Genomic DNA, 135,251 nt, shown 5'->3' with positions numbered 1-135,251 from the left:
TTGCAGTGGTTATATACATATGTTGCAAACGTTTGTTTCAATTATTTCACCTGGTTTCAGTATGTTGTAGCAGGTGCTGCTCCCCACGCGCTCTGACTCACGGGCACGCACGCGCTGCATGCACCCATCCAATGCTGCCTATCTATGTCATGCGGGCCAACTCCAATAGTCGGACGTGCACGCAACGGGCGGTCAGTGCCCAAATGGACGAGCACTCCATGTTCAAAAGTGCACGTGCGTATGTAGAGCGCCAGAGCAGGCCAGCACCGAATTGACGCAGAACCAGGCACCCCGTGCAGCACCAGGCTTGGTCTCCTACGATGGAGCATGCAGTCGGGGTCAACATAGGTACACGCGTTGTGTTCCCACCCTATCTCTTGCATGCAGCTGGACAGGCCCCATGCAAATGCTCCCCCATGCAGGCGTAACAGTAGCACGCGTGGACCAGCAGCAGCAGGCGTGGGCACGCGAAGCACGCTCGAGACGCAGCAGCATCACGCTCGAGGTACAGCAAGCCAGCAAGCACAGCAGCACGCATAGACCAAGCAGCAGCAAGTGCGGGGCGCAAAGCACGCGGGTGCGCAGCATTCGGACGCGCGTGTGCGTCCGGACATTCGGGTGCTAGCATGGCCCTAAGTTCCCTACAGAAGGAGGTTTTCACGATATAGTTATCGATGGAGGCTAGAATGATAGATGACGAGTAAAGTAGTAAGAGCATCTCCAATAGTGCTATACAAATCAGACCCCCTACTTCTTGATTTGTGTAGTCACCTATTTTAATACTATCCATTTTTTGTTATTTGTTCTAGCAATGCTACCCAAATCAGACTACCCAAATTCATTCTAGGAGAGAATGACATGTGGGCCCATATGTCATCCTCTGTCTTCTCTCCACCACAGATCAGCGTCGGCAAGGGTCGTCTTGTCGGGGTGTGGCCAGAGGAGGTTTCACGGGGAGGGGAGTCACCTGAGAGCGGGATGCTGTAGATTTGGCCAGCATGGAGGTCGCTACTGTTGCATGCTGCCTGCATGAAGGTGCTCGCGCTGCCTAGGGAAGTCACCGGAGGGGGAGAGGCAGACGGTGAGGAAGTCATGCCAAGAAAGTCCATGTTAGGGAAGTTGCGGTCGCCGCACTGGGCTGGCCGCGTCTACCATGCTGGGGCACGCTGCCGCGTCAGGGCAGCCCTTGCTAGGGGAAGAGAAGGCAGCGGGCAGAGGAAGACGTTGAGAGAAGTCATGGTTGAAGGAAAAAATTTGGGTAGCGAAGAGTAGGGGGCAATATGAATGGGTAGTGGGTGAGAAAAATAGGAGGCCAATAAATCTAGGTGTCTACTGGAGTTGTTTTTTTAGCCTCCAGTATCGCTCAAGAGAGAAAGCTATAGTTAGTGTTGTCCACTCTATAGTGGCTAGGCTAGTAGTGGGAGATAAAGTTAGAGCAAGAGCTCTCCTCGGAGTCTAAAAAAAGTCTTTTAAGTCTCATGTAGCTCTTTTGTATCTTTCCTCTTTTGTACACTTGCTCTATTTGGAATATAACTTTTACTTTACTCAAGTACTTTATTCGAGATTACTTACTTAGTTAAGTGTGCTTTGGAGCTTTGTTCTAAGCTTGGTAGATTAGTTAACTACTTTGTTTAGAGTGGTTTTTACCTTACATGGGTTCCACCGTTTGGTTAGGGTGCTTTGATCTCATTTCATCGGAGCTAGATCGAAGTATTGAGTTCATAGATTAAGCATGGTGCGTAGGCTATAACTTGCCTGTGGATATGGCTAGGCCTCTAGATAATTAGTGGCAGGTGGTAGGTGGTGATAGCCCTATCCATCCTCTGCATTATTCCACCACGATAGTGATCATTTACCTTCACCTTATCGTTAATTCCTTAAAGCAACGCGCGCCCGTCATGTACCCCCGACTAAGGTTATGCAACTGCTTGAGAACTTTATCATAAGGAATCATATTTATCAATCATCTTAGCCATATGCTTTTCTTTAGGAAATTATAAATACCACACTTGAAATACTCCCAAGCGAAGTTTTACTTTGAAATTTTTTATGTGCGTGCGGAAATATCCAATAGACATAAGAAATATCAACAACAAGCAACACTCTCACATCCGTTTCCTCCTCCACCCTAGAATGCAGCTTCTTTAGGCCACTCACCTCCAATGTAGGGTCGAGATGGTGGACTAGAGGGGGAGTGAATAGTCATTTCTAAATTTAATCGCACTGGCTAACCGAAACAAAAGCGGAATTAAAACTATTGGTCTAGCTAAGACTACATCCCTCTATCTAAGTTCACAAGTATCTTACAGAGATCCTAAATAGGCAACAAAGGTGCCGGGCTAGCTAGAGCTCACCTAATTAATTCTAGTAGCAAGGTCACACAAACCTACGCAACTAGTACTTTGGCAACCGGAAGAGCTCCTACACAAAATAGTGAAGCAAAAGCACAGAGCTCCTAAGCTCACTAGCAATGCTCAATAACAAGGCTACATAAGCTAAATTAGAGAGCGCAAAATTACTTAGCTACACAAACTAAGCTTGCAACTAACAAGGCTACTAAAGCCAAATTAGTTACGCAAGAGAGCTACTTCTATGCTACACAAGCAAGAAGGTAACTAGAAGCTACACAAGCTAACTAATTACAAGAGCAACTATACAAGCACAATATATATGAAAGTAAATACAAGCTTGTGTAACAAGGATGCAAACCAATGGGAAGACAAGGATGACATGGTAATTTTTATCTCAAGGTTCATGTGCGTGCCAACACGCTAGTCCTCATTGGGTCGACCATTTATTTAGTGGTTCGATGGCTAATTAGCACCACACCAAGCCCAAACATTGGGTGCTGCAAGAACCCCACGGACCAAGTGAGGGTAGCTCAATGACACGCTCAACTAGAGTTGCTCTTCATGGCTCCCGCGGGACGAGCACAACACCCCCTCATAATCACTTCTCCGGAGCACCACACAATCTTCTTTTTGCGTGCTTCTATGAAGACCACCACCAAGCCATCTAGGATGTGGCAACCTCCAAGAGTAACAAGCACTATCGGCTTGCAACTCGATCACCTAGTGCCACTCGTTGTAATCTCACAATGCAACGCACTAGAATCACTCACTCGCAATGGATACACACTTTTTGCAAGCACAAGTGAGTTAGAGGCTTCTCAAACCAAGCACACACAAGGGCAACACATCCCCAAGGTGCTCAACCTCACCCAAGTCTGAGCTCCACCTCTATTAATAGCCCCTAAGCCAAATAGAGCTGTTGGAGCCTTAGAACACATTTCTGCGCGGTCACTAGATAGCAACATACAAGCACTAGACATAGGGTGGTGGTGCCCAACGGTTAAATTACAATGGCTATTTCAAACTAGCCGTTGGGACCCTGGCACCAGACATAGGTGGCGATGCACCGCCCTAGGGGTGGCGGTGCACTAACGAGTCTCCCTCCTCTCTGGAAAAAAGGGGTGGTGCCACACCGCCATGGTCACCAAGCAGTACGGTGACCAAAACTTGCTTCAAATTAATTTCCACCACCTTAATCCTATAGATAATTTCATTAGCTTTCTGAAAAGTCCTAGATCATCAAAATCAGAGTTTGAAGCTAAGAGTTATGCCCAAAATACGAAAGGGTGGTGCTGCTGAAATGGTCACGTTGCAGGGGGTGGCGGTGCACCGTGCAAGGGGTGGCGGTGCACACAGGAAAGGGCGGTGCCACCCCTAGGAAGGGCTATGCATTGGGTACAAGTTTGGTTACGTTTTCCGACCCTCGGACAACCCAAACTTCCTCTTTCTTCTCCTTTTCTTCTCCAACTTCACCAAGTTGATCCAAATCAACTCCAACAACTTCTCCTTTACAAATGTGCCAACACCACCAAGTGAACAATATCATGTGTAAGTGTGTTAACATCATGAACAACATCATGTGCAAGTGTGTTAACATCATGTGTAAGTGTGTTAGCATTTTCACAATTATTTTCCTAAGCTTCGAAGTCCGGGTTGAACCCTTTCTAAGCTTCTTCACACGCATTTAGTGGTTATATTATCAAGGTTGTACTTGTCACTTGTTGGAAATCCAATATAGATCAAGTACTTGGGTTCACTAGCTCATGAACAAACTCATACACTACCACTAGATCCAACTAATCATTCAAGCAATAGTGGTAGGCTATGAATTTTAAATTTTCATTTGTTATGCATGATCCTAATAGGCATGTACTATATGCACTAACCGCATACTAGTAAGAGATGAAATGATCATGCACATTACAATGATACCTTTGCTACTTTGGAGTAGAGGATAGTCATTAGTTTCCAATTTCGCTCCAAAATAGCAATGTGAAGTCCAATTTATAGCTTGGTAAAGACCAATTATCAATATAGAAATCCATTCTTCACCCATATGAGATGACAACCACTAATGATCAAGTGCACTATCTTGTTGTGGTTGGCTTGCTTCATCTTTTGATCAATGCTTGCATGAGAGCACCAAATGTGAGAATACCACTTGAATTCCAATGTCTTGCTCTCTTTTGGGTGTTGCTTGCTTGCTAGATCTATCCTTTGGATTTCTTCAACTAAGCATCTCAAATGTCCCTTAGATCATCACTTCCATGTTAGCCTTCCAAGTACCACACTTGGTTGACCTACAAAAGATGGCAAGCCCCTACACATAGGGAGAAGTGATCTCTCTCCAAAGAAACATTCTTGATACTCACTTGAAATAACTTGATTGATTGATCAAAGTGATAGACTTAACTTGATGTGTAACTTTGAATCCTTCTTTAAGTCTTTCTCTTTTACTTGTTTAAGTCCTTTTCTTTCTACCAAATGATTTCTAATTGTCACTAGAACTTAAACCTCATCTTCATCTTGAGCTTTATCTTGATCTTCCAATTTGAGTACCAAATGTGTGCAAAAAACACTCCACAATTAAATGGCCTTGTACTTATCAACTTGTCATGCTTTAAGCTTAATCTAAAACAAATTTAGGTACCTCAAACACTTATAAACATGTTTCCAACTTGAGAACCTTTCAATCAAAGTGACTCTTGATTTATCCGATAATTGTCACTTTTCTGGTAGATTCTGTACCCTTCATTAAATAATCCATCTCCCAATATACAAATCCAATTACCACGAAATTTGTTGGAGTTGTGCTTCACTAAGTTATATAGCAGGCATAAAAATTTGAACTTCATTTGACTTCTAGATTGCTACCATATTTCACATCTTCCAACACTGCTACATGCTAAAAACTGTTGTACTATAGCTGACAAGATTCACTCTAAAACCGAAGTAATTCTTATCCAATTCTCATGAAATTCATACATCTATTAATACCATAAGTCTAGAGCATGCATACCAAATTTCAAGCCATTACAACTAGATTTGATCACTTAAACTCAGACTTGATCTTAACTAGCTTAGATTTTCAATAAATGACATATTTCAACACATTGAGCTATCCTTCATCAAATGTGAATCAAACTTGAAATCAACTTGTTTGAATAATTTCATAAGACATATATCCATTGAATCCACTTATTAGAAGTCATATTTATGAACTTATCCAACTCAAATCAATCCAAACTTGATTACTAATCAATTAATCCATTCAATCATCTCATAGCAAGCCACAAATACATATGTATCCAATTCAATCAACTCATATGCACCCAAATAAATGAGATCAACTAGAGGTATACCTTGGTTAGCTCATGATCATCCAATTAGTAAGCTTCAACTCATATATATGCAAGCCACCAAATATATCCAATAAATCACCACTCCTTGAATTATAGCACTTGTATGTTGTAGCACTTGGACTTCACTCAATTTTCATTTGGCATTGGATTTGGATGTGTATTAAGCTTCATAACTTGATTCAACACATGATGAACAATGAGAAATCCATTGAATCAAGCCTCCAATGCCATGGTACCTACAAACAATCATCCACTTTTTGATGGTACCCAAATTTGTTTAGGTTCTCTCAAGTTAGGTGCAACATACTTAGGCATAGCCTTAGTATGAATAGCGGGGTATTTTGCAATTGCAACCAATGAGGTATCATTGCCATCCTTCCTAAGCATATAATCATCATAAAATGAAATAGGCTTAGGAGAGTTACCTATGGGACATGAATGTGCTATGTGTCCCCTTTTTCGGCAAGAGTAGCACTTTCTCTTTAATTGAGACTTATCTTCCTTGCTCATGTGGTGCTTCTCATTGCCTTGCTTATTCTTATTTGCTTGATCCTTCTTCTCAAGCTTATTTGGACAACCCGAAGCTAGGTGGCCCAATATGTCATAACTATGGCACTTGATGTGAGCAATCATCTTCATCTTTTCTTCTTTGTTCTTGCTCACTTTCTTTACGTCTTGATTCATCCTTGGACGCATTGCTCTTTCTCTTGCTTTTTCACCCCTTCTTGTTTTCTTCCTCTTTATCATCAAATCACCACCATGGTTGATCTTGATTTGAACTTGAGGCTTCTCTTCTTGCTCAACTTGTGGCTTTGATTGAGGCTCTTCTTGTTGCTCTATCACTTGCTTGGTTGGGCACATAGAGGTGAGGTGACCCCATGTGCGGCACTTAAAGCACATGACATGCTTGAGCCTCTCTTCTTCTTTCTTCAACTTGAGCTTCTCTATGTTTGGGCATTGATCATGAAGATAACCCACCTCATGGAATCGGTAGCACATGAAATGATAGAGCTTCTCTCGTGCTTCCTTCTTCATCTTATTTTCTCTTTTTCTTTCGCCCTTTGTCATCTTCTTGTTGAATCCAAGGCCACACTTGTCACCATAGTTTCTTTGAGTCTTCAATATGTGCTCAAAGGTGACTTTTAAATCATAACACCTCTCTAACTTGTTGCTCAATTTCTTCACTTATCTTTTGAGCTCATTGTTCTCTTTCTAAAGGTCAAGACATAAAAGTATAACAAGCATCTATATGTGAAGAACATGGCATATCTAATAAATCATCACAAGAGGTGGATACATGCTTCTTTCCTACATCACAAGAGTTAGTCACATGTTGCATTTGATCACTTGACTCATGTGAAGAGCTCTCATTATTTTTAATTTTCTTGGAAAACACTTTAATGAGAGAAGCATGTTGTTCTAATAATTCTTAATGAGACACAAGAAGCTTCTCATGAGTCAATTTTAGCTCATCATATGAAGATTTAAGAGCATCAAGTAAGTGCTTATGTTCTTCACATGAATTATTCAGAAATGAGTTTTCATTTTTCCAATTTCATTGTTTTAGCTTTCTTATTTTCTAAAGACATGGTCATGCTAGCAAGTCTACTAACAAGCTCATCACATGAATCAACATGATCAACCACATTAGCATTAGATACCTTGGTGTCACCTTGTGACATGAAGCAATGTGGTGTAGTGGATAGGCTTGTAGTAGCATCACAATCATGGCCCAAGCATGAACCATCATCACCAAGTGTGCTAGAGGTAGAATCATCATTTGCATCACTTGGGGCATCGCTATCTATCTTGTCAAGTGAACTTGTGGTAGATCGATCATCATCATCATAATCATTTGACCATGAGGTGGAGCAATCTTCCACAATCACCAAATTATGGTCATGCTTGACACACTCATGTGCCTCCTCCTTGGGCTCATTATCATCATCATCGGAGACCCTCCCATATATCAAATTGAGGTACAACCAAATATCATGGGCGGTCTTCATATACATGATCTTCCCAAATATCTTATCACTCAAAGATTGATAAAATATGTTAATAGCTTGGCAATCGAGATGTAGTCATTTCTTTTACGCTTGAGTTGCATTCTTTTCATTCAACACATGAGAAAAGCCCACATCTACAATCCACCACATTTGAGGAGAAATAAACTTAAAATTGCATGCCATCCAATTTTTCCACTGTTGTAAGGTCAAGATGATGGACTAGAGGGGGGGGGGGTGAATAGTCCTTTCTAAAATTAATCGCGTCGGCTAACCGAAACAAGTGCGGAATTAAAACTATCGATCTAGCCAAGACTACACCCATCTATCTATGTTCTCTAGCACCTTCCAAAGATACTAATTAAGCAACAAAGGTGCCGAGCTAGCTAGAGCTCACCTAACCAATTCTAGAAGCAAGGTCACACAAACCTATGCCACTAGTACTTCAAGCAACAAGGGAGCTCCTACACATGCTAGTAAGCAAAAGCACAAAACCACCTAATGCTCACTAACAATGCTCAATAACAAGACAACCAATGCCAAATTAGAGAGCGCAATTACTTAGCTATACAAACTAAGCAATGTGACCAACAAGGTTACACAAACCAAATTAGCCACGCAAGAGTGCTACTTCTATGCTACACAAGCAAGAAGGTAACTAGTAAGCTACACAAGCTAACTAATTACAAGAGCAACTATACAAGCACAATGTACACGAAATGTAAATACAAGCTTGTGAAAGGGGATTGCAAACCAACAGGAAAAACAAGGTTGACACGGTGATTTCCTCCCGAGGTTCACGTGCTTGTCAACACGCTATGTCCCCGTTGTGTCGACTGCTCACTTAGTGGTTCGGCAGCTAATTGGTATCACCGCCAAGCCCGCACGTCGGGCACCGCAAGAACCTACCCCAAAAGTGAGGGTAGCTCAATGACACGCTTTATTAGAGTTGCTCTTCGCGGCTTCCATGGGGCGAGCACAATGCCCCTCACAAAACTCTTCTCCGGAGCTCCGCACAAGCTTCTTGCGGGCTTCAATAGAGACCACCACCAAGCTGTCTAGGAGGTGGTAACCTCTAAGAGTAACAAGCACCACCGGCTTGCAAACTCGATCACCTAGTGCCACTCGATGCAACCTCATGATGCAATCGCACTAGAATCGCTCACTCACATAATAGGATGATCACTATCAAGCATATGTGAGATGGAGGGCTCCTAAACACTCACAAGCATGGACACTAAGTCCCCCAAGGTGCTTCACTCTAGCCATGGCTAAGACCACCTTCGATTTATAGCCCCATAGGCTAAACTAGCCGTTACCCCTTCACTAGGCAAAACTCAGGACGACTGGACGCTCCTGTAAGATTGACCAGACATAGGACCCTAGTGTCCGGTCACACAATGCACGCCATGTGTCCCCTGCTTCAAACGCTAATAGCCCAATCTCAATGGTCATCAGTACATTAAGTTGTGACCGGACACGCTGCTTGAAAGTGACCGGACATAGGACCCCAGCGTCTGGTCATTTTCAGTAAGGTTCCACTCACGATCGGACGCGTCCGGTCACCACTGACCGGACTCACCCAGCGTCCGGTCACTCATCATCTCCTCTATGTGCCGCCATGTTAGCATATGTCTACACTGACCGGACGCAGGCCTAGAGCATCCGGTCACTCTTCGCGCCAGCGTCCGATCACAAGACCGAGACCGCATGCTCACTGCTGCTACTGACCGGACGTAGGACCCCAGTGTTTGGTCATTGCGTGACCAATGTCCAGTGCACTATGTGAAATCCTATCGTTTCTATACAGGGCGTCGGTGGAGTTTTGAACTTGTCTCACCTCTGTTCCATCACCGAGTTGATCCACATCAACTCTAGCTTCATCTCCTTTATAAATGTGCCAACACCACCAAGGATTAGCCACTCAACTTGCCACGCCACTTAATCCTAGCGACGATGCAAAGTTAGATCACTCGAGTGGCACTAGATGACCGATATGCAAATAAGTTTGCCCCTCTTGATAGTACGGCCATCTATCCTAAACCTGGTCATAAACTTCTCTACACACCTATGACCGGTGAAATGAAATGCCCTTGGTTATACCTTTCCCTTGTGCATTCCATTTTGTCTCCTCCAATGTTGATGCAACACATGCACCAACATGATCAATAATGATATGATCCACTTCATATCATCACGTGATCATATTGGTTCATTGATCTTGACTTCACTTGCTTTTCACCATTGCCTTCGTCCATCGGCGCCAAGTCTTGCTTAAGCTTCACCGCCACGCGGTCCATCGCTTCAAAGCCTCCAACTTGCCCTTCACGCTTGCAACCGGTCCATCAAGCCAAGTCATGTCTTGATCTTCTCCACCTTGATCACATGACTAAATGTCATGTCTCATTTGCAATGAGCTCCTTCATCATCACATGTGTGAGCTTTGCAACATCTCCAAGCTATTTTCACCTTCATGGCATATGTTGCTCATACACATGTACCTGTTAGACTAATCACCTATGTATCTCACATAAACACAATTAGTCCACCTAGGTTGTCACTCAATTACCAAAACCATATAAAGACCTTTCAATCTCCCTCTTTTTGGTAATTGATGTCAATTCTATAAAAATATGGAAATTAAGTTCTTTTGGATTCATGTTGCTTGCCCAAGCAATTTTACCATGTGTAAATGATTTTGGACAAGTAACACAAACCCAAAACGGTAGTATTAGCTCCCCCTACATATGTGCTAGAGTGTTTGGTTTGAAGCTCGCACATATGCATAGATTGTAATTGTGGAAGAGTAATTACTATCAAATGATGCTAAGGTATATAGAGTAAACCTTTGAAGCATGATACCAATCAGAGTTGCACCTTTAAGTTCATCCTTAGCACTATGGTTAGCTAGATATCACTTAGAAATAAAATCACTAGATACCTCATGAGATCAACATTAAAACCAAGGTACTAGCATTACTTGAAAAGCATACCAAGTGTCTAGCTATCATCCTATGAATGCTAGTTTTCATTTCATCAATTAAATTCTACAACTAGCATACCTCACACAAGCATGCATATTGAAATTTAAAAACTTATGCAATGCAAGCAAGCACATGAATATGCACATATGAAATGCAATCAATCAAAGTTCATGAGCTTGCTCCCCCTACTTGTGTGCTTCTCTTGTCCAAGAATTTTGATCCATCTTTTTTCTTCAATGTTGCTCCCTCTTTGTCCATGTCCATGTCCAACCTCTATTTCTTTGTTTCAATCTCTCCCAAAGCTTTTATATCTTATCTCTCCCCCTTGTACAATCTCAATCTCAAAGCTTTTATATCTTTGTACAATCTCTCCCCCTTTGTCATCAATTTTCATAAAAGTTGTGCTTCTCATTAATGCAAAGGTATGCATTTAGGGTAGATGGTTGAGACTTGAATCTTGCATTTTTTATGGACATCACTTGATTGTTGGAATGACACCACTTGTAGATACCACTTGTAACTTGTACCACTTGTATCTTGTGTAGGGCTTCTTGAGATACCACACATAGGATCTTTGATCTTGATATCAATTTGTAGGACACCTCCCCCTATGTGATAGCATGGGTTGTCCATTTGATACACTTGAGCTCTTGTAGGTGAGGGATGTATTCTTCATTTGATGATCACTTAAAGTTGAGGATCACTTGTGGAACCATCATCTTGCATGATTGATACCATGTGTAGATGTGATACCACTTGAAAGAATTTTCTAGTATGGAACCACTTGTTGGATTTATCAATAAAAATCATTTCTTGAATATTTGCTATCTTCATGAGTACCACTTATAGAATATCACTTGTGAGTTGATCTAGACATCACTTGTAGATTCTTGATGAAATACTTGAGTCTAGATACCACTTGTAACAAACAAACTAGATATCCATTTGCATTGTTATCTTGTGCTTATACTCTTATCACTATCATGAGCTTCTATGGTTGACTTGAACTAAATTGATTTGCCTAAGCTTCCAAGTCCGGTTTGAACCAATGACAAGCTTCTTCACACCTCTTGCAAGGGTTATCTTGCCAATGTTGTACTTGTCACTTGTTAGCAATCCAAATTGAGTCAAGTACTTGGGTTCACTAGCTCATGAACAAATTCATATACTAACCCCTAGATCAACTAATTATTCAAGCAATAGTGGTAGGCTATGAATTTAAACATTTCATTTGTTATGCATGATCCTATGAAGTATCAACTATATGCACTAACCACATACTAGTAAGGGATGAAATGATCATGCACATTACAATGATACCTTTGCTATGTTGGAGTAGAGGATAGTCACATAGATTCTAATTCATTACTCCAATAGCAATGTGAAGTCCAATTATAAGCTTGGTGAAGACCAATAGACACCATTTTGAATTCCACTCTTCACCCATATGAATTGAATACCACTTATGATCAAGTGCACTTTCTTGTTGTAGTTGGCTTGCTTCATCTTTTGATATTTGCTTACATTAGAGAATTATTTGGAATACCACTTGAAATTTCATGACTAGCTCTCTTTTGGGTGTTGCTTACTTTTCTTGACCAATCCTTTTGATTGCTTCAACTAAGCATCTCAAATGTCCCTTGGATCACCACTTCCATATTAGCCTTCCAAGTACCATACTTGATTTACCTATACATAGGCGGTAAGCCCCTACACTAGGGAGAAGTGATCTCTTTCCAAAGAACCATTCTTGATACTCACTTGAAATAGCTTGATTGATTGATCCAAGTGATGGACTTAACTTGATGAGTAACCTTGATTCCTTCTTTAAGTCATTTTCTTTCTACTTGTTTAAGTCCTTTTCTTTCTACCAAATGATCTCCAATCATATCTAGAACTTAAACTTTATCTTCAACTTGAGTTTGATCTTCATCTTCATCTTAAGTACCAAAAGTGTGCAAAGTACACTCCACAATCAAATGACCTTGTACTCTTTGCTTGTCATGCTTCTAGATTATCTCCAAACCAAACTCAGGTGCCTCAATTACTTATAAACATGTTTTCAACTTGAGAACCTTTCAATCAAAGTGACTCTAGATCAATCCAACATTTGTCACTTTTCTGGCAGATTTTGTACTCTTTAAAGAAAAATGCATATCTCCCAAAGTATAAATCCAAATGCCACGAAATTTGGTGAAGATGTGCATCACAAAGTTACATAGCAGCTATAAAAATGTGAGCTTCATTTCACTTCTAGATTGCTACCAAATTTCAATTCTTTCACCACTGCTACATGCTAAAAACTGTTACACTATAGCTGACAAGATCTACTCCAAAACCGAAGCATCTCTTATCCAATTTTCATGAAATATGTATAGCATCATATACCAAAAGTCTAGAGCATGTACACCAATTTTTATGCCAATCCAATAAGTTTGGTCACTCAAACATGGCTAAGATCATAGCTAGCTCAGATTTTACAATATAAGACATATTTCAACAATTGAGCTATACTTCATCAAATTTGAATCAAACTTGAAACTAACTTGTTTGAATACTTCCATAAGACATATATCCATTCAAACCACTTACTAAAAGTCATCTCATGAATTTATCCAACACAAATCAATCCAAACTTGATTACTAATCAATTATCTATTCAATCAACTTATAGCAAGCAACTTTGCATATTTGTCCAATTCAATAAACTCATATGCACCCAAATGAAATGATCAACAAGAGATATACCTTGGTTAGCTCATGATCATCCAACTTGCAAGCTCCAACTCAATTATTTGCAAACCATCAAATATATCCAATGAATTACCAACAACTTGAATTATAGCACTTGTATGATGTAGCATATTTGGACTTTACTCAATTATCATGACATTGGGTTTGGATGTGCACTAAACTTCGTATCTTGACTCAACATATGATGATCAATATGAAATCAATTGAATCAAGTCTCCAATGCCGATGGTACCTACAATCAATCATCCACTTTTTGATAGTACCCAAACAATTTTGCGTCCTCTCAAGTTAGAAGCAACATACTTAGGCATAGCCTTAGTATGAATAGCAAGATATTTTGCAATTGCAACCAATGAGGTACCATTGCCATCCTTCCTAAGCATAGAATCATCCTCAATTGAAATAGGCTTAGGAGTGTTACCTAGGGGACATGAATGTGCCATGTGTCCCCTTTCCCGGCATGAGTAGTACTTTTTCTTTGATTGAGCCTTCTATTCCTTGCTCATGTGGTGCTTCTCATTGCCTTGTCTCTTATGGATTGCTTGAGCCTTCTTCTCAAGCTTGGTAGGACACTTAGAGGCAAAGTGTCCCATACTTCCACACTTGAAGCTCTTGATGTGAGCATAATCTTTCTTCTCCATTTTCTCTTCTTTGTTCTTGCTTATTTGCTTTGCATCTTGATTCATCCTTGGACGCATTGCTCTTTCTCTTGCTTTTTCACCCCTTCTAGTTTTCTTCTTCTTTGTCACCAAATCACTACCATCATGGTTGATCTTGATTTGCTTTTAGGGTGTCTTTTCTTGCTCAACTTGTGGCTTTGGTTGAGGCTCTTCTAGTTGCTTCACCAATTGCTTGGTTGGTCACAATGAGGTAAGATGACCCCAAGTGTGGCACATGAAGCACTTCACATGCTTGAGCCTCTCTTCTTCTTTTATTTTCTTGAGCTTCTTAATGTTAGGGCAACCATTTACAAGGTGTCTCGCTTCATGACACCGGTATCACATGGTATGAGAGAACGTTCTTTGTTGTAGCCCCTTCATCTTTCTTTCTCTCTTTCTTTCGCCCTTTGTCATCTCCTTCTAGAAGCTAAGGCCATACTTATCACTATAGTTTCTTTGAGTCTTTAACATGTGCTCAAAGGTGACTTTTGAGTTGTAGCACCTCTCTAACTTATTGCTCAAGTTCTTCACTTCATTTTTGAGCTCATTGTTCTCCTTCAAAAGGTTAGTCTCACAAGACATAGAAGTAGAACAAGCATCTATATGTGAAGAGCATGTCATATCTAATAAATCATCACAAGATGTGGATACATGCTTCTTGCCTACACCACAAGGGTTAGCAACAATATGTGATTGATCATTGACCCATGTGATGAGCTCTCACTATTTTTAAGTTTCTTTGTTAACACTTTATTGAGAGAAGCATATTGTTCTAATAATTTATCATGAGATGCAAGTAGTGTCTCATGATTCAATTTTAGCTCATCATGTGAAGATTTAAAAGCATCAAGTAAGTTATTATGTTCTTCACAAGCATTCTTTAGAAATGAGTTTTCATTTTCCAATTTTAATGTTTTAGCTTTCTCATTTTCTAAAGACATGGTTATGCTAGCAAGTCTACTAACAAGCTCATCATATGAATCAACATGATCAACTACATTAGCATTAGATACCTTAGTGCCATCTTGTGACATGAAGCAATGTGATGTAGTTAGAGAGCTTGTAGTAGCATCATCATCATGGCTTGAGCATGAACCAACATCATTAAGATTACCACCAAGTGTGCTTGAGGTAGAATCTTCATGTGCAACACTTGTGGCATCATCATCAACCTTGTCATGCGAACTTGTAGTGGATCTATCATCATCAACATCACTTGACCATGAGGTGGAGCAATCTTCCACAATCACCAAATTGTGGTTATGCTCAACACACTCATGTGTCTCCACCTTATGATCATCCTCCTTCTTGAATTTTCCATCATCACTTGTGGAGGAGTCACCGTAGAAGGCTTGGAGTGCCATCCACATATCATGAGCACTCTCCAAGTCCCACACATATCTAAAAACATCGTCATGTAAAGCACACGTTAGATAATAAAGAGCATGATGATCAAGTTGTAAGCAATCCTCTTGTGCTTGGGTGACGTTGTCCTTATCCAAAGCATCACAAGAAAAATCAACGACAATGATCCACCATACCTTGGGACCCAAATCACGGAAATGATCAAGCATATGATGTTTCCACCATGCATAGTGTGTGCCATCAAAAATGTGTATGTCACAAACAACTTCTAGCCCAAAGTTTGCCATCCTCTCGGGTCGGTAAAGACCACAAATGAGAGACCTAGTGTGGCAGAACCGCCTAATCTAATGCCTCACAGGAGTGCTTGTCTTCCATTAGACACTAAGCACTCAAGGGAGAACACTAAATTACTCGGTTTCGTCGGACACACCCCAGGGGAGAACTCGAAAATCCACATTTTTGCTATCAGGATCACAAATGAGAGAATAAAGCTTACATCCTTCTTAACCATTTCTTACATCACTTTACACGTACATTAGAGTATAACATTTATTATTATAACAGCGGAATGTAATCGTATTATCAGAGTTATGAACAATTTAATATATAGCGGAATATAAACATGTGATCAGAATTACAGCGGAAATAAATATCTAATCATGGCATGATGAATTATTGATATATAGCAACTATGACAACAGATTGTAAAACTTTCTTTTATAAAAGCATTTAGTGAGAGTTATAAATAAAGGCTACGATCGCAGCGTAAAGGAAATTCTCTCTGAGCCCACCAGGAGGACTCCACACACAAAGGTCAGCTCAAGCCTCCACCTGTTACCTACAATAGGGGAATAAAACCCTGAGTACTCAATTGTACTTAGCAAAACTTATCCGACAGCTGGGTACCCTGAAAACACACGCCCCGCTCGTACCCTAGGCACAAGTAGGACCAACCCATCACTCTCCTATCCTGGGTGTCCAGGTCCCCATCCAAACTAGGACTCTAAGCCCCCGCCCCTGAGTCTCGAACTCAGTACGGTGCAAGAACCTCCTCCACCAAAAACAAACCCTAACAGTCGGTCCGGAAAGAGCCGGATCCGCGATAAGAGAGCAACAAGCCTTCCAAGCGCCCATACACAAGTATGTGCTTGGGATAAAAAGTCTGTGACCTGCCTAGAGTCATATGCAATGATCGGTCCTTAATCGCCCAGACAGGGAAAAAACAGTGTAACCAAGCTATGCCCCGTGTCCACGGCGACACAACTCCTTACACTCACCAATACCCAAACCATATCCCTGCCCGGTCACCATTTCCTTTCCACCATTTTCATATTTTTCGAGTGATAGTAATCCAATAATATATCTCCTATCTCTCGCGAGTGACAGGCAATCACTCGACTTCTACCGGAGTCCTGTAGCATAGCATTCTACACGATCATGTCTTACTAGTAAGACTCATAGGATAAAGATATATATGCAAGTGGGTTTCATTCAACTCCTTAAAACTTAATGCACAAATATAATTTAAACTGCAGAAAAGTAGGGGTTATGCACCGGGGCTTGCCTAGGAAAAATATAATCAGAAGTTAGCTTTCCATCATGGCGACATGATCTCCAAAAGTACCATTCCTCCAGCAACTCCCGACAACTCCGTGATCCACTGACGTCCCTATTATGATATGCAATGTAGTGCCATGCAAAGATATAATTAATTGACTGCAATCGTGACTCGTATAAATACGCTTTACGCCTCTCAAGTTAACGGGCTAGTTCTAACGACGATCGTACTTAGCTACGTATCCATGTTGTCGAACAAGGCATTATTTCTCAATAATTCTTTTAGTTATATAAACCAATGGTATTTCTTTATTCGCAATAGGACATTATTATTTATCTAGCAACTAATTATTCTAGAGCTACAAAATTATGGTGAGCAGCTAATATTGCTAGGAACCTACTGTAAAGATTTCAGATCTAATACTATTACCAATTTGTCATGAAAGTTCCTACAAGTTTATATTTTGCAATATTAAATATCTTAGATTAATTATATGGCTTCCAAAATTATCATCGAACTATGTGAACAAAATATACTAATAGGTAGGTCCTAATTTTAGAGACTCAACAAAACTGGTTTCGCTATTTTTGGACTCCTATGCTATTTTATATTTATTTTACAAGTTTACTTCAGCAGTAAATTAGAAAATACCTTAAAAATGAAAAAGGCCAACGGCAATGAAACTAGCCCAGCAGCCCAGGCGGACGGACGCGTGGCGGCCCAGCGAGACCGGCCCAAGCAGCCCGCCGGCGGGACGTAGCTGGAGCAGGCTGGCCCACGCGGGGCGCGCGGCACCCGGCCTGTCGAGATGTATGTGCGGCCCAACATGGCTGGCAGCGCAGATGGCCCATCGGCAGACAGTTCTACAATGCGAAGCACGGACGGGGAAAAATCACCAGCTGACAGCGGGACAGCTCCGGGACGGGAGCGTTTTGCCGGCTCCAGGCAGCAGGCAAGCCAACATCGATGATGGCGGGGCGGCGCGGAAGGGTAGTGCAGCTGCTACGGCGTGGACCACGGCTGGCGAGGCGTGGCCTCATGATAGCATAGGCACGAGCGACCGCAGGCGCAGCCATGGCGGGAGTGCTTCACCGACGCGGGTGACGGTGGGACGCCAGCGCGCTGTGGCTCAGGCGCCGGGGAACCGCAGGACCGCGTGGGACCGGGGCACGTAGGGAGGTGAGGCGGTGGCGCTGTAGCGGTCACGATGGCCGGCTCCACGGCACCGGCTGTCATGGCGTAGGGGCAGACGACGGCGAGGCAACCGCTCGGGAGAGCAGCGTGGCTCGGCAAGCGGGAGAAGCGCGGTAGCACTCCAGGGCGCGGTAGTCGCGGCTGGCGAGATGGCTCAGAACGGTGGGAGCTCGTGGGTCATGGCTGGCGAGGCGAGCTGAGAAGGGGGCGGCACCGTGGATCCGCAGAAATGGCGTGGCAGTGGGGGCTCATGCGCTGGAGGGGGAGCGCCGAGGTGAGTCGATTCTGGCTAGGAGGCCACCGGAGGAGATGCGGCGCGGGGCTCGTCGTGGCTGCTTTCGGTGGTGGCGGCGAAGGAGCAGCCAGCTCGGATGCGACCGTGGGGACGTGGCATGGGACCATGCGGAAGAGGCAGCAGGGCAGAGCTGGACCGAGGATGGGCGCTGGTGGAGCATTGAGGAGCTGCCAGACCAATGTGGAGTGGTGTGCGGCCATGGCTGTGGTGCAGCTGCAGCTCCAGCGCGAAGCCGAGGGGTGCGCACGTGCCCACGAGGGGGAAAAATGGCGGCAGCGCACCAAGGCGCTGTGGCTAGCCCTCAGACAGCGGCGAGCCAAGGCGGTGCTGCGTGTGGCACGGCGCCCAAGTGCGGGTGGCCTTGGCATGGAGGAGCGCAGGTCACGGTGGCTGTGACGCCGAGGCGCAGTGGGGCTCAGGAGTTAGCTACTCGTGTGCGTTGGGAAGGAAGAAAGGAGGGGCACCACAGTGCACCGAGGAGAGATGGCGAGGCAGAGCCGTGCGTGGACCCGTGAAGGGAAAAATGGGAAGCGACGGAGTGCATGGCTGCAAAAAAAGAACGAGAAAAAGAGAGGAGTCACGTTGCTGACAAGGAAGTGACCTGGCCTCACCAGCTCTGAGCGCTTGAGACTTGAATTTGACATGCACGGATGAGACTCTAGCCTCCAGGCCAATATCTAGGCACATGCACTGCACGATTGCTGGTGCCCGCATTAAAAAAAATCGGACAAGACCAAGATTAGACAGGTATAGACAAGGTTGAAGAGGAGCAGGTCAACTAACACAGTTACATGTTCTTTGATTAAGAGTTACTGCCGTAACATGTATATATACATATACATGTATATATATATAACTGTTTACTACTTTACACAAATTGTAATGTCTAGGCACAGCAAACATTTCGTAAACTCGCATTTAAATTGATTCAAAATCTATATATATGTATATCGTTCTATTTATGAATGGGTTTTATTTTATTCATAGATGTTGCTTCTCATGCTTAATCTAATAGAACAAACCGTTTGCTATTGATTTGCTCGAATTGTCGTTCGACATTCTTAATTATTTCTACGCCCGGCGTGATTCAACTTGAGCATTTACTTGAGTCCACGAACTCAGTCACACTAGATTCGCGTATCGCGTCGAATACATTTTAAATAAAAAAAATCTGAGAAACTCGTTTCAAAAACTTTACTGAGGCCTAATCACGGCGCTAAAAAGGATCGTAACACTGGGGTGTTACAATCAACCCCCCTTAAAAAGAATCTTGTCCTGAGATTTGAAACTAGAAGCAGAAAAGGGGAAACGCGATTACATTCCATAGATCAGGGACTACATGAAAGATTACATGACTTCAAATACTAAACCACACGGGGATCTAGGGATATATGGTTAAGAGCAACTTGGTACAACCGAGACTTAATCTAGAAGTCGAGATAGACAAGGACAATGGAGAAACAACAAGATAATGATTATCCAAAACATGGCGTAGCACCAATAGATCCAGAAACAGTCGACGGAGAAGTAAAACATCATGAACCCTAAGATTGACTACCCAAAAAGGGAAATTGAACTTCTTCGATGAATCAGATCCTTCCTTCTTCTTAGATCACACTATCACCTCAGACTACCGAACCTAGCTTCACAACGATAACTGAATTTCGTAGCTCTGCTGGGAATGCGAGAGGAATGGGGATGAAGAAGAAGAGCAAGGACCAAGGGTATTTATAGAGGCGAACGAAGAGGGGAAACCAACACACCAATGGCGGATGCGGCGGGGATGGGATACACAGATGGTGCATGCTGTGGAGATAAGGTCGGAAACATGGTGTGCTTCCTGCGCGAGCGGCGGAGGGGAAATAAAGGAGAGTAGAGGAGGTCCGCTCGACGAGGCAGGCATGCGGGCGGTCGTGTCACCAAAGAAGAAAGAAAGGGAAGGGGAAATGGGGGGGTCTGGTACGGGGACAAGGCATGAGAGTCAAGAGCCGACCGGATGCTGGGAAAGGAGAAGTGCACAGTGCACAAAGATGGCGAGCACTGCACGATGCCGTGGCCACGCGAAAATGGGATGCTACCGATCCCGACACAGACAGCGTTCACAGGGCACACAGCGAAATAACCCGGCATGCGTAGCACGGTCAACTAAGCAAAGGGCTTGGGACAAGACGTCCACTCTGACTTTTGCAACTACTCCCGACTATCCACTGCTAACCTTCCTTTACTACTCTTCTTTTTCTTTCCTTTACCTTGAGAGAACACTTCTGCATCAACCCATGGTGGATTTCCCGTTTGAACACCTAAACATTTTCAAGGAGAAAACTTTAAAACAAAACGGTACGGCGGTGTAACTTGGTAAAGGTACTTGGTCAACAACCTCGATACTAGCGTGTGCCGAGCAGCATCACCATGTGGCAGCTATTCCACAGGGAGCCCTCGGTTTTGTCATGGCACCAAGCTTTTAACTAGGCAACTACTACCAACTTACACGCCATGAAGGCGGTGGGGTCATAGACCACAGAGTAAGGGGAGTATTGCAAGGGAAAATTCAAACAACAAAAGTTCCCTTCACAACAAGGGACAAGGAATTCAAATCCAACGATGGATTTGTTTTAAAGAAATTCAAGTGTTCTATTGGGATATCCAGAATTAGTCGATACAGTGTCCAATATTATCCAATCACGGCTGATCTGCTGGTATCTGAATGGCAACTTCTCTTGTAACTCACTTAACATCACCCTTGAAAACTTGGAGCACGTCTAACGAGACTTAAAGTAAAGGAACACAATAAACACAACAAAATAATTAAAATGCATATTCCAACGATCTTATATGGGTATAGTGTACAGACATTCAGGCTCCATTCATGACACAGCATTCACCTACGGTCAGAGGATCTTAACAACTATGAACGACAACAACGGCAAGAGTACAAGACCGAGGACAGCAACAAAAAACACTACTACTATGGGCACAACGTCCCAAGGCAACTAGTCTACATCCTCGTGGGGCAACGGCTGAGTGAGAGGAATCAAGGGTTCTTCTTCTGACACTTCTGAGGGTGGAGGTGCTGGCGGTGCTACAACACCGGTTCTTGTTCTCTCAGGCGGGTGGATAGGGATCCCTTCCAAAATCAGGGCATCTTGCCTTTCAGCAGCCAGCGTCCTCCGCTCGGCCCTAGTGATAAGATAGGCCACCCGCAGCTGATGAACATGCCGATCTTCGGCCTCCTTTAGAGCTTCCTCCATGGTAGCCTCTCGGCTCTTAGCAGCTGCAGCGCTGGCATGCGCTTCGGCGAGCTGCACTTGGAGCATCTGGTTGAAGATCTTGGCTTCCTCGATGTGTTGAAGGCATGCCCTTAGCTCCAAGGCTTGACGGTTGTACTACTCATCCAGAGTGAGCAGGTACGTGGTCAAGTGCACCATGGTGGGACTGTCCTCTTGCACATCTCATCCTTGCAAAGCCTCCATGCGGGCCCTCCATGCCCGCCGATTCTTGTCCAAAGGAGGAAAGAACCGCATGGGGGTACGGGCAATGGGCTCTTCATAGATCTGGCAGAGGTACCGCAAGGCTTTGTGGGCCACAACCTGGTAGGTGTTGACAAAGCGAAACCCGGTTGCGGTCACACTCTAGGCTTCAGTGAGGTCAGGGAACTCCTCACTCTTCCCGATGTAGATGGTAACCTCACACCGCTCGGTGCCATGCTCCTCATACTCGCGGCCCTCATACTCGGGGCGATCATTGACTCCGAGCTTTTGCAGGGTGGCATGTAGGATTCTAGGAAAACCCTCAATGTTCATGTAGTAGGTACTAACCCAGGCTCGTGCCATCTTTGGCGGTGGTTGTCAGGAAGGCTGAGCGAAAAGCTGGCTCAAAGGGAAAAGCTAAGTGAGCTAAAGTGCGCCGAGTGGTGGTACCAATGGCTAAGCCAGGCTCTACTTATAAAGGCAGAGCGTTCAGTGGTCCTGGCGCGGTTCACTAGGGTTCCCGCACGATATCACTACGGTGGATCGACCAATTTCCGCGTGTTCAAGGCGAGCGACGTGCGATGCCATTACTGACTAGTATGACTGCAGGGCAAGGGTCCGACAAGAGTGCAGAAAGGGGTATGGGGAGACATGGGTCACGATCAGCGTGAACCATGGACGAACGCGAAACACGAAGCCATAGTTTAGACCTAACTCTAGAACAGGACGAGTCAGTCATGCACAATACGACATGCGTGACCCTATGGATGGCGTATCTGCAAGTAATACGAGTACTACAATGCACAAGCAGGATATGCATGAATGCACGTCCTATACGTCCTTTCACTATTGCCACATATAGGGCAACCATTCTCAGAATTTTGGCACATCGTTCTCTCCTTGTAACTAGTTGATACTATCGAAGTATGCTTGAGTCAGTGTACCTACAGAACTTGATTAAGTCTACCTAAGTTAGCAGAGTGCCATCTATCCTAGATACATAACCATAGTAATAGGGCTACTTATATAACTTCGCATACAAACGTCCTAACTTGTTGCACAACTGGGTTGTCAAATTTTTGTTTGGAAAAGGTTTTCGAAGCTGTATTTTCTCATTTATGCTCTGATACCACCTATGGCAGAACCGCCTAATCTAATGCCTCACAGGAGTGCTTGTCTTCCATTAGACACTAAGCACTCAAGGGAGAACACTAAATTACTCGGTTCCGTCGGACACACCCCAGGGGAGAACTCGAAAATCCACATTTTTGCCATCAGAATCACAAATGAGAAAATAAAGCTTACATCCTTCTTAACCATTTCTTACATCACTTTACACATACATCAGAGTATAACATTTATTATTATAACAACAGAATGTAATCGTATTATCAGAGTTATGAACAATTTAATATACAGCGGAATATAAACATGTGATCAGAATTACAGCGGAAATAAATATCTAATCATGGCATGATGAATTATTGATATATAGCAACTATGACAACAGATTGTAAAACTTTCTTTTATAAAAGCATTTAGTGAGAGTTATAAATAAAGACTACGATCGCAGCATAAAGGAAATCCTCTCTGAGCCCACCAGGAGGACTCCACACACAAAGGTCAGCTCAAGCCTCCACCTGTTACCTGCAACAGGGGAATAAAACCCTGAGTACTCAATTGTACTCAGCAAGACTTATCCTACAGGAGAAAAGAAAAGACTCTAAGGATATGCAAGGCTATCTAGCTTGTGAGTTTATTGCATTGCAGGAAGCATTACTAAGCGTGCGTCCTTACATTTGATTTTTATTAATAGCCGCATTGGTTCATTAACTAACCATTCTATGTAAGCACCTATCCTACTTTCAAGCAGGTGGTAAGCAATCAGATTTCCTTTGTCCATCTTCCATCTTTCATCTTCCAGTTCTTACTACGATGCTAAACCGCAGACAAGCCGTACCGGATCGCCCGGCGATTCGCGAATCAATGCCCCTAGCTGGGTACCCTGAAAACACACGCCCCGCTTGTACCCTAGGCATAAGCAGGACCAACCCATCACTCTCCTGTCCTGGGTGTCCAGGTCCCCGTCCAAACTAGGACTCCAAGCCCCCGCCCCTGACTCCCGGACTCAGTACGGTGCAAGAACCTCCTCCACCAAAAACAAACCCTAACAGTCAGTCCGGAAAGAGCCGGATCCGCGACAAGAGAGCAACAAGCCTTCCAAGTGCCCATACACAAGTATGTGCTCGGGATAAAAAGTCTGTGACCTATCTAGAGTCATATGCAACGATCGGTCCTTAACCGACCAGACAGGGAAAAACAGTGTAACCAAGCTATGCCCCATGTCCACGGCGACACAACTCCTTACACTCACCAATACCCAAACCATATCCCTGCCCGGTCACCATTTCCTTTCCACCATTTTCATATTTTCTGAGTGATAGTAATCCAATAATATATTTCCTATCTCTCGCGAGTGACAGGCAATCACTCGACTTCTACCGGAGTCCTGTAGCATAACATTCTACACGATCATGTCATACTAGTAAGACTCATAGGATAAAGATATATATGCAAGTGGGTTTCATTCAACTCCTTAAAACTTAATGCACAAATATAATTTAAACTGCAGAAAAGTAGGGGTTATGCACCATGGCTTGCCTAGGAAAAATATAATCAGAAGTTATCTTTCCATCATGGTGACATGATCTCCAAAAGCACCATTCCTCCAGCAACTCCCGACAACTCCGTGATCTACCGACGTCCCTATTATGATATGCAATGTAATGCTATGCAAAGATATAATTAATTGACTGCAATCGTGACTCGTATAAATACGCTTTACGCCTCTTAAGTTAACGGGCTAGTTCTAACGACGACCGTACTTAGCTACGTATCCATGTTGTCGAACAAGGCATTATTTCTCAACAATTATTTTAGTTATATAAACCAACGGTGTTTCTTTATTCACAATAGGACATTATTATTTATCTAGCAACTAATTATTCTAGAGCTACAAAATTATGGTGAGCAGCTAATATTGCTAGAAACCTACTGTAAAGATTTCAGATCTAATACTATTACCAATTTGTCACGAAAGTTCCTACAAATTTATATTTTGCAATATTAAATATCTTAGATTAATTATATGGCTTCCAAAATTATCATTGAACTATGTGAACAAAATATACTAATAGGTAGGTCCTAATTTTAGAGACTCAACAAAACTGGTTTCGCTATTTTTGGACTCTTATGCTATTTTATATTTATTTTACAAGTTTACTTCAGCAGTAAATTAGAAAATACCTTAAAAATGAAAAAGGCCAACGGCAATGAAACTAGCCCAGCAGCCCAGGCGGACGGACGCATGGCGGCCCAGCGAGACCGGCCCAAGCAGCCCGCCGGCAGGACGTAGCTGGAGCAGGCTGGCCCATGCGGGGCGCGCGGCACCCAGCCTGTCGAGACGTACATGCGGCCCAACATGGCTGGCAGCACAGATGGCCCATCGGTAGACAGTTCTACAATGCGAAGCACAGACGGGGAAAAATCACCTGCCGGCGGCGGGACAGCTCCGGGACGGGAGCGTTTCGTCGGCTCCAGGCAGCAGGCAAGCCGGCATCGATGATGGTGGGGTGGCGCGGAAGGGCAGCGCGGCTGCTACGATGTGGACCACGGCTGGCAAGGCGTGGCCTCACGATAGCATAGGCATGAGCGACCGAAGGCGCAGCCATGGCGGGAGTGCTTCACCGACGCGGGTGACGGCGGGACGCCAGCGCACTGTGGCTCAGGCGCCGGGGAACCACAGGACCGCGTGGGACCGGGGCACGCAGGGAGGTGAGGCGGTGGCGCTGTAGCGGTCACGACGGCCGGCTCCACGGCACCGGCTGTCATGGCGCGGGGGCAGATGACGGCGAGGCAACCGCTCGAGAGAGCAGCGCGGCTCGGCAAGCGGGAGAAGCGTGGTAGCACTCCAGGGCACAGTAGTCGCGGCTGGCGAGATGGCTCAGAACGGTGGGAGCTCACGGGTCGCGGCTGGCGAGGCAAGCTGAGAAGGGGGTGGCGCCGTGGATCCGTAGAAATGGCGTGGCAGTGGGGGCTCACGCGCTAGAGGGGGAGCGACGGGGTGAGTCGATTCTGGCTGGGAGGCCACCGGAGGAGATGTGGTGCGGGGCTCATCATGGCTGCTTTCGGTGGTGGCGGTGAAGGAGCAGCCAGCTCGGATGCGACCACGGGGACGCGGCATGGGACCATGCGGAAGAGGCAGCAGGGCAGAGCTGGACCGAGGATGCATGCTGGTGGAGCATTGAGGAGCCGCAGAACCAACGCGGAGTGGTGCGCGGCCATGGCTGAGGTGCGGCTGCAGCTCTAGCGTGGCGCCGAGGGGTGCGCACGTGCCCACGAGGGGGAAAAATGGCGGCAGCGCACCAGGGCGCTGTGGCTGGCCCTTAGACAGCGGCGAGCCGAGGCGGTGCTGCGCTTGGCACGGCGCCCAGGCGCAGGTGGCCTCAGCACGGAGGAGCGCAGGTCACGGTGGCTGTGACGCCGGGGCGCAGCGGGGCTCGGGAGTTTGCTGCTCGCGCGCGTTGGGAAGGAAGAAAGGAGGGGCACCGCAGTGCATCGAGGAGAGACGGCGAGGCAGAGCCGTGCGTGGACCCGTGAAGGGAAAAATTGGAAGCAACGGACTGCACGGCTGCAGAAAAAGAACGAGAAAAAGAGAGGAGTCACGTTGCCGACAAGGAAGTGACCTGGCCTCACCAGCTCTGAGCGCTTGAGACTTGAATTTGACATGCATGGATGAGATGCTAGCCTCCAGGCCAATATCTGGGCACATGCACTGCACGGTTGCTGGTGCCCGCATTAAAAAAATCGGACAAGACCAAGATTAGATAGGTATAGACAAGGTTGAAGAGGAGCAGGTCAACTAACACAGTTACATGTTCTTTGATTAAGAGTTACTGCCGTAACATGTATATATATACATGTATATATATATAACAGTTTACTACTTTACACAAATTGTAACGTCTAGGCACAACAAACATTTCGTAAACTCGCATTTAAATTGATTCAAAAGCTATATATATATATGTATATCGTTCTTTTTATGAATGGGTTTTATTTTATTCATAGACGTTGCTTCTCATGCTTAATCTAATAGAACGAACCGTTTGCTATTGATTTGCTCGAATTGCCGTTCAACATTCTTAATTATTTCTACGCTCGGCGTGATTCAACTTGAGCGTTTACTTGAGTCCACGAACTCAGTCACACTAGATTCGCGTATCGCGTCGAATACATTTTAAATAAAAAAAATCCGAGAAACTCATTTCGAAAACTTTACTGAGGCCTAATCACGGCGCTAAAAAGGATCGTAACACCGGGGTGTTACACCTAGCTCTGATACCACTTGTAAGGTTGAGATGACGGACTAGAGAGGGGTGAATAGTCCTTTCTAAAATTAATCGCGTCGGCTAACCGAAATAAGTACAGAATTAAAACTATCGGTCTAGCCAAGACTACACCCCTCTATCTATGTTCTCTAGCACCTTCCAAAGATACTAATTAAGCAACAAAGGTGTCGAGCTAGCTAGAGCTCACCTAACCAATTCTAGAAGCAAGGTCACACAAACCTATGCCACTAGTACTTCAACCAACAAGGGAGCTCCTACACATGCTAGTAAGCAAAAGCACAAAACCACCTAATGCTCACTAACAATGCTCAATAACAAGACAACCAATACCAAATTAGAGAGCATAATTACTTAGCTGCATAAACTAAGCAATGTGACTAACAAGGTTACACAAACTAAATTAGCCACGCAAGAGAGCTACTTCTATGCTACATAAGCAAGAAGGTAACTAGTAAGCTACACAAGCTAACTAATTACAAGAACAACTACACAAGCACAATGTATAGGAAATGTAAATACAAGCTTGTGAAAGGGGATTGCAAACCAATGGAAAGAACAAGGTTGACACGGTGATTTTCTCCCGAGGTTCACGTGCTTGCCAACACGCTATGTCCCCGTTATGTCGACCACTCACTTGGTGGTTCGGCGGCTAATTGGCATCACCCGCCAAGCCCGCACATTAGGCACCGCAAGAACCTACCCCAAAAGTGAGGGTAGCTCAATGACACGCTTTACTAGAGTTGCTCTTCGTGGCTCCCACGGGGCGAGCACAATGCCCCTCATAAAGCTCTTCTCCAGAGCTCCACACAAGCTTTTTGCGGGCTTCAATGGAGACCACCACCAAGCCATCTAGGAGGTGGCAACCTCCAAGAGTAATAAGCACCACCGACTTGTAACTCGATCACCTAGTGCCACTCGATGCAACCTCATGATGCAATCGCACTAGAATCACTCACTCACACAATCGGATGATCTCTATCAAGCATATGTGACATGGAGGGCTCCTAAGCACTCACAAGCGTGGACACTAAGTCCCCCGAGGTGCTCCACTCTAGCCATGGTTGAGACCACCTTCGATTTATAGCCCCACGGGCTAAACCAATTATTACCCCTTCGCTAGGCAAAACTCAGGACGACCGGACGCTCCTGTAAGATCGACCGGATGTAGGACCCCAGTGTCCGATCACGTGATGCACGCCACGTGTCCCCTGCTTCAAATGCTAATTGTCCGATCTCAACGGTCATCAGTACATTAAGTTGTGACCAGACGCGCTGCTTGAAAGTGACCAGACGTAGGACCCCAGCGTCTGGTAGTTTCAAGTAAGGTTCCACTCGCGATCAGACACGTCTGGTCACCACCGACTGGACTCACCCAGTGTCTAGTCACTCATCGTCTCCTCTGTGCTCTACCATGTCAGCATACATTAGCACTGACCGGACGCAGGCCCAGAGCGTCCGGTCACAAGATCGAGACCGCGTGCTCACTATTGCTACTGACTGGATGTAGGACCCTAGTGTTTGGTCACTGCGTGACCAACATCCGGTCACTCTGTGAAATCCTGTCTTTTCTGTACAGGGCGCCGGTGGTGTTTTGAACCTTTCTCGCCTCTGTTCCATCGCCAAGTTGATCCACGTCAACTCCAGCTTTATCTTCTTTATAAATGTGCCAACACCACCAAGTGTACACCACCATGTGTATGTGTGTTAGCATTTTCACAATCATTTTCCAAAGGATTAGCCACTCAACTTGCCACGCCACTCAATCCTAGCGACGATGCAAAGTTAGATCACTCAAGTGGCACTAGATGACCGATATGCAAACAAGTTTGCCCCTCTTGATAGTACGGCCATCTATCCTAAACCCGGTCATAAACTTCTCTACACACATATGACCGGTGAAATGAAATGTTCTTGGTTATACCTTTGCCTTGCGCATTCTATTCCATCTCCTCCAATGTTGATGCAACACATGCACCAACATGATCAACAATGATATGATCCACTTCATATCATCATGTGATCATATTGGTTCATCGATCTTGACTTCACTTGCTTTTTACCATTGCCTTCGTCCATCGGTGCCAAGTCTTGCTTAAGCTTCACCGCCACACGGTCCATCGCTCCAAAGCCTCCAACTTGCCCTTCACGCTTGCAATCGGTCCATCAAGCCAAGTCATGTCTTGATCTTCTCTACCTTGATCACATGACTCAATGTCATATCTCATTTGCAATGAGCTCCTTCATCATCACATGTGTGAGCTTTGCAACATCTCCAAGCCATTTTCACCTTCATGGCATATGTTGCTCACACACATGTACCTATTGGACTAATCACATATGTATCTCACATAAACACAATTAGTCCACCTAGGTTGTCACTCAATTACCAAAACCATATAAGAACCTTTCAACCATGCAAAGTGTGTGCCATCAAAAGTGGATGGACATTCAACATCTAGCCCATAAGCTACCATCCTCTCGGGTCGGTGAAGACCACAAATGAGAGACCTCGCTCTGATACCATGTATAGGGTTGAGATAGCAGACTAGAGGGGGGTGAATAGCCCTTTCTAAATTTAATTGCATTGACTAACCAAAACAAATATGGAATTAAAACTATTGGTTTAGCCAAGATTACATCCCTCTATCTAAGTTCACAAGCACCTTACAGAGATCCTAAATAGGCAACAAAGGTGTCGGGCTAGCTAGAGCTCACCTAATCAATTCTAGTAGTAAGGTCACACAAACCTATGCAACTAGTACTTTGGCAACCGGGAGAGCTCCTACATAAACTAGTGAAGCAAAAACACAAAGCTCCTAAGCTCACTAGCAATGCTCAATAATAAGGTTACACAAGCCAAATTAGAGAGCGCAAAATTACTTAGCTATACAAACTAAGCAATGCAACTAACAAGGATACTCAAGCCAAATTAGTTGCGCAAGTGTTAGCATAAAAATGTCCACAGCAAGCTGGAAGGATCTACTTGATGGAGCAAGGCTAGAGATCCGCTTGGCTTCAACACAGGACCATTCGACCATGCGAATTTCCCGAGGGCATGCCAGCCAATTTGACCTGCAATTGACAAGGAGAGAGTTTATCAATAATTTAAGGTGGAACATGCTAGTTTTACCTAGACAGTTCTAAGTGTGCCGCTTCGGGAGCAGCCAGACGGAAAAATTGACTAAATAGCCGATACGAGAAGAAATCGACTATTAAGGACTGTAGCACTCGTGGGTCATGATTGATTTTTATAGTGATGAATGCAACTTGCCCAGATATAAGTAACATCATTAGCTAGATAAATATAATCTGTGTAAAGCATTGAGCCGATAAGTTTAACGAGAAAGAATATAACATGCGAACAAAATCGACTATCTAGTAACAATGGATCTACAAACGCTCCGAATCTAATCTGCTACCAACAACAGTGAGGTTCGACCAGATCGATGCAGCTATGATTATAACAACAAACTAAAGCCAAAGAATCCATAAAACCATCTATACGTTGGCAGGTTTTCTAAAAGACATGCTATATGTGTGAAAGCACAGGCGAATCGACTGAAATAGCTGATTCAGGTAGAAAAAGGATCATAGCATGACAACAATCGACTATTTAATATGAATAGATTTATAAACTCATCGAATCTAATCTATTATCTTTAACAGTGGGGTTCAACCGGATCGATGACAGCCATAATAAAGATAACAGATTAAACCTTTTAAAGCAAACAGATCTATTCACATTTAACAGAATCATGAAGACACACTATGAGCGTTGAAGTATAGGCGATCGGCTATTTAGCCGATGTAGGCATAGCAAATAGCCAGGGTCATGCTTGGTCGAAAGCAAATCTACCAACCAGCATACTCTGATCTAAAGTACTAACAGTGAGGATCAACCAGATTGTTACATCCATAATAGCGAGTTATAGATCCGATTCAACTAGCCGATAAACCTTCTCAAGATCAGGCATGCCTTAACTATGTACTACGCACGATCAAGATCTAAGTAGAATAGCCAATAAAATATAATTCGTTGTTTAAAGTAAGAATCATCGCAATGTGATAGAATAAATGATGGACTAAAATGGTGTGAGACCGATCTAGATCGATCTCGATCGGGCAAGTTGATATTGCAGATACTGATGATGATAAGAACATCAGCAAGATCGGTAAATTAATGAATCTACCCGAAGGATGCCACCCTTGAGTAGAGCCGATAACTTGACCTTAGTCAAATTTGAGTAGTGGAGGTTGAACTTAACCGATGCAACCATACTTGAACTAGATAAGGATCAATAACTAGCTTATACTAGAGCTCGTAAGAGGTCAGCCAGACCGATGCAACCTTACAAACAGAAGTATAAGCCATGACAGTACTTACAGACAAGCCGGAGGTCGGCTGGACTGATGCAACCCTACTTGTTGAAGAACTCGCCGAGATCTACACTACTCATACTCCTAAGGGTTGACATGAAGCCAAAAAAGTAATTGGTATTGATTGATTGGATTCCCTTTTACAATAGTCAGGGTCCAATATTTATACCCGGAACCTAAGCATAAATCCTACTTGAATACGACTCATTACAATTTTTAGTATAAGAGAAAACATTCCTAATTTAAAATAACTTGGACCCTAATCTTTCCCTTTTTGTAGAGTCCGACATGTTTCTCCCAATGACAACTGTAGCTTGTTGACATTATCTATTGATGTCATCCGAAAAGAGCTGATCCCAGTACCGTATCTAAACCAGATGATATCGATCCTTATGCAATCGACTCCTTGATGGCACAATCTTGGAAGCTTCGAGTTCACACGTTCTTCTTCCTAAATTTTGGTGTAAACACATGCCCCTCAATTTTGGGATAAAAATGATTTTATTCCAAAATTTCTATTTACATGTTCACCACATTGTAACCGTTTATTCCGAGATATACGCGTGACTCTTGATATTCTTGGTCCAAATTTTATATAAAATCCCAATAGTATCATTTCCGATTAATTTGGCCATTTACTTTCCCCTTCTTCTTTGAGCGAGCCTCAACAACCAAAGCCGCCACTACTAGAGCTCCAACCCTAGCAATTTTCGCCTACTCGAGCTGCTCGTCAAGTCATTCCTCTGCAACCTTTTCTGGATTTAGATCTATTCTAACTAAAATAGCGACCAGTGACTATATCCCTGAGGTACGTCTCTAAATCTCCACCCTTCAACTATCAGCCACTGCTCTGCATTTTTTTCTCTTCCTTAAGTTTATCTCATCTGGCTTTCTAGGGGATGGAAAATGAAATTTCGATCCCTTCGTTTGTTGTTCCAAACGCTTATTACCTTGGACCCATGGGAGATGTTGATCCTTCGGATTTTATCAAACAAGAAACCAATCAAATTCCTTTCAGACAGTTTTTGGTAGATCTATCTTCTTGGAATACCAAAAATCTCTTTAGGAATTGGCCCAAAATGCCTAAGGGATAGAGAGACTGGTTCCATAGAGTGTCGGACAAAAAGGGCGGAGACTAGGAAGTTTATGATTTAAACCAATGCCTGACTCTTTCACTATCTGGAATGGAGAGAAACGATTCACTCCTAATTGCTGCTTCTTACTTCTGGTCCAACACCTTGAATGCTTTCGTCTTTGGTCACTCCCAATGACTATTACCTTGGTCGATGTTTATATGTTGATTGGCCTTAGAATAACATGACCAATGCAGCCATATGACCTCTTAGGTGCTGGGTCAAAGAAACTGGCCAAAATATTGGATTGTACAGGATGGACAAGCTATATCCAGAACCACATTGGGAATTAATTGACTGTGAGCATGTGGCTTTTCTGAACATGTGGTTAGAAAGATTCATCTTCTGTGGGTCATCTTGTGGTCTGACTTATAATCATAAACTCATGGCAGAGCATCTAGCAGTAGGTGTTGAGATTTCTCTTAGAAAGTATCTGTTGGGATCAACTTACCATTTGATATATCAGGTGGCCGCTCATCTGCTGAAGAATGAAGCAGTGCACACTATCAACGACCCTTGGCGATTGATATAAATGTGGTTAAATTTGTATATGCATAATATTGTAAAGTCAAATCTCTAGAATTTGAGCTTTCCCTCCTCTAATTTTGATGAGGAATACAGAGACGAAGAAGGAAGAACCCGTTAGTGCATGAACTATGGTGAAGCTGCATCGGCCATAACAATTGTTGTCGATGTTGGCTATCTCTTCAAGAAGTTTTATAGAGGGTTTGATGCAGATATTCTGACTTGGCTCCCCTATGATGAGGATGAGAATAATGAGTTGGTCTTCTTATTCAAATTTTATTTTGAATCAGGCTGCTCAGACGAAATGGTAGCTGCAATCTTCAATTCCTTCATCAAACCTTGCGTTCTTCGAGCCAAATTTCATCATGGCCGTGGTAAAATGTCTACAGGTTCCTTCCTTCTAGGCAACCTTCCAACCTACAAGTTTTACAACCCTTCTTTCTTAGCTCATCAGTTTGGTCTTGGTCAACTATCCCTCGGGCTTAGCTTCAGAGATATACTAAAACCGAGAGAAGACATCAGTGAGGCAATGGAAGCTTCTAGAGTTTTTCAGTTAGGATCAGATCTTTCTTCCCTCTATCTACATTAATGGACTAGAGCCTCTTTTACTTTCCATTCATATGATCTCTAGTGGCAAGAATGGCACTCCCACCTCTTTATGGGCCAGTTCATCCTAGCTGCATAGCTCTAGATAAAGATTTTGCTTCTGACAGTGAGGTAACTAGCTAACTCCTTTGCTTTCATAAAGATCATCTACCAAAGTCCCTTTGTCAACTTATCTAACAGATGTCCCTTGCAGGATGCTAAATTCAATCCTCTAATTGTGGACAGAAAAGGGCATGTCATAGAGTATTATCCGCCATGTCCAATCTTGAGACTGGGATCAACTGCACTCCACTAAAGAAGCTAATGAAAACCTAGGCTGCCTCTAAAATTGTAACACATCAATCTTCAAAATGCAAGGTAGCCCAAGGGACAACCCAGAAAACCATTACTAGGAAAAGGCTTCATAGAACGAGACCATCAACTGCTCAGGTAAAACAATTCATCCTCTTCCCAAAATGATATTCAATTTTTAATTCTAATTCTTTCCTTGCAGTTATCAACCATCGTATCCCAACCTACTCTGGGTGCTGAACTTTTGTCTTGGGCGTTCAAATCAGCACCAAACCATCCTTCATCGACTAATCCTCAAAAGGAGCTAATTTTGGCTGAAACAACTGATGCCTCTAGGACAGCAGAAGATGAGAATCCTTCCACTTCACTTTTTGATGTTGCCAAGGTATCTCTCTCAAACTCATAATTTTACTCAATTTTCACCCTTCTCTGACTATTTATTACGCCAGATACTCCATGAGGAAATACCCACGCAAGAGCAGGAGTCTGACAGTCTACCCCTTGCAAGTGATCCCGTTGTTGTTGTCACCCAGACCGTTGATTCCCCAGTTCAGCACACAACTAATGGTAAAAAAATCATAAATCTATTTTATCCTTCTGCAACAAACATGAACTAAAAAAATCTTCCTCGATGTTTGTAGATACCAATGTTGAAAGTTTAGAGCTAATTCAACCAGATACCATTGGTGCATCATTAGCTTTTCCTTCTCCTCAGATAGAGACTACCATAGAAAAGGTATTGTATCCACTTCACCATTTTGTCTTATTATAAACTGATTCAACCCTCCTAAAAGATTTTCTTATATATAGATGCTTAATTCTCTAGCTTTGAGCTATTCTTTCAATCTTGAAGAGTATATAGATGAAGATGGACTCAGCTCATCAGCCACCTCTTTTAAAGAAGCTTTATCAAAAGTGACCAGAAATCGGCTAAGGGACATATTACCAATGCTTGAGAAGGATATAGCCGATTTGGTCCAAGATGCAGACTCAATGCAAAGAGTCTTCTTAGCCATTAAGGATAATTTATCCCTAGGTATCATCAAAGTCTTGTCACATTTATTCATTATTAAAGATCAAGCCCCAAAGGTGAAAAAGGCTCAGAGGAATCTGTCTAATCGTGAAGCTTTATTAGCCAAGAAGAACTCCAACCGACAAGAGGCCAAAGAGCTAGCACAGCTGATCAATAATTTGAAGAAGTACTCCCTTAGGATCGAGCTAGAGCTGAACGAACTAGAAGCCAAGCGTGCAAAACTTGAGAAGGAGCTAGAGAACATGAAGGTTGTCATCGATCGCCATAAGTCCAATCTGGCTTAAATACCCAATGCACTAAGTAGAAGAAACAAGAACTGTTGACCAAGGTCAGAGAAGGCAAGGCCATCTGCAGCAGCCTTGAGAATATTCCTAGATCAGCCAAAGAAGACAAGCAACAAATCGTAGAAGTCGATGCTATCCGGCTAAAAGCTTTGAAAGCAATCCATGATGTTCTAAACTTATAATCTATATACCAACATGTATTTTATGTGGAACCAATGATAACCATATTTTCTATTAATCTATTGTCTTTCTTGTCTCGGCTAAAGAGCTGATTTAAAAATAGCCGATTCTAGACCCCTGACTTTAGTCTAATTAAGTCTGAAAACACGGCCTCCATTAAAAAAACTCCTCAATCTTCCATCCTTAGTTATCAACGCTTCTTCCTCTCTGGCATTAGTGGGGTGGCGCTTCGCCTTCTATTAATTGTGGTTGCCTTTTGCACATCCTGAGATATCTACCACCTCGCTTCATGGTTATAAAGACCAGCCGAGGGTTCTAGCCTCGAATGCATCTATACTGGCAACTGCTTCTATTCTTTGCCCTTCTCTGCCTTCACAAACCCTGTGGCGGTTTTCTTCCCCCTTTTCATAGATCCAATCAACCATATGGCTGGCAAAGACAACTGGGGCAAGCGCGTGGCGAAGGAGGTTCCAGAGGAGAACCTACCGATGAGCCAGTGCCTCTACCGTATAAGGTGAGATCGCTATCTTCTGTTCATGGCAATGAACTTTTCTAACTTATTTATAGATTCATCTTAAATGACAGCCTCTGTTCTCTTCCTCCTGGGGCCGGTGAGCCCTCCAATGCCATATCTGATGCTGCCTCTGCATCGGACTCGTTGTTGGACTCCTTTGATTCTTACAATGGCGACGCCCGGTGTATCCTCTAGGAGTGGAGGGCAGCCCATGACCGTTATTCCAAGGCAACTCGGGAAAACGGTCAGCTTGAGATCCACCTTGGGGCTTCTCAAGCTACCCTCCTCGCTTCTGAGGAAGAGGCCAATGCTGCTCAGGCACGACTGGTCGAATCTAACACCATGATGGTGGGTAAGATGAACTCCAAGAAAACTCTTCTTCTAATTTCCACTGTCTTTATCTTAATAGCTCCTTTGTTTCTGTGATCGCCAGCCCTGACGATGTAGTTGGAGTCCTTCCAACTGGCGACAAACATGGCTATAGTGGCCGTCAATGCTTGGGGCCCCCCTCATCAATGCCCACCTCTACGATGTCCTAACTTGTGTCTAGGAGATCGCCCTTCATGGCATCTGTCACGGCGCATCGGTGGCGCTAACCGCGGCATAGGTCCAGACCGAGTATGAGCTCCATACCATGGAGATCGGTTTCCTGATGGGCAACGACCCTAAGGAGCATGAGGAGTTGATCGAGGACTTTGTTGATGTAGTGGAGACCATCATGGACATCACATCCGCTCAGGATGTGATAAACAAAGTCTTTAATTAGTTTGTATTTAGGGCAAACTAATCAATGAATAAAATCTCTATTTTTCTGTGATTATGTTTCAGTGCATTCTTTGCAATGCCTTGTGTATACCATAATCATTTCTGTGTTGGTTTTTTGTTCTATAGGCGATACATATCGTATCTCCTTTTCCCCTTTTGGGGTAGTTTTTGAGCTAAAGGCGATACCCTTCTAGTATCGGCTATTAGAGCTGATGACTGAACAAATTGGCTGTCAAGTACTAATCCGAACACTAGGATAATATCCCTTTAGATATTTTCCATTGATCGCTTCTTGATAGGTTGCACTAGAACTCGTCAGACCAAAAATCAAACAATTGATTAATCTAGGTCGGGCATCTCATTGTATTCCAAAGCAAAACAATCTTCAAATTCCTTTAATAAACCCATCAACTCTTGCTTATACTCAGGATCCAACTTAGCATTCACATATGTTGGCCTAGGCCTATCTCCAGGACCAATGTCCATCTCCTCTAATTCGTCGGCCGATGTGAAGCCATGCCCTAGCTTACCATCCGTACCATCTATTGGATTGTTCATTAAACAAACTCTTAGAGCCGATTGCTTTGATTGGTTGTTGGCTTTCATCATTGATTTTAATAAAGCCTCCTTCCCATAATTTGCTAGAAAAACATTCAAAGTCTTTCAGTTCCCAATATACTGGATCAGCTATTGCTATACTCATAGAATCATCAACATGAACTAGCTCAACATCGTCTCCATGCCACTGAATCAAGCATTGATGCATAGTTGATGGTACACAACAATTTGCATGAATCTAATCACGACTAAGGAGTAAACTATATGAACCTTTTCCATCAATGACGAAGAACGTGGTGAGCAAAGTTTTACTTTCGATTGTCAATTCAACGTTCATTGCCCCCTGGTCTTGGATGCATTACCCCCAAAAATCCTTAAGCATCATGTCGGTCTCAATCAGATCTCCTAGTCCCTTGCCAAGTTTACAAAAAGTAGTATAAAGCATAAGATTGACAGAAGCACCTCCATCCACCAACATTTTGCTCATCGGCTTCCCAATAACGAAACCTTTTACATATAAAGCTTTTAAGTGCCAATGTTTGACTGGCTTATCGAATATAGCTTGATGTACAACTATCAACTCTAATTCATCAAAATATGAATAGACTTCTTGGTCTGTTGGAGCTATAAATTTTGATGGCAATAGAAAAGTCATTTGAATACTAGCCGATCGTTGACCCCTATCGGCTATTTGTTTAGCACGCCACACTTGAGGTCTATCAGATGACTGAGCCTATTCTAGCTCTCTATTCCTTAGGCGTTGCACCCTTCTTTTTTGGCTTCTTGTCAAAACTCCTGGACACCACTGCCCTTCCTGCCAAACATACTCCTCATTATCTTCTTCATAATCAGCCCAATTTTGATCAACAACTCGCTTCCCGAGCCGATCATGAACACTTCTATTTTTTAAGCGTCGATCCATATTATTATGATGATACTCATTTTGAGCATGGATAGACCGATGGTTAGCTTGAGATTGCCTATACTCTCAATATTGCTCACTACACTCTGGGCAATTATTTGTAGTAGGCAATTTTAAACCTTTATTCCAACAATGTCTGAAGAAAGGATAATTCCAATATGACTCAGCTTATTTTCTTTCATACCTCTCTTTCTCCTATTGACACTGGTATTCTTTCTCTTCTAACCAATGCTGATAATCCTTTTCCTTCTGCCATTGCCGTTTATTCAACAAAATTCAAGATGTGACATGTGGCCTTATTTCCCCATCCCTTGACGTCTCTCCCTGCTCATATTGGCTCTTCTATTGGTCGTGATGCCTTCTAATCTCTCTATATTCATCAGCCGATATTTGCATCTCGAGATCGACTGTTTCAGTTTCTTTTGCTTTGGTTGATGTCAGGACCTTAGTCTTTCTTTTGAGCAACTTCGCATCAACCATATTCTGATCTCTTAGGAAAGGATTATCATCAACTTTCATCTTCCGAGGTGTATCAAATTTATGCTTCCCTTGCTGAATAGCTCTTTGTATATGTTGCTAGAAAATTCTACACTTGTTAGTAGAATGAGAAGTAGCATTATGAAATTTGTAGAACTTCTTATTCTTCATCCGATCAGAAGGTAACATAACATGATTGGTGGGCAACTTGATATGTCCCCTCTCAAGCAAGAAATCGAAGAGCTTGTCCGATTTTATGATGTCGAAATCATAGCTCTCTTCGACTCCTCTTCCACAAGGATTTGACACCATTACTGTCTTCTTACCCCAATTCTATTCGGCCACAGCAATCTCTTCTTCTTCATTGTTCTTATCACCATCATCAACTGAATATGGATTATAGGCTTCAGCAATTGCAGCATTCTTCTTGAATCAGGTATCACTGCGTATATTCTGGAATTGGCTATTAAGTGCTGTCACTTGTTGAGCCAATAGACCTAAACTTCAAACTCTTGCCCCAGCAGCTTCTCTCTCCACATTGGCAACATTTCTTGAATGGCCAAAGCAGCTAGTTGATCATCAGTTAGATTCAATGAGAAGCACAAATTTTTGGTCTCTCGGAACCTCTGAAGAAACTCAGCACCTGATTCATTAGTTCTCTGCCTTATGGTCGTCAAATCTGATTTTCTTTTCTCCTGTCCCAGTATAGAAATATATATAAAACTTCTTCTCTAGGTTAGCCCAATTGGCAATGGAATTAACCAGCAACGATGGAAACCAAGTGAAGGCTGGTACTGACAGGGGCAAGAAGAAGAAACAAACTCGGTGAGCCTCTTCAATGGATGCTTTGCCCAACTGTGTAAGATACTAACTGACATGTTCTATTATGCTTGTGCTATCTTGGCCAGTGAACTTAGCAAACTCTAGGAGCCTGTAATTTGTAGGAAGGGTGATCAAATCATATCACTCTAGATATGGATGTTTGTGCAAAAAGATCTACCCTTTTGGCTTCAAACCGAACTGATTCTTTATCATCTCGGTCACTTCGAGCAATAACTCATCAGCACTTGAATATGGATTTCTCTGCAATTGTTGACCCATCTGCGGATTAAAATTTTAGGTACCTTGATACCTCGGATTTGGAATCATATGAAGGGTATTGTAATCTATGCCATAATGATATCCTTGTGGAATCTTTATCTATTGGGTCCTCTGCTGATTTGCTGCTTGAAGTTTCTGGTTGTAAATGTTGGGATCTGTATCTCTATGAATCCTATGAACTGATGATGCTATCTTTCGAGTTGACGATGGTATTTAGCCTGATGTGCCAAAATTAACCATTTGATTCTGAACTTGCCCCGTCAGTTGTTGCACGTACTGCACTGATGATCCAAGATTGTTTTGTATTTGATTAGTGGTGGTACCTTGAACCTGCTCATATGAGCTCTGAACTACCTGGACATCATCATTACCAGTTAGTGCTGCTTCTTGATTGCTAGTACCGGCTTGATTAGTCCCCTGAGTCGATGGATATGGAATATTGTAATAAGCCATCCCAACCTAATCAATTGGAAATCCATGAAACACCACTTTCATGGTATTGTGGAATGTGTTCAAGAAAGATGTATTATGGTGCAACATGGCATCATGAACATATTTGTTTACAGCATCTACGAAGAAACGCCTATCATTAGCTTCGTCTGTATCTGACTATCCATGCAACCAAACTCTTGGTAGTGGATATTTCTGAACAACTTTATTGTCGCATGTCTTGGTGTAGGACAACAAACACTTGTTCTGAAATTCTTCTATAGCTTTACCGATAACATCTTTATCCTCATCAGGTAGGTCTTCATAAGGCACCATAAGGATGTCACTGTTGTTGTGAGTTGCTATGATGATTGTGGTGCCCCATCAAGCATGTCAGAACACGTGTCGACACAAAAATGTCAACATGCAGTAAGCCAGAAGGATCTGCTTGATGGAGCAAGGCTAGAGATCCGCTTGGCTTCAACGTAGGACCAGTCGACCCTACGAATTTCCTGAGGGTGTGCTAGTCAATTTGACCTGCAATTGATAAGGAGATAAAGTTTATCAGTAATTTAAGGTGGAACATGCCGATTTTGCCCAGATAGTTCTAAGTGTGTCGCTTCGGGAGCAGACAGACGGGAAAATCGACTACATAGCTTATGCGAGAAGAAATCGACTATTAAGGACTGTAGCACTCGTGGGTCATGATTGATTTTTATAGTAATGAATGCAACATGCCCAGATATAAGTAACATCATTAGCTAGATAAATATAACCGGTGTAAAGCATTGAGCCGACAAGTTTAACTAAAGCCAAAGAATCCATAAAACTATCTATACGTTGGTAGGTTTTCTGAAAGACATGCTATATGTGTAAAAGCATAGGCGAATCGGCTGAAATAGCCGATTGAGGTAGAAAAAGGATCATAGCATGAGAACAATCGACTATTTAATACGAACAGATTTATAAACTCATCGAATCTAATCTATTATCTTTAATTAACAGTGGGGTTCGACCGGATCGATGGCAGCCATAATAAAGATAATAGATTAAACCTTTTAAAGCAAATAGATCTATTCACATTTAATAGAATCATGAAGACACACTATGAGTGTTGAAGTACAAGCGATCGGCTATTTAGCCGATGCAGGCATAGCAAACAGCTAGGGTCATGCCTAGTCGAAAGCAAATCTACCAACCAGTATACTCTGATCTAAAGTACTAACAGTGGGGATCGACCGGATCGTTACATCCATAATAACGAGCTATAGACCAGATTCGACTAGCCAGTAAACCTTCTCAAGATCAGGCATGCCTTAACCACGTACTACGCATGATCAAGATCGAAGTAGAACAACCAATAAAACATAATCCATTGTTTAAAGTAAGAATCATCGCAATGTGATAGAATAAACGATGGACTAAAATGGTGTGGGGCTGATCTAGATTGATCTCGATCGGGCAGGTTGATATTGCTGAAACTGATGACGATAATAACATCAGCAAGATCGGTAACTTAATGAATCTACCCGAAGGATGCCACCCTTGAGTAGAGCCGATAACTTGACCTTAGTCTAATTCGAGCAGTGGAGGTCAAACTTAATCGATGCAACCATACTTGAACTAGATAAGGATCGATAACTAGCTTATACTAGAGCTAGTAAGAGGTCGGTCGGACTGATGTAGCCTTACAAATAGAAATATAAGCCATGACGGTACTTACATACAAAGCCGGAGGTTGACCGGACCGATGCAGCCCTGCTTGTTGAAGAACTCACCGAGATCTACACTACTCCTACTCCTAAGGGTTGGCGTGAAGCCAGAAAAGTAATTGGTATTGATTGATTGGATTCCCTTTTACAATAGCCGGGGTCCAATATTTATACCCAGAACCTAAGCGTGAATCCTACTTTAATACGACTCATTACAATTTTTAGTATAAGAGAAAACATTCCTAACTTAAGATAACTTGGACCCTAATCTTTCCCTTTTTGTAGAGTCTGACATGTTTCTCCCGACACCAACCATAGCTTGTTGACGTTATCTGTTGACGTCATCCAAAGAGAGCCGATCCTAGTACCGCATCTGAACCAGCTGATATCGATCCTTATGCAATCGATTCCTTGATGGCACAATCTTGGAAGCTTTGAGTTCTCGCGTTCTTCTTCCCAAAATTTGGTGTAAACAGCAAGGGAGCTACTTCTATGCTACACAAGCAAGAAGGTAAGTCTTGCTCAAGCTTCACCGCCACATGGTCCATCGCTCCAAAGCCTCCAACTTGCCCTTCACGCTTGCAACTGGTCCATCAAGCCAAGTCTTGTCTTGATCTTCTCCACCTTAGTCATATGACTTTATGTCATGTCTCATATGCAATAATGAGCTCCTTCATCACATGTGTGAACCTTGCAACATATCCAAGTCATTTCACCTCCATGGCATAGGTTGCTCACACATGATGTACTTGTGGACTAATCACCTATGTATCTCACTCAAACACATATTAGTCCACCTAAGGTCGTCACTCAATTACCAAAACCAAACAAGGACCTTTCATCCACGATGAAGGGCTCCCATTTTGAATGACGCTTGTTGAGACAATGTCTCTGTGTCACCATGTCCCCCATCATTGTCCTCTCCTATGACCTAATTTTAGTTCATCGCCTGGTTGACTTTGTCCCTATCATCCTCGTGATAGTTAGCGATGCGATCGTCATCTGACATGTCCTGGCTCGAGCACAAGGTGTCATCTGACACCACCTCGCCGAGCATTTTGCAGGTGGCGCACCTTGCGTAGACCTCATGTGGTTTTCTCCCTCCGTCGCCTCTTCTCCTCTACGATTCGTTGGGCCTCCATGGCCCGCTTCTATTTGTCTTCTAGTAGCTTCACCTAGGAAATCACCTGACCAAGGTTCTAAAACCAGAAGTCAAACCCCTTAAGATTGTTAACATACGAGCTATGGGTTAAAAGTAGGAAGGGTTTACATTATCCTGCTTGTTGGTCTGGGTGAAAGGCTGTGGATGCGGCCGTGTTGACACCGAGTCTGGCACTATCAGCACTATTGTAACATGTGTGCCAACTTGTTTATCATAACCATCATGAACATAATCCACATCTTAATCTCATCTTTTCATAAACTTGCATATCAATTTCCACACTTTCTAGGCTCCGTCAAATTTTGTCGGCTAGTTTGACCTCACTTGTCGGGTAGTCCATGAAGACCTTGATAGAACCGACAAGTCTTCAAAGCGCATCACCTTATTGGACGGTATGATACTACACGTCGGACAGTATGACAGCATGCAATGACACCTATAAGGGTGGTGTGTTGTCAACCATTTACCTCTTCTAGCCCCACTTGTCAGACCCTCCTCTCACTCACAAAAAACCCACTAGCCTCACCTCCCTCTCCAACCCTCATTCTCACATATAGAACACAAAGCACAAAGAGAAGAGGAGGAGGACCTCAACATGTTGGAGAAGCAGGCCGACAACGCCCCTGCCCCCCCCCCCGCCGCACCCCTGCCCTCAACCCCGCTAGAGTTAGAGGAGAAGACCCCCAAAGATGCTGCTTCTTCTTCCTCATGTTTTCCATGGAGGCCCCAAGCTTCTTGTTCTTCTTTTTACTGATATCATTTTGCAAACATAGGAACAAATTCACATTATTATAGTCAATAATGCTCGTATTCTTATATGTCATGTCCTCATCAACCCCGGACGGGAATGGGGGATGACCCTACATAGATAGAAATATCATTGGCTCTACAAAGCCCATGCGGGACTAAACATTATTGCACCTCATATTTAGTACGTGCCTTACAATTTAATTGAATATAAAATGGGCCAAGGCCATTTAAATCATGCAGTTAAAACTCTTGGTTATAAATTTGGTCAAATTTAGGATAGCTTGATTTAAGATAAACTAAAAGCCCTTACATTTTTTTGAAAGAACTGGAGGGGGCCTTAGCCCTCCCCCCCCCCCCAAAAAAAAATATTTCAGGATGAAAGAAGGCATCTGTCATGCATCAACATCTCAAGCACCAACAGTTGTATAATAAATGTTTAGTGTTTTTTTTATAAGTTTGGTCAAAGTACAAATCGTTTGACTCCTCGAAAATTAAGAATTATATTCTTTAGGGGACGCAGGGAGTATTTCAAAATGCTTGGAGATTCAAAGTAATCAATATAAAATTCTTACAAAATCATTGTTCACTAATCTGGTATACATTTTGTTAATGGCCACAGTTAAAAGTTTGACTAATACACTTTTCGACGGGCCAAAGAGCGGCCCCACCTCCGCCCTCATCGGCACCGGGGCTAGCCCAGTGACGCTCTCGTGCTCTACCACAAGTTCGAGAGGGGACCTAGCGTATTCACCAAAGCACATACTCACCTATGTAAGCAGGGGTCTAAACCTAGTTAAATCTTCGTGTCCTTGATCGGATCGAGCGAGATTTCGCCCTTCGAATCTCTCTAACAAATATCAAGCTAGTATGAGCTAGTATACCATACTAAGACCTTGCTTAGATTCTATAGTCTAAAGTTTATCAACTAAAGTTTAGATCGCTTTAACTTTTGAGGCTCCAAATAGGTGGTCTAAACTGCTGTCTAAAGTTTAGTCAATCTCATAAAAAACATCATTAGTTCATTAGACCACACCAGTAAACTAAAGTGGTCGAAAGTTTAGCCCTTAATTTTAACCAACTAGACTTTGGACCGTGTGATCTAAACATGACTTAACCCTTGGGTGTAGAAGCTGTGATGTTACTGTTAGATTGATCTCCTGACCAATAGGCCCAACGGCCTATTGGGCCTTGGTCTCGCGCCCTGATCGGGGGCGCCCAACCCTACATGGTTGGTGGGCCCTCATCGCACTGCGCTATATAGAGAGGTGGGGGCCGGTGGCTCAAAGTACGAGGTTCGCCGTGAGCCGCAAACCCACCGACAAAACCCTAGACCGATCTACGAGGGCGCGCAGCCAGCGACGGGAAGCTCCGCTGATCCTTGCCGTCGTCACTGCTACGCCCGACCGCACTGCATCGACGTCCGTGCAACCTCTACTTCACCCGTCGCTGCCCATGTGCTGCCTCCATCACCGAACCCGCGATGGCCAGCACGACCACGACATCATCTGGAGGCTCAGGTTCATCACCAGCCCTCTCTCCCCTATCTCCCTCTCGGTGTAGTGTTCTAGGTCTAAATGTGCATGTCTTTCATGGTTCTATGAGTTCACCGGCCTAGATCTACTCTAGTTGATCCACAGATTGTCAACAATGGTATCAGAGCCATACTAGCACGTAGATCTAGAACGGGTACCGATTAGAAAAAGAAAAGTTGATTAGATCCAGTGTGGATCTAAGCAGAAAAAGGGGTCACCCGACTTTCGGTTGAACCCTAACTCGATCCGTCGGATCCGAGAAAAGAACAAGGGCTCGGTTTTCATGCAAAGAACGAACCCTAAAACCCGAAGGTGATTCGGGGAAAAGAAAACAGTGCCGTCTCCACCCTAACCCTAACCCTAATCGTCAAATCGGGCAAAAATCCGAACAAATGAATCAAAGAAAGGGGAAGAGGGTGGCTCGGTCACCTCGCCGTCGAGCACGCCGGCGCGCGGGGGGAAAAGAAAAGGAACCGATTTCAAATCGGAAAACCAAACCCTAACCCTAAAAAGGAACCCTAACCCTAAAAAGGAAGCCTACCTGGGCTTCTACCCACCGCCAGCAGCATCGCCATCGCGCGGATAGGAAACCGCGGCGTCGCTCCTGAACGGCGCGCGGGACGGGGCTGAGATCCGCACGGCACCTCGCCAAGCGGTCACGGCAACAGGGCACCACCCTGCGGACCCTCGACGGCGACGTGCTCAGCCTCGGGCGAGCACGCACGCCGGCGAGAGGGCGCTGGACGGTGCCGCCCTTCTTCTCCCTCGGCCACTGTGGACGGCCGCTGCTGCGGGTTTCTCCGGGCTGCGCTGCGGGGTGAGAGAGAAGGAGAGGAAGAGAATGAACCTAGGGTTCAGGGAGAAGCGCCGGCTGGGGGTTTTGTTCGGGCGAAACGGCCGGGCAGCCGTCGGATGGAGATGGACGGCCACGGGCGACTGGGCCAGCGCCGCAGCCCAGGCGGGATAGGGCACCAGGCCGAAATCCCGGCCCAGGCCCAGGTTGCGGCCTGGGCGCGGGGGAGAGAGCGCGCGCGGCTGGGCGCGGGGGCGCGCTGAGCGCGCGGATGGGCCGCGGCTGCTGGGCCGTTTTCGCTGGCTGCGCGCGTGCGCGTGGGCAGGCCGTGGGCCGCGCATGTGCTGGCTGGGCCGAAATGGCCAAAGAAATAGAAAAATCACAGTTTTGTTTTTTTTCTTATTTTCCAGAAAACAGTTTGATCAATTTGAATTGATTTTATGATAATTCTCTGTACAAAATTTATCCAATGATATTTTTTTGTTCAGTAAATAGTAAATTTGCTTCTGGAAAATAGGAAAAAGATTATTAAATGTTAAAGTTTCCGCTGCGTATTTAAAGATGTAATTTTCATTATTAAATTCGAACCAACGGGAGAATTTAATTTTGAAAATGGATATGTTTTAAATTGATTATAATATTGTTGTTATTCTGACCAACGTTGATTAATGGCAATATTATAATGTTTTTGTTATACATTAATTCTATTTCTGCCCAACGGTGATGTAGAATTAGTGTAGACAATAATTGTATATTTTAATTTTGACCAACGTTAAACTAAGGCATGCAATTATTGTTGTTATTTCTGTTCTCACCCTATTTGAATTGTGTTTTCAGGAGGATACAACTTGATGAGTTGTATCAAAGAAATCCCCACTCTAAAAGGTGATAACTATATTGAGTGGAAGAAAAAGATAGACCTGGCCTTTATCCTCGCTGAGGTGGACTGGGTTGTCACCACACCGTGCCCTAAAGAACCTGAGGCACCGGTGAGGGAGACAGATGAGACTGATACTGCATGGCAGAACAGAGAGCGGGATTTTGCTCCCGTAAAGATGTCCTATGACCTTGAGCATAGGAAATGGGTCACTGCCAACAAGAAGTGTCTGGCAGTGATAAAGAACATGATTGAGCCTGCAATTGTGGGCTCAATTCCAGACTGTGACACGGTCACAGAGTACCTAGACAGAATAAAGAGTCAGTTCACTGGCTCTTCAAAGACATATGCAACCCAGCTGATCAAGCAGCTGGTTACAGAAAGGTACTCTGGTGGCGGCAGTGGCATAAGAGAGCACATACTGAGAATGAGCAATCTGGCATCTAAGCTCAAACCAATGGATTTGGCACTCAAGGATGAGTTCCTTATTCATTTGATTTTTGCTTCTTTGCCCAAAGAATTTGACACATTTGTTGTTAATTACAATATACAGCCTGAAAAATAGGATTTGGAAAAGCTCATAGCCATGTGTGTGCAGGAGGAGGAAAGAATAAAAGTTTCACAAGGTGGTTCTGTCAACTACCTAAAAGATAAGAAAAAGAACTATAATAATAGTTCTTCCTCCAAATCATCTGGAAAAGGTCCCATGCAACAGTCTCAGAACCAGCAATTCCCAGTGGCTAAAGACCAGTGTCTCCACTGCAAGAAGACAGGACATTATAAAAAGAATTGTCCTGATTTCTTAAAGATGATTATGAAGAATAAAGGTGAGAACATTATTACGTTCGTAAATGAATCCTTATATGTAAAGTTTTCAAAATCTACTTGGTGGATTGATTCAGGTGCAACTATTCATATTGCTAATTCATTACAGGGATTCCGTTCGATGAGAACTTTGCAAAGAAGCGAAAGTTTCATTAAAGTAGCAAATGGAGAACAAGCAGATATTGAGGCCGTTGGTGATCTTCCGTTAGAGCTTGCTGATGGCTTCATAATTATTCTTAGAGATGTTCTTTATGTACCTTCTTTGCAAAGAAATTTGATTAGTGTTTCAAAATTGGACCATGATGGTTATGATTGCCATTTTGGAAATGGCAAATGTCAGATATTGTTTAATAATAAATGTATTGGTCTTGCCTTCCGACAAGATGAGCTTTATTTGTTATCACTTCGTGAAAATGTGAATTCCGTATGTGATGTGAATGAAAATATATCCTCATCGAACAATGGAAACAGAAAACGAAAGAGAGCTCAAGATGCGTTGTCGAAATTATGGCACTGTCGTTTAGGCCATATTTCGAGGGGAAGAATAGAAAGACTAGTTAAGAATGATATTCTTCCTCCATTAGAGCTCTCAGAGTTAGATCAATGTAGAGATTGCATAAAAGGAAAGTATGTAAAGAAAATTAAGAAAGATGCCAAACGAAGCACAGGAATCCTACAGATTATTCACACAGACATATGTGGTCCTTTTCCTGTGAAAAGTGTGGATGGTTATGATTCATTCATAACATTCACAGACGATTACTCTCGGTTTGGCTACATTTATCCAATTAAAGAGAGAACAGAAGCGTTGGATAAATTTAAAATATTTAAAGTAGAAGTTGAAAATCAGCATGATTTAAAGATTAAGATAGTCAGGTCTGACCGTGGAGGAGAGTACTATGGTCGGCATACCCCATATGGACAAGTTCCTGGACCTTTTGCAAGGTTCTTACAGGAGAATGGTATAGTCGCCTAGTATTCAACACCGGGCGAACCTCAGCAGAATGGAGTAGCTGAAAGGCGTAACCGTACCCTGATGGATATGGTGCGTAGTATGATAAGTTACTCCACTTTACCTACGAGTCTGTGGATGGAGGCGTTAAAAACCGCCATTCATATTCTCAATAGAGTACCAAGTAAGTCGGTGCCCAAAACACCGTATGAGTTGTGGACAGGAAGAGTACCCTCGCTTAACCACTTGCGAGTGTGGGGGAGCCCTGCTGAGGCTAAAGTTTTTAACCCAAACATTGGGAAGCTAGATCCCAAAACAGTGAGTTGCCATTTCATTGGCTACACAGAAAAGTCAAAAGGTTTTCGTTTCTACTGTCCTAACAGACATACAAAGTTTGTGGAAACGAGACACGCTGTCTTCCTAGAGGATGAAATGATAAGGGGGAGCATGGTAGCTCGAGAAATTGACCTTGAAGAGAAGCGGGTGTTTGCACCCACTCCGATCATTCATGAGCCATTTTTCTCACTACCTGCTGTTGCTGCACCAACAGGACAAGACACTGTGGTGCCAGCACCTGTTGTTATCCCGCCTGTGGCAACAATGAATGATGATGAGGAACCTGTGCCTCAGAATCCTATAGAACCTATTGTCACACATGAGGGGGAGCAACAACATCCTCAAACAGAAAATGTGCCAATTGAGGAGGCCCCTAGAAGGTCTCAAAGAGTTAGAAAATCAGCTATTCCTGCTGATTATGAGGTGTACAACACTGAAGAATTTCAAATGGAGGATGATCCCACCTCATTTGAAGAAGCCATAAAAAGTGATCATTCATCAAAGTGGCTTGAGGCCATGGAAGATGAGATGAGATCAATGAATGCAAATAAAGTTTGGGATTTGGAGATAATTCCTAAAGGAGCCAAAACAGTAGGCTGTAAATGGGTCTACAAAACAAAACTTGACTCTCAAGGGAATATAGAAAGATATAAAGCCCGACTTATGGCAAAAGGCTTTACACAAAGAGAAGGGATTGATTACAATGAGACCTTTTCTCCAGTCTCATGTAAGGATTCCTTCAGAATCATAATGGCATTAGTGGCACATTACGATTTGGAATTACATCAGATGGATGTAAAAACGGCATTTCTCAACGGAGACTTAGATGAAAATGTTTACATGGCACAACCGAAAGGTTTTGTCATGGAAGGAAAAGAACGTTTGGGATGCCGCCTAAAGAAATCTATTTATGGATTAAAACAAGCTTCAAGACAGTGGTACTTAAAGTTTGATCAGACAATAAAGAATTTTGGGTTTAAAGATAATGTTGAGGACAATTGTGTCTACGCAAAGTCTAAGAATGGGAAGTTTATCTTTCTTGTCCTGTATGTGGATGATATCTTACTTGCTAGTAGTGATGTCAATCTACTACTGGAAACAAAGAAGTTTTTGTCCTCAAAGTTTGATATGAAAGATCTTGGTGAAGCTTCGTTCGTTCTAGGGATCGAGATTCACCGAGATAGAAGTAAAGGGGTATTAGGACTGTCACAAAAGGCATACATAGAAAAAGTCTTAAAGAAATTCAGTATGCACAAATGTAGTCCCTCACCTGCTCCTATAGTCAAGGGCGACAGATATGGGGATTTTCAATGCCCTAGGAACCAATATGAGATCGATCAAATGAAAGTGGTTCCATATGCTTCAGCTGTCGGAAGCTTGCAATATGCTCAAGTATGTACGCGCCCTGACTTGGCATTTGTTACCGGGTTACTTGGCAGATTCCAGAGCAATCCTGGAATAGAACACTGGAAATTGGTAAAGAAAGTCTTGCGTTATTTGCAAGGAACGAAAGGCCTCATGATGACGTATAGAAGATCTGATTCACTCCATATAGTGGGATATTCAGATTCTGATTATGCGGGAGATAATAGAAAATCCACGTCTGGATATGTGTTTACTCTCGCAGGGGGAGCTATTTCATGGAAAAGCTCAAAGCAAACCGTCACTACATCGTCCACAATGTATGCCGAGTTTGTAGCATGTTATGAGGCAACGGGGCAGGTGAACTGGCTAAAGAAGTTCATACCCGGTTTGAAGGTGGTTGACGACATCAATAGACCACTGAGGTTATACTGCGATAATAATCCAGCAGTACAGTATGCTCACAACAATAGGTCAAGTTGTGCTGCCAAACACATTGACATAAAGTATTATGTTGTGAAGGATAAAGTCCGGGATCAAATGATAAGTCTTGAGCATATAAGTACCGAAAAGATGCTCGTGGATCCGCTTACAAAAGGCTTACCACCCAACGTGTTCAGAGAACATGTAGCCGGCATGGGTTTAAGGGAAAGTCTATGATTCCTGGACTATAAAGGGCCCAAAAGTTAAAGTAACTGTTTCAGATCAGAGACGTGCATTGTAGCTGTCAAATCTATCGGCGATTGACCGAGACGATGAAACATGCTCTATGCATCATCTGTGAAGAAATGAGTAAGGTTTAAAGGATTGAAGTTTAAAGTTTAAAGATAAAAGTAATAGTGAGATCAAAGGGGAGAATGTTAGATTGATCTCCTGACCAATAGGCCCAACGGCCTATTGGGCCTTGGTCTCGCGCCCTGATCGGGGGCGCCCAACCCTACATGGTTGGTGGGCCCCCGTCGCACTGCGCTATATAGAGAGGTGGGGGCCGGCGGCTCAAAGTACGAGGTTCGCCGTGAGCCGCAAACCCACCGACAAAACCCTAGACCGATCTACGAGGGCGCGCAGCCAGCGACGGGAAGCTCCGCTGATCCTCGCCGTCGTCACTGCTACGCCCGACCGCACTGCATCGACGTCCGTGCAACCTCTACTTCACCCGTCGCTGCCCGTGTGCTGCCTCCATCACCGAACCCGCGATGGCCAGCACGACCGCGACATCATCTGGAGGCTCAGGTTCATCACCAGCCCTCTCTCCCCTATCTCCCTCTCGGTGTAGTGTTCTAGGTCTAAATGTGCATGTCTTTCATGGTTCTATGAGTTCACCGGCCTAGATCTACTCTAGTTGATCCACAGATTGTCAACAATTACTCCACGATCTAATGAGACTGTCATGCTGAACGTGGGGAAAGTCCCTCGATTTCTCAACTCTTCACTGTTTAGTGTTGTGGGATTAAGATGGAACAAGTGGTATCTATCAGGTTCGTGTTGCATGGGAGTTTGGTTTGCACTATGCAGCCATGCTGCACATTATAGGAGTGATTTTGTGTGTGTCCACTGCCACATCCATTTCAATCTGTCACGAGCCCAGGAAGCGCATTGTGTTGGATTGATCTCGGCAATGGTCTCTGACCGACTCCGCAGGGGCAACTCCCACATACACGACTAGATTGGAGTTGCTAATAGAACCAATTGCAGCTCGCTCCTCATTGTCCTCTAGGCTTTACCATGGAACCAGCGTTCCCGTGAGGTTGTAGCCACGCCTAAACAGGAAGGCATCACCGACGACGCCTCAAGGACGAGTCGGTGCCCTAGGTATGACTACGGTGACAACAGCACCGACACTCTGCACCAGCGCATGCACGAAGCAGGCACGGGTCATCACGATTAGGACCAATGGCCTCATCATACTCGAATGAAGGTACACCCGTGAGAGTGAGACCAATCTAAGTTAGGTATATATCCTAATTAGAACTAGTGAGATCTTATTTAGTTAGTTGACCCTAAATGCTAACGCATTGAAGAATTGAACCCTACCTAAAAACTCTCCTCTCTCAAATTCAAATCGCATAATGATATTGGAAATTTGGAATTGAGCCGTTTCTCTTAATGCAAAATATTAAACAAAAGACATCGATGTAGCTCTCCCTCTCTACACAGAGAGAGTAGAACAATAAACGAGAGAATAATCTAACCTACCGAGCAAGCTCATGGTTTTCTTGAGACAATGTGCACTATGATCCAACTCCTCCTCGTCAAGTTCGGGTGTAGTTGCTTCCCCAGGCGTGGCTTCGACCTCAGTTGCTTCCGGTTCCTCACGCTGGGTCTCGCCGGCCGGCAAGAAGTACCACACGGGGCTCGAGACGCCTCCGGTCGTCGCCGCTGGCCACCGGACGGAGGCTCCGGTTGCCAAGCTGTAGACCACAGCCTCGTAGTCTCCCCCGCGCGGGCCGTCCCAGTAGTAAACGCTGTTGGCGCTCACACCCTCGGCGCGCACCACCGCTGCTTCGTTCATGCCGACGAACAGCGCGTTACCTCTCAGATCTTTCGCCTCGACCACGCTCCAGCACGGGCTGCTCGGCCAGTTCCCGTGATCGAACCTGAGAACGAAGACGTCGCCCTTAAAGATGTGGATCCACCGCCGGACTCCTCCTGTTGGCGCGGCGACGGTCGCGTTGCCAGCGCCGGTGGGCCGCCTCCATACCTGGTAGAGCACGCCGTCGCAGAGCACCAGGTTCTTGGCGTCCGTGAACTTGGAGATTGTGTCGTACGGTGAAGGGAAGACGACGGCGCCGAGGGGCAGTTTCGGCAGTGGCCCCACCTCCATGGGTGGCACCCGGCGGCGGCAGGAGCGGCGGCGTCGGTTGAGGTGGAGCACGTGCACCTGGCCGTCCCTCGCCAGGCAGTAGACCTTGCCGTCGTCGTGGCTGTACGCCAGGTCGACTAGGACGACGTCCCTGTCCAGGAGTGGGCCCGTGTCCTCGATGTGCGACCAGCCGTCGGACGCCCTCTGCACGGCGACCCTGTTGGGGCGGCACAGGCTCACCGCGGTGAAGTCGAGCGGCGTGGGGTTCGGCGAGAAGACGATCTTGGGCGCCCGCTCGTGCGCGGGCTCGTAAAGCTCCTGATCCAGCGGGATCTCCTCGCCCGTGAACGGGTTGAACAGCAGCGGCCCCGCGGGCGCCTCGGCGTCGCCCGCGACGAGGGCGAGCCACCCGTCGCGCGAGGCGCCGACGCAGCGGCAGCCCGCGGCCGCGGCGCCGATCGGCCCGGTCGGACTCGGACGGTGCAGGCCGCCGTGCAGGAGCCTGGCCCAGCGCCGCGCGTGGTGGGAGCAGGCCGCGAGCGACACGGGGTGGCCCGCGGCGTCGTCGGCGGGGAGCACGGCGAGGGGCCGCGAGAGCGGCGGCGGGAGCGCCGAGCGCCACGCGCCGCAGACGGCACGGCAGGAGGCGTACTCCCTGAGCGCGCAGCATGTGGCGATGCTGGAGACGAGGCCGGCGTCGAGGTCCGCCCACGGCCGGAAGGGAGCTGAGGCGGCAGGCATGTTGACGCTGCCGCTCATCGGACTTTCAGCGTAGGGAAGAGTTGTTCAAGGAGACGTTGGCATCCAAGGTAGGAGGAGCGTGCATATATACAGCACACGTGCACGTAGAGCTGTCTGACGGGTCTCCTTGGTGCTCTGGAATCGACTCGTCCGTGTACTATTAGAGCTGTCCAGCGTATGGAAGTTTGTACACTTCTTCTGTATATATAATAAAAAAACATACCTGATAGAACTCATATTCGTGTCAGCGTGCGTAACTCTTACTATCCTTTGTTACGTTTGTACGTATCTCTCCTGGACTTCAGAAGTTCAGAACCTGTGTGATGCTAGGTTTTGTGATTCTGGCAAATTTCTTAAAAAAAAAAAAAGGAAATTCTGGCAAATTTTCTGAGATGGCGCAGTGTTGGGCGCAATGTTAGCCCGACTTCGTCCAATTCTCGGCCCCTACCGCCCAATGTTCCCGCCACCGCCACGTTACGCTCGGCCCACCCTCGTCACCAGTTTTTCCAGGCGATCTGCAACTGGAACGGAACCGAACCAGTGTATCTATGGGCTATGAACGGTTACTCTCTTTTTTTTTTAATCAAAATAAGTGCACATTTCGTGCTTTGAAAAGCCAACTAAATTTAAATTAGACCGAGTATATATATATATATATATAATATATTAATGTTTATGATACCAAATAGGCACCATTAGATTAATCATAATATATATTATAATACTAATCCTATTTAGAAACATAAATAATAATACTTTTATTATTTTCTATGAATCTAGTCAAACTTGAGATTGGTTGTTACGAGATGTACGCTTATATATCAAGTAAAACGTAAAAGAGCTATTCTTTGGTGATGTGCTCGAGAAGGCACGGTAGAAAAGCGTTCTGAACAGAACAAAGCCTAATGAAGAGGGAACAAGAGACTGATATTGAAGTCTTTTTTCTCCGATACGTAAAAGATTTGCGTATCATTGTATTAGGTAGAAGAGTTTAAACAAACATACAACGCGTTTCTATCGAGCGTCGAAGCAGGTCGACCTAACACAGCTAAAGCTGGATCATCCTAGCAAAGGACCTCTGAAGGCACTCCTAGATGCTGGGTTCACACAATTAACAACGGACTGTTTCCGTCTAATGAAATTGTGGGACAATAATCTGCTGGTATACGGTTGGAGGCAGAAAATGATTATGGTTCCTTGGACATCCTCGGTGAAGTGGAGATCGATGAGGCTTTGCACAAGTAGTTCTTAACAAAATAGGTCAATCATGCTCTTTGATCCAACCAGCCGGAGTTGCACCCTGAAATATTGTCAGTAGATACTTACCTAAGTTTTTGTTTGAGACGTTATCTGTGTGGCTGTGTCTAATCGTACTGTTACTCCCTGAAATATTGTGGCATTACTGTTTTCTCATAGCATGCCTCCAGAGAGTAGACCGTGAAGTTGCACCCGGATGGCAGATTCGGAACATGAGAGCAAAATATACTGATGACTCAGATTTAACTTTTAGGATAGCTCGCGTGTCAAAGCGCAAGCAAAGTGATATCTCCTCGAGTAATATCCATTTATACTGTGTTCAGATTCCCAATTATGTCTTGAAGATAATGTTCAGATGACTAGTCGCAGAACAGAAGAGCCATTTGTACGCAACATTGAAGGACGGTGGAATATGGTAACCTGAAATTTCAATTTTCAAAACGAAATTGCATTGCTTTTCTTGACTAAACACGAAATTTCAGACAGAGGATTACTCAGTCTTTTTCTTGGTAGCTGCATGAAGGTTTCCACAATGTGAACTTGCAGTCTGATTGCCTATCGGCTATCGCTGATCCAAAACGAAAGCTGCTATGCGGTTCTCCGCCGCCGTGTACGCAGCACAGCAGAGGCACAGACTGTGTTTTGCACAGCTGGCAGTACATGTAGTGTCTTCTACGACGTACGACGTCTCAGCGATGGCGACCCTTCCTCACTTGTCTGCTCTATAGGGATTCCATTCCACATATCTCTATCCGATCTTGATGTCTCCAAGTCGACGACCCATCAGACATCACTGCCTTGCTTTGTCCTCTAAAGAGACAAACAAGAAGCTGCCAGAATCGGCCACAACGGAAAGGGTGTGACATTGGAACGGTTTGCTTGCCAATTTGCGACGAATTCGTAAAATCTGGTAACACCGGCGTTCAGCCTGCCTGCTTCAATTCGCGGTTTTCCCGATCAGCTCGCTATACGATCAGTTTTTTCCCCCGGAACGTAAAACGCAGCAGAAGCGCGTGGTGTGTCGGACGATTGTCTCACCAAACCGGCGACATGGAAGCCAGCTCGTCGCGCGGCCGCGCAAGTACTCGGTGCCGTCCGCCCGACAAGCGGCGCCAGCACGCGCTGCTCGTGCACGCCTCTAAATACGGCCCCGAATCCGCCACCAAGCGAGGCCGCCAATCCCGCCGCCCCGCACCACCCACGCAAAGCGAACCCGGCCGGCGCGTCCGGGACAGCACAGCTACAGCTAGCGGGCCGCAGCGGCGATGGCGGAGATCCCGGTGATCGACCTGCGCCTCGCCGGCTCGTCGCCCGAGGAGTCCGCGCGGCTGCGTGCCGCGTGCGAGCGCCTGGGCTGCTTCCGGGTGACCGGCCACGGCGTGCCCGCGGGGCTCCTGGCCGAGATGAAGGCCGCCGTGCGCGCGCTCTTCGACCTCCCCGACGACGCCAAGCGCCGCAACGCCGACGTCATCCCCGGCAGCGGCTACGTGCCGCCCAGCGCCGCCAACCCGCTCTACGAGGCCTTCGGGCTCCTCGACGCCGCTGCGCCCGCCGACGTCGACGCCTTCTGCGCGCGCCTCGAGGCGCCGCCCCACGTCAGGTCCGTTGGTCACACCTCACACGTGCCACCGCACAGAAAAATCGCGCCTTTTCTTGGTCCTTTCCTTCCCCCCGAGGCCCGAGGTGCAGTCGGCAGTCTCCGCCCCTAATTTGGTCGCAATCCGGTACGCAGGGAGACCGTCAAGACCTACGCGGAGAAGATGCACGACGTGATCGTTGGCGTCGCCGGCGAGCTGGCCTCCAGCCTGGGGCTGGAGGAGCACTCGTTCCAGGACTGGCCGTGCCAGTTCCGCATCAACCGGTACAACTACACGCAGGAGACGGTGGGCTCCTCCGGCGTGCAGACCCACACGGACTCGGGCTTCCTCACCGTGCTCCAGGAGGACGAGTGCGTGGGCGGCCTCGAGGTGCTGGACCCCGCCACCGGCGAGTTCGTGCCCGTGGACCCCGTCGCGGGCTCCTTCGTCGTCAACATCGGCGACGTCGGCACGGTACCGTACCCACACGTCTCCGTAGTCCTGTGGCCGAATCCGCGGCGCGTCGTGCTTTTTGACGCTGAGCGTCTCGTGCGTTTCCTCCAGGCGTGGAGCAACGGGAGGCTGCACAACGTGAAGCACCGGGTGCGGTGCGTCGCGCCCGTGCCCCGCATCTCCATCGCCATGTTCCTGCTCGCGCCCAAGGACGACGGCGTGAGCGCCCCGGAGGCGTTCGTTGACGCGGACCACCCGCGCCGCTACAAGGTGTTCAGCTACGACGACTACCGGAGGCTCCGGCTGTCCACCGGCGAGCGCGCAGGCGAGGCGCTCGCGCGGATGGCGGCGTGACGTGGTCACGTGGTGGAGATGCAAATTGGAAGCCGACAGCGACAAGCCGTTAATTATAGGCAATACCGCATACGCCTACACGAGTAGCTAGAGTGCTCCGTATCGGTTGTCTCGTTGAGCCGTAGTATTAACGTGTGGGGGAGAAGGATGACTATCGTGGTGCCATGTGAATTGCTATGGACTCTGATCAATAAAATCTTGTGACCCTTGCAAGTCTGGCACACGTGCAGCCATGGACACACACGGCGATCTCTATGGTTCATATATTACTTCATACAGGAAAAACAGAGTTCTGATGGTTAATGATACTGATAAATGGTGTCAGATTTATAATAGCCAGACATGAACTTTTCTACTTGTGAGCCCCGTTCAAAGAGAAAACTACAAAAAGGATGGCTCAGTTGTTGTTAGGCCTGCTTTGGTCAATGCCAGCCTGACCAATACCCCATCTATCATATGTCCATTTGTCGATTATACAAAACTGTGATTAACAACTTGGATAAAGTCAGCGTCTCAAAAAAAAAAACTTGGATAAAGTCAGAAGGAGCTTTGTGGGATTGCTATCAAGGATCTTAGGATACTGAATATAAGTGTGTTATGTAGATAATGGCTGAGGATTGATCAAGAGCATGGTTTATGGCGAAACATATTTACAGCCAAGTACTTGCAGTGACAATCCATTTGTACTCTGAAACATAAACAAGACGATTCCTCTATTTGGCACGCTGTACATTGAATAATACTCAACACTGGCCCTCCCATGTGTTCTATTCCGGCAAGCAATAGTAAATTCAGTGCAAAACCCAGTCCACAACTGTAAATTCGGCAAATTCACACCAGTAGAACAACACTATTTTATTTCTTGGTAATGTGCAACAGTAGGAAACTGATAGTCAAATAGAAAAATTCAGAAGTTTTGATATGTTTTACTACTCATGTGGTGTCTGATGATTTTTACTCTCGCATATTAAGCTTATTTTAGCCAAAACAAAAGGGTTATCCTGCAGATGATGCTCAAGTAGTAATTATTACTTTTTGCAAACAGTTTTGATGATGTGATTATAGTTCACTTATTACCCATGATTTCATCAATCAATGTGATGCAAGTAGTAAACAATTGATTTTTTTCCGTAGCATTTGAAATTTGATGCTTGAGCAAAACTCTGGATGCACTGGTCAAGTAGTAACTATTCTAATATCGTAATAATTCATTGGTATTTGGTAAGACGCTTGAGTGGTAATTATCTGATTTTTGCAAAATGATTAGTGATTTAAAATCTCTGAATAAAGTAGCAATTAGTCAGATTCATAGAGACTATGGACAGAAAGTATCTGAATCCATTGCAACTAGCTTGACTTCTAAAGTTTGCTTAGGCTAACTGATCTTCACATTGAAGTTTGCTTGGCTTGTATTGGAGGTGTGGGGGTGAAGATAAGATAGTTCTGGAGTGAGGCCACTTGTGCTTAGTTGGTAATAGCACTTTGTACTTGTGTCAAATGCTTTCAATTTGTTAGTAAGTGCATCATGTATGGTGTAAAGTTTGTCTTTCGTGCTTGCGAATTGTAGAACTTGCATACTATATACCCTGCCCGCAAGACGGCAAGACACCTGAACCTATCCAGACTGCTGCAATCCCACACCACTATCCAACTCGAGCAGAGGCAGACGGCGATGCTCTCCTCACCCGCCTGCTCACCATTCCGCCTACCCACTACCCGTTGTGGCGCTCGCCGGAGGAGCGCGGCCGCCGCGACCATCACGATGCGGGACCGGAGCAAGAACCGGAAGCCGACGCAGCGAGGGCGGTACCTCAGTACCGAGGCCATCCAGGCTGTCCAGTCCCTCAAACGCGCCGCGCTCCGCGGCGCCCCCGCCGCGTCGGCCGCTGCCGCGGTGGAGCCCAAGCTGCAGCGCCTCCTCAAGGCGGACATGGTCGCCGTCTTCCGCGAGCTCGCCGCGCAGGGCGAGGCCCTCCTGGCCCTCCAGGTACGCGGTGCTATGTCCACTCGCTGCTTCACCGACAGCCGCACGAACCGAGTGGGAATGGCTTTGGTGGCTATGTGGGCGTTGCAAGGCAAATTCTTCGCCATATTCTGGCAATTGCCTGTGAATACGTATATTAGCATCTAATTTGTAAAATCATTAATTCCTGGGGTACCCTAATTCCTGTCATGGACTCATGGGGTTGTGGCTTGTGCCATCCAGGGCTAATTTGACCATGGTGCAGTCAGTGTCTACAATAACCTCGTGAATGCACAAGTGATTAGCTGCCTTGACTCCGGCCATACATGCCACCAGTTCAGCATGAAAAGCGTCCTTTTTTTTTGAGATTATGAAAAGCGTTCTTGAGGTGCCTCAGTTTACCCACACCTGCCTGGACAACCTCCCCGTTAGAGTCCTGTATCACAAAGCCCAATCCTCCCATTCCGGAATTGCAGTCATATGCCCCATCTGTATTTATCTTGACAGTGTCCAAACCCAGTTTCTCCCATGTCTGTTTCAGCCTTCGTGTTCTTTTTAATTCTTTCTCCATGATGCTCAAGAACTCATCAGTTTGCAAAGAGACAATATACGCTGTCTCACTAGGTTCGCGTCTCCTTTCTCCCTCTCTGACTCTATTTCTTCCAGTCCACCAATGCCATAGCAAATTGACAATGAGCACTTGGCCCCTCTCCTTTAGCCTCCAGATATATTCTAGAACATGTTTTGGAGATATCTGTTCTGCAAGAGAGGTCCTGCTGCCCTCCATTCCAAGTTCTTGCCAGAGCCTTTAGACATATTTGCACTTGAAGAACAAATGATGACCAACTTCAGTATGTCTGTTGCATATTACACAATTCGTGTCCTCCTTTTGACCCCTCTCCTGACGAGAGTGGCTTGCATGGCAAGAGTGTTGTATGCCATTCTCCATAAAAAATGCTTGATCTTTCCTGGACATTTAGTCGCCCACAGTTGCTTCCAGAAATTCTCGTCCGTTATCCCTCCTTGTACTGAACTAGCGTCCCCACTCCGACTGGTTCGCTGCATATGTGCTCTCTGAACCTTGTAAGCTGATCGGACAGAGAACAAGCCCTTACTATCATTGTGCCATGCCAAGACGTCATCCACGTCCATGTGGACTGGAATGGAGAGAATTGCCTCAGTGTCTTCAGGCCAGAAGGTCTGTGCAATTAAATTTTGATCCCATTCCCCGGTTGTTGGGTCAATTAGCTCATCCACTCGGGTTAAGCGATTTCTTCCTCTTGGTGTAACTGATTTGTGCGACCAGTCCCTTGGCAGCCAAGGATCAGACCAAGTCCTTATATTCGTGCCACTGCAGACTCTCCAAACCACACCATTTTTTAACACCTGCAGCCCTCATAGGATACTGAAGCATGTCTTAATGCTCAAGGAGAGAACAAATTTGAGAACAATGGTTTAGCTAAAACCTGTCAGCCTTTGTAAACTACTCCAAAAAGATGTGTACCCACTATAGTCGTTTATAAACCTCATTTCCATTATATAGATGTGCTGTATTTCTAGTCTAAGGAAACCAATTTACCACCCATTTATAAACTTCTAATTTCTTGTAGTTATACCTTTTTAATGTTAGCTTCTGTAAATGGCCTTTTGGGGGGATACTGGGTACATATTCCTCGTAAGTTTTGTCATCTATTTCCACTCTTCCTAGTTCTTACTCTGCTGTTATATGCATATTAGGATAACTAGGTGGTGCTATTGCTTACAAGTTGAAACTCTATAGGTCTTTGAGGAGATTCGGAAGGAGCATTGGTACAAGCCTAGGTTGCTTTGGTACGTAGATCTTGTTACAGTGCTTGCAAGCAAAGGTCTGCGGATTGAGGTCGACAAAGCCTGTTCATATCTGAAGAGGGAACAATTGGAGCCTGACACTGAAGGTTTCAACCTGCTTCTGAAGACACTTCTAGATTCTGGGTTCACACAATTAACAATGGACTGTTTCCGTCTAATGAAATTGTGGGACAGTGATCCTGACAGGATAACATATACAACATTGATCAAAGGTCTTGAATCCCTAGGAAAGATGGAGCTATCTGCTGGTATTCGGTTGGAGGCAGAAACTGATTACGGTTCCTTGGACTTCCTCGATGAAGTGGAGATCGATGAGGCTTGCAGAAGTAGTTCTTAACAGGATGGGTCAATCTTGCTCTTTGATCCAACCAGCAGGAGTAACTCTTTCTGAAGTTTAGAATGAGATTGTACAGAATCTTGTTAAATAATTCATTCCTAGATATTATATGCAATTTTAGAAATTAGAAAAGCAGAACTTGTTGCAGACTACTAATGTCTAGCTGTTTGTTATTGTATCCAAAAATCTTGAAGGGCCCTGCAGTTTTGTCTGTACATACTTAACTTGATTTTTGTTTGAGAGGTTACCTGTGTGGCTGTCTAATCATACTGTTATTCCCTGAAATATAGTGGCATTACTGTTTTCTCTTCGCAAAACTTCATTTATTTTTATGTGTAAATGTTTACATACCTCCAGAGTACCACAAAGTTGCAAACATTTATATTGATGACTCAGATTTAACTTTTAGGATAGCGTATGTGTAAAAGCGCAAGCTAAGTGATATTTCCTGGAGCACTATTCATTTATAGTATGTTCAGATTCCCAATTCTGTCTTCAAGGTAATGTTCATATGAATAGTCACAAAACAAAAGAGCCATTTGGACTGCAACATGAAGGATAGGTGGAATGTGGTAAGACAAAGGATTGTTGGGCCCGGGATCTTCCGCACGGGTGAGCCGACCGCTCACCGGCTGTTCTCGCACACTATGGCTAGAGGTAGAAGAGGGAGGGAGAATAGAGCGCACACACACAGCACAAGCACCAGTGTTTGCCGGAGCTCTGCAGAGGAGATGGCAAAACTGAGCTCGCTCTCTTTACTGAGTTGCAATGGGAAACTATATACAACTCTACCCTTCTAATCATAATACCATGCTGCTATAGTGACTAGATGTGACAGCGGGACTGACTTTGACGTCTGCCCCTGCTGTGGCTACAGTGTGGCAGGGGAGCCTTTCGACGCCTGCCCCTGCCGCGGCTACAGTGCAGCAGTAGGGGAGCCCTTTCGGCGCCTGCCCCTGCCGCGCAGTATACATTCCCCTAATCTTACTGCTAACCCTAGAACCTCCACCATGCCGATCATCTTCTTCAGCTCCGTGAACCGAAGACGGCCGAGCGATTTGATGAGGACGTCCGCCAGTTGCCGACCAGTTTCGACGAACTCGATGATGATCTGCCCTCCATCGACACAGTCCCTGAGAAAGTGGAACTTGACGTCGATGCGCTTGCTCCGGTCGTGGAGAACCGGATTCTTCGCGAGGGCGATGGTGGGCTGGTTGTCCACCATCAGTGCTGATGGGTGAGCTTCCACACCGGTCATCTCGTCCAGCAGCCGGCGCAGCCACACAGCTTGGCACGCCGCTATGGCCGCCGCCACGTCCTCTGTCTCGTACTTGGACAACGCCACCATCTTCTGTTTCAGCGACAGCCATGAGATTGGAGCCGACCCAAGGAAGACGAGCACGCCAGAGGTGCTCCATCGTCCATCGATGTCCCCCGCCATGTCTGCATCGCTGAACACAGTGAGCTGCAGCCCACTTCCACCGGTCTTGGGGAAGACGATCACCTGATCCACCGTCCCATTGACGTAGCGCAAGCAGCCGCTTCACCGTGGCCCAATGATCCTCTCGGGGATCCTCCATGAAGCGGCTGACGTAGCCCACGACGAACGCAATATCCAACCTCATGTGGACTAGGTAGCTGCAAACCATCGACGATGCTCCGATAGAGTGTTGCATCTACCTTTACCGCGGTACTGGCCTTCGTCAGCTTTAGCCGCTCCTCCATCGGAGTCACGCACGGATTACACTCAGCCATGCCGCTCTGCTCCAACAGCTTCGAGGCGTACGCGCTCTGACCGAGCGTGAGCGCCTTCTTCCCCTGTCTCACATCGATGCCGAGGTAGTAGGAGAGCGCGCCGAGATCGCTCATTCAAAAATGAGCCGCCATCTCGCGCTTGAAGTTATCGATGTCCTCCGCACGTGCGCCGGTGACAATCAAGTCGTCCACATACACACCGACGACGAGCTCCTCCTTCTCCCATCGCCGTGTGTAGAGCGCGTGCTTTGTTGCGCACCGCGTGAACCCAAGCTCGCCCAGCGTGGCGTCAAGCTTGGCGTTCCATGCTCGCGGGGCCTGCTGCAGCCCGTAGAGCGCCTTGCGTAGTCGGACCACCCTGTGCTCCGCTCCCTTGACAGCGAAACCTGGAGGTTGCCTGACGAAGGCCGTCTCTGCTAGCTCACCGTTGAGGAAGGCCGATTTTATGTTCAAGTGATGGGTGCGCCAGTCCTTCACTGCTGCCAAAGCCAACAGTAGTCGGATAGACTCCATGCGCGCTACCGACGCAAAGACGTCCTTGAAGTCGATGCCCTTGCGCTGACAAAGCATCGGGCGACGAGGCATGCCTTGTGCTTGACAATGGTGCCACGCTCGTCCCGCTTGACCTTGTACACCCACTTTAGGCCGATCGGACGGCATCCTAGAGGTGGATCAACGAGCTCCCAAGTCTCATTTTCCTCGATTGCCTTCATCACCTCCACCATCGCCCGTCGTCAATTTACATCGCGCTCGGCCAACGCGAATGTGGGTGGTTCCTCTGTACTGATAAGAAGCAGCTCTGGGTCATTGAGCAGCCGACCCACCAGGCCTGAGGACCCTGTGCCACCGACAATGTTGTCCGGCCTGTGGAACCGCACCTCCTCACCGTCGTGAAAGGCATCCACGAACTCGGTGATGTCGCTTGGAGGTGAGGCAAACTCGATCGACGTTGATGGAGTCCCCTGTTTCGCCGGAGTGGTCGGCATAACACCTAGAGTGCTCGGCACCCCGGCTGTAGTGCTTGGCACTACTCCTGGACCGCTCATCACCACTCCTAGAGTGGTTGGCACAACTGCAGGAGTGCTCGGCACCAGTCTTGGAGTGGTCAGCACCACTGCAAGACCTCTTGGCTCTGCTATGAGAGCGTTCGGCACCCGTCCTAGAGTGGTCGGCACCACTGCAGGACTGCCCGGCACCACTCCCGGAGTGCTCGGTACCCCTCCCGGAGTGCTCGGCACCGCCCTAGGAGTGCTCGGGAGTGGTCGGCACCTCCTCTCTAGCGTCTCTACCACCGTGGATGACCAAATGCTCGACGACAAAGGTGCTGGTGAAGCCGCCAGCTTCCCCCGTGCCCGGACTGTCCCAATCCCAGGCCGCCTTCTCATCGAACACGACATCGTGCGAGACAAACACCTTGCCTCCACGTGGGTCATAGAGCCGGTACGCCTTTGTACCTTCCTCGTAGCCTAGGAGCACCATTGGTGTGCTCCTATCCTCTAGCTTGGTGAGGACCGGCTTTATCTTCCTGACGTGGTCGATGCAGCCGAATGTCTAGAGGAAGGACACGCTCGGCTTATGCCCATACCAAGCTTCGAATGGTGTCTTGCCCTTCAGGGCCTTGGTGGGCACGCGGTTGAGGATGAACACCGTCGTGGCCACTGTCTCTCCCTAGAACTTTGCCGGCATGCTTTTGGCCTTCATCATGGATCGAGCCATGCCGACCACCGTCTAGTTCCACCGCCCCACCACGCCATTCTGCTATGGCGAGTATGGTGCGGTGTGGTGTCGCACCACACCCTGATCCACGCAGTACACAACGAACTCCACCGAAGTTAATTCACTGCTGCGATCAGTCCACAGCACGCCAGCTTCTTACCGCTCTCCGCCTCCGCACGCCTTGAACTTATTGATCGCTTCTGCTGCCTCGGCCTTGCTCGTCAGGAGTTGCAGCCACATATAACGACTGTAATCATCCATGAGCAGGAGGAAGTACTACCGACCACCGTTTGTGGCTGGCGTGATTGGCCTGCAGAGATTGCCATGGACGAGCTCGAGAGCATCCGTCGCGCGATAATTGGTCGCCTTTGGGAACGATAGCCTCATCTGCTTCTCGGCCAGGCAGCTATAACATAGGTCGCCTACGTGCTTGATGTGGGGCAGCCCTCAGACCATCTTCTTTAGCCGACCGAGCGCGTCGAAACTGAGATGGTCGAACCGGGCATGCCACAACCACGACTCCTCTGTGTGCCGTGCAGCCAAGCGGATGGGCTACTCCACCTTCAAGTCGAGCAGGTACAGCTAGTTCTAGGACCTCTTCACCTTGGCAAGAAGCCACTGCTCCCAATCCCTGATCCTAAGGACGTCGTCCTTGATCAGTACCTCGCTACCGCGCTCATCCAGCTGGCCAATGCTGATGATGCTTGAACGCAGCTGCGGGATGTAATATACATCTGTCAGCACGCGGTGCTCGCCGTTCTAGCACCTGAAAGATGATGGTGCCACACCCTCGGATCGCTACCGCTGAGCCGTTACCGAACTTCACCGTGCCGGTCACGTTGCCATCGAGCTCGGAGAAGGCAGCCTTCGAGTCTATCATGTGGTTGCTAGCACCGGAGTCCAGGTACCACCGCTGCTCCAGCTCGTCTCCCACACGTCCGAGGTGGTCTTGGGCGTGTGGTTCATCGAGGTTGACAGCCTTTAGAGCCTTACCGTGCCCTTCCACCGCCATCACCTCTCCCTTCTCCTTGGCCTCAATGTCGTGCAATGCACTAAACATCGCCATCAGGAGAGTGGTCTCATCATCATCATTAGCCTACGCTAAATGAGCATCAGCCTTCTTCTCCTGCTTGCGATTTGAGCACTCCTTTGCCTAACGGCTCGTCTTTCTGCAGCGCCAGCAGGCATTGGGGTCGACATTCTTCTTCTTCTTCGAAGAAGCCTTGTCGCATCGCTTGCCATCACCACCGCGGTTGGAGGAGGCTTCCCCGTACTTCTTCTCCTTCATCTGGGCAACCCACTCCTCTGTCAGTAGCAGTTTGCCGCTGTCCGTTGTTGCTGTGGCCTGCCCCATGCGCTCGTCCACTGCCCGCAGACTGCCTGTCACATCCTCAATGATGAGGGTAGACAAGTCCAGCATCGTCTCTATGGAGAGAGCGATCTAGATGTACTTCACCGGCACGGAGTGGAGGTACTTGGAGACCGCCTCTTCTTCGTCGATGGTGATGTCATGGCTCCTCAGCTTGCTGATGAGCGACTGCATGCGGAAGGAGAAGTCCTCCATCGATTCACCATCCTTGAACTTGAGGTTGACGTACTCCTGCTTCAGCAGCTGGGCCGTCGCCTTCTTTGCGCGGTCGGATCCGACGCGCATCGCTGGAATGGCCTCCCACTGGCTTCATGTACTTCGCTGGCACAGCAGCGATGATATCCTCCGACGCCTCCTTAGTAGGGTTCTTCGCCCCAACGGCTTCCTGTACTCCGCTGGCACAGCAGCGAGGATAGCCTACAACGTTGACATATCGTCTTCTTCGTTGTCGGTACCCTTATCAATGGCATTCCAGAGCCATCAGGCTCTGAGCTTGACCTTTATGGTCACCGCCCACTCGCCATAGTTGGTGCGAGTCAGCGTCGGCCAATTGGTGCCGCTGACCTCCCGCACCATGCGCACGATGACCACCTGTCGTGGCTAGGCAGCCACAGCAGCGCCGCTGCTGTCGTCCATCTCCAAACCATCCGTCATCGTCAGCGGTTAGTCCGGCGACGCGCTTGTATGGCTTTGATATCACTTGTTGGGCCCGGGATTCCTGCACGGGTGAGCCGACCGCTCACCGACGTTCTCGCACACTATAGCTAGAGGGAGGGAGAACAGATCACACACACAGCACAAGCACCAGCGTTGACCGGAGCTCTACAAAGGAGATGGTAAAACTAAACTCGCTCTCTTTACTGAGTTGCTATGAAAAACTATATATACAACTCTACCCATCTAATCCTAGTACACAGACATGACAGGCTGCCATGCTGCTACAGTGACTACGTAATGACATCCGGGCTGATTTTGATGCCTACCCTTGCTGTGGCTATAGTGCTGCAAGAGACTCTTTCGATGTCTACCCCTGCCGTGGCTACAGTGCAGCAGCAGAGAAACCCTTTCAGCACTTTGCTCCTACCATGCGTATACGGAGGCAGAGCAGCGGGTTACTTTACTAGGATTACTCAACTTTTTCTTGGTAGCCGTCCGGAAAAGGCCAACCCATCTAGGAAACACGAAGAATCTAAAAAACAGAGTCTGCTAGTCTCTATCTGCTTCAATCCTGAAATCTGAACTGCATGCAACTGCTCACCGGGGCTTGTCGCTACGGCGTGATGCACACCAACATCGTGTCATGCATCGGGGGCGGCGGCCGCATCTCCCACCGTGATCACGACCGGTCCAATCTCCTCCTCCTCATCCTCCTCGTCGTCGTTCATGCCGCCGTTGCCGTAGTAGTCCACCGCCGGCTCCTCCTCTGGGATCACCTGGTTCCAGACCTTCCAGATCACCAGGCCCTTGGCGTCGGGGTGGAACACGACACCGCGGAAGCGAGGCGCGGTCTCCTTGAGGCGGAACTCCTTCATCCTCCACACCGTCTTCTTGCCGCGGGCCCCAGCCTCGTGGAACGCGAACCTGCGGCGGAACGCGTAGACCTCCCCGTCGCGGCCGACGTACTCCTTGTCGCCGCCGCCGTACCGCCGCCAGCACCCGCCCGCCGCCACGTCCCGGACGTCGTCGTCGTCCTCGTCGCCGCCCTCCGCAGCGCCGATTCCTCCTCCCGCGCCCGCGGGCCGCGTGGCGAAGAAGTAGGCCCAGACATGGCCGTGCAGGCCCCTGTTGCGGCGCGGGAACGGGAGCGCCTCCGGCCGCACGGCGTAGACGTCGACGCCGTCGGCGACGGTGTCCCCGTAAGGGTCCTTGATGGCGCCACCGCGCGCCCTGGTGATGAGGTAGCTCTTGAGGAGGCTGCGGGCCTTGGGATGGAAGACGTAGCCGGCGGGCAGCTCCGATATGGGCTGCGGCACCCTGTCCGGAGCCTGGACGGGAGCAGTGGTGCCTTGCGGCGTCTGCGCCATGGATGGATCGCGCACGAGCAGGACTTGTTGTCCCTCGGTTGTGCTGAGAATCTGAAACAGATGATGGAAATTTTTTGAACTCCCTTCATACGCGTTTCCGGCCAGTACAACTTATCCTATCACAGTGGCACCGTTCGCTCCCGTGCTCGCGTGGCGGCCTCGTCTCCTGGGTCCGGGCCTCCGCCATCATCTCCCACCTCCCTCCCCTGCCAGGCTGCCACCCATGGCGGAGCCCAAAGCCCATACCCAGCACATGGCCGCAGGCCGCACATGTCCAACACAATGGGGCTGTTTGTTTCCCTGGAGCCCGGCTCGTGTGGGCGCATTGCGTGCGACCGGCGTTGGTTCCGTCACCTCCCTTCTCTTACCACCGCGACGCCCATGTCGTCCTCCTCACCTCCGGCCACCTCTTTCTCCCCCAACCCCCATCCTCCGCCGTCTAGATCTCGATGAGGTAGTTGCTGGCGCCGGCACTCAACCTCACCTTCGGAGATGGCATTCTGGATCTCGATGAGGTAGTAGCTGGCGCTGGCGCCGCTCTTGCCGGCGGAGACGAGCACCCGCTGCAGCACTACAAACGCGATACCGACGATAGCCGCGACGGGCACCACCACCTGCGTGCCCAACTCGGGCAGGAACGCCGACACGGCCATTGCCCCCCGCGGCGAGTCCGGGGGCGGCCATTGCCACGCCTGCGACGAGATCCGAGGCTGGAGCTGGCGCGTGCAGGCGATCTGCGCAGCGGTTGAGGATGCGGAGGCACAGCTGGAGCTAAGGAGTGGGTTCGGCAGGCGGACGCGGAGGTGGGCGTGCTCAGGTCGGTGGAGCTCATGGCACGCCGGTGAGGTGTTCGATCAAATGGAAATGAGGTGAGGAAGAAGAAGGTGTGGTGGTAAGGCTACCATATTTGTGATGCAGGGTACTCGTTTACATTTGTACAGACAAACAAACAAAGAGTGTGTTTGGTTTTCTGCCTTTTTCTAGTCTGGTTATGAAATAAGGCAGGCTAGCCTGGTTTTCTGCCTTTTTGTGGTCTGGCTATGAAATAAGGCAGGCTAGCCTAAGGCTGCTCTAGCAAGCTAAGAAAACTTGTTTGGTTGCATAAACTACTTAAGCCTGGCTAGTTGTTAGTGTGTTTGGTTAGCTGATTTGACTGGGATAGAGTCACCTCTTCTTTTATAGGTAAGTTTACCACCTTCGAGGCAATGTATCCAACACCTGATGAACGCCACTCCAAGAAGGTGTGGTCGACAGGCATTGGTCTTTCAGCGCTGCAACAACACAGTTGAATTTTGGTAAGCCGAGCACATATCAAGGTCCAGGGATTTCAAACTTTTGCTCGCCACATTCAAGTATTACAGTGTCAGTTTTTACTACAACAAAGAGAATACAGAGCGCAGAATCATCATGCTGCCCAGAGAGAGCTACTCCGTTTACCATCGCGCATACCAATTACAGACTTCATGTTTTTACAGGCCAAACTACAGAAGAGTAACAACCTACAACTCACCTCTACATCCTCGTCAGGATTTCCACCAGAACCCAGGATCCACTGCTGAAGAATGCCATGGCGTTGGCACAGTTCAGCAACCAGGACCAGGACCAGGACCAGAACGCCATGTATCGAACACCTGATGATGAACGCGACCACCTGGAGACTGCCAAGAACACGAATCCGAAGGTGTCCGCCACCCTGCCTTTCCAGAGATGAGCAGCGGCTGAATCCCGAGAACGTCGGGCCGGGCAGCGGTGGGACTGGGGAGGGCGGTGGCAGCGCTCGCGGCTGGGGAGGACGGCGGCGGTGCGAGCGTCGTCGCGACTAGGGAGGGGAGCGGTCGCGGAGATGCAGAGGGCCGCTGGAGAGAGGCCTGTCGGAGAGAGTGCGTGGGGAGAGGGCGCTGGAGAGTGGGCCGCCAGAGAGAGGGCACGCGGAAAGGCGCCGCCGGGGGCGGCCCAGGGCCGTGCGCGCTCCCAGGTGGAGGTTGAAGACGCGGGGCGGTGAGGAGACCTCAGTTCCCTCAGTTCGGGGCTTAGCTAAGCCTAGCTCGCAAAGAGCGGCCGGTCTCAGCGTTTTTTTGAGTCAGGCTAAGGAGTGGTGGGTGCACCGGCGGAGCTACGTGGAGGCCATCCTGGGCGATGGCCCCCTTGCTCCATGCAAATTTCTAGAGACTTTAAGCCACCTAGCACACATGCCTAAAGATGGCCATTCGGGCCGCCCGGCCCGGCCCAGCACGGGCCCGTGCCAGGCACGGCCCGGTAGGGCACGGCACGGCAGAGCACGATGGGCCGCCGGGTTGTGCCGCCCCAGTCCACCGTGCCTAGCCGACGGCCCAGGCACGGCCCGTCGGGCCACTTTCAGTGCCGGGCCGGCTCGGAAAGCACGACCTTTTAACAGGCCAGGCCGGCCCGAGGCCCGCATCAGCAGGGGAAGGAAGAGATGACGGAGGAGACGAGGTCCTCAGATCGGCCGCGTGCTCCAACGGCGGCGGCGGCAGCGGGTGGCCAGGAGGAGGAGAGAGAGAGAGAGAGCGAGGCGGGGGAGGGGAGGCCGTCGGTGCGAGCTGCTCGAGTCGCGGGAGGTAGCGGGCTGGCGGCGACCGCCGGATCCGGCGGCAGGAGCCAGGAGGAGGATGGATGAGGCCAGATCCGTGGAGGATGGATGAGGCCGCCCGCTCGACGCTACTGCTGCTGCCGAGCTCGACGTCGCCGCAACAGCGCTCGACACTGCGTCACTGCCGCCGTCGGGAGGCCGTGAGGGAGGGAGAGGTCGTCCGTGCCGCGTCGCGGGAGGAAGACGAGGCGTGCAGTTGCGGGCTTGCGGTGCGGCGGAGGGGAAAGGAGTTAGGGTTCGAGGGTGGGAGGAGCGACGGAGTGTGGGGCTCCACGGGGGAGAGTTGCGGCCGCGCTGGCCGCTGGGCGTGTGGGCGTGCGGCTTATATATGAGGAGGGGGGAGGCGGGGATGGTGGGCCGGCTGCGCTAGGCTGCGCTGGGCCGCGAGGAGAGGAGTGGAGTGAGGAGGGGGAGGGGGTGGCCAGGCCGCTGCCGGGCCGGCTGATGTAGGCGGGGCCGTGCCGTGCCAGCCCACGGGCCTGAGCAGCGGTCCAGGCATGGCCTGCTACCTCAGGCCGGGCCAGCCCGGGCCCTGCATGTCATCGGGCCGTGCCGTGCTCGTGTCGGGCTAAAAAAGCGGGCTTCGTGTCGTGCCGTCGTGCCTCGGGCTACGTGGATATTTATACACTTGCCCAGTAAGTCTATCTGACGTAGGTACTTCTAACAAAGCATCATAGTTCACTCATAGTCTCGATGCACTTTCTGATTTTCTTCATCTCCATGACTATGTCTACGGAGGTACTCATAGCTGCTAGTCTGCTATACATCTCTCGATGCATGTTCGCTTGCTCGTAAACGATCGTAAATTTCCAGCCGGGAACAGTGTTTTTCTCTCACACCAAACCAGCCAGCAGTAAATAATCCACGATACGATACGGCCTCCCGGACAGGCTAATGCAGCTCCACACTCGCTTGTCGTAAGGTTAGCTGCTTCTACGAATGGTCCCCCTTGATTTGGATGCAAGCTTCGCCCTTCCTGGAGCCTGGCTTGGGCCTTCAAACAGGCAACCAAACAACCTGAAGTAGTTTCCTGGTTGGGACTTAGCAACCCAATCAAACAGGTCCATAGTCTCACCCTCAGTCACCCCTTACTACATCCAGGCAAACAAATAGGTCCAGTTGCACCACTTGATGCTGCCTCCAGCTGCCCAAGCTGGGTTGGTACGTGTCGGCCACCCTAGTCCTGGCAGTCAAACACGCCCTATGTCTGATCGGCGAGAGGAACCGGGCCCAAATTATCCTGATCCGGACCATGCAATAACATTTTAATTTGTTTGTTAACCTGTTTTTGGCTCGCGCAGGCTAGCCGGTGCACGTGATTGGTAGGGTCTAGGGTGCTTGGACTACCACTGCTCACTTTCCAGAATCCAGAGACCCAATGGCATGCGCGTGCGACGCGGGACATGGCCATCTCCCACGGGCCAGGCCACGGGGCGCACAGAGCCAGGCTCGGACAAGAGCCAAGGACCTGTTTGGTTGCTTGTAGGCGGCTGAACCAGACTCGTAGAATGTTGGAAGCGCGTGTGGTTTCGTGGTCCAAGCATCGAGCCAGGCTCACGACGTGCTACGTTCGTCTCGCAGCCAGGCTCTAGAGAGACGTGGGAAGAGACCGTTTCTGGCGGACCTGGTTCACCAGATGCGTTAGTCTCTCACTAATGATGGTATTGAACATATGATTAACTTATATTAAGTAATATTAGTATTTTTAAAAGATAGTTAGGATTTAATGAGGCAAACTAAGAGCTATGGAAATATACTACATAAAATACTCCCTCCGTTCCTTAATATAAGCCATATAGATTTCTAAAGAAAATTCCAAAATATAGGTACGTATCAGCTTCCACGCCGATTAGTTTGGAAACTTTCCCACCGTACATAGCCCATGCCCTAACCAATCCTTTAGATTTAGGAAGCAATCTGATTGGGAGAGAGAAGATGACCTGATTTTCCTTTTTTCCTCGGTCTCACATCCTTCCTCAAGCCGTGCATTAATATTGGTGCTAAAAACTATATGGCTTATATTAAGGAACGGAGGGAGTAATAAACATTATAATGACACCTTTTTTAATATTTTATGTCAAACCCTCGTGTAGGCAACCAAATACCATGTCTTTAGCCTGGCTAGATTCATACAGGCAACCAAACACACCAGCAGTGGTGGAGCTTGAAGGTGACTCAAGAGGGGCCAACAGTATTCAAGTTATCTCTAGTGTGCAAATCTCTAATATTTCATAAGCATTAACCATAAACATCATCATCATTAAAAAAATCAATTATTAGAGGGGGGGGGGGGGGGGGGGGGGGCGTGTGATCCACTTTGGCCTCTACGTAGCTCCGCCAGTGCACGCCAGACTTGCACACACTGAATCTAGCTTGACAGCCTGGCTCCCTGGCTCGCCAGAGAAGAGAACCAAACAGGCCCCAGGAAACCAAACAACGCGGACCTGCACGCTACGGGCCTGGCGAAGGGGGCGTGCGGGCTACCAAACATATACCCTACATATTGTGTTCCTCAAAAACTATATATTTATCATTAATAAAAAACACATACTCAAATTTTACCATTCTTACTGACGTAACGTCTCATGTAAGACCTCTTTAGCATAGAGAAGAGGAGGGCACTAACCTGTAATCATTTTCACTGATTTGGCGTGCCATATACATGTCCGTGAAAATGACAAAAAGTTAACGTTTTTTCTTTCCAAAGTTAAATATGTAGTTTCTTGTGTAAAATTAGCAAACGAAGAGTTGACATATGTAAAGGCGACAAATACTCTCTTCGTCACAAAAAATTTCATTCCCGTGTCATGAGGACTTAATCCATCTCAAATTTGACAAATTTTATAAAAATATTAATATTTATGATACGTAATAAATGTCATTAGGTAGATAATAAAATAATTTTTTATAGATTTTTTAGGTATAAATATTAATAGTATTTTCAACTTCATCCATGTAAGGAAAATGGACCCGAGGCCCATTTACTTTGGATTTTGGTGTTTGATGACCAACACAACCAAATTAGACTAATGAATTTACAAGTGATTATTTTGTAGACCAATAGGGTGCAAGACGTGACTTGGACGAAGGCAACGTGATGATCCGATGATCAACACCATAAGTAAGACCTTAGAAGCACAAGAGAAGACCCAAAATATCAAGCAAAGTCCAAGCATGAAGATATGAACCAAGCCGTACGCAAGATCGCGAAGAAACGAGCCAACAGAGATGACCGGACGCTGGACCAGATGCTAGGAAAGTGACCGGACGCTCCGATCAAGAGGCTCAGCAAACATGTGTCAGCAGCAGCGACCGGACGCTGGACTGGACGCAGGACAACAGAGTCCGGTCGAGTACAAAGAGGTTCCAGAGCGGCAAAAATGCTACCGGACGCGTCCGGTGGCATGTGACCGGACGTTGGCAGCGTCCGATCAGTTGGTCACGGCTCTGACGGACGGGACAACTAGACGCGTCCGGTCAGGACGTGATCAGCGTCCGGTCAGTAGTAAAAAAGCAGGATTTTGTCCCCAACTGCTACTTTCTCAGTGGGGCTTATAAATACACCCCCCAACCGGCCAAATAAGGAGTGTGGAGCTGAGAAAACATATCAAGGGTGTTGATACACCATTTTAGTGATCTCCACTTGCATAGTGCTTAGTGTTTCATTAAGTTATTAGCGTAGGTACTTTGCGAAGTGCTTAGGTTGATTAGACCACCGCTTATGTGCCTACTCTAGGTTTAGGCCTAGTGTTTAGTGAGGTTTACATACCTCTTACCATTCGGTGCTTGCGCGCACCATTATTGTACATCGGAGGGGCTTATAGTCTTGCAAGATCACACCAACCACGTTTGTGGTGTGGCCGCCACCGTGTACCGAATGGAACAAGGCCCGCGACGTTTCAGCCGGAAGCTTGATAATGAAGACGGCGGAGAGCATCTGGGAGAGGCTTGCCGGAAGGCACGTCGGAGACCCACTTGCGCGTGGGGAAGGTCCGAGGCTATCCACGGAGTTGCCCGACCGGAAGCTTGGCCCTTGCGAGGGATTTCTTGCGAGGGGCTCCAACGAGGACTAGGGGGAAGCTTGCGCGCTTCTCGATACCTCGGTAAAAATACCAGAGTCGTCGACGGGAGTTTGCATATCTCTACCTTGCTCTTTAGCTTCTGCATTTACATTGATTGTATTACTCTTTTTACGGTAGAGATAGCAACACACTAGTAAAACTGTAGTTGCACATTTAGATAGTTTATCTTTTGCATAGGTTTTGCTAAAGTTAGAAAAAGTGGCCATAGTTTAGAAGTAGAATTTTAAGTTGCCTAATTCATACCCCCTCTTAGGCGTCACGGTCCCTACAATCCATTTCTGAATAAATTAATTCGTAGAGTTGCCTTAAGTCAATTTTTAATTTGGTCGAATTTATAGAAAAAGCGACAAGAATTATAACACTAATTTAGTATCATTAGATATATTGTGTTTTGTTAAGAATTAATCATCTCAACTTTGGCCAATTATATGAAAAATATTAATATTTATAGTACATAATAAATATCATTAGATAGATAATAATATATTTTTATAATGCTTTTTGAGGTATAAGTATTGTTAAATTTAAGAAAAGTTAACTTCTAATTCTAGGGTGACATTTTTTTAAGATTGAGGGAGTAGTTAAGGCCCTCTTTGGCAATAGTCAAGAGGTTTCAGCTTCTCCTAACGAATGTAGTGTACACTATTATGTGTCACGAAGCTCTTTTTCTCCCTTCAGGACAAAATGAACTACCAAAGAGGACAAGCCAGTGAAGCGAGTCTGGAGAAGCTTCACTGGCTTCTGATGCAGTAGCGCTCCAATGTAAAAGCCAAAGCTACAGTACAGAAGTCGAAGCTCTTACAACCCGGTCAAAGAGGCCGTAAATATCCCTCGTGACCGTCGCTCCAAGTCACATCTCTTCCTGGTCGCCCCCCGCGTCCCATGCCTGCTTTTTTTTTTTCACTAGGCAGTGACTAGGGAGCAGTGGTGGTCAAATAATGAGACAGCTGGCTCCAGCACTGTTGATGCCCACATGAATCGTTGCTCGTTATTAGGGGCGTATTTTGGTTGGCTGGATGGCGGTTCTCTGTATTCCATCCTGGCCCTAGCCTGGCACGCGTAGCTTCCTCACCGCATCCTGGCTCACGATCTGTTTCTGGCCGGCCTAGCTCACGCGCGCAGGCAACGTGATCGTGCGTGATAGAGCGGTGATTCATGCTGGGCATTTTCACCCAAAAACCAAACCGAACCGAACTAGAATGTTTTTTTTTTTTTTTTTTTTGGCTTCGGCTTCGGTTTCTGTATTCTGAAACTTTGGTCATTGGCTTTGACTTCGGTTTGCACTTCAAACCGAACCGTAAATCGAGCTTCAACGAACGAGCGACCTATGTGCGTTTAGTAGGCCACCGAATAAGTGACCTGTGTGAGTGTGTGTCTCCCTCCCGCAGCCCCGCTACCGGCTCGGTAGCCCACCTCACCACCCCATCCCAAGCAAAGGCCACCAAGGGCTACCATCGCTACAACTACTCCCCGCTGTCCATCAACAGCCATGAGCCCACAACACCCGGCCACAACGCATTCCAAACCCTAACCTACCTATGGCAGTGTGTCCGGGCGACGATGGCACTTGCGATTTGCGAGCAAGGAGTGGTGACGGCGTGGACCAAGCCGCTGAATGCGTGCACTGTTGCTGTGTGGGACTTCTAGTTGCGACCTATGGGCGGTCAGGCGGGGGCGGCGTTGCGGCGAGCAGGGGTGGTATGGCCGCGTGCGAGGCTACGAGCGCTGGGCGACGCGGACGGGCAGTGGTTGGGGGCGGCGCGGTCGCTCGTGCCACCTATAGGCGACATGGCATCCGAGCAGTGAGCAGCGGGGCAAGCGGCAAGAAGAAGCATGGCGCTATGGAGAGGGAAGGAGAATTTTCGGTAGAAACCGAACGCCAAACTAATTACGTTGAAGCGAAATCATCAGTTTCTCTTTCTTTTTACAGCCGATCGGTTTCAATCAGTGCAAACCGAAGTTTTCTCAAACCGTTGAAACTGAACCAAACTGTCGGTTCCACCCCGGAAGACGCGATGATCGTGGATGCCACGCGGACGCCATCAACCGTACTCCATCCCCTCATACGACCTCTGCCGATAGATGCCTCAAATGCTTCACCGAGTGAATCACAAAGGAGAGGCAACCAGCACTCCTGGAGCAGCCTGGAGATGATACGGCCCATGGCGGATGTGCACCGCCCGTGCTCCCCAAGAGGAGCAAGCGGATAGCGGCGCAGAGCATATCACATATCCCGACGTCCAAGCGAGTTGAGCACCTTGTTTTGAAGCACCTAGGACTATCAAGTGGGATGCCCTCTCCGTTGACGTCGGCCCTGAAGATGTATGAAGAAATCTTCAGCAGTGACCTCGGTAATATGCAGGCAATACGTGAGTTGTTCTCAGCAGACGACGTGGGTGCGCAAAAGGCATAGGCCTCCTAGGCGGCGCCGCAATTTGGGTTGCTCAGTGTCTAATATAACAGCGTAGCTTTCAGTACACTAGAGAGGGTCCGAGCGTCCATGTACAACTCTTCTGACCCTTAGGGCACTACTAAGACACGTTGTATTAAACTTTTTCTCTACCTTAAATCGAGAAAAAAGGTACAAGTTCATCAGCATCTGAAAATAATATTCTCCTAGGGGACGGTCTGGTGCAAAAACTTGTTACAGCAATATAAGATTAGAACAACAGAAACTTGTTACAACCACCATTATTGACTACTAGTAATATTTAGCTGATTGTTATGTATCCACTATCCAGAAATTTTAGAGGGGCACCTGCAATTTTGTCAGTACATAGGACATCTCTGAACTTGTCAAGATTCTATGTTTCTGAAGTTATAATCGTACTGTTACTCCCTCAATTAAGTATAGTGGCATTACTGTTTTCTCTTTACAAAACTGCATCTGTTTTCACCTGTAAATGTTTACATACATGCAGAGTGGAGACCACAAAGTTGCACCGGTTGGCAGATTCAGAACATGAAACTGAGAGCAAATTATACTGTTGAATCAGATGTAACTTTCAGGATATTATGTGTGAAAGCCAAAGCAAGTGATATTTGCTACTAGAGTTAAATATACTGGCAATTCTTGAACTTGTGGCGCTATGCCACTTAAGTCCACGAACATCCAAAATTGAAATTTGTCCCCCTAAACTTCAGCCCGATCGGCTCGGACTGGCTGGCTGGGCTGGCTGGCCAGCCCCTCACATGATACTATTCACATGAACCAGCCAGTACTTCTCTCTCACATAAACGAACCAACCAACCGAACAGGCTGCTTATTAAGTCGTACACCACACGTCCATAACCCTTGGAAAGAACCTTCCGTCCTTACGTGGCTGTGCCAACGTGGAGGCTAAGCAAATGTCATCCGCACATGTGGACGCTGAACCCTTGCGCAATATGCAGCAAGCCCCTTCCCTTTCCCCGAATCCGATTTCATTTGCTCGTCCTTTCTCCGAAGGATTCAACATGAAGGATGCAAGAATACGTTAACCTGAAATCTGAGAAGAGAATTGCATTGCTTTCTTGACTAGCATGAAATTTGATAATTGCATTGCTGTCTGGAAACAAGACAAAGGATGACTCAGTTTTTTTGGTAGCCGTCCTGAAAACTCCAACCCATTCTAGTACTAAACTTGCAATACAAAACCAGAATTGCCTACTATCCATCTGCTTCAATTCTGAAATTCTGAACCGCATGCAACTGCTCCCCGGGGCCCGTCGCTACGGCGTGATGCACACCATCACGGAGTGGGGGCGGCGGCCGCATCTCGCATCTCCCACCGTGATCACAACCCCTCCGATCTCCTCCTCGTCATCGTCGTCGATGTTGTGTTCACCGCCGGCTCCTCCTCTGGGATCACCTCGTTGTAGACCTTCCAGATCACCAGGCCATTGGCGCTGGGGTGCCGTGGAACACGACGCCGCGGGCGCGCAAGGCGGGCGCAGTCTCGTTGAGGCGGTACTCCTTCATCCTCCACACCGTCTTCTTGCCGGGGTCCCCGGCCTCGTGGAACGCGAACCTGCGGCGGAACCCGTAGACCTCCCCGTCGTCTCCGACGTACTCCTTCTCGGCGCCGTACCGCCGCCAGCACCCACCAGCTGCCACGTCCCGGACGTCGTCCTCGCTGCCGCCCCCCACGCCGGATCGGCGGATCCTCCTCCCGCCGCCGCGGGCCGCGTGGTGAAGTAGTAGTCCCAGACCTTGTCGTGCAGGCCCGTGTTGCAGCGCGGGAACGGGAGCGCCTCCGGCCGCACGGCGTACACGTCGACGCCGTCGGCGACGAAGCCCTGGTAAGGCTCGTCCGGGACGCGGCCGAGCGCCATGGGGAGGAGGTAGCGCTTGAGGAGGCAGGGGCCATCGGGATGGAAGACGCAGCCGAAGGGCAGCTCCGGGAGGGGCCGCGGCGCCTGGACGGGTGCGGTGGCGCCTTCCGGTGTCCGCGCCATGGATGGATCGCTCACGCTCACTGGGCCGGGTTGCACTGAGAACCTGAAACGGACGATGGAAGCTTCTGGAGTCGCCGCCAGATTTTAATTCCCCACCAAGATCACGGAGTCGCCACGCCCCTTGAGCTTCCAACGCTGTTTCGGCGCTTCGCCCGAGCAGCGAAGGAAACCGATCGAATCAGATCAAAACTGACAAACGTGTTCCTATGGCCTGCAAGATACCTGTGCTGGGCTTTCCATAGCAGCAGCCGCAGGTAAAAAGTCTATTAGTACCCCGATCGAGCCGCCAGCCTTGGAAACCAGACCGCCCCGGTCAGCTCTGCTGCTCCCGCCTGAGATCCACCGCTCCGGCGTCGCACTCCTGGCTGCTCTGCTCCCGCTGATGAGTAAGGGCAGCTTGCTGCTGTGCTCGCTGGTGCTGGCGCAAGTCTGCATCGTCCAGCTGTGCCTGATCTCGAGCTGGCAGCTGACCGCAGGCCAGGCTGGGGGCAAGTTTTTGTGCCACCAAGATCCGATCGGGAGGCCGCCGCGGTTGATGTCAAACCATGGCCGCGAGCAGCTCCACGGCCACAGCTCTGATTGGATCTTCGACGAGGAGCTCGCTGACGAAGGGTATGCGAGCGACGGTGGAGGCGTGCCTTCGGAGGAGGAAGAGGGGTGGCTGTCTGACGATGACGGCGGCGGTGGAGCCAAGGGCAGCAGCTCCGTTAGCGGCGGCGGTGATGTCGAATGCCCCGAGTGCGGGAAGTTCTTCAAGAACGATAAATCTATGTTCGGCCATCTCCGGAGTCACCCGAACAGAGGCTACAAAGGTGCTACTCCGCCCGTGAACAAGCTGAAGCTGTCGCCGGAGACGGCCGCCGCATCGCCTTCTTCCCCATCTCCGTCTCGAGGTACCCATCAACCAAGCGCCCGACGTGATCGTCCGCTAACCCCGTTCGAGCTAGTATGTACCTACGCAATGCTCACTTTGCCATACCCAGAGAACAGTCAGTCAACCCAACAGGTGCCGCCGCCGCTGGCGCCGCCTTCTTTTTGTGAGAGGGAAACAAATGTCGGCGTCATCGAACAAGGTGTAGGCACCAGCAATATGACAGCTGCTGAAGCACACGCTGATCAATACGGTGGCTCCATTGTGAAAATCCCCAAGAAGAGACGTAATATGCTCAAAGAAATCAGCGAGGCAGATAGGAAGAAGACGAAGCAGACGAAACTTGTGCCACCACCGCCTCCGAAGGAGAAGGGTCCGTACATCTGCAAGTATTGCTACGCAGAATTCTCGACGCACCAGGCCCTGGGTGGGCACATGGCCGGCCATCACAGGGACAAGAAGGTCCAGACACTGAACGATGCCTCGTCCACGGCACACCAGTCGTCCAGGGCACACCAGGGCATGGCTGCCCAAAGCCAGGATGGGAAGCTGCAAGTTAAAGGCGGTGGTGACGATGACGACGGTTGGCGTGACAGCGGTCTGTCTCTTCGAAGGGGCCTCTCCATGGCATCGAACGTGCCGCGGCAGTCTGGGCAGGCGTCGGGAGGGCAGATGATAAAGATGAGGCAGCAGCACTCAGGAAGGAGGAGCGATGGCCTGACATTGGCAGCGCCGGCGCCCGCACAGACTCCGACTCAAGCAGACGACAGAGGTGGGCGAAGGCTGTTGAACATTGACCTCAACGCCGAGGCTACAGAACAGGAATAGAAGGCACCCAAATCTTTTGAGTGTTCATTCAGAAGAGTCAGAATACTTTTTTTTATTCAGATAATAAAGAGACTTGCATGCTGTATGTAGCAACTTATTATGTAGTTGTTTGTGAAAACAGTTTGTGCCTGTATCTAGAGAACAGCAACAACCAGCATCAATGTCCCAATCCCAGATGATAAATCATGAGGTCAAGGATTGACTCAGGGTTTTTTTTCATAGGCAACAGGAGGGTTCACCTACTAATTAATATACATATTAGAGAGAAGAAGGCAAAGTCTCAGTGCAATAGATCAAGAAACAAAGAGAAAAAAATACACAAAATTCTGTAGCCATGTTTCTATGAGAGGAAGGTAAGCTTTTTTAGCACAATGGAAAATAGATGACAATTGCAGAAGTGTCTTTGAACATATCTTTGCATTAGGGTGTAGTGTAGTTGGTGCATCCCTCTGAAGATGAAATTGTTTCTCAATGACCAAATACTCTAGCACATAATGATTATTGATTTCCATAAAGAATGGAAAACTGCTTCAAACCTTATACAAAACCTCAAAAGGATTATGGTTCGTCTAAATTTGTGATAGTACAAAACCTTATACAAATTCTCTTATGCTTGTTGCTGTGATAATTTATTTTTAAACCTACCTTCCATTAGAAATAGCATGGCAAAAATTTGATAATGAGTATTTATTGACCTTATGCTGCTTTCACTAGAAAAACAGTATCATCGGCATATTGCATATGGGTGATTCCTCCCTAGATCAGATGTGGCACAACCCCTTTAGGACACCCTCTTGTTTAAGTTGTTTAACTTTAAACAAAGTGTGCTCCAAAGCATCCTCAACCAGATTGACGAGAAAAGGAGATAAATGGTCTCCCTGTGTTAATGCGTGCACACATGTTGACCTAACAAACACAGCCTAAGCTTGACCAGTGTATGGCACAATCTACTTTTCCTCTTGCGTTTGTGGCTTCATATCTTGCTGATGGAAGAGAAGAACAATCGCCTTGATGGTCTCCACACCTTAAAGAACCTGCTTCTCCAGCTCAGAGCCCTACCCAATATGTAATAAAACAACACATCATACAGATAATCTCAGTAGGAGATTTGACTCTTTTTTTACCAAACCAGGTTGCGTTCCTAGTCCTCCAAATGGCCCAACATACAACAGCAAGGCCCATAGCATAGATAAGATTACCATTTGGTAAATTGATTTTGATCCAAGCCAAATATTGGTCAAAGGTGCTAGGCCTACATCAGCCCCTATTGCATAAACAATCAAACTCCACACATATTTAGCAGTAGTACATAAAAAAGAGGTGATTTACACTTTTCTTTCTTGTACAAAAGGCACAAGATACATTTCTTTTGTCAAGATGGCTTCACAAAGGGTAAGCCATAGGAAGCCTTTCACTTTCAAGGGAAAGTTAGCTTTCCAAATGTGTTTGAAGCTTAGCCCAAACTCATTGCTACATAAGTGTTTGCATGTCGATTTAACAGAGAATAACCTAGATTTCTCCCAATCCCATCTTGCTTATCCTGAATTTCATTAGTGGAGCATCTAAACAGTATGTCTTGCAACCTCCTCAGCTGATTTTATAACTCATGCAACCATCTTCTAAAGGTAAGGTGCCAGTTTTTCAACCTCATAGTGTATACAGAACAATCTTGTTCATTACTTGTCTAAAAAAGGTAAGGAAATTTGTCCTTAAGTGACACTTGACCACACCATTTATCATACCAGAAGCTTGTATGTTTACCATTTTCAATCTCCATACTTCAATTCTGCTCTTCATATAGATGTGTTTTAGATATTTCTTCCTGCCAATTTCTTGCCAAATGCCACTGCCATTTTCAATCTTCCACCACCATTTACAGAGAAGACTGATGTTCATTCTTCTCAGATTTTTAATCCCTAAACCCCTTTCTACTTAGGTTAGTGATCCTGGCCCACTTGTGTAACACCCTCGGTGTTACACCCTAAACAAACCACTAAACCATATCATGAGCATCATGTTTATGTGATAAAGCATGTGATAAAGTGTGTAGATCAATTTCTTGTAACCTAAAATGACTAATAAAAATGTTAAATAAAAGTTGATTCAATAGCTCATATATATCAAGTAGCGTTGAAACCCAATTTTTATTAAGCAAAAGCATTATAGAACATGTGTGTGACACTTAAATAAAGTTTGGAGTATGGACTTTGTAGATGACAATGAAATCCTTGCTGTTGAAAAATAACTTCGCTAGCCAATGCTTCTAATGGCCTAGAAATGCAACTTGGAATCAAGTTCAGCTCAAAGACTTAGAATATTTTCAAGTTTATATACAACAAGACAATGCCATGTTTGGCAATTTATTTTGTGAAATCTAGATAAGGGATGGTGTCGTGTTTTAGCTCGGGTTGGTAGCATCACATGTCATCTTGAGCATGGTGAAGATAGTTTAGCTCCAGAAGCAACCGTTTAGTTGTTATAGGCGCTTTAAAATTCATGCAAGATGCGATTTCAGGCTAGTTCACCGGGTGAGCGCGGTCACCACGTCTTGGGGGCGCGACGTCGCCAAGCCGGCTCGCTCTGTGCGTGCACGCACACTACCACCGTGGCCGACTACGACTACCCTGTCCTGGCCGCCACTGGCTCTGCCGCGTGGAGCCGCTAATGCTGCTCGCACGGCCGAGCGGCGTGGCCACCTGCCTTGCCACGCTGCCGCCCTACCAACCCGCCTCGTGTCGTGACACAGCCGCCACAGGTGTCGTCGCTTCACCATCACGTCTATACCTTCCTCTGCACCCCTACCCCGCTGCTGACCCGGTTTGGTGCTCGCCATTGCCGCGCGCATGTGGTGGAGCTCACCATCGCCTTGCCATTTATGGCACTGTGGCTGCACAGGCCATGTCGGTCAATGGATGCACATGCTTGTCTGATTGCATTCGCACGTGTGATGCCATGATCGCACCAATCACATCCCGCCAAGGCGAGGCCGTGCTAAGCCCACCTGCTGGCCCCGTCTCCCTCTTTCGCTCTGTTGACCGCCGTCGAGCCGCGCCACCAAATTACCCAGCAATCGATCACCTCCATTCAATTCATCGCATCCACGGTTTTACCATCACGTCCTCTCGCTGCTCGACCCCACCTAGCCATGAAGAAGGCACTACCAAGCTCCAATTTGGAGCTTTTCCCCGCCGCTGTGCCATTAAGGCCGCGCTCGGCCATGGTCGAGGGCAGCCCTCCTACCACCCATCCTGAACCAATTCACCTGCACCACTAGCTTTGCCTTGACTCCCTCTTCACCCTGCGCACCTTAGCCGAACCGCTACCGCCTCCCCATCATCGCTGACGCGTCCATGCCGTCGCGGTGCGCTGCCGCACGACTCGGTCGTACGTGGCCAGCCCTTCTCCATCACCCTCTTCTCCACCCACCACCTCGGCTAGGTCCACGGCAGTCTCTTGATGCTCACTCACTAGCCAGTTAGGTCCTTAGGTGCTCTGGTTCGCCAGGGTAGTCATGCCACTGTCGTGGATGATCGCACGCCACCGTAGCTAACTCTAGCACATCCCGTTGCCCCGCGTTGCTGCTCGGCGTAGGCGGTGGGACCATAGTTGAATGTTGGCATGTCCGATGAGCCAGTGTGGGTCTCTGGTGGCTGGCGTGGCCACCCCATGCCACCGCTCACCGTGTCGCCGGGCATGGGTTAGCCGAGGGTGCGCGCGGGGAAATTCTAGGGAAGCCTGGGGGTTAAGTGAGAAGGTCTGAGAGAGGGGAAAATAGTGTTAGTACTTAGTTGTAAATTGGGAGGAGTTCGAGGTCTGTTTTGCAAAATCGTCAACGCGCGCGGGCTTTCCCCGGCGCTGGCCGTGTCCGCGTGGGCCGTATCTATGGGCCGCCTTCGAGTGCTGGGCCACGCGGGCCGCGCGTGTGGTCCATGCGGGAGATTCACTTTTCCTTTTTTCTAAGGAATTAGAAATGGTTGTCTAATTTAATTTCTGAGCTAATCTTTGATAATTAATATAAAATCATATAGGTGTCCAAAAATTATGAAACAAATTTTGTTAGGTTCATAAAGTTGTGATATATCTATTGGTGTATTTAGTTTATACTTATATGTGTTGATATTAGGAGTTATTAAATCATTTGAGAATGCTTAATAATATTAAGTTAATTATTGTAAAAAAAATTATGGTAAATTGGTGATAGCTTTAGTCCTAATTTTTTATGGTAGCTTCATTGTCTTATTATGTGCTCACTGTCATTTTTGTAGCCTTAGAATAGACTAAGCATTAGGGTAGTTAAATGCTCTTTGTTTTAACATACATTAAATCACTAGTAGAAATAAAGATATATCCTTAATTTGCCAAGCTAAGGGTTTGTTAGTTGAACCCAACACTTTGCTTGATGAAGATGATAGTTAGCTTAGTATCTTAATCATTAGAGCTAGCTTAGTAGCTTGGTGTGCGTATTCTTAATTTAAGAGTTATTGTTGCCTAAATGCTAAATTGTTGCATCATCATCGTATGCATGTAGAGAACGAGTTGATGAAGATAGTGACCACAAACTATTACGAGTTCGTCGAGATCGTCGAGGAATATGAGGAGGAGGTCCTAGAGCCACCACCGACTGACTCGGCTAACACCGTGCCTGTCCAAGGCAAGTCTCGGTGCATAACCCTTATTTTTTATAATCACTATATGTATATATGTGATGTGCATTTACGTTATATGAATTTTATGGAAACCACATGTATAGATATATTTGTCCTATGAGTCTTACTAGTGTAGGTTCGAGTAGCTACTATGCTTAGATTTTCGGTAGCGTGAGTAACCTGCCGTTACTCACAATAGGTGATTATTATAATTACTCTCATGATAAAAATGATGAAAGGAAAATAAAGACCGGGTAGGGATATGGTATGGGTATTGGTGGGTGTAACGAGTTGTGTCCTGTGGTTACGGGGCTTAGCTTGGTTACACTATTTTTCTTGTCCGTGTCGATTTAGGACAGTCTGTTGCTGTGGACGGTAGTCAGGTCACAGACTTATTATCTTGAGCACATACCTGCTTATGGGAGCAGAAAGGCTCGTTACACTTTTGTCGTGGGTTTCGGCTCTTTCTAGACCGGCTGATTGGAGGCGGGGAAATGTGGAGGTCTAAGCACCATATTAAGACCAGGTCTCAAGTGTGGGGCTTGGAGTCCAAGTTTGGACGGGGATCTAGACCCCTCGATAGGAGTGAAATGGGTTGGTCTAGTTTGTGCCTGGGGTACAAGCGATGCGTGTGTTTTAGGGTACCCAGCTAGGATACATTGGTTCACGAATCGCCTTTTCTGTGAGACAGTACGACTTGGCTATGGTCTAGCACCATAGTAAGAACTGAAATATGAAAGATAGTAAAATAGTTCTGATTGCTCAACCCTTACTTGAAAGTAGAACATGTGCTTACCTAGAATGGTTAGCTAATGAAGTAATCATGACTGCTAATTAAACTTGATCTTAAGGACGTACTTCTAGTAATGCTTTTTGCAAATAAAAAGAAAATAACAAACCCATATTGCCTATCATATTCTTGGAGTCGGGAAACTATTCCCACTAGTCCGGTAAGTCTTGCGAGTACATTGTGTACTTAGGGTTTATTTTATCCTGTTGTAGGTGTAACTTGAGGAGTAGCTCTTGTGTGGAGGATTCTTCTAGTGGGCACAGATAGATCCTTGTATTGTTTCCGCTAGATGTTTATTTTCATTCCGCTGTTTAATTATCGCACTCTGAACCCTGGTATTGTAATGAATAATTTTCAAAAACTCTTGTTGTATGAAATGGACTAAGTATTATAAGCTCGTACTCATTATTGAATTTTGGAGATAAAATGTGGATTGATTCGAGTTCTCCCGTGGGGTGTGCTCGACGGAACTGTCCGATGTAGCTAACTTTCGGGGTGTTTAGTGTCTAGTGGAAGACGAGCGTCTCCAAAAACGTGTTATTTCGGGCGGTTCTGCCAGAACTTGATCAAATAGTACTTTCTTTTTAATCTCCCCCTACCAGAAGAATCTTTTTCGAGCAGTGTCCATTTTCCTGATAGTTGTGATAGGGAGTAGTACATGGACATATCATACATAGTAATGTTGCTTAGACTTGAATTTATGAGCACCAATCTACCTCCAAGACTCAAAGAGCTCCCTTGCCGGCATCTAATCTTTTGAACATTTTCTCCTCAATTGGGATTCAGTCAGTAACATGAAGTCTGCAGCCCAAAAAAAAGGAACTCCAAGATACTTAATAGACGATCTACCAATAGCACAGCTGAAAATATTGGATAATCCCAAACCCTTGACATCTTTTTGACTAGCCATCATAACCTCACTCTTGGAGAAATTGATTTTTAAACCTGACATCTCATAAATGTAAAGAAGTAACTTCAGATTTGCAACTTGCTCTTTGTCATCTTGAATGCACTGAATGTTGTCATCTGCATACTGTAGAATGACCACACCATTCTCAATATACTCTGGCACCAACCCTTCACTCAACTTGTTCTTCTGGTCTAAACATGTCATTTTAGCAAGGGTATCAGCGGCAATATTGAAAAGGAAGGGGATAGAGGATCCCCTTGTCTCACTCCTTTCCCAGACTTGAAATGTTTACCAAAAGTATTATTCACTTTAACACTCAAAGTTCCAGAAGTTATCACTAATTTAATCCAGTCACACAATTTTTGACAAAGACCTCGCTGTTTGAGACATTCAAAAAGGAAGTCCTAGCTAATTTTGTCATAAGTTTTTTCAAAATCAAGTTTTAACACCACCCCATCGTTTTTCTTAACTCTGGTGTCATGAAGAATATCATGAAGTGCCATCACACCATCCATGATATTTCTATCTTTATTAATAAAACCAGATTGGCCTTTACTAATTATTTTCCCCCATCACCTTCTCAAGCCTCAACATCAGAGCCTTGGTAAAGATTTTATAAATGACATTTAACAAACATATAGGTCTGTACTACTAGATTTTATTGCCTTCCTTTATTTTAGGAAGCAAGGTTATAATGCCATAGTTAAATCTACCAATGTCCAACTTTAGCTTATGAAAATCATTGAACAAGAGGAGCAAATCATCTTTGATAGTATCCCAACAGTGCCGATAAAATTCAATATACAGGAAAATGATCAGGTGGTGCAGTGTTTCTCTCCTAGAGAACACCACCTCTTTTATTTTATTAAAAGAAAAACTCTTTGCTAAGTTCTTCATTTTCTTAGACATTGATCTTTTCCACTTGTTCCCAATAGTTAGGATCCATATGGAAGTCAGTATGATTAGAAGGGCCAGAGAGCTCCTTATAATATTGAGATGCATGCTCAACAATGGCAACATTCCCCACAATCAACTTGTCATTATGTTGCAAACAAAAGATGGTGTTTTTTCTTCACTTGTCATTAGCATTTTTATGAAAAGAACTAGTGTTATTATAACCTTTCAACAACCACATCAAATTAGATCTCTTGTGCCAATAGCTCTCTTCCTCTTCCAGAAGTTTGAGCATTTCAGCCTGTATAAAAGATTTTCTATTGACCTTTTCAGCCGAAACAATCTCCACCTCCTCTTCATTTTCTAGATCATCAAGCTCCTGGATTAATAGATTTTTATACTTTCTAGTATGTCCTTTAAGACTTTGACCCCACCCTTTCAAAAAATTTCCTAACTCTATCCATTTCGATACACCGAGTATCAATGGAAGATTTAGATGTGACTTTTGTGACCAAATCTCTTGAATTTTCATGTTAAACTCAGGTTGTTTGAGCCAGGAAGTTTCAAAGCAAAAATGGCTTTGAGCCCCTATTTTGCTCTAACTCAGCCCTCAAAATTAAAGGGTTATGATCAAACATATACCTTGGAATTTTCTTAAGATTGCAAAGGGGACAATTTTATCAATTTTCAGACATCAACACTCTATCTAACTTCTACAGAGTAGGGTTTTCCTATTATTACTCCAAGTTCTCTGAGTTCATAAGTATTGATGACCAAATTCATTAGGTATATATATTTCTAAATTGGTTGACATTATTTCCTGAAGGAATCAATGATCATTTTCATCACTTCCCCTTTATTGATTTCCCATTATCCTTTGTAGAAAGAAATACCAAATCTATTGTAACAACCTAAAAATTTCATCTTTTCAAAATAGATTAATTTGAATTGATTATGCAATTATATGAGCATTCAAATGTAGGAAATTAATATTTTTTATCTAATTAAAAACAACTATAACGATAGACACATGTTTATGCATACATGCTAGTGCACCTTTTATTTTTGTATTGTGTGGTTTTGATCAAAACTGAAAAGGGATTCAAAATCTATTTGAAAATAGCTTTGAAAAACTCCGAAAATAAAAAAAGATTTCTTCCTCCCCCTCCCTCCTTTCGGCCTTCTGGCCTGCTCCAGCCCAGCTCCCTCTGCTCTCACCCACGGCCTGCACCACCAGGCTGAGGCCCAGCTAGGAGCCAGGCCCGCTCGCCTCGCCCGCTGCTGGGCCTAGGCGCAGTAGCAGCAGTCGCCTATCCCGAGCTCCTCTCTCTCTCTCCCGCAGCTCTAGGGCTGGATATCGAGCCAGTCGGCTCGGCTCGGTCCAGCTCGAGCTAGCTCGTTAGGCTAACGAGCCAGCTTGACTTGGCTCGTTAATATTATGAGCTAGAGGGACAGCTCGGTTCGGCTTGTTATCGAGCTTGAGCTGGCTCGTTTAGCTCACGAGCTACTAAAAAATAGTGCACACATGTTTATAATGTTTATGCTTCATTAATTCTAGAAGATGACGTCCACCATTATGCAACCATACATGATTAATACATATCAGGTTCATCAAAAGTATCAACTATGCAACATAGCTGGTTCATCCATGATCATACAGTTCCAGCATACTGCCTAGTTACTTGTCATCATAAACTTAGGAAAGTCTACAGATTCAATATCGGCATCGTCATCTTCATGGAAAACAATCCATAAAATCAACATTTAAGTACCACAACAATTATAAAATTAAAATTCATATGAAACAACTGAAAATAAGGATTACGTATCAATAGAATAGGTGTACAATTCTAAGTCAGCATCATCATCTTCTGGATTCATGATCGTGGGCTAATAGGCCTCAACTCGTTTCAGCTCGTAAGCACCTCGCGAGCTGGCTCGTTAAAATAACGAGCTTGACTTCCAGCTCAACTAGTGAAAAAGTTAAAACGGGCCGAGTCAAGCCGAGCTGAGCCGGCCACGAGTCGAGCGAGTTGGCAAGTCATGAGTATTTTGTCTAGCCCTACGCATCTCGTTCCCATATGTGCCTGTCCCGTCATCCCTTACCTCCCACCGTCTCCGCCACAACCGGGCAACGAAGCCAGGCAACCGCGTGACCTCGCCTCGCCTGCGAGACCAGGCAGCCATGCGACCCAGCCCACCTTCCCGGTCAAGATCCACACGCCGCTACTCCCCAGCCGCTCCTTTCCCCTCCTCCCCCATCTCAGTCCGCGCCCACTACCATTGCCGGCATGGAGCCGAGGTCGCGACCTAGCTCCTCCTCTCCACTCCGCTCCCTCCTCTGCCTTTATAAGAAAGCCAGAGGCCTCGAGCTCTCACCCCGCATCCACCACGCCCGCTTTGGCTCTCTCCCCCGCACTGCAGCTCCACCATTGCCGACCCCCTGCCGCTGTGGGTGTCCCAGCTGTAGGCACCCCGAGCCCTCCTTCCTCTTTCGTTGGCACTGTCGCGTCACGCCGAATCCTCTGCGCTACCTCTCGGGTCAGGACGGAGCCGCGTGGTGACATTCGGACCTCACCGGAGCTCCCTACCACCACCGTCCACCTCTGATTGGCTTCCTCCCTCTATGAGCCACAGAAAACCGTTGAGGTGAGATCACTAATTTCCCCTCTATATCCCAGTGCCTATCCCTAATCGAATCATGGCCTGTAGGCCCTTCCCTGGGTGCGTCGGTGAGCTTGTCGTCGCCATCCATGGTCTCCACCTTGCTAGAGTTCCTGTTCTGGACTGCCAGACTCTTTCTCTCTCTATCCCATCTAATCGCAGCAAGATCAATGGCTCAGGTAGGTCCACACCCCTTCGCGGGCAGTTTTGTAAAAGAGGCCCTCTACTTCTTTAAAATCAACCCGTGGTTTCTCTGGCCGATTCAAAATTTATTTTTTATTTATTTTAATTCTAAATTAGTTTGCAGCATTTACGGTTTTTCCACCCAGCTCCTATATAGTCCATACCTTTCCCGTTCCCCGTTTTAAATCTAATTTCAGTGATTTTCTCGTAGATTAGTTTTGTAACTTTTTCAGCATCTTTTCGCACTATTGGCGTACTGTTCTAATAATAGTTCTTGTTTGCTTCGTCCATGATTGCGTGATCCTTCTGTGGTGCTATATTATGATTGAGTATAGACGGTGAGCAGTACGTCGGTGATCGGGAGCGGTACTTTGACGACTAGGACCAGCAGAAAACTTTGAGCAAGATAAGTATAGTATGTGATCATTCTTGTTAACTATTCACCTTTAATAACTTAATTCATAATGTATGAGGTGCTAATCAAGGTAGACACATGCAGTATGAATTAAGTGCCTACCTTGATTAGCATGTGCCTACTTTGATTAGCACCAAAGTGTGGGCCTCGCCCTGGTGGTGCAGGCCGCGGGTGAGAGCAGTGGGAGCTGTTGCTGGAGGAGGTCAGAGGGACGAAAGGAGTGAGGGAGGAAGAAATCATTTATTATTATTATTTTTAGAATTTTTAAAGCTATTTTCAAATAGATTTTGAATCCCTTTTCAGTTTTGGTCAAAACCACACAATGCAAAAATAAAGATGCACCAGCATGAATGGATGAACATGTGTCTATCCTTTTAGTTGTTTTTAATTAGATAAAAAATATTAATTTCCTACATTTGAATGCTCATATAACTGCATAATCAATTCAAATTAATCTATTTTGAAAAGATGAGATTTTTAAGGTGTTACATCCATCATGTCTTCACTTTGAGAGGAACAATTGATCATTATCATCACTTCCCATAGAACGTAAAAGCTGGTCAGACCGTGCTTTTGCTTTATTTATATACAACTTCTCATATAAACGCTTTTTTTCACCGCTCTACCAAACATGACCATTATATTTAAACCATGTTAAACCAGCGGTTCAATTGGTTGGACCAATTAAAATGTGAACCAAGGCCTTAAACAGTCCGATGTTTGATTTGATTCTAATAACTATGTGTTTGTCTTTTGGTTTACTCGAGTAATATTGTTGTATAACAATGGTTGGCATATCCTATATAATATAATAAAGTGCAGTAGAGCTAAATTTATTCATCTACATAACTACATATACGCATTTTTTGTTTCGCGGTCAACACTGTTTAGAGTCTATTTGCAAGGAAGAAATTCCAAAAAATCAATTTAATTTGACAGGAAAAATGCATGAACAAGGAAACTTTCCCACGTTCAAACATCCTTATCCAGTTATCCTGTCACCGTTCAATCCCCGCCCCATGATCGCCCCAACCTCCTGGACTCCTGGTCCTGGCTCCGGCTTTCGCCGCCGTCTCTCACCTCCGCTCCCCTTCCCTGCCCTGCCCCCATGGCGAAGGCCGAAGCCCGTACCCAAGGCCGGGCCGCCTCTCATGTCCCCGCTCCCAGTCCCACATGGTCGCAGCGTGCGGAGGCCCTGACCCACATCCTGACCCACCCGTCCCACGCGCCGTCGCTCCACTCGCAGCTCTTCCTCGCCTCCCGCGCCCCGTGCCCGCCGCGGGGTGTGGGCTCCACCACATCGTACCCGCCATTCCTCTGTCCCGGCGCCTCGCTCCTCAGCTGGGCTCTCGTCTCCGTCTTCCTCCCGCGCGTGGCGCGCCTCTGCCTCCCGCCCTCGTCCTGGCGGTCCCGGTGCCCCTTGCAGCTCCCGCCGCCGCTCGTGCCCTCCGCGGCCATCGAGCCGGCGCCCGAGCGGTGGGCCGACGCCGACCTCAGGGACTACGCGCGCCGGCGGCGGGCGCGGAGGGGGCCACTGTCGGTGCGGCCGCCGGTGTCCGTGACGGGAGCGGTGCTCTGCACCGTGCCCAACGTCGTGATCGTCGTGGCCTTCGTAAGGGAGTACTTCTGGGTCGACAGGCCCAACCGCATCTGAGGTGGCATTTACATGGTTTCCATGCAGAAGCCATTGTCTGATGCTCTTTTGCTCTTGATGTGATGCTAACTGCACATGCCGCGCAGGTGCTTCTTTTGCTCTTGATGTGAACTGGCAACCCCTAGTGTTTTCTCTTTTCTTTGTATGGTGTATTCGGCTGACCAAGACAGCTTCTTGAGCTGTCTATAAAAGCTGAGTTTTACCTCTGTCAATCAAAAAAAAAAAAAAAAGAAGCCAATGTCTGACAGTGTTTCAGAAACCGTGATGAGCATAGCAAATTTGTGGTGACATGTGCCTGCAATCTGCAAACGCAACGGTAGATATGTCCTGGCGGTATGTATGGGGCTTTATTGTTGCTCAGGTCAGGAATAATGATTTGGGTAATTGGCTGCAACAGATGGCGTGCATCAGACTAAACTCACTGAAAACATTACATAGCTGGAGAATGAAGAGTGCCTGCAACATACACTGCTACTACTACTCCTATTTATCCGTTTTCAGACTGCTGCTTAGTAGTATTTATGAGAGCATGCTGCATTGCTGATCTTAATTGAACATGCCCAGGATGCTGGATCAGGATCCAGGGAACACAGGGATCTCGGCAGCTCCATCAAACACCTGTGTGGGCCTATTTATGCATGCCTGGGGACACCACAGCGCCACTGACACAGAGACCACTCTACGGCTCTACCCCCTTCATGTCAATCGAAGCCTCCTCATGGACCACCAGCAAATCAATCTGGCCAAGCCGGCAGCAGTATATGGCCCATGCATTCATCATTTTCTTGCATCATCAAGGCTCTCTTCAGCATTTGCCCTTGGAGAAACAAGTTCCAGGAGGATCAGCATCCAGTTTGATGGGGGATGCCAGTGTTCTTGGCTCCAATCAGGCGCAACATATCGTCAGATTCTATAGACTCCAGCGTTTGCTGGTGCTTAGTCCATCTGCAGCACATTTGCTTCGACAGAGGGGTGTATTTTTGTCTGAAATTACTGTCAAGAAGAATGTTTCTGGCTAGTGTCCCAGTGGATGATATCTCTGCTAGTCTGCTACACAGAACAGACAGTCAGGCGTAGCTGCTGACTGCTGAGGTTCATCACTTCATCGTTATCCACTGAAGTCCTAAACACAAAACGTAGTACGTGCAGGAGAAAGAAAGCAGCCACAATGATGAGAATTTGTGAATATGCTTTGCTACGACTGTGTGTGGTCGCTTCAGCAGGGCAGGAGCAGGAGTATGCGTGCTCACTCACAAGATTCTTCTCTGGTTCCATCTCGTCAACCATGGCCGAGTTGGCGAGTTGTTCACTTGACAAGGCAATAGAATGCCTTCACCACTCACATCGAGTGCTCCCACCACCATGGATTCTCCTTCTCCAGCCTTGGAAACAATGATAAGCTGACGACGATGACGATGAAGATGACACCGACGCGGCGTGCTGCTGGCCATTGCATGACCATGTGCGTACACACTGCTAGCATTCTCTCACGTGACTTCCTCCCTTCCTCTTCTAACATCAATGTTTCACTCTGCATTTGTTTCAAGTGACTTCCTTTGCACAACTAACCCAAACTGAACTTTATGGCCTAGTCCAACCAACCATATCAAAATAGGTTCTTTTTCAAGTGCCTTTTGCTTCACCATGGTTACCTGGAAATTGTGAAGTAAGAACTGCATGTTTAGCTGTCTGATGAACATTGTTCGATCTGTAGCTCTGTTGAGAGTGCTGACGGGAAGCTTGTGCCACGCAATGCCCAACTGATTCTCTGGTCATATGGCCGACGCTTTTCTCTGTTTTTCATCTATACAGTAGACTATGATAAATCGAAAGTCTGAATAATCCATACGACTTTGAGAAACAACAAGTAATAAAAAAAAATATAAGGCCTGTTTCATTGGATTGAGCTTATGATTCATTTTGAATTTTGAGCTAAATAGTAAATACTGTACATTTTCAGCAAAAAACCACTTGTCCAAAATTCCAAACATCCTTTAGCTGCTTAGAATGCAGCCTATAAGTTAAGCATTGTGGAAACTGTCAGAAACAATGGTGTAAGATGGACGAACAAGTATAAGTGTCACTGTTCTTGTCCCATTGCTTTATGGCTGTGCTCCGCCCGGGCTGTTCTTGTGATGCTGTCGGCCTCGGTGACGAGGCCGAGAATTGGAGAGTCCACCTTGTTGGCCGACCCGCTGCCGCTGCCGCTGGACGGCCCGGAGAAGTTGGAGGTGGAACCTCCCGATGCGGACGCCGAGCACGACGCCGAGTAGTCCAAGTTCCCAATCCCATCCTAGAAACCACACACAATGCACTCTCAATTACAAATGTAAATACCATAACATCATGTAAAAAAAACTGTGTACCATACTATCTCCAGATCCAGAAAGGGGCAGACACACATATTTGTGAGGTTAAGTGAGATACTTTGGGTACAAATAAAAGGCGTTGGCGAAGTGCAGGTGCAGCGAAACTAGGAGCCCGTTTGGCCGGGCTTCGAGCGGCTCCGGCTTCTCTGACTCCTTCCTGTTCATCTCGTGTTGCGACACTGTTTACAGGAGCCGTTTTTCTCTCTCCTTTCCTCTCTCACTGACAGCGCTGAAGCCGGAGAAGCTCGTTTTTTTTTTCTCCTCCTGCTCCAGCTCCTGCACGCTACAGGCTACAGTGTGGGAGCCAGAGCCGGCGGGAGCCCGGCCAAACGCCCCCTAGATTCTATGCAATTGGTGCGCACGGAGGTGGAAGTTTAATTTTGTACATGAAGATTTTGTTGGTACACTGCCGCCCTATTTATCGCCGTGTGTACAGCTGCAAAGAAACGGCACTCCATCACCGAAAAGATGGCTGGTTGTGAGAGTACAGGAGGTCAGGAACCAATGATCGTGCCAAGCATTTGAAACGAAATGCTCCATTGATCATGATGGTTCATGGCGGTATTGCAAATCTTTTATTGCCTTGCTGTCGTACCAAGCCAGTAGCTGCTGAGTACGGTGGAGGTAGGTGGCCACCCCACAGCGCGAGCGATCAGAATTCAGAAACAGCGGGAAACCCAACCAAATCGAATCGAATCGAATCAGAACGATTCCGATCGTGTACCTGCAGTTGGTGCTCGTCGTCCTCGGATTGGCATGGGGTTACGGGCACCGCCGGATCGTCGTCGTCGTCGCCGTCCTGCGAGTGGTGCTCGGGCTGGACGACAACGCTGTAGAGCTCGACGATGCGGTCGCAGTTGTCCGCCCACCAGGTCTGCGCCGCCCACGCGTCGCCGAAGTACTCCTCGCTGAACCGGATCCTGCGGAGGTAGTTGCTGCCGTCGCCGCGCGACACCAGCGTCATCAGCACACCGGGCTCCGGCTCCGCCGCCCACTCCCCGTCACTTGCCGCGTCCGCCGTACCCGCGGCGGCCTCCGCATCGCCAGCGCCGTCGTCGTCGTCCAACGGCGAGCAGCACTTGTCGCAGTGCTCATGTTTCGCTCCTCCTTGCCCCTGCTCCTCGTCCAGGTGGAGGCGATCTTTCCGACGGTCACCGTCGGCGGCTTCGTGCGGCTGCGCTGGCGCGATCTTGGCGGACGAGGACGCCGACGAGGATGCCGCCGCGACGTCCTTGTCCTGCAGCTCCTCGGCCGCCTCCGGGGAGCGCCTCTGATGCCGTCGCCGCCGACGGCGCGGGTGGCCGTCGCCCTCGCCGTCGCCCGTCGTCTTCACCTTTAGGAGGGACATGGCCTTCATCTGCGCAAGCGGCGGACACGACATCACATTACATTAACATCACGCGCGCGGCGCGCGGGCGCGTAGAGCAGAAGCAGGGGGAGCGATTGGGATGTCAGGCGGCGTACGCTCTTGGCGATGAAGCCGACGGACTTGGTGATCCTGCTGCTGTTGCCGCCGCCGCCATGGAAGCACGCGTGCATCGGGAAGAGCAGGGCCGCCGGTGATCTCCGTTGATGCAGTGGTTTCCGGAGTAGCTGCTCGCTCCGTGCTCGTGCTGGTTTGGGAGGAAGAGAAGAAAATGGAGGGGGATTGGAATTTGAAAGAGGCGAAGGGCGGCACGGAATTAACGGGCGAGCGTGTCCGTCGCGCAATCAATGCCTACGGGATTGGCGTATTTATGCCAAGCGTTTGGGATTTCCTCCTTCCAACTCACCCAGCCGGCGGCCACCGAGGACGGACGTGTAGGTGCGGCCAGGGCAGAGAGCTGCCTTTCCTCTCCGGCGCACGTACGCGCCGCACGGGGGGCTTCGAATTTGGCCCGGATTTGGTTGAGGAGGACGGCCGGTGACTGACGGAGCACGAATTTACCGTTACTCCCCCCCCCCCACCCCCACCCCCCACCCCCCCATAATAAGAGTAACTTCTAGAATTTAAAATTTTCCCAAAATAAATGCATCTCTACATATAAGAGAAATTAATTTCATTTGTCTTTTTCTACTCTCTCTTTTCCCAAGGTGCAATCATCACACCTTTACAGGAACATATATGTAATTTCACACTAACCTTGAGCTCTTCATCTAAATTTTAGAAGTACACTTATTTTAGGATGGAGGGAGTACGTGACAACGATGATGTCATGCGGTTGTGCGAGACAGTGCTGGCGCACTCTGAATTCGGGGCCTCTTGTTTCTTAAACTAACTTTTGTTACGCATTTCGGTTTTACGGGCCTGTTCGCTTGAATTTATCAGCTAGAATCTACGATATTTTTTTCTCACAACAAATCAGATTCAGCCCATTTATCAACCGATTTTAATACCAGCCGAACAGGCCCCGCCTTTAGTTCCAGCTAGCTCGATGTTGCCCAAGAACTGGTATTCAAATACCGGCAAGTAACAGCTTGTGCGTTTGTTTAGCGAAAAAAATAAAGTTTTTTTTTCGAGGAGAAGTTTTATGGTGGTCAGAACAAGCAAGGTTGTACGGTACTGGAAGGATTTATGGGACGGAAAAAGTCCTCCTGACCTCCTTCTAATTATTGGGGTAATCCGATTTACCTACTTTAACTATAAAACCGGATGTTTATGCTCTTCAAACGGTTGAAACTAATCGATTTATAGATCATGAGTTAGGGATATATAGATCATGATTTTGGGAAATATATGAAGTCTCCCGAGTCCATCCAAACTGCCTTTCTACTCGATCATCGGTGCATGCGCAGACCTACGCCGGTGATGACGAATGAGGAATCAGTCACGTCCGTCCAGATGTTGTTGACCAAGTCGTAGACGACGTATACTCGTATGCCAGCTGCTGCTGATGGTCCAATCATCTTGCACATGTCACAGTTGTGATGTCCCCTAAAGAAGATAGTGCAGCTACAAAGTTAAACCACATGGTACATGTTGACACGTTGTTATTGTGCAATCAAAGCTTGAATTATATTTTTTATTTGAACTTTCTTACGCATGTCTCAACGGTTAAGCTAGACATTGATGCTGAGAAAACATTCTTTTAGTTTGCATGGTGGGGCTGCGCAATGATTCACGCTGCAATCTTAAAATTTTGTCTTTTTATTTGCATCCTCCATTTCATATTTGGCTAGTTTCAAATTTCAGTAGACCATGTAAGATTCAAATAATTCTAAGCAAGAAAAAAGGTAGAGCTTGATTTTAGGAAAAAAATATAAAACTGGTTTCATATTTTTATATTTTTATGAGTTAAACAAATTTTATATGTTTCATTACTCAATTAGATTTTAGTGTTTTTTATAAATGTATATTTTATTTAAAAATATTTATATAATTTTTTGACAAATTATTTCTATAATGTTTTTAGAAAGATTAATTGATCTTTCTGAACTATCATGATGCCACTTAGGATGATGGCTATGCCACCACATCAGCTAAAAATGCTTACAAAACTGCTCATAGAGGTTACCCCCTTTTTTTTTTGAGAAAGACACTCAAAAGAGTGTGTCATATCTCATATATATCAAGGAAAATAATAGCCTGTACAAAAGAATAACTCGACACAAAATGACCTTAAAAAATAAGAGTACATTGAAGATCAAAACGATCATCTTATTTCTTTGATCGTCTATGGAGGTTACCGGTTTTATACTTAAAGGAGATAATCAGACTATCCATGAGGTCGGGAGCACTTCTTCCTTATCGTACTGGGCTGCTGCGAGAGCCATTATTTTATGATGATGGTCTCGAAAACATCAGTGGCCCATCAGTTTGGTTGCAACGGGTTACGAGAGGGAGGGGCCGATATCCGGCCCGTTTCGGCCCGCGCCGGAGTTCATCAATCAAGATGGACGAAAAAGATCCCCTAAAAAAAAAAGATGGATCCGGCCGGCGACTGCCCCGCCTAAGCCTAACCCGTGACGGACGGACGCGGTCCCGCGGGTCTCCCGGTGGCAAACTAGCCACACCGGAGATGAGCTCCCGAGCGACTCGGCTTGGGTCGTCCCGTACTGCTTTGGCCCGACTGCCGGAGGCCATGTTGGCGGTGCCCGGGGTCCGGCGGGAGGAACCTAGGAACGGGGCTTCGCTGCGCTGCTCGCTGGTGCTGGGTTGAAGCAGGAATCTGCCTTCTGGTAGATCGGTAGCGGCCACATGTGAAGGATGCCAGGAGGTCAGGATGGATGCTCGGGCTGGATGGTGAGTGCCCTGACATTTTTCGTTCATTTTCTGGCAGTAGTACTCCAGTATTGTTTACTTCTACAGTTGTACTACTAATCTTCTGAAGCCACCCTTCGAAATTCGAAAAAGCACTACATCTACATTGGTTCTACTGGCACTACGTTCAATACTTCGGCCTTGTTCGAATATAGTCGGATTCGCATCAGTCTACGTGTGATGCAGTGGATTGGAGTGCAATATAAACTAAATTCCACCACACATGTGGATTGAGGTGAATGTGACAATATCCAAACAAGGCCTTAAGTGGAAATAAGCAGTAATTAGAACATATTCCTAGGAGACAACGAGCTGGAAGTGGCAGAACACTGCATCCGAACTCTGCATTCTGTTAGGTGTTTATTTACAGGCAAAGCAGCAGAACCTTTTTATGGAGCCTTGGTATACCAGCTGTTTAATTTTGCCCACTCCCTTTGTGCTGTTATTGGATGACTGGCACTGCATTTTCCTTGTTTGAAGAAGTAATCATTTTGGAGATTCTCCGGTTTTTAACCTGTGTTTGGATTGGGACAGCAATCGCATCACTTCCTAATTAGTTCGTCCATACATCCAACAACCTAGCATAGTCTATTTTTTGGAATCTCTGACTGTAAACACATTGAATCCATTATATTTCTTGCTCCAAATTTCCTTGAATTAATTATGTGGATATGTTATTATGGTTGACAATACAGTTCATGTGCATATTAGCATATACAACTATTTTATGACACATTGCGAATTTGCCAGCCTACTTCTATATAATGGAGCAAGCGATAACAATTGCATGCAGTGCAGTATATGATTATCAGATATCAATTTGGAGATGCTTCTCGTGCAACCAATTAACCATATCACTATTGATAAAAGCTAGTAACTTTTTTTTTTCTCAAGGACACACAAAGCTTGCATGCATGGAGAAAACAGAACAGACTTCATAACCTGTTAATGACCAACAAAAGGGAATGCTCCGTTCTCTAGTGTCTGTCATAGCAACAACAAAACTATGTAATACAATGTAACACCTAGGGTGTTACGAGCTTGCTTAGCACCTAGGTTAAGGTCTTGGAGAATCTAACAAAATAAGTTTTCGAGTTTTAAGATTTTAAAACACACGTGAAATGAAAATCCTAACAAAAGCAATAAAATAAGTAGTTTTAATGGTTTGGTACGGAAAACAATTTCTGTAAACAAAAATAAAATATGGCTTGTGTATAGCGCTTATGTAAAGATGATGAGCAAATAGTGAAGATGAGAATGCAACTTTAATTTTGGAAAGTGAATATTGTTAACTAGTGTTTTTGGGAGCTCAAAAATCGAATCCGAAATTTAAATAGAACTTTTCGTTGAATCAGCAAGAAGTTGAAATTGTAGTTAAAGTGTCTTTTTGGCGAATTATATTGAGCAAAATAGTTAAATATTGCCTAAGCATTTTGCTCCTATGGATTACTATGAAGTATGGACTTTTGCGTGAAATACTTGTTGGTTGGAATTGATAGGGTTTAGGCCTCTTAAAAATTATGACAAAAGTGCTAATGGTTGTTTAGTTCTAACTGAACCCTTGCCCTTTTCTGAGTATGAAAAGGATAGTAGACAATGCTATTTTGGTATTTAAATTCTAAAATAAAATGTTTAAACATTAGCTTCACGTTCTTGCACTATTGGTTGCCTCTAAGTGAGTACTTGGGCATGGTATAGGTTGTAGTGTTGTTGAGTGGCACATGTTTTCTTAAAAATTTCCCACACTTCCTTAGAACTGTGCTGTGACTATGTTGTTGGCGCTCCGTTCATGAACCAACGCCCAGCGTGACGAATCGACGTTGGCACCTCTCTATCTCTCTCTCTGGTCGCTCTATGGACGTGAGGTTTGCTTCGCCAGCTAGGTGTTAGTATCAACTTTGGGTTCATGGAGTTGGTTGAGCCTTCATCGAGTTAGTAAGTAGTTTTTGGCCCACTTTAATAAGCGTGCGTGTCACCGTTTTGTCTGTTAGGCCCAGTAGGCATGGTCGCCTCACGCGCGTGCACAGCTGGCGCCGGGCTCGGCCCAAGGTTGGTCGCGGCCTTTCCCTACAGGCCAGTGCCGCCTGTTGGGACGCCGCTGCGACGCGCCTCTCACCTCGCCCTGCCCTCTTGCTGTCCAAGCCGTGTCGAGCTGCTGTGCCGTGCGTAGGGCCGAGGCGAGGCCGCGGCTGCCGTCGCTCGGTCATCGTGGCGTTTCCCCCCGCCCTCCGATTCACCTTGACACTGTAGCGCTCGCCCTCTGCCTCTCAACCCACCTACCACACCCTGATCTCGACGTCGTTGCGTGGCCTGCCGCGTCACGACGTCGCGCTGCTGCTTGCACGTGGCCACGCGCGGCACACCTTTATGGCTCCATCCGAGCACTAACCGACGCGGCTCCTACCCCTCGCTCGTGCGGTCATGTCCCTGCGCTACCGTGCTCTTGTCGGGTCTTGGCCGGGCCGCTTAAGTCGTCGCTAGCCTCCACAACGTGGCAGTGGCAATGCACCCTTTCCTCTTCCTTCATAATCACTAGCTCATGGCTTCTCAGCCCAATTCCTCGTGCCAGTGAGTAGCATGGGTAGTTAGTTAGACGCCCCATTCTCGTCAGGCCCAGCCATGGTCTGTCTGCGGCCAATTTTGGTTTTTCCTCGCCGTCGGCCACGAGCGTCGCCGCGACTAGGGGTTTGGGGGTAAGCCACGACCCAAATGTAAAAACTCAATTGGTGTTGTTTCTGGACTCGTCTTGATCCCCTCCAGCTGGTGCTCGTGTCAGATTGGCCTGGGTTTCCACCGGAGGTATGGTGTCGCATCGGTGTCCGCCTCGGAGCGCCACCGCAGCGCGGGCACACGTGGCCAGGCTTCCTCGGTCTTTCCCCGTCTCAACCGGTGGCGCAGCTAGCTTCGTGGTAAGCCCTTTCTGCTTCCCCGCAACCTTTATCGTCTCATGAGTCTTTAGGTTCATCGGAACGTCTTCGCCACAGACGTGAAACACGCTGACCCAGCCGTCGCCATGGTCGGCTATGCTGCAGTGCCTCTCCAGGTCTGTAACCGTAGTCTCTAGGAGCACACTGTCGTAACTTAGATGCTCGGCCATCATAGGTCATCAAAGACCCTTGCTGGTGGCCTGCGTAACCGTGGTTTGCAGACGGTCGCCGCGTCGTCGCGCGCGGTGAAATCGGGGACCACCCCGTTTTGAAGACGGGAGAGTTCGGGGACTTGTTTGCAAAACCGATGTCGGTAAGAACAGTGCGCATAGTAGTTGTAGTAATATCTAAAAGCTCAGGGGCCTTTGAAAGGTCCTAATAGCTAGAGGGAGGTGAATAGCCTATTAAAAATTTCTACAACAACACTTAACAAATTGGTTAGACAATTATGAGGCAAAGCGAGTGTTGCGCTAGCCTACTAAAATTACAAGCCATCTACCACAATTCTAGTTTATATAGTTTCTATCAACATAATAGCTATGTCACTACACCAAGTTAGTGTGCTCTCAAAAGGCTAACTAAAGAGCCACACTAACCAAACTAACAAGCTCTCACAACTAGCTACACTAACCGTGTGTTTGGTTTGAGGGTTTTGGTGGGTTGGAACGGGTCGAACCTAGATGGACCATGTTTGGATGGGGGATTGAGTTGAAAGGGGTCAACCTAGGTTGGCATATTCCCTTGAGATGCGGGTTCGTCTGATTCCACCAAAACGAGGGGAGGGAGCGGGTTCGACTGGGTCGCAGTCGCGCTCACGTGGGAAGAACGCGAGGTGCGGGGCGCGGCCGTCGCCGGTGCGGGCCACGACGTTGTTGTAGCAGGTCTAGAGCAGGAGGGCGACGACGTGGGGGCGGGACTGAGTGGCGCGACCTCCGGTTCATAGCCATGGTGGCCCAGAGGGAGCTCCAGCGGGCGGAGCAGATGAAGGGAGGAGCAAGGGCGACGGCGCGAGGAGGGGTTGGGTGGCGCTAGCTCTGGTGGGTAGCACATCACGGGGCTTCCTCGGCCCTTGGCGGTGCGGGGCGAGCGGCCTTAGCCCCTGTCGCGCAAGGCGAGCCGCGCACACAGCCTCAACGGAAGGAGAACGAAGGAACAAACGCTGACGTCCACATGTCAACGACCCAACCTACTTCTAGATATTCTCCTATCCAAACACAGAACTGGAATCGATCCAACCTCCAAACCAATAACAGAAATGGGTTAGGTCCAACCCACGTCATCCCTAAACCAAATGCATGGTAAAGAGCTTAACAACTAGTTTGCGGTAATGTAGAGAGTGAGCAAGATGGTTATACCGCTGTGTTGAGGAAGGAGCCAATCAATCACAAGAATGAATACCAATGAAGACCAATCATCTCAGAATCAAATGATGACACGATGATTTTTTACCGAGGTTCACTTGCTTGCCGGCAAGCTAGTCCTCGTGGCGATTCACTCACTTGGAGATTCACGCGCTAATTGACATCACACGTCAAACCCTCAATAGGGTGCCGCACAACCAACACAAGATGATGATCACACAAGCCACAAGCAATTCACTAGAGTACCTTTTGGTTCTCCGCTGGGAAAAGGTCAATAACCCCTCACAATCACCACGATCGGAGCCAGAGACAATCACCAACCTTCGCTCAATGATCCTCGCTACTCCAAGCCATCTAGGTGGCGGCAACCACCAAGAGTAACAAGCGAATCCCACAGCAAAACACGAACATCAAGTGCCTCTAGATGCAAACACTCAAGCAATGCACTTGGATTCTCTCCCAATCTCACAAAGATGATGAATCAATGATGAAGATGAGTGGGAGGGCTTTGGCTAAGCTCACAAGGTTGCTATGTCAATGCAAATGGCCAAGAGAGTGAGCTAGAGCCAGCCATGTGGCTTAAATAGAAGCTCCACGAAATAGAGCCATTGGGCTCCTCACTGCACAGAACATGGGGTGACCGGACGTGCCGGTCGATGTGACCAGACGTAGGACCCCAGTGTCCGGTCGTTTCTAGTAAGGTCCCATTCGTGAAAAATCACGACCGGACACGTCCAGTCATGCTCGACCGGACTCACCCAACGTCCGGTCACTCAACGTTTCCCCTGTGCGCTGCATATGTCATCATATGTCATACTGACCGGACTCAGACCCTGAGCGTCCGGTCATTTCTCGCGCTAGTGTCCGGTCCTGAGATCGAAACCGCACGCTCACTGCTACCACTGACCGGACGCGCTGGTCCTACCGAGACCAGCGTCTGGTCACTTACAGTGACCTCCGTCTTTTCTGTATAGAGCGCCGATGGCACCGTCGGACTGTCCGCACTCTACGGGCGTACACTCCGCTAGTGAAGTTCCTTACCCTTGCTCAAATATGCCAACCACTAAGTGTATCACCTTGTGCACATGTGTTAGCATATTTTTACAAATGTTTTCAAGGGTCTTAGCACTTCACTAGATCCTAAATGCATATGTAATGAGTTAGACCATCTAGTGGCACTTTGATAACCGCATTTCGATACGAGTTTCACCCCTCTTAATAGTACGGCTATCGATCCTAAATATGATCACACTCACTAAGTGTCTCGATCACCCAAAATAAAATAGCTTCTATCATTTATACCTTTGCCTTGAGCCTTTTATTTTTCTCTTTCTTCTTTTCAAGTCCAAGCACTTGATCATCACCATGGCATCACCATCATCATGATCTTCACCATTGCTTCATCACTTGGAGTAGTGTCACCTATCTTATAATCACTTTGATAAACTAGGTTAGCACTTAGGGTTTCATCAATTTACCAAAACCAAACTAGAGCTTTCAGCCTTTCTGCAAAGCCGTCACCGCGCGCGGGCCTCCCGACCTTGGGCTGTGCTGGGCCGTCGCAACGCACGCGCAGTCGCACCCCGTTCCGGACTTTTGGGCCTAATTAGTTGCCACTGGCCATTTTCTTTTTCTAAAGCGTTTTCTAATTTAGTTTTTAAGATAAACTTGTAAATTCAATATAAATTTGTGTAGTGAACCAAAATTTGTGAAACTAAATTTGTTAGGTTCCTAAAATCATGATCTTTCTACTAGTATAATTGGTTCACATAGCTTCATAAGTATTTTCAAGAGTGATCTAATTAATTTTAGGTGTTTAATATTGTTAAAATATAAACATATAGGAATTATTGTGATAAAGTGGTGACAGTGTTGGCTCTGAAACTTTCACAGTAAACTCCTAGCATTATTAGGTGCTCACGGTAATTTTTTGAGCTCCACAATAATCGGTTTGGTAAGGTAGCTAAATGAGTTCCAGTTCAAATATATATAAGTTTAATCGATAAAATGCCAAAATACCTTGAGATTGTAAAACTAGAACATTTTTCAGGAAACAACGCCTTACTCGACAACGTGGATACATAGCCTAGTACGTTAGTCGTTAGAGCTAGCTCGTTAGCTTGTCAGGCGTAATCGTATTTTTAAGAGTAACAGTTGCCGTTGGTTAATTACGTCTCTGCGTTGCATTCATGTATATAATAGGAACAATGGCGGATTCTAGAGTCATCTGGAGTAGCAGAAAAGATGGTGCCTTGGTGATCGTGTTGCCACGATGGAATGCTAACTTTTGGTTATATCTTATCTAGTGCACAACCCCTATTATTCTGCACTTTACCTTATGCTTGTGCATTAAGTTTTAAGGAGTTGAATGAAACCCACTTGCATATATATATACATCCTACTAGTATGTTAGGATCGTGTAGATTGCTATGCTAAAGTATTTTGGTAGAAATCGAGTGATTACATGTCACTCGCAAGAGATAGGAAAGAAATTATTGTTCTTATTACCATATAACTATCACATGGAATATATATGAATGATAATTGAAGACTGGACGGAACTGTGCTTTGGATTTGGATTTGCACTTGGTTAGGCAGCCGAGCGAGGTTCCGGTTGTATTTGTCTCGCCTGTGTCGATTGAGGACCGTCCGTTACTATGGATGGTAGTTAGGTCATAGACTTATTATCCTCAGAACATACTTGCTTATGGGAGCGGGAAGACTCGTTACGCTCTTGTCGTGGGTTTCGTCTCTTTCTGAACCGACTGATTGGGGGCAGGAAAAGGTGGAGGTCTAAGCACCATACTGAGACCGGGTCTCAAGTGTGGGGGTTTGGAGTCCAAGTTTGGACGGGGACCTTGACCATTCGACAGGAGTGGAGTGGGCTGGTCTCGTTTGTGCCTGGGGTACAAGCGGAACGTGTGTTTCAGGGTACTCAACTGGGATACATTGATTCGCGAATCGCCGTTTCTGTAAGACGGTAACGACTTGGCTATGGTCTAGCACCGTAGTAAGAACTGGAACATGAAAGATGATAACATTATTCTGATTGCTTACCGCATGTTTGAAAGTAACATATGTGCTTACCTAGAATGGTTAGCTAATTAACTAAAAATAACTGCTAAAACTTTGAATATAAGGACACACTATTAGTAGTGCTTCCTGCAAATGCAATTAACCAGGAAGCCAAATAAGCCTTGCATTTTCCTCCTGTCGGGTAAGTCTTGTTGAGTACAATCGAGTACTCAGGGTTTTATCCCCCTGGTTGCAGGTGACAGGTGAATGCTAGAGCTGGCTCTTGTGTGTGGTAACCTCCTGGTGGGCTTAGAGAGGATTCCTTTCACGTTGCGATCGTAGTGTTCACTTATAACCCTCACTAAAGATTTTATAAGAAAAGATGTAAAATCTCCTAGCATATCTTGTAAATAAATGGCCATTATGTTAATGCTTCACCAGGTTAGTAAATTAATCTTTGTTTCCGCTGTAACTCTAATCATATGTTTATTTTCCGCTGCAAGATAAAACTTGTGAACCTAAAATGTATAAACTCGTTTATATGTAAACTATTTTAATTCCGCTATTGCATTCAACTGGTCCAAGTACTCTGATGTTGTAATAAAGTGATGTAAGAAATGACTAAGTGTGTTGTAAGCTTTATCCTCTCATTTATGATCCTGACGGAAAATGTGGATTTTCGAGTTCTCCCTTGGGGTGGGCTCGACGGAGCTGTTCGGTTTAGCCACTTCCGAGGTGCTTAGTGTCTAGTGAAAGACAAGCGCCTCCGAAAATGTGTTATTTCGGACGGTTCTGCCACGTACAACCACTACCATAAATCCTTCAACAGCGTAGGCTGACCAAAAGATAGATCCCTAAACAGAAAAAAGTACCACTTGCTCTTCTCAATGCCATAAACTTATGAAAATTGGGGTATCAAATGGAGGCCGAGGAACTTCTATTGCTCCATCAAGCATCTTGGTCACTTTAAGCATAGTTGGGCGCATTTCTGGTTCATCCTGTATACACCAAAGTTCAACTCTCATGAATCTTTCCACCATATTCATATTGATAATTGCTTCCTCATCACTTTCAACTAACAAGTCAAGGCGGCTGCAGCGGTAGCAGTTATATGCCCAGTATGCCAATACAACTTGCTCGTCATCGGTGGCCTGAAGGTCTACATTCCACCTGCAGCATACAATCTCCAGGACTATACCAAAGCTGTACACATCTACTTTACTGGAGATTCTCACGTTCTTGAACCACTCTGGAGCAAAGTATCCTCGGGTACCTCGGATTCCAGTGCTTGTTTTTGTCTGCTCGGCTTTCAGCAGCTTCGCTATGCCAAAGTCTGATATCTTTGCTATAAAGTTGTCATCAAGAAGGATGTTCTCAGGCTTTATGTCACAGTGTATGATCCGCTTACCACACTCCTCATGCAAGTAGAGCAGTCCTCTTGCCACCCCATGGGCAATATCAACTCGGAGGTCCCATGATGGCCTCTTGCCACTAAAGAGGAACTTAGTAAGACAGCCATTGGGCATGAACGGATACACCAGGAGCCTTTCAGATCCTTTATAGCAGAATCCCAATAGCTGGACTAAGTTCTTGTGGAGTGTGTGCCCAATTGTTTGAACCTCCATTGTGAACTCCTTTTCTCTCTCTTGTGGGATCCTATCGATGATCTTCTTGACTGCGATGCTGGTGTCAAACTCACCATGTAGGAACCCTTTATAGAATATACCAGAAGCTCCCCTGCCCACTTCCTCGTTGAACCCATTAGTTGCCTCCTCAAGCTCTCTGTAAGTGAAATCTCATGTCATCATCCTGGTCCATGCTCGTAAATGGTTCTTTTCCCTGGTGACCCTAAAGCGAGCTCCCAGAAAATGGGCTGAGATGAAGAGAAAGTTCAGAAAGACAGAACTACCTATAATGATCGATCCTCCAAGTATCCAATCCTTCCTATTGGTTTTCCATTTAGTGCTGACCTCAATATTCAGTAGAGTCTGTGAATGATTATCCTTCGGCACCTTGAGATAAACTGTCCTTTGAACTTCGCTCCCTTCATTCCCGTTAGACAAAGGTAGCTTCTTCTTCCAGCAGTGGCCACTATTATCAAACACTGCAGCAGCACAGAAGCAATCGTTCAAGCATAAGCTTTGGATCTCGTTTATGGGGTAGTACTCCTCATAAGCCCGAAGAGGCCAGTCAATGTTATTCATTGGAATCATTTGGAACTGCTCTAGCACTTGTGCTTCACTCAAGTCACAGCTCTGCAGTGCAAAATCTGGCTTGCACCCTTTATACTTCCTTTCCGTACCAAAGAAAGAATAGTGCGGGGCACAAGAACATTCTGTTTCTGTCTGATTCCAGTTGAACATGCAATAGCTGTTGTATCCACACACTCCACTACTAAAATCTGAATATACTACGTTGCAGATATTTGCCGGCACAGCTTGCACTACTGTCCACTCTGCAGGCAAACCACTTCTTACTGCTTCCCTTTTTGGATACTTATACTGTCAAAGAACACCATCTGGGTCAAGTTTTGCCCAATGGTAGTACTGATCTGTTGAGTCCATCTCTGCTGGCATTATGTCAATGGTAGGGTGCTGCATGTTCTCCAAGGCATAGTAGATTGTGCCATTCGTATCATAGACCAGCTTCCCACCATTTCCACTTGTGTTAGTAGACCAATAACTATCATACTGGAATCCCGTAGGAACAGCCACTGTGTAGAAAGTCAGGTTGCCATTTGTTTCAAGACTGAGGATGAACCAACCATTTGAGTAGTCGGTGTCCATAAGCCTAGCGTGGAGGATAGTCCCACTAACGAGCTCTTGGGATGGCAGGATGGTGTCTGTTGGTGTAGTAAAACTTTGCCATGTGGGGGAGCCGTCTGCTCCATAAACCACAAAGTTTCCATTGTCGTTCATGGAAGCATAAGCACCACCAGCAATCTGGGAGCCCCAGATCTCAGATCCAGTGGAGTCACGGAGAGAAAGCTTACCATTGAGGGTAAATTGCAGGCTTGAACCAGGTGACACTGCTGTGGTACAATTGGCATACCAAACAGTAAACTTCTCATCAATCTTATCGAACCAGGTGGCAAGTAGATAGAGAGGAGTTGGTCTCCAGGGGCTGGAAACCAAAGGCAAAGTCGCCAGAGGGTGAGAGCCATGATCTGTTTGGGCCCTCAGGATTTAGAGTAGATCCCAAGCTAATATTGTGCTGAGCAGTGTATGAGTGGGGAAGTAGCAAAAGTAGGAGGAAGAGTATATGCACCATCGATCTTTCATTGGTTGTTCCTAACAGCAGTTTTATGTGCAGAGGAGGATATTTTCAGATCACGCAATGGGGTGTCCCCATATGTACTAATTACCATGGAGCTGGAGATTGGATGTTAGGCCATATACTGTGGAAATGAAACACAGAACAGATGAACCGCAGAGGATTTTGCAGACAGTCAAAGTTGTTTGGTTTCTTTGTATCGAATTGGTACACTAAAAAAATTGTTGAAAATTAGTCCAAAGGTCGTTATAGAATAGCTGGCAAAATTGACTCAGCCATTTATGATGAATGCTTAGCTTCTGGATGAATCCAAATATGGAGAAAATTTTAGCTTCTGGATACATCCAAATATGGAGAAAATTTTAGCTTCTGGATACATCCAAATATGGAGAAAAATTTAGCTTCTGGATACATCCAAATATGGAGAAAATTTTAGCTTCCGGATACATCCAAATATGGAGAAAATTTTAGCTTCTGGATAAATCCAAATATGGAGAAGATTTTGTGCCGAGTCTACTAGAGAATTTTATTTTATTTTGCAACCTCGGCAGTCAATTGCCTGCCTGTCCATTAAACACACGGTCTGAAGCACACGTAGCATCATCGTGCCACGAAAGGATGTAGCTGAAGCTAAGATGGTTACGAGGATAATGTGCTTGGCCGCGCTCCGGCTTCGGCTCCGCGGCAACTCCGGCAGCGGAGCCGTACCAAACGGCCACGGAAAGAGCGTTTCTGCGCCACGGACAGAGGAGCCGGAACCCTTTTTGACGTAGGGAGGTGGAGTTTTGCAGCTCCGTGGCTCCGGCGAAGAGGCAGCGCGGGTGGAGCCCGGCCAAACAGTCAAACGCGCCTAAGTCGCTGCATGGGTGCATGAATAGCCACGTTCTTCTTTCTCGTGGCAGCATCAATTTAGCGACTGACCAAACTTTTGGTTGCCTTCAAGATCAGCCCCTCAGTTGACATCATCGCCTAGTCGCCTACAGATAAATTATGTACTGTATGTACACTTGCGTCTCGTGCATGTACTCACAATAACTAGTGTTTGGTATGAGAAATCACTCTATTCTAGATAAAGTGATGTATCATAAGTTCATTCTTCAATTTTGTAAAATGACTTCATTCCTTGTACTGATAATGAGATGACGATAGATGAATTTATTCCATTCCACAAACGAAAAAAGAGTAAGAAGATGAACTAATCCATTCCTCAAACCAAACACGTTATAAGTCTCAAAGTGTCGTGCTTGTTTAAACGTGGTTGTAATAGAGAGAAAGAGAATGATTGAACTGCGATCTCTCATTGATTGATCTCGTATATTTATACATGTTGAACCGTGGCCCATGGATCGGCCGGTGTCCGTCCGGAGGCATCGATCGTGAACGGACCTGTCGATTGGCAATGCCAGTGCTTTACAGCGGTGTACAAGAAACGTCCGATTAGATGGACGCTTGATACTAATCCTAATCACTGATCCACTACTAATCATGTGTGATGAGATCACTTGAACGTCATTGGTTCTTAGCATTCCCCCTTGATCGAATCAAGTCTTGAGATTAATCAATAGTTTTATCCCTAAGGGCCCTTATAGGAAAAAAAAAACAAGGTGATAATGTTGTTGATATGTCATTAAACTTCATTTTTTATATGAATCAGCAGGGGAGTCCCCTACCTATATTTTTTTCTTTTTCATTAAATGAAAGAATAGTATTTACAAGGTGGAAAGACAAATAAGACTCCTTCCGTCCCATTAAAAGTGTCATTTTTTATTTTTAGACTTCTTGGTTGACCATTCGTCTTATTAAAGTTTTTGTACAAATATTATTTATTTTGTTATGACTTATTTTATCATTAAAGGTACTTTAATAATGATTTGTTTAGTTTATTAGTTGCATAAAAAATTTGAATAAGACGAACGGTCAAACAAGAAGTTTAAAAGTAAAAAACAACACTTTCAATAGGACGGAGGGAGTATAAGGCACCCATGCCCAAAAGGAAAAAAGAAGCTATAACATGCAACTATCTCTCCAACTGCGAAGGGATGACTCTATAGTCGGTTTGGCCTTAGCACACACTTGGCCAAGCTCCTTTTTGAACCGCCTTTTCCACACATTGAGGTCAGCCTGTTCATTAAACTCCTCAAAACCTATTGGGAAAAATCTAGAGAAATGATATGACATATTTTAGATTATTGTCCATTGTAAAATTAAATGATAAAACCTTTATAGGAAAAACCCATAATTTAGTTTAGAACAATATTATCGTATGTGCCATAATTAGTATAACCTCCTCAAAAACCTCATGGAAAAAATATGAGGAGAAATAATGTCTTTGATATTCCCTTTAAAAACCTCATATGAGGAAAATAGGAGATATGTCACATTATGAATTTGATATTGCTTCATTAAAAACCTCAGAGAAAATTTTATAAAAACTCATAATAGGAAAAAAGTGCAATATAATGCTTAACATAGGTTATTATATTCAAAGAGTGTCTCCCCCCTAAAACTTGCAACTTTTGAAGTCGCTGCATACCGATACCATGAACAAATATTTGGAACGTGGTACGTGGTAGTTACTTAGTGAATAAATCTGTAAGATTATCACAAGACTATGTCTGCAAGATGTTGATTTTCCCTCTCTGTTGTAATTCATGAGGATAGAACAACTTGGGATAAATATGTTTAGTTATATTACTTTTGATGTAACATGTTTGCATTTGTGTAACACAAGCAACATTATCGTCATAGATAATTATGGGTGATTCAATGGGACCAATTCTACTAGATTGTTGTATGTGATTAATCATTCTGCGAAGCCATACACATTCACGTGATGCATCATATAGTGCAACAATTTCAGAATGATCCGTAGAGGTTGTCACTAGAGTCTGTTTAGAAGACTTTCATGAAATGACAGTTTCTCCATATAAAAATACAAAGCCTGTCTGAGATCAATCATTATGAGGATCATATAAATAGCTACCATCAGTATATCCAATCATAGCTGGATCTTGGTTTCTTTTTAAAAATAATCTAAGATCTTTTGTGCCATTGAGATATCTTAAGATATGTTTAGCTCCCGTGCAATAAACGTTTGGTTGGAGCAACACTAAATTTACTGCAAATGTGATATCGGGCCGGATGCAATTTGCAAGATACATAAGTACTCCAATGACATTGAGATATGGAACCTCGGGTCATTCTCGAAATCGCTCAGTCTTTAAGATGCGCTAATAGAAATGGGATGTGCTTGGATCTGTTTATAGGGTTGAGTATGTATATGTGTATACGAGCATTTGAGTCTCTACTGTAATCTGGGAAAAAAAAAGCGCTGAATGAATATATGGTGTAATTAAAAGATACCTCCAAACCACTATTACCTGTACACAGGGGTAGAGCCTCATGCATGGAGGCCAGATTGGGCTCCTGCCCCCTCCCTTTTCTCCGTGAAGTTGTACTGCCTAGTTCTAGCTAGTCTATGTTAGCATGTATGTTTACGGGGACATCTGCATGACACCATGCAAAAACTATTTTTTTTAACCGAGCGACACACTATCTTTTGCCTCTTCAAATTAACCTCTGGGCTCTGGTTCTATTCCTACTCTCTGTTACTTCTAGCTCCCTTGATTTTACCTCACCCTCCCCACTGCCTGTACAAGCTAGTAAGTGGCAGGAAACTTACCCACCACGCTCCTTTTTCTTGTAGCTCTCATGAAACCTTGACCCCAGAACGTGGTTTACCTTAAGAATCAAGATTAGTCAACGCCTACTACTTGACCTCAACGCCTGTACCTACGTACTATGCACTGCCACTGCCGGTCTGTTTCATCAGCTGGTCACCGTGCTTTATGAGACACCTCAAACGATTGGATGTACAGTACCGAATGTTCCATCTCCATGGCCAGGCAACTGATCATCCTCTTCCTCCGATTGTCCCAACAGATCACCATGTCGGTTGTCTCAAGGCGCAGTTCGGCAACCCGGACGCGCTCGCGGAGTGGCAGCCCGGCACGGACCACTGCAAGTGGCCGCACGCGTACTGCAACCAGTACCGCCGCGTCGACGCGTTCTTCATGGAGAACGTCAACATCACCTCCACGCACCCGCCGGCCATCGACCAGCTGCGCGGCATCAACATTTACTCAACATCCTGTTGACCTAGGAGGTGGTTCGAATCACACATCAGTAGAGCTTTAGATGCCCTGACCGCTACGGACTAAAAAACACAGTAAGATATCACTCTTTCGTGGTGAAGAACGGGGATGTTTACAAGCAAACCATCCAAGGATAACCAACGTACTTGAGTGACGAAGAACCAACTAGTTTTCAGGCAAACTAGCAAAGAAACCGTCAAAACTCTCTCCCGGAAAGAACCCGTGACGTTGTCGGGTTGTCCTAGATCGGCCGGCAAGCCTAGGACGCCATTCTTGATCGTGGATCAAGAGATGAACAACATGGAGGTTGAAGAAGAGGGTAAAAGAGAGTTTGTAGATTAATTTGTATGATGATTGGATAGTTGGAATACCTCAATCAGCCATCACCGTTTATATTTATAGGGCGGCTGGTCTTCCCGGCGTAAAGAATAGAATAAGCCGTGTGCCGAATCGGCCACGTTGATTTTCCATACTATAATCGGACTAGATAAAAGTCGTCCTAACAAGGACGTCACGTACTTGTGTGTTCCTGCACGTCAGGACGTGCCGTCGAATCATCAATACCGATCAAAGTTGCTTGAGAATGAACGGACTCTGATCCAATCCAAAATTCCTAATTTGATCATATCTTGACCCACGGGGTTCATATACTCGGACTCAATTATCTCTGTTATTTCCTTTTACGTGGAGTCTCTGAGAGTCCGATACAATATACAAATCCATATTTTATATTTTCCTTTCCAAATTCCCTTCATGATCAATCCGGCCAGGCATTGCGTATCACCATTGGACTCAGGTCCAAGTGCACGTGTTTCCCGTTAGTTAGGGCTTGGCGCGGATCAAGGCCTAATTAGCCGTTGGGCCAATTGGTGGGATCAATCTAATATTCTCTCTCTTGATCTCATCTTATAACTTAAACTTTATACTTACTTACTTTATCTTGTTCCCATTCCATCACAGATCAGTACATAGAGCGTGCCTCATCGTCACGGTCAGTTGCTATTAGATTAAACAGTTACAATGCACCTCTCTATTTTGAAACAGATTCTCAACTACGCCCTTATTATCCAGGAATCATACACTTTCCCTTAAACCCATGCCGACTAAGTGTTCTCTGAACACGCTGGGTGGTAAGCCTTTTGTAAGCGGATCCATGAGCATCTTTTCTGTACTTAGATGCTTAAGACTAATTATATGATCCCGGACTTTATCTTTCACAACATAATACTTTATGTCAATGTGTTTGGCAGCACCACTTGACTTATTGTTATGAGCATAACATACTGCTGGATTATTATTGCAGTATAACTTGAGTGGCTTATGTATGTCGTCTACCACTTTCAACCCGGGCATGAACTTCTTCAGCCAATTCACCTGTCCTGTGGCCTCATAACATGCTATAAACTCGACATACAATGTGGACTACGTAGTGATGGTTTGCTTTGAGCTTTTCCACGATATAGCTCCTCCTACGAGAGTGAATATGTATCCTGACGTGGACTTTCTGTCATCTCCCATATAATCAGAATCTATATACCCCTCTATGTGCAGGGAATTAGATCTTCTGTACGTTAGCAAGAGACCCTTCGTACCTTGCAGGTAACGCAAAACTTTCTTTACTAATTTCCAGTATTCTATTTCTGGATTACTTTGATATCTGCCAAGTAATCCGATAACAAATGCTAAGTCAGAGCGAGTACACACTTGAGCATACTGTAAAATTTCAACAGCTGAACTATATGGAACCGCTTTCATTTGATCGATCTCATATTGGTTCATGGAACATTGAAATTCCTCATATCTATCGCCATTGACTATGGGAGCAGGTGAATACTTATAATTTTGCATACTGTATTTCTTTAGAACTTTTTCTAAGTATGCCTTTTGTGATAATCCTAGAATCATTTTTCTCTATCTCGGTGAATCTCTATTCCACATACAAACTTCACTGAAATCCTTCATATCAAACTTCGAGGACAAGAACTTCTTTGTTTCTAGTAGTAGATTACCATAACTGCTAGCGAGCAAGATGTCATCCACATACAAGACTAGGAAAATGTATTTTCCATTCTTGAACTTTGTATAAACGCAATTGTCTTCTATATTTTTTTAAAACCCAAACTTTCTTATTGTACTATCAAACTTCAAATACCAATGTCTTGAAGCTTGTTTTAATCCGTAAATGGATTTCTTCAGACACCATCCCATATGTTCTTTTTCTTACACAATAAAACCTTTCGGTTGTGCCATGTAAACATTTTCCTCTAGATCCCCGTTTAGGAGTGACGTCTTTACATCCATCTGATGTAATTCTAAATCGTAATGTGCGACAAGCGCTATTATGATTCTAAAAGAATCCTTATATAAGACTAGAGAAAATATCTCATTATAATCTATACCTTCTCTTTGCGTGAAGCCTTTCGCCATAAGCCGTGCTTTGAATCTTTCTATATTCCCTTTACAGTCATGTTTGGTTTTGTAGACCCATTTACAACCTACTGTCTTGGCTCCTTTAGGAATTGTTTCTAAGTCCCAAACACCGTTGGTTTCATTGATTTCATTTCATCTTCCATGGCTTCAAGCCACTTTGATGAGTGAGCGCTTCTCATGGCTTCTTCAAATGAGGTGGGATCAACCTCCATTTAAAATTCCTCACATTCATAAACTTCGTAGTCTTCAGGAATGGCTGATCTCTTGACTTTTTGAGACATTCTAGGGGCCTCGTTAGATGACGTTTGTTCTATATGAGGTTGTTGCTCCTCCTCCTCATGTGTGACAATCGGTTCTATGGGATCCTGAACGACAGGTTCCACATGTTCATTCATTGTTGCCACAGGAGAGCTAACAATAGGTGTTGTTACTACAGTGTCTTGTACTATTGGTACAGCAACAACAGGTAGCCTGAAGAATGGTTCCTAAACTATCGGAGTGGGCATGTATACCCGCTTCTCTTCAAAATTAATTTCTCGCGCTACCATGTTCCCCCTTATCATATCATCCTCCAAGAACACATCATGTCTTGTTTCTATAAACTTTGTTTGTTTGTCAGGACAATAGAAGCGATAACCTTTTGACTCTTCTGGATAGCCAATAAAATGGCAACTGACTGTCTTGGAGTCTAGCTTCCCTATGTTTGGGTTAAAGACTTTAGCCTTAGCTGGACAATCCCACACACGAAAATAAGATTCGTTAGGGTTCCTTTCCTGTCCACAACTCATACGGTGTTTTGGACACCGACTTACTTGACACTCGATTAATAATATGAATGGCGGTTTTCAACGCCTCCATTCATAAACTTATTGGTAAAGAAGAGTAACTTATCATGCTTCTCACCATATCCATTAAGGTACGGTTGCGTCTTTCAGCTACTCCATTCTGCTGAGGCTCCCCCGGTGTAGAATACTGGGCTACTATACCATTTTCCTGTAAGAACCTTGCAAAAAGTCCTGGAACCTGGCCATATGGGGTGTGTCGACTGTAGTACTCTCCCCCATGGTTGGATCTTACTACCTTAATCATTATGTTGTGCTGATTTTTTACTTCAGCCTTAAATATCTTAAATTTATCCAATGCTTTCGATCTTTCGTTAATTGGATAAATATAGCCAAAATGAGAATAATCATCTGTGAATGTTATAAATGAGTCATAACCATCCACACTCTTCACAGGAAAAGAATCACAGATGTCTGTGTGAACTATTTCTAAAATTCCTGCGCTTTGTTTAACATCTTTCTTTATTTTCTTAACGTACTTTCTTTTTATGCAGTCAATGCATTGTTCTAGATCTGAAATTTCTAAAGACGAAAGAATTGATTTCTTAATCAATCACTTTATGCTCCCCCTCGAAATATGGCCTAAACGACAGTGCCATAATTTTGAAGATATATCATGAACTCTCTTCCGCTTATTACTTGTATTCATAAATGAGGAAGAATTCTCATTCTCAGTGCTCACAACATTCACATTCTCAGAAAGTGATAATAAATAAAGCTTGTCTTGTCAGAAGGTAAGACCAACACACTTATTATTATACACAATCTAACATTTGCCATTACCAAAATGGCAATCATAACCATCATCGTCAAGTCGTGAGATACTTATCAAGTTTCTACACAAAGAGGGTACATAAAGAATATCTGAAAGCTGAAGTCAAACCATTATCTAATTTTAGAGAGAGATCTTCAATGGCTTCAACTCCATTTACTACTTTAATTTTTCTTTCTCCTCTTTGCAGGGTCCTCCTCGTATGAAATCCCTATAATGAATTTACAACATGAACAGTTGCACCTAAATCAATCCACCAAGTAGATTCTGCATAATTTAAATACAAGGACTCATCTATGAATGTAATGTAGTACTCACCTCTCTTTAGAAGGCTCTTTAGAAAGTCTGAACAGTCCCTCTAGTAATGTTCATGCTTCTTGCACCATTTGCACTAATCCTTTTTAACTTGGGCATTGTTGTTCTTCTCATGGTGCTCAGTCTGAGGGGCTTTCCCTTGAGGTTTGGCATTCTTATTGAAATTCTTCTTCTTGTTGTCCTTCATAAGGTTAGTAGAGTCACCCTGTGAGCTTTTCAGCATCTCCTTTTCTTGAACACACATTACAATGAGCTTCTCTATATCCTATTTATCGGGTTGCATGTTGTAGTTCACAACAAAAGTTTTATATTCTTTGGGCAAGGAATCAAAAACAAAAGGAATCAGGAACTCATCCATGAGCCCCAAATTCATTGGCTTCAGCTTTGAAGTCGTGTTGCTCATCTTTAGTATGCGCTCTCTGATACCGCCACCAGTGTATTTCTCATTAAATAATTTCTTGATCAAAGTACTGGCATAAGCCTTTGAAGAGCCAGTGAACTGACTCCACTTTCTTGAGGTATTCTGTGGCGGTGTCACAATCTGGGATAGATCCCCTTATCGCATCTGAAATAGTGGACTTAGCCACCATCAAGCACTTGCGGTTTGAAATATCCCATTTCTTACGTTCAAGATCATATTTCATCCGCACTTCTGCATGATCTCGCTGCTGAGCAATGAAATCAGCATCAGTCTTATTTTCTTCCCTTACCGGGTCCACTGGCTCAGTAGGACATGAAGAGGTAAGCACTAGGTCATTTTCAGACAGCGCAATTGCTAGTTCATATTTCTCTTGCCATACCCTATAGTTGCCCCCTTCAAGAGGTGGTATGTGCGAGATAAATGTCATTTGGTTAAGTCCTGAAAAACACCGTCAGAGATAGTAAGAAAATATAATATTATAATTGCATGCTTTAATGTAACGTTGGTCAAAATTAAAATATACAACATTCTTATACACTAATTCTACATCACCGTTGATCAGAAATAGAATTAATGCACGTAAAACTTATGAATAAACATTATAATATTGCTATTATCAACATTGGTCAGAAAAATAATAATATTATAATTTACTGACAAAAAATGACTGCTCTTCAAATTAAATTCTCCCATTCGAATTTAATTAGAAGATAATAAGCTTTAACATTGCAGCGGAAACATGAAAAAATAATTCATCTACTTTTCAGAAGCATTTTACTGTACCGATCTACTCTCTGTAAAATTTTTCGGTTGGTTAAAATTTTGACCGAGATTGAAACTGAACAAAAATCATCAAAATTTGCTTATGAAAATAATAAAACAAAAAACTCAGTGTTTACTATTCATTTGACCCGGCCTGGCGGAACAGTACATGGCCCAGTCTATGTCGCGTCCGCACGCGTGGCCCAGCGGTAGCCCAACACAGCACGCGCGCCCGCTCCCCCACCCGCCCAGGCCGCAACCTGGGCCTGGGCCGGAAATTCGCTCGCCCGCATGGGCTGTTTTCGGTCCAGCGATCGCCGACCGTTCATCTTTATAGGACGGTCGTCCGTGCATGTTGCTCGAATAAAACGATGCTGCGGCCGTCTTCACCCGAACCCTAATTCCATTTTCCCCTTCCCTTTCTCTCTCTTCATCGCGGTGCCGGTTTTCTTTCCCCTTTCTCACCCCGAAACACAGCCGGAGAGAAGAGTGGTGGTGGCGCCGCCGTGGCGCCCTTTGTCGGTGCACGCGTGCGGCTGGAGCTGCGCGCGGCGCCGTCGAGCGGCACCGCGGTGGTGCTCTTTGCCCCCCACACGCGCTGTGGTGGTGTTGCCCTAAACCCTAGCTCGAAGTGCGGAGCCGCCGTGGGTCCCCTTGCCGGAGCGCGCGCTCCCAGTAGGTGAGCGCACCACCGTCGAGCGGTCCTGTGATGGTGCCCTCGGCCGGGGCTCGCGCGCACGGCGACGAGCGCGGCTCGGCTTCTCCTCGTGTGCCAGCGAGGCAGCGGCGGGTGCATATTCCCGTGCGCGGCAGTGGCGACGGCGGCGAGAAACCCGGTAGGTCCTTTCCTTTCTCCGTCCATCCATCTAGGGTTAGGGTTAGGGTTAGGTTTTTGGGTTTCAATCCGATTGACAGATCGAGTCCCCTCCTTCTGAATTTCTTCGTGATTTCTACCCCAAGGACTAGATCTACATCTAGATCTGGCTCTGATACCATTGTTAGTTAGGGTTAGGCAGCCCTGATCAGAGCGCTGATCAAGGCCCAATTGGCCGTTGGGCCAACTGGTGGGATCAATCTAACATTCCCTTAGAACTCTTTTGGCATGGTTTCTTCGCTCAACAACTCATGTGACTCTGCAACTATCATCACCAATGCATCGTGTCCAACTGAATGAGCCGAGAAAGCTTGTGCACTCAGATAATTGGCCAGCAGTCCGATTAAAATTGGCATGGACCCAATTTAAGTGTGAACACATCCCCGCCCTACACGGCCTCATCCCAGACTCCTAGGTAGGGATAAAAACGGTACGAATATTTTTCGACCGTATTTGAGACCGAATCCGTTTAGAGGGTTTTAGATCTGTCTGTATTCGACTCTGAATATTCAACATCCGATACCATATTCGTATCCGTATCCGAATACCCAAATCGCATAATTATGATGTCGATATCTAATTGTATTCTATCCGACATAATTAATACTATCCGTATTCAAATTTAAATTCGAACAAAAAATATAAAAATAAATATGATATCAGTGATATCTATCCGTATCCTATCAGTTTTCGTCCCTACTCCTGGGCAACCTCGCGCACCTGTCCGTCCTCATCATCATGGTCACCTCGGTGTCGGGCTCCATCCCGGCATCCCTCTCCCGCACCAACCTCTCCTCCGTCAGCTTCCTCCGCAACAAGCTCACCGGCAGGATCCCCACGTCGCTGCAGAAGCTGCCGCACCTGACCTTCTTCGACGCCGCGGACAACGACCTCGTCGGGAGGATCCCGCCCCGGCTCGTGCACGGCGGCACGCCCGAGCTGCCGCTGGGCCTGAGTGCCTGACGCTGTCCAACAACCCGCTGTCGGGGGAGATCCCCTGGCTGTACGCGCTGGAGAAGCACGTGGTGGAGTTCAAGGTGGCCAACAACCGGCTCACCGGCGAGGCGTCGTTCCTGCTCGGGTGGCGCAAGACGACGGTGGGCGACCTTGACCTGTCCGGGAACCGCCTGCGGTTCAACCTGACTGGCTTAGAGATGCCCAGGAACCTGCTGTTCCTGAACCTGAGCCACAACACCGGATCTACGGCCGCGTGCCGGCGTCGCTGCAGCAGTCCGGCGTGGTGGTTCTGGACCTCAGCTACAACGAGCTCTGCGGGGAGATACCCACCGGCGGGGCGATGGGGTGGTTCAAGGCGGTGGCCTACGGGCACAACAAGTGCCTGTGCGGGACGCCGCTGCCGCCCTGCGCGAGCGGCCACTGAGCCGAGCCTGCCCCAGTCCACTGTGCTACGACACTTGTGCACGCATGGTGCAGCACAGCAGCAGTGCTACGAATAATCTCCGGGTCCCTTCGCTGATCGCTATGTTGTCTCAGTGCCTGTTGATGTTTCCTTCTTGCCAGTTTGTTTTGCAACTTTCAGCCTCCTTAAAGTAAAGACACGTGGCATTCCTGCCATCTTTTTAAAAGGAAATACAGCAAATTACTGAGTCACCAACTTACTTAGTCTTATGACAGAGATCGATGCGCCTAGCTGCAGGCCCGCACGAGCAATATATACATATATATATTTCTGTTGTTCCACAGGTGTTGAACTGATGCTCTATCTATGAGAATATGACAACCGAGTAGTGGTGAATGCTCATGTCCCTGTTAGTGTGGCCAGCACTCAGTGAGAAAAAAACAATGTCGTCACTCGTCACACAACGATGCGCGAGCCCATTACATATGGGGTGCCAAGGGGCAAGGGGAGCCTGCAGTTAAATAGCTCCACCCTCTGTTGTCAGTTGTCACACAGAAAGCAATGGCTGTGAGTCGCCTTCTACTTCTGTCTCTCCTATTATCGGTTGCTGCTGGCTCCTACGACGGTGCTGGCCAGCCGCCGAGCTTTCCTGAGGGGTTCATCTTCGGGGCATCCTCTGCTTCCTATCAGGTGAATCTTCTGTCTGTCCATTCATATGTACACAGCACATGTTCTTGATGTCCCTTTTAGGACAGTTAGGCTGTTTGAGTTTCCAATTGGTTCCCTGGGGGGACGCTTTTCAATTTTTTTTGGAACAATGGGGGACACTTTTCATGATACCCATAAGCTAGTCAATGACATATAGCGCGTCTGGTCCTGCATCTCACTGACAAGTCGGCGGTATAAAATAAAAGCACACCTCGAAAATGTTGGTGTAGATGAAAACATTAGAAAATGTTTTAACTGATTCAGTATTATTTAACACCGATTTATGGTCACAAATAATTAAAAAAAAAGATGCAGTCTGTTCTGCCTACAAACCGTCACAAGCTGCGACAAAATGTTCACCATAAACATGCATGTTGACAAGTTGGCAACACAACTACACAAGTTGATAAGAGTATAAATATCAGCATATGAGGATCATTGTCTGATTCAATCCAAGTAGTCATTGTCATAACTAGTATTTCTCATGAGTCATGACGTTGTGTTTCGACTATTTCTCACACACGAGCTATCCTGATGTCTACATGCAGTATGAGGGCGCGGGGGGGGGGGGGGGGGGGGGGGGGGGGGGGGGGGGGGCAGAGGACCAACCATCTGGGACACCTACACTCATCAGCACCCAGGCATGTTTTTAACTATTTTTGTCTCCTTCCCATGCTAATATGTTTTTAAATCTTGTTTCAGACTTGCTCATATATAAAGAAATTGCCCCGTTTTATTGAGCTTGATTGCTGTGGTCCAGCAAGGAAAGCTTACATTTGACGTAGTCTATGGACATATCAGAGGCAACTTGTATTCTCAATTAGAATGTTAGAATGATAAGAAACAATATATAAGGAACCGACTTTGGAATTTGACACTTTTGTGATCTTGCAGATAAAATCATTGACAGAAGCAATGGGGATTTGGCCATAGATTCCTACCATCTCTACAAAGTATGTAGGACTTCAATATTTTTAACCTGGTCCTCTGTTCTTTTTACTAAATATTCAAAGAAATTTCAAGGAATTATATGCCCAATGGTGTTCAGTATTGTCGGGGACCAATACTAGGGTACCCAAAGACAAGGAGCTAATGATCATCAAACATTGATTCATCCGCACGATCAAGAGCGCGACTATGCCGCTTGCCGAGCTCCGCCTCGCCCGACGTCTGAGGGCAGACTCCGTATTGCCCGACCCCGAGGACTGGCTCCGCCTCGCCCGACGTCCGAGGGCTGGCTCCGCCTCGCCTGACGTCCGATGGCTGGCTCCGCCTCGCCCGACGTCCGAGGACTGGCTCCGCCTCGCCCAACGCCTATGACGACATTACCACGATACTGACCCAGGAATCAGGCGGAGCAGATAAGCTAGGCAGGACACTCAAGTCAACCGCAGTACCGAGGACCGTACCCTGTACACTTGCAGGACAGTATCGTCAGGCCATGCCAGAAGGGTGCTTTGCAACCGTCAAGGCATGTCAGAGCCCAAACAGTGTTGTAGGCGCCGACATTTGCCATTACAGTGTTGTGGGTGTCGTCACTTGCCCTCGGGCACGTATCTGTCGGTGTTTCGGACCGGGGGGTCCTCAACCGACTAGTGAATTTGTTCTGCGTGCTCCCGATTCCGGATGGTGATGCAAAGAGACACAAGGTTTATACTGGTTCAGGCAATCGGCGCCCTACGTCCAGTCTGAGGGATAGAACTTGTATTCCTTGCACCGAAGTGCTCGTAGTAGGGGGTTACAAGCTAAGGGAGAGAGGGAACTTGTCCCAGGTCTCGACAGGGGTCGTGGGGCCGTCTGAGACGTTGCTCTCAGGCGGCTGGAAGGTGTGCGTGTGCGTGTGTTCTCTGGGCCTCCCCCCTAAGTGGCCCAAGTCCTCTCCTTTTATAGTTGAAGGGGGGACAAGGGCAGTACATGTATTACTATGCGGCGTCGTGCCGACAGGGACGGCATGTCCAAGCCCTGTGGCCTGTTCCTGTGGCGGCGTGGTCGTCGGAGTGGCCCATCCTTGGAGTACTAGGGCGGCGTGGTCGTCCCATCAGGTCCTATGCGTCGTGGAAGCCCCAGGAATGCCTCGGAGTGGACGTGGCGGCGACCATAAGCCGCTGTGGACGGACTATGCACGAGGCCGAAACTTGGTCGGGGCCGAGGCTGGTACTACGGTGGGGGGGTCTCGGCAGGCGCGGACCTCAACATTGCCGAGGCCCTGATGTACAGTGCCGAGGCCTTGGTGTACAGCGCCGAGGCCTTGAGCGGGCGGCTGATCGTGGACACAGTGGTAGGACACAGTGGCCAGTAACCCCCGCCACATCCTGTCCCAGGTGTTGACGGCGGCTGATCATGGTCACAGTGTTTGGACACAGTGGCCGGTAATCCCCGCCGTGCCCTGTCCTGGCCGGTATGGTGCTGATGCGACTTCGGGTCGCGTCGGCCTTTCTCCTGTCCTGTGCGTCGTGGAAGCCCCAAGAATGCCTCGGAGTGGACGTGGCGGCGACCATAAGCCGCTGTGGACGGACTATGCGCGAGGCCAAAACTTGGTCGGGGCCGAGGCTGGTACTACGGTGGGGGGGTCTCAGTAAGCGCGGACCCCAACATTGCCGAGGCCCTGATGTACAGTGCCGAGGCCTTGGTGTACAGCGCTGAGGCCTTGAGCGGGCGGCTGATCGTGGACACAGTGGTAGGACACAGTGGCCAGTAACCCCCGCCACGTCCTGTCCCAGGCGCTGACGGCGGCTGATCGTGGTCACAGTGTTTGGACACAGTGGCCGGCAATCCCCGCCGTGCCCTGTCCTAGCCGGTATGGTGCTGATGCGACTTCAGGTCGCGTCGGTCTTTCTGTGACGTTGAGCCGCTGTCCGGCTGAGATCACGGGAGTGGTTGAAAGCATTAATGGGACGTGACCGGCTGTCAGGAGGGTCGGCCGAGGCGGGGGGCGACGGACCGCGGGCGAGCCAGCTTCGAGCGACACGGAGAATGGGGCCTCGCGCGAGACGGAGATCAGGCTCCTTGCCGAGGCTCCGCGCGAGAGGCCTCGCGCGGTACGGAGAACGCGCCTCCTGCTGAGGCCTTCTGTGGAGAGCCTCGGGCGAGGCGGAGACGGCGTTTCCTGTCGAGGCTTCCCTGGGGAGCCTCGCCGGGCCGTCGAGACCTCCTTCTCGGGGCTCGAGGCGAGGAGGAGGAGGACCCAGTGGGCCTGGTCACGACGGGGAGGGGCCCATGACTTATCCTTTTGCTTTTATCATCATTATTATTTTTTAGATGGGACTTGGGCAACCCATTTGACGTTTTGCTTGGGGTACCCCATTCTAAGGTACCCGACAGTAGCCCCCGAGCCTCGGGGGGAGTGTGTGCACTCCCCATGAGGGTTTGCCGAGGCTTGCACTCCCCCTGAGGGTTTGCCAAGGCTTGGTTCATACCTGCCCCGTAGGAATTGGGGTTTGTTTTTTGAGGTTCTGGTGGGTGCGCGCGAGCGCACCCGCCGGGTGTAGCCCCCGAGCCCCTGGGGGAGTGGAGTTACTCCTCTAGGGGCTTTCTTCATTTCCATGTCTAAACGAGTAGTTCTTATTGCATTTGCCAAGCCCCCAAGCGCAAGTTCGGGTTGCGGGGGTGTCGGCGAGGCTGCAGGAAAAAAGGCCTCTAGCCTCTGCGCGGAGCAAGAGGTTCGTCAGGGGCCCCCTGACTTTGGGTATGATCCTCACGCTTCCTTTTGCTCAGAAGGAGGGGTGAAACGTGCCATGCTACCCTCGATGGGCACGAGCGTGGACACTTTCGGTGAGCTGTTAGCGGGTAGTCCGAGTAGAGGCCCGAGCCCCGTTCGCTGGGGGACGGCTAGTGGTCCAGGGACGCACTCCAAGAGTACCAGGGGTTTTCTCTAGTGGGTGCCGAGGCCATTCGCGGGCCTCGGTGGCTCGGTGCCTCTCTACGGTGGGATCCCATTCGGATACTTCCCCGCCGGTCTCGGACACGACTTAGGACACCCTGAGCGACCGTTCACTCGGGTCTGGGCCATTCGTAGGCTCGCCCCAATGTCGTCCCTAACTCTGTTGCCTTGGGGCGGCTGTCGAAACCTTTTAGAGGCCCAGCCTTCGAACCCCTAGGCCGTAACGGGCTCGGCGCCCTTTTATCGTGTTTGTAGCGAAACCTCTAGCGCGGTTTTGGACTATTTGTCTTTGTCTTGGGTGTTCTGGCCCTTTCATCTGGTCTTCACGTGTCCTTTTCGTTCGGACGGAGGGTTAGTTTGCCGAGCCCATTCAGGTCTCGGCAAGGTTGCAGGAAGAGCCCCTAGCCTCTGCGTGAGAGGGCCGTCGGGAGTTCTCCTGACTTTTTATACGCCCCTCGCGCGTGAGGGTTTGTTTGCCGAGGCCCCTTTGGGCGTGAGCCCGGGTCGTGAGGTCTCAGCATACTTGCAAGGAGGAGCCCCCTAGCCTCTGCATAGGGCGAGAAGGCCGTCAGGGGTTCCCCTGACTTTTTATGCGACCCTCGCGCTTCCTTTTCGCTCGGAAGGAGGGGTGGAACGTGCCTCGCTACCCTCGATGGGCACTGAGCGGTGGCACTTCCGGTGAGCTGTTATCGGGTAGTCCGAGTGGAGGTCCGAACCCCGTTCATTAGGGGACGGCTAGTGGTCCAGAGACACACTCCAAGAGTACCAGAGGATTTCTCTAGTGGGTGCCGAGGCCGTTCGTTGGGCCTCGGTGGCTCGGTGCCTCCCTACGATGGGATCCCATTCGGATACTTTCCTGCTGGTCTCGGACACAACTTTGGGCGTCCCAGGCATTTCGCTCGCTTGGGTCTCGGCCCCGTATAGGCTCGCCCGCAGTTGCCCCTGACTCTGTTATCCTGGGGCGGCTGTCGAAACCCTTTGGGGTCCAGCCTTCGAACCCCTGGATCATAACGGGCTCAGAGCCCGATTGCTTCCTATGAAAGGAACAGGCCGCGGAAAATGTCCTCCCTATCGGCTCGGCCGCAGGTGGCGCGCCTTTTGAGGCGGTTTCACGGGGAGGTGAAACGACGCCTGCTGCCGTAGTGGGCGAGCACGACGTGATGGACGGGACGTAACTGTTCACGCATTTAATGCGGGAGACGTGGGCGCGTGGGCCACCGAAATCGGCTCGTGGTTAACCGCGCCGGACGGGGAAAACCTCCCTGATTTCATCGCCCATTCGTTTCACCTCCTCCCTGCATAAATACCCGAAGAGTCTCACCCCCCCTTATCTTACCCTGCCTGCCTCCTCCGTCGAGCCGTCGCCAGAGCAGCGGGTGTCGAGAAGGAGAGGAGAGAAGAGCGAGTCTAGGGAGAAAGCGAGAAAAAAGCGAGAGCGTGGAGGGAGGGAGAAAAACTCACCGCCGCGCCTGATTCCTCCATCGCATTCATGGCCGGCAACGTCGTTGTTGTCGAGGCGGACCCCTGGGATCCGTCGGATGTCACTGTGGAGACACTCCAGTCGCTTGTCGATGGTGGACTCCTCCGCCCGGTGACAGACCCTAGTAGGCCGGAGTGGATTGCTCCGTACGGCGAGCTGGAGCCAAGGCCCCGCGACGGCTACGTCGTGAGCTTCGTCTCCTTCCACGAGCGCGGCTTCGGCGTTCCGGCGGACCGGTTTATGCAGGCGCTCCCGCATTACTACGGAGTGGAGCTCCACAATTTTAATCCCAACTCCATCGCTCAGGCGGCTATCTTTGTTGCCGTCTGCGAGGGGTATTTGGGGATCGCTCCCTATTGGGATTTGTGGCTCCACCTGTTCCGGGCGGGGCATACTACCAAGCTGACGGGCACGTCGGGCAAGAGGAAGGCGTCGAGGGCCGGAGGCTGCACTCTCCAAGTGCGTCAGGACCACCTGCACCTCTACATCCCGGCCCAACTCACGTCCTCCAACCACCGGTGGTACACGAGTTGGTTCTACCTCCGCAACGACGACGGGGGACTTCCCCCCTTATACTGGGCGGATTGTGGGGAGTTGCCCGGAGAAATGGAAATGGGGCGTCCCGAAGGTCGACCAGCCCAAGCTGGAGCCGCTCCTGGAGGGGCTGGCGAGGCTGCGGAATCATGGCCTCACCGTCGCTGTGGTCGTGGCCGCCTTCCACCGCCGGAGGGTGCTGCCGCTGATGGCTCGACGGCGGCGGCTGTTCGAGATGAGGCCGGGTGAGCCCGTCGAAGGCACCCGGATGTCTTCCTCTGCCCTCTCCTGACGAGGAAATTCACCGTCGGGTGGGGGAGACGGTAGATGTGAAGTTGAGGGGCGGCAACCTGACCCCCTTCGTGATGCGACCGTCGCGGGGGTTTCTTTCGCTGGTAAGTCGAGTGCCGCTGCAGCCTCTGAGCCTCCTCAATCTCCCTTTATCCCTTGTTTCTTATGCACGTTTGTGGTTTGTTCAGGGGATGAGGGACGTGCGCTCCTCCCCACCGCCCGTTCCCGAGGACGCGGGGCAGCTGGGCGATTAACCGCGCTCACGCCGACGCGCAGAAGAAATCGGAAGGATGCTAAGGCGGCGAAGTGCACGAAGCACATCCTTATGCGCGAGGCGTTGGATAAGCGCTGCCGTCAGCAGCGGAAGGAAGGTCTCCCGTTGGAGGAGTCCCCGTCGACGTCGTTGTCGACTGGAGGCCTCGGACGGGAATGACAAGGGCGAGGTGGGGCGAGGCCCCCTAGACCACCTTCCGGACGTCGAGGAGGTGGCGCCCAGGGCGTCGGTAAGCAGCCTGGCACCCCGGGAAGGGGAGAGGAAGCGGACCCGGGGCCGGCGGTGGCCCCCTCCGAGGCCGTGGCCGACACGCCCGAGGCGCGGGCGTTAGGCAAACGCGCCGTCAGCCCGGTAAGCTCGGCGGTCGCGGTGGAGCCGGTGGCGGTGGAGGCGACGCCACCGGCCCCGTAGAGGATCGAAGGGGCACCGGGGTCCGCCGAGGACCGACCGGCGTCGGTGGATACGGACACGACGCCCCTGCCGCCGCCTCCGTCGTTGCGGAGGAGGTTTGCTGTGGCGAAGCTGGGGCTGCCCCGTTCAAGGTAAGTGTGTTTTTGGCGGGGTTATGGTGTCTTCCATTCGCTTTTTTGGTCTCGTGCTGACCCTGTAGGTTGATTTTCTTCAGTCAGAAGCGGCCTGCGGACGACCTCCCCTTGGCGCCCCTTAAAGCGCTTAAGGCGAGCCCCGGCTCCTCTGCCCACTGGGTGGCGGAGGCACAAGCCGCCATCTAGCGCGGCGCGGCGTCGACGAGGGTAGACCCATAGGAACCGGCTGCCCAAGGAAGGGTTGCCGAGGCGGCCCCTACACGGTCGGATGGGGCCGTCGTGCCCTTTGTTGCCGAGGCTCCCGGGGCCTCCAGGGCTGAGGCGATGGGGGCCCCGGCGCCCATGACCGCCGAGACCGCAGTGTCCGCAGCCGGCGCTTCTACGTCTGCCGAGGCCATAATGACGGAGGCCGGAGCCCCTGAGGCCGCCGAGGCCATGACTGCAGAGGCCGGAGCCCCCGAGGTCACCACGGCCGTCGTGATGGCAGCGAGGCCGTCTGTGCAGGAGGCGGAGATGTCGGCGGCGGAGGCCTCGGCCGTGCCCTTAGCTCAGGGCCCACCGTTGTTGCGGGAGAGTGCCCGGGAGACGGAGGTCTATCCGATCTCCTCCGATGATACCTCCCGCGCGCGGGAGGTGGTTGGCGCCGAGGAGACCGACGCCGTGGAGCAGCCGGCGCCGCTCTTAGACGAGGGAAGCTTGGCCCTTGTGCGGGTATGACTCGAGCCCCGTGGGTGGGATCACCCGCGGGTACTGTGGCGGAGCCGGGACGACCCTGAGGGGGAGCCTTTGTTCGCCCTCGAGGACACGACCGAGGGCGGGCGCTGGAGTACCTTCGAGCAGTACCACGAGCTGGCGGAACGATCACTACAGACGGCGCTGTCCATGGTGGCCGACGAACTGCCCAGGGTCACTCAGGTTCGTGTTTTCCTTTCTCGCGCGATGTTGTTCTTTCCTTGGTTTTGTCGCAATCGACGACCTCTGCTCTGCCTCCTCAGGAGCTCGAGACCCTGGTCCCTCGGGAAGTCGGTCTTCCTCCGGCGGGAGAGGGGAATCTGGGACCAGCTTCAGAGGCAGAGGGGCCTTCTTGCCGATGCTAACAAGCTTCTATCGGCCCGAAGCGTGGAGGTAGAGGACCTTCGCCTTCGCTGTGCCGACATGAAGGTCGAGGCGGCCACGGCCTAGACGCAGCTCGCCCCCTTGGCGGTGCGGATCAAGGAGCTAGAGGAGGAGCTTACCCGTGCCGTCAGCGACCGGGATGCCTTCAGGTCCCGGGCTGAAGAAGCGACGACCTCAGGCAAGGCCCTCACCGGGCAGCTGGGGGCAGAGGAGAGTGCGCACCGGCTGACCAAAGGCGCTCTGAACGAGGCCCTTGCTGCGGCTGAGGCCTCGCAAATCGAGGCTGTGGTTTTGAGGGGGACGGTCAAGGGTGAGTTTGAGTCCCCTTGTTTTGTTTTCTTCCCCTTATGTTCGCTTCCTAACTTCCTCGTATGACACAGAGCTGGGGAGTGAAGCCTCCAGGGTGGCCGAGGCCTCTCGAGTCGAGGCCCTAGCGGTTGAAGGCAAAAGCCGAGGCCTGCCAGGCCGAGGCCCGACGCTGGGAGCTGAAGGCCAAGGGTGAGCTCCGTGGGCTCCTGTCCCTAACTTAGGTTGTTTTTTCTCTGGCTCGACCTTATTTCATTTTCCGTGGTGCAGAGTCAGAGGCGGAGGTCGTTCGGGCCGCCGAGGCTTCCAGCGCTGGTGCAGACGGTGCTCGAGACCGAGATCGGGGAGCACGAGGCGCTAAAGCGTGCTGCCCTTTCCGCCTGTGAGGCCCTGGAGGTCGAGGGGGTTCAGTCGGGCAGCTCCCTGGGGAGCCGCTTGATTGCGCTGAGCAGCCAGATGCGCGAGCGGCTCCGAGGGGCGCTGCACACGGGTGTCAAGCGGGCGATGGCCGTCATCTCCTCTCACTACCTTGGCGTCGACCTCCCTGGCCATCAGTGATGGCTACGTTCTACCTGATGATGACGAGGAGGCCCACGCGGCGGTCGCGAAGCTGCTGGAGGCGGCGGAAGGCCCTGGCACGGCGCTGGCGACGCTCTTTGAAGATGAAGTGGTTCCTCCCCTACCCTCTGTCCGGTGCTGGGGGCCCTGAGCCTTAATCTGGGCCCCAGGGGCTATGTAAAGATAGAATAGGGGTTATTTTTGTATCACAACATTTGTGGCCGTCGAGGCTTTTATTTCTGACGTATCTGTGTTTCTTAGTTGTTTTTCTCATGTTTCGAGCCTTTGCCCTCTGTTGCTCCTGATCCGATTTCGTTTGCGAAACACCCCTTTGGGGCCTAAGCCGTCCCTTGAGCGAGAGGTAGTGAGGGAGTGCCAGTAGCCCTGGGGGCGTAGGCCATCTCGCGACTCAGCCGGCCTCTTGCTTAGGAAACAGACCTTGGTCCGAGGAGTCTCCACAAATGATTCGTCAGAGCCTGCTAGAGACTTGGCGTAGGAATTTTTTCGAAAAGCAACTAAAAAAATGGTGCGTGGGACCTAGGGGAAGTCCCCCATCTAGCCCCCGAGGGAGGCTTGGTTCTGCCAAGGCAGAGCCGAGTCTCCCTTATTGTGTTTATTGTACTGCCGAGACCTACTATGGGCTCGGGGGGTTTCTCGAAAAGTAAAGACCAACTAAAGAGCGCTTTTTAATTGCATTTCGAGAAACGATATATACAATGCTTGGAAATTTAGGGATAAAAGCGACGTAGCTGTTCTATGTTCCAAGCGTTGGTGAAGATTTCGCCCTTCTCGTTGGCCAGCTTGTAGGTCCCGGGCTTCAGGACTTGGGCAATGATGTACGGTCCTTCCCATGGCGGGGTCAGCTTGTGGCGACCCTTGTTGCTCTGTGCTAGCCTTAGCACCTAGGTCGCCTACCTTCAGGTCTCGGCCTCGGACGCTGTCGGGCCTGATAGCGCCGCAGGCTCTGCTGATACTTGGCCGAGTGTAGTAGCGCGACGTCTCGGGCTTCCTCCAGCTGATCGAGGGCGTCCTCTCGGGTTGTGCGGTTGCTTTGTTCGTTATAGGCTTGCAGCCTCGGGGAACCATATTCCAGGTCGGTGGGGAGGATGGCCTCGGCCCCATAGACTAGGAAGAAAGGCGTGAACCCCGTGGCTCGGCTCGGAGTGTTCCTCAGGCTCCAGATGACCGATGGGAGCTCGGCGAGCCATTTCTTGCCATACTTTTTCAACCGGTTGTGAATTCTTGGCTTGAGGCCTTGTAGGATCATGCCGTTGGCACGCTCTACTTGGCCGTTGGTCCTTGGGTGTCCTACGGCCGACCAGGCCACATGGATGTGGTGGTCATCGCAAAATGTTAGGAACTTTTTGCCGGTGAACTGCGTCCCGTTGTCGGTAATGATGGTGTTGGGGACCCCTGAACCGGTGGATAATGTCAGTGAAGAACAGCACTGCCTATTCGGATTTGATTCGATTGATCGGACGGGCCTCGATCCATTTGGAGAACTTGTCGATTGATACCAGTAGATGGGTGTAGCCCCCAGGGGCCTTTTGCAGAGGCCCGACCATGTCGAGCCCCCACACGGCGAATGGCCATGTGATGGGGATGGTTTGCAAGGCCAGGGCCGGGAGATGTGTCTGCCGAGCGTAGTACTGGCATCCTTCATAGGAGCGTATTAGCTTGGTAGCGTCGGCGACCGCCGTCGGCCAGTAGAACCCTTGGCGGAAAGCGTTCCCTACGAGCGTCCGAGGCGCCGCATGGTGCCCGCAGGCGCCTGCGTGTAAGTCCCAAAGCAGGGCTTGGCCCACCTCGGAACTGATGCATCGTTGAAGGACGCCTGAGGGACTTCGCCTGTATAATTCACCATTGTAGAGGGCAGTAGGTCTTGGCTCGGCGCGCAAGCCGTCGTGCTTCAGTTCGGTCGTCGGGAAGCTCCCCCCGGTCAAGCCAATCGAGGAACGGGACTCGCCAATCCGCGTCCTGATCATTCTGCGGAGGCTCGGCGTTGACTTCCATGACCTCGGGCTTGGTCGAGGGGGTCTCGGCAGCAGAGGGGGTGTTTGGCTTTGCCATGGGTTCCCCTAGGTGGGCCCTCCTCTGTTGTCGAGGTGCAGCCGATGGACGGTTTGTGGAGGTCTCTAGCGAAGACGTTCGGGGGGACCGGGGCCCGTGCTGAGGCCATCTTTGCCAGCTCGTCGGCGGCCTCAGTTGTACTTTCGCGCGACGTGATTTAGTTCGAGACCGTCGAACTTGTCTTCTAGGCGTCGCACCATCTTGCAGTAAGCCTCCATTTTAGGGTCGAGGCAGTTTGACTCCTTCATCACTTGGTCTATGACGAGCCGCGAGTCGCCTCGGACAGTCGA

General features: G+C 47.4%; 6 protein-coding genes and 2 pseudogenes across 7 annotated transcripts; 5 read left to right on the top strand and 3 right to left on the bottom strand.

The window, feature by feature from the left end:
- Positions 1-41,124: 41,124 nt before the first annotated feature.
- On the bottom strand, positions 41,125-54,479 carry LOC136491976 (uncharacterized). Its single transcript, XM_066488158.1, has 2 exons — positions 53,099-54,479; positions 41,125-41,138 (listed from the first exon to the last, which is right to left on the bottom strand). The coding sequence occupies exons 1-2, from the start codon at positions 54,462-54,464 to the stop codon at positions 41,125-41,127; spliced, it is 1,380 nt and encodes a 459-aa protein (XP_066344255.1). The 5' UTR covers positions 54,465-54,479.
- A 2,343-nt stretch (positions 54,480-56,822) lies between these two features.
- On the top strand, positions 56,823-58,303 carry LOC136493314 (2-oxoglutarate-dependent dioxygenase DAO-like). Of its 2 annotated transcripts, XM_066489387.1 has the most exons (3): positions 56,830-57,303; positions 57,436-57,754; positions 57,845-58,303. In XM_066489387.1, exons 1-3 carry the CDS (start codon positions 56,969-56,971, stop codon positions 58,085-58,087), a joined length of 897 nt encoding a protein of 298 aa, XP_066345484.1. In that variant the 5' UTR covers positions 56,830-56,968; the 3' UTR covers positions 58,088-58,303. The 2 variants fall into 2 exon arrangements, with proteins under 2 accessions (XP_066345483.1, XP_066345484.1); XM_066489386.1 differs by having other exon boundaries at positions 56,823-57,303; positions 57,436-58,303.
- A 1,361-nt stretch (positions 58,304-59,664) lies between these two features.
- LOC136493713 (protein THYLAKOID ASSEMBLY 8, chloroplastic-like) lies at positions 59,665-62,530 on the top strand. The gene is made up of 2 exons (XM_066489840.1): positions 59,665-60,074; positions 61,831-62,530. Exons 1-2 carry the CDS (start codon positions 59,760-59,762, stop codon positions 62,233-62,235), a joined length of 720 nt encoding a protein of 239 aa, XP_066345937.1. The 5' UTR covers positions 59,665-59,759; the 3' UTR covers positions 62,236-62,530.
- Positions 62,531-79,392: 16,862 nt separating this feature from the next.
- On the top strand, positions 79,393-82,191 carry LOC136494548 (uncharacterized). Its single transcript, XM_066490697.1, has one exon. It carries the CDS (start codon positions 80,612-80,614, stop codon positions 81,926-81,928), a length of 1,317 nt encoding a protein of 438 aa, XP_066346794.1. The 5' UTR covers positions 79,393-80,611; the 3' UTR covers positions 81,929-82,191.
- Positions 82,192-93,439: 11,248 nt separating this feature from the next.
- LOC136493446 (uncharacterized) lies at positions 93,440-95,118 on the top strand. The gene is made up of 2 exons (XM_066489530.1): positions 93,440-94,170; positions 94,649-95,118. The coding sequence occupies exon 1, from the start codon at positions 93,539-93,541 to the stop codon at positions 94,082-94,084; it is 546 nt and encodes a 181-aa protein (XP_066345627.1). The 5' UTR covers positions 93,440-93,538; the 3' UTR covers positions 94,085-94,170; positions 94,649-95,118.
- A 1,016-nt stretch (positions 95,119-96,134) lies between these two features.
- On the bottom strand, positions 96,135-98,205 carry LOC136490912 (putative protein Brevis radix-like 5). The gene is made up of 3 exons (XM_066487113.1): positions 97,918-98,205; positions 97,178-97,810; positions 96,135-96,377 (listed from the first exon to the last, which is right to left on the bottom strand). The coding sequence occupies exons 1-3, from the start codon at positions 97,990-97,992 to the stop codon at positions 96,165-96,167; spliced, it is 921 nt and encodes a 306-aa protein (XP_066343210.1). The 5' UTR covers positions 97,993-98,205; the 3' UTR covers positions 96,135-96,164.
- A 10,675-nt stretch (positions 98,206-108,880) lies between these two features.
- LOC136491975 (G-type lectin S-receptor-like serine/threonine-protein kinase LECRK3) lies at positions 108,881-112,141 on the bottom strand (annotated as a pseudogene).
- A 3,012-nt stretch (positions 112,142-115,153) lies between these two features.
- Positions 115,154-123,220, top strand: LOC136491974 (polygalacturonase inhibitor-like; annotated as a pseudogene).
- The last annotated feature ends 12,031 nt before the right edge of the window (positions 123,221-135,251 follow it).

Source organism: Miscanthus floridulus, chromosome 11 (assembly GCF_019320115.1).
Source record: "Miscanthus floridulus cultivar M001 chromosome 11, ASM1932011v1, whole genome shotgun sequence".
Taxonomy (NCBI): Eukaryota; Viridiplantae; Streptophyta; class Magnoliopsida; order Poales; family Poaceae; genus Miscanthus; species Miscanthus floridulus.
The sequence above is the reverse complement of the archived record's forward strand: the minus strand, read 5'-3'. Positions and strand labels throughout refer to the sequence as shown.

Coding starts and splice junctions, on each gene's coding strand:
- LOC136491976 (XM_066488158.1), bottom strand. CDS start 54,464: ATGAGCGGCAGCGTCAACATGCCTGCCGCCTCAGCTCCCTTCCGGCCG.
- LOC136493314 (XM_066489386.1), top strand. CDS start 56,969: ATGGCGGAGATCCCGGTGATCGACCTGCGCCTCGCCGGCTCGTCGCCC. Junction 57,304..57,435: donor GAGGCGCCGCCCCACGTCAG/GTCCGTTGGTCA, acceptor TCCGGTACGCAG/GGAGACCGTCAAGACCTACG.
- LOC136493713 (XM_066489840.1), top strand. CDS start 59,760: ATGCTCTCCTCACCCGCCTGCTCACCATTCCGCCTACCCACTACCCGT. Junction 60,075..61,830: donor AGGCCCTCCTGGCCCTCCAG/GTACGCGGTGCT, acceptor GAAACTCTATAG/GTCTTTGAGGAGATTCGGAA.
- LOC136494548 (XM_066490697.1), top strand. CDS start 80,612: ATGAGTAAGGGCAGCTTGCTGCTGTGCTCGCTGGTGCTGGCGCAAGTC.
- LOC136493446 (XM_066489530.1), top strand. CDS start 93,539: ATGGCGAAGGCCGAAGCCCGTACCCAAGGCCGGGCCGCCTCTCATGTC.
- LOC136490912 (XM_066487113.1), bottom strand. CDS start 97,992: ATGCACGCGTGCTTCCATGGCGGCGGCGGCAACAGCAGCAGGATCACC. Junction 97,811..97,917: donor TCGGCTTCATCGCCAAGAGC/GTACGCCGCCTG, acceptor CCGCTTGCGCAG/ATGAAGGCCATGTCCCTCCT. Junction 96,378..97,177: donor ACGACGAGCACCAACTGCAG/GTACACGATCGG, acceptor TGTGGTTTCTAG/GATGGGATTGGGAACTTGGA.